Source organism: Meriones unguiculatus, chromosome 14, assembly GCF_030254825.1.
Source record: "Meriones unguiculatus strain TT.TT164.6M chromosome 14, Bangor_MerUng_6.1, whole genome shotgun sequence".
In the NCBI taxonomy this organism is placed as follows: Eukaryota; Metazoa; Chordata; class Mammalia; order Rodentia; family Muridae; genus Meriones; species Meriones unguiculatus.
In genome coordinates, this window is record NC_083361.1 from 7,434,441 (window position 1) to 7,575,505 (window position 141,065).

Sequence of the window (141,065 nt, forward strand, 5' to 3'; positions counted from 1 at the left end):
GAATCCAAACCTCTCGACGGTGCGCAGCCAATGACCACCCGGAAAGAGCAGAGTCCCACGGCGCTGCAAGGCCTCACTCTGCTGTCCAGGACGCAGCCCTGAGCGCATTAGCTGCTTTTCTTTTTCGTTTTGTTTCGTTGTTTGAGACAAGGTATCTCTTTGTAGCCATGGCTGTCCCGGGCAAGGATGTCCTCTAACTCACGGAGATCCTCCTGCCTCTGCCTCTAGAATGTTGGAAATGAAGTGTGCTCTGCAGTGCTCAGCTCCTGGCAGCTTTTCCAGGAGACCTGGATTGGTTCGCTTTGTGACTCACAAGACCCTGTAAGCCCATTCCAGGGGATTTAATGCCCTCTTCTGGCTGCAGTGGGCACTGCAAGCAGGTGGTACACACGCAGGCAAAAAAAAAAAAAAAAAAAAAAAATACCCATAGACCTGAAAAAAAATTTTTTTTAAAGGAAATGAGAAATACAACCAATTAAAAGTGATAGAACAGGGCCCTAAAAAGCAAGAGAGGCTTTTGTTTAAAATCTAGAGGGGCATTTCATTATGAGTGAGAATAAGATGGGGGGGGGTTGACAGACAGAGAGGGAGGGGAGAGAGACAGAGAAGGAAGGGAAAGAGACAGAGGGGAGGGAGAGAAAGCGAGGAAGAGTGAAAGAGGGGAAGGGAGAGAAACAGAGATACACACAGAGACAGACAGAGTGTGCAGCTAGGAGAGGAACAGGGTAGCCTGGGGCAGAGAAGGGCCTTTGGAGAAATCCCTGCAAAAATGGAGAGCTGGCGTTTACATGTTTTCGTGGGTGGTGGGAGGTTTCACACCTCTTGATTTAGTATTATGGGATAGCTGATGATAGCAGAGATTACACGTGGCTTTTAGGCCACAATATAGACAGCTTCTTCTTTTTCATATAATTTATTTTTATTTTATGTTCATGGGTGTTTTGCCTGCGTGCATGTCTGTCTGTGTGAGGGTGTCAGAAGCCCTGGAACTGGAGTTACAGACAGTCATGAGATGCCATGTGGGTGCTGACACCCTCACATAGGCAGGCACACAGAAAAAGCACCAATGCACATAATATTTTTTTAAATAAAAAAAATGAAAGAAAAAGGAAAGTATAACTGGCTTTCACTCTAAGGTTTAAGTAGATTTTTATCTAGTTATGGTAAAGTTTGTGTGTATACTTTTCTTTTTTTAATATAGTTTTTAATATAGCTTTTAATATAGTTTGTGTGGAACTCTGCTATTAAGGTGGAAGTCTGGCCTTTTTGGATACCCTCCGAGCTCTGTACAAGATGACAGATTTCCTTTCTCAGCTGGGTTTCCGCTCTGCCTGACCTGGGGAACCCCAGACCCTCTGAGGAGAGTGACATAGCTCTCAGGAAAAATACAGTCCCAACACTTTTCTGAAAAGAAACCCATCTGTGAATCTGGGGATTTCTGGAAACACCCACCCTGTGTTAATAAGGTGTCTTGGCTTTCAACCAATGACCTTTGACCACACCTGGAGTTCTTCCCCCACCTATAGGATAATTAAGTATTGCTTTCCCCTCTTATGATAGGGCTGTTTTGTTATGTGTAAATTAAGTAGCCCTGTCATCTCTAGCCCCTGGAAACCCCTCCCATTGTCCAAGGTTTATAATGTCCCTGATTCACGAATTAAATGCTCTCTCACTCCACTCCTTCACCATGATCGCCCCTACACTCGTCATTTATTTAGGGAATGAAGGGCTCTCCCCTTCCCTGAAAATTCGCTGCTGAACTCCTAAGGCTTGGCATCACCACTGGAGCCTGCTGCACTGCCCAGAATTCGGTGCCGTCTGCTGGTGAGGCACCCGCCAGGCCTGTGTCTCACGGGACCGGCCTTTCAGTCTGCCTGGCCTGTGTCTTGTATTTAGGCTTTCACTGGAATCCCTATCGTTAAGACAGTGGCTTAACTGAAGAGCTGTAACACTCTGGTCTCATCACAGGCTTTTGGAACTCCACTGCCGTCTGATACCGTAAAACTCATTTCCACCTCCTGAGGGGAGACCTGGAGACCTGGAGAATGCTCTAGCTGTTCCAGGGAGAAACAGAACCTTTGATCCTGGGAGTTCCTCTGTTCCTATCAGGAAGCAAACTGCTTGAACCGGCCTTTGAGAGAAAGGCCATGTACTTTCATTTCCCGCCTGGGAGCCCAGCGGTGGAAAGGCAGAATGTCAGCCACGCCCAAGGACAACCCAGGCTCCTGTCCCACACAGAACAAGTATGACAAACGGTCCCGGGGCAGCAGCATACTTTATCTATTTTGTTGTAGTCAATTTTTGAAGAGTGTTGAGCTATATATTGTTTATTTTTATTTGCCCTGTGATTTTCACGGTGGTGTCATCTAACCCGCCATCACAAATAATAAGGCACAGATACGTGTTAGATTAATAATTGGGTCAGTCAGATATCCCTACCTACGCTGTCTGAATCACCTCATCATCCAGCTCCCAGCCCCCATCCAGCGTCATCCTTCTTAAACATCCAGTCTTCCATCCATAATCTTATAAATGCTTGCTTTTATTCTTCATCTGGGCCCTTCCATGCCATTATTGGAGTCCTTCCTCCCAGCCCCACATGGTTTCTTCTCCAGGCTAACCCATCCTGGCGTCTTCCTTCCTCCTCTGTCTGTCCCCAGTGATTCTCCTGTCCTCTCCAAGCCAGGAACCTTAGCTATGCTTACTCCATTCTGCCCTGCCCAGGTATAGGCTGTTTAATCAACCAATCGGGTATGTCTCAGGCAGGTTTACAAAACAAGGATGGGAGTAACCAGATCTTGAGGAGCAGTGACAGGCATCAGACCAACCCCCAACACTGTTTATATTTATTTTTTAAGATTGTGTTTGTGTGTGTACATCTGTGGGTGTTTGTAGAGGCCAGAAAAGGGCACCAGAGCCACTGGAACTGGAGTTACAGGCAGTCGTGAGTTGCCGGAAGTGGGCAGTGAAAGCCAAATGGCCCCTCTGCACAAGCAGTCACTCCCCTCGGCTTTACCCTGAACCATCTCTCCAGCCCATTTTAAAACGATCTCCACCTTTCGTTTCCATCTTATTTATTTATTTATTTAGAGACAGCCTCACCTAGCTTCCCCTGGCCTCCACGACACTACTTTAGTGAGGAATGACCTTGAGCGAGCATCTAGTCCTTCTGCCCCCAAACACCCAGTGCTGAGACCATAGGACCATACTCCACAGCTCCTGGCGCCTCCTCCACGAGATCCTAACATGTTTTTCCGTGTAGGATATAACTCGGTGGGAGAAAACGTGCCTTGCAAAGGCGTGAAGCCCTGCTATGATCTCCAGCACTGGGGAAAAAAAAGGAGGAAAGAAAACAGTGTTTTGCTATTGGGGGGGAAAGTTCTGGATACTCCTCCTTATACTTGAGAGCCCGATTGCCCTTGCTTTTTGTTTGTTTGAGACAAGGTCCCACCATGTAGCCCTGGCTGACCTCTCTATGTAGACCAGGCGGGACTTGGAGCCCAGATATGCCAGCCTCTGGAGTGCTTGGATTTGTCTGTACCAACCCAGGTTTGATGTTCCATACCTTTAGTCCCAGCATTCACCAGGCAGGCGGGGGCAGGCGGGGGCAGGCGGGGGCAGGCAGAGGCAGGCAGATCTCTGTGAGTCCCAGGCCAGCCAGGTCTGCAGAGTGAACTCCATGATAGCCGTCTATGTAGAGAGACTGCTGTAGTTTGAATGAGAATGATCCACACAGGCTCATATATTTTCATGGTTAGTCCCCAGTTGATAAACTGCTCCCTAGGATTAGGAGGTGTGGCCTTGTGGGAGGAGGTGTGTCAAACGCTCTCAGCTACTGCCCCAGGGCCATGCCTGTCTGTTTCCCACCACGACGGTGACGGACAAACCCCTCTGGAACTGAAAGGGTCAAACTAACTTTGTAACCTATATATATCTTCTAAAGCCTATAGTTTTGAGTTTTAGGTCCAGGTTAAGCTAAAGCCTCTTAGTACCTTTCCAGAGAGCAGAGGAATGTGACCCTACCTGTGAGGACAGATATAAAAAAAAGCGAGCAAGCAATGACCTTCACTCAGCAAAAAGAATGACCAGACCCTTGTCTTCAAGATAGTGTTTCTTAGCAACCAAACCAGATGGCCTCAGTCCTTCTTCTGAGTAGCTCCTGACCTCCAGCCAAAAGCCCACATCCCTGATGAGCTAACCACCCCCACCCACCTTCAATTGCAGCTGCATCCACACTTGGCAGGACTGGCCAAGCTTGAGCACCTAAGACTAACCAATTATCTTACCTTATAGCTTCCTCATCCAATCCTAAATTGCCAAGACTGCATCTTCAAATTTACCCGCACTTTGTCTTTTAAAAAAAAACAAAACCTAAAGGCCTTTGTCTCCCGGTGCTATTCTTTGCTGACCAGCAGGGGTGACCCCATTTCGCAATGGTTAAATTAAACCTCTTGCTTTTGCAACGAGTCGTGATCTGTGGGAGTTTCTGGGAAGGGCGCGATTGAACTCCTGAGCTGTGAGACCCCAGGCCTTATAGAACCATAAGCAAGCTCCTAACTAAATGTTTTTTTTTTTAAGGGTCACTGTGGTCATGGTGTCTCTTCACAACAACAGAACAGTAACTGAGAAAGAGACTCTGTTTTTAAAAAAAAAACAAAATAAACAAAGTCTGTACCACCCAGTCCAGTTACACACCCTGATGTTAAAACTTACATTCTAATAACATAATAACATTTCCAGATGATAGTAGCATTTAAAGTTTTATTGTAAAAACAATATGACATTAAATAAAAACATTGAAAAAACATCACTCATAATCTCACCACCTTAACAAATATTTTCATTTCTGTATATTTCTTTGTAGCTCTCTGCCACACACCTAATACATATATATCCACGCAGGCAACAGTCAGCTATTCTTTCTGGCATTGCAATGTTCGAGACATTCTTTAAACTCACTTGACAACAGGAGCTGTCCTTTTGAATATTTACATAGGTATAAACTTAAGGTCTTAAAAGTTTCAAACACTAAAGAACGAGGGTGTCTTGCAGTCCTGCAAGGAAAACACCCAGAACCCACCACAGAATGAGATGGAAAATAAGTAAATGACAGGAGTATTTTTCCGGAATGTATTTTGTCCCACTTGTCATAGGTCCTTTTGTCAGTTCTCGAGAACCACAAGAAACTGCATTTGAAGTATGGCTTTGACCTGGGTTGCCCATATCCAAGCTTCCCATGTTGAAGGCCGAGCACAACTGTACCGCAGGAGGAAGCATACAGACAGCTGCAGACCGGGAGCCTCTCTTTTGCATCAGAATCTGTGGAGAGTAAGTCTGTAATCCATTCGGAATGGTGTACGCTTCCATTCCGGTGTGTGTGAAAAGAAAATTAAGAATATTGTTTAAAATTGCAAGTTGATAGTGGAGTCATTTGAAGGTGCCTTTCCCTGCTGGGTTATTAATGTTGCCTGTCATCTTTAATTTTTTTTAACTTACTCACAAACTTTGTGGTTAGAACCTGTTGAGACAACATGTAGACGGAAAACCTTTGAGTTCCTCATAGATCCGCCATCACACATAGAAACAACCTCTGCTGCATGGTTTCCCAAGGTTAGGGAGCCAGCGTAGCCCCCCACCCCAAACTTAATGACAAATCACAGGGGGCTTGTCTTTACAATTTCCCAGAATCCCTTGAGGTGGCCTGAATGCTGCACAAAACAGACTGCAAATAAGATTTAATTATTTTATTTTGTGTGCACGCCTGTGTGAGTTGGTGTGCAGTATCCTTATTGGCCAGAGGAGGGCAACAGATACCCTGGAACTGGAGTGACAGATGGAGTGAGTGGCCCTGTTTTGGGTGCTAGGAATTGAATCCTTGTCCTCTGCAAAAGCAGTAAGTATTCAACCTGTGAACCATCTCTCCAGGCCCTAAAGAGAAATACTCAAACTCAGACCTAAGAGTCTGAATTTAAATTCCTTGTCTGTTTACACACTGCACACAGATAGCACACACACATTAACTTCTGGTTTCCTTTGCACTGCTGGGAATTGAATCCAGGGCCTTGACGGCTCTGGGTCAAGCCCGCTACTGCTGAGCCACACCCCAAACCACACGCTTGCTTTTTAAAGTCTGTCCTCTAACGATATGTGGACTGAAATCACCCTAAGCTTAATTAATTTTGATTTTTCAAAAGGTTAACACTTGTTATTTTGCAACATCTATTATTTATTTTGTGTGTATGGAGAGGGGCCGCACACACGTCACAGTGGCTGTGTGAAGGTCAGAGAACAACCTTTCAGAGCCTGCTCTCTTCTTCCACCGTGTGGAAGGATGAACTCAACCTGTCAGGCTTGGCAGGGAGCACCCTTAGCCTCATTGGCCTAACTTTTAACACTATTTTTTAATATGCTATACTGTTAGCCAGGCGTGATGGCACATGCCTTTAATCCCAGCACACTGGGAGGCAGAGGCAGGGGGATCACTGTGAGTTCAAGGCCAGCCTGGTCTACAAAGCAAGTCCAGGATAGCCAAGGCTACACATAGGAACCCTGTCTTGAAAAAACAACCAAACAAAAATATTGTCTTCAATTATGTGTATGTATCTGTGCACATGAGTGCAGGTGCCCACAGAGGCCAGAAGTGTCCGATCCACCAGGAGCTGGAGTTACGGGCAGTTGTGCCACCTGATGTGGGTGCTGAGAATTGAACCTGTGACCTCGGGAAGAACAGTATGTGCTCTTTACCTCTGAGCCATCCATCACAGAGCATGCTAAGGAGGAAGGGAGCAGCTTAAAAATAAACCAATGTGTAGGGAGGGGGGAAATGCAGCATTTCCAGGGACCCCATGCAAAACTACTTTCCAGTTGCTTGGCATCACACAACCTTTCCGTCCTGTAAACCATGGGGCAAAGATGAAGCTGGGTCTTTAACACCACCCTTAAATATATTCCCCTGTGGCATTTAAAAGCACACATTTTTATAATACATTAAAAAAATCATCCAGCTGGATGTGGCTGCCCACACCGGGAGCATATTCTGAAGAGGCCAAGGCAGGAGGCTCAGCACTTCGAGGCCAGTCTGGGCTACACCTTCAAAGCAGGGCATGGTGGCACATGCCTTTAATCCTAGCTCTCCAGAGGCAGAGGCAGGAGGATCTCTATGGGTTCAAGACAGCCTGGTCTGCATGATAAAGTCTAGGACAGCAAGGACTACATCCTGTCTTAGAAAAATAATTATCTGCAATTTCCCTGCAACCTGACTACTGTAGTCAGTAGCAGTTCGCTGCTGGCTCAGACCCATTCCGTTATAGGTGCCCCGACATCCCAAGTGTCTGTCTTTTTAATATTAATACATGTTGGAGGGTAGGAGGATTGAGTTGGATGCTTCAGGCATGCTAAGCAAGTGCTCTGACATCAGGCTACAGCCTCAGCCCTCTGTTCAGTCTTTGAGAAAGATTCGGACTAAGTTGCCCAGGTTAGCCCTGAACTCACGCTGCAGCCCAGGCTAAATCTTGAACTTGTGACCTTCCTGCTTCATTCTTAAGCAGCAGACCTGCACAAAACCCAGCTTAGCTCATGCATTTTGAATTTTTTTTTCCCTATCAGCCGTATCAAGTAGAAGACCATACCAAACGTCTCTGGAAAACGATTCACTTCAATAGCAAAGTATGAACAGAACCAGGATTCCGTCAGCAAGCTAGTTCACGAATTATGCGTAGAAACGAGAGTGGACACATTAGTTAGAAAATAGCCAGTTGTGCAAGGCAAGAAGAGGCTCTGCCCGTGTTCGGGAGCTGTTGCCTCAGACACTGTCATAATACCAAAGAAGTAACCTCCTATGGAGCATTTTCAAACTCAGTGAGAGCTTCTTGGGCTCACAGGAGTGTTTAATCTGGCCTTTTCTCTTTGCGACATTTTATCGCCAATTGCAGGGATCTAAGAACCATCCCCCATAAGGTGGGCATCTTCTGACCCAGCTAATTAAGCAGCCAAAGGATGGCCAAGCTGAGGAAGTGACAAGGAGCATGTTTGTCCTCGTTGCTCTTAATTCGGTGGGTCCTGACCCCAAGGGGTCGGACATCTGAATCCGACATACCACATCTTTACATTATGATTCATAACAGCAGCAAAATTACAGTTCCGAAGCAGTGAGGAAATCATTTTACGGTGGTGGTGGGGGATCACCACAGCATAAGAAACTGCATTAAAGGGTCCCAGCATCAGGAAGGTTGAGAACCTGTCTTAATGGATTGCTCCAGTGCCCAACGGCTTGTGTCATCAATACATTCTACAGAACACTTTTAAGAAGTATTTGTGTGTATGGGTGCACACGCACCACGCATGTGAAGATGCCACGGAGGCCAGAAGAGGGCGCCAGACCCCACCGACGCAGACGCCCCTAATAGTTAATAGAAGTAACTATTGGCTGTGAACTCAAGTGCAGATTCTTTTTAAGTGATCTTAACCGCCGAGCCACCTGAAAACTGCTGATAAGAACAGAGAGAGAGCTACAGCCTCAGAAACAGCAGGCTGGCTTCGCCAGTTGGTTCTCAGAGGCATTTCCTAACGCTATGTCACCGAATACCTCCAGACTTCTCTTGCTTGAGAGAGGAGTCGGTAGGGAAGGTGACAAAAGAGCCCATGCTGTGGTTTGCGTGAGAGGCAGAAGTTTAAACGTTTCCCCGTCACCTCTAAAGGCATCCTGGGAAAGCAGGAGCAAACAGGTTTAAAGCGGGATCTCACCAGAGTCCAGAGGAGGCAGGGCCTCTTATCCGGAGTTATCATAAAGGTCTTGTTGGCTACAAGACCTGTGGGTTTTTTAAAAGCACAATCAAAGACACCTGCAAACAGATTCCACATTTCCCTTTTTGAGGCGCCGGAATGTGTGGGAAGGGAGCGCGAATGGGAGCAGCACCTAAAACCAGGAGACAACAATCCTGCCCCTATTCACTTGTGACCCTTAGCCTCGCAAAGGAGGGGGCTAGCCTGGCACAGAACTGCCATTTCCCTACACCTGGTCCACTTTCTCACTTAAAAAGCATCGTCATCATCATCATCATCATTTTGTGTTTATAGAGTTTGCTTGCATGTGTGTCTATGCAGCCCGCCCCTGCATGCAGTTGCTCTAGAGGCTAAAATACGGTGTCGGATTGCCTGGGACTGAAATGACAGGGGTTGCTAGCCACCATGCGGTGCTGAGGATCGAACCCAGGTCCTCTGGAAAAGCAGCCAGTGCTCTTAACCACTGAGCCATCATTCCAGCCCCTTCCTTGTCACTTTCAGAGTTTTTTTTTTTTAAATCCCATTTCCAGCCAAGCAAATCTTTGATTTCATTCCAAATCACCTTTTGAAAGTTAAAGGCATCTGCTTTCTCAGCCCCAAGTCAAGAATACAATTAAAACAAGACAAAACAACAACAAAACGATTTAGTTTTAGTTATGCGTATGTGTGGAGACTGTGAGGACAAGTGCTTGAGGAGGCCAGAAGAGGGCGCCAGACCTCTCCTAGAGCTGGCATTACAGGCAGCTGTGAGCTGCTGGGGGTGGGTGCTGGGAACAGAACTTGAACGCCCTGCAAGAACGATACATATTTTTTCTTTTCTCGGTGTTTTTGAGACAGGGTCTCTCTATGAGGCTCTGGCTGCCCTGGATCTCAGTCTGTAGACCAGGCTGACCCCCAACTGAGCGATCCACCTGCCTCTCTGCCTCCAGGTGCTGGGACTAAAGGTGTGCACCACCGAGCCCAGCTACAATACATACGTCTAACTGTTGAGCCATCTCTCTGGCCCCCCAGAATATAGGTTTTAGAAGAGAGATGCGGATTCACATTTAATAGCCTACATGTACATGTAAAAAGTTCTCTAAGCTTGACTCATTTGGCATATATGAGCTTGTGGCCCAGTTTCCTTCATACAAAAACAAGTGAACAAACGAACGAACAAACAAACGCAACCTAGCTTTGGTACTAATAAGCTAGTCATTCTTTGGGGCGGGGGGGGGGGGGGAGAGTGTATGTGTGTTTAGAGCTCCTTAAATTCCAAATGAAAGCCGTTACATTCTGAACTCAGCCTCGGCTGACAGGCTCACAGCTTCTGAGCCCTAGAGATGCCAGCGTTGTCCTTTCCTGTAGCGTGGGGTCAGACAGTCCGGCAGCTCTCTAAAAAAACTAGCGCTCCCATTGGCTGGCGAGTAAATTCCAGGGATAGATAGGATTAAGAGCTTCAAAGAGGATTCCCCGGGGCCTCCCTCAAAGGAGGGTCAAACACTGTGGTCTAATTCTGGGATAAGATAAACCCCAGGGAAGGAGAACGTGCCTGCTTACATAGCGCCGTGGCCCTCCGCAAAGCGGCAGCATCCGGTTCGCCGCCCCCCACCCCCCAACCCCAAGGCAAGCATGCAGTGGCTCCAACTCCAGCCACCACATCGACTCGGAACGACCTTCTTGGGTTGGTTGCCTAAATGGGGTCACGGCGCAGACCCTCCCGTAGCCGCTGCTCCTGATGACTTACGGCAATCTCTGCCAAGTGCAGTCGTGTACCACAGCGAAAGCACTTTGCGTGAGCCCCCATCAGCACACCCGCCCCAAAGCTCAGGCCCCAAAGGATTAAGGTAATAAAACCCATTTACATCTCACCGCGATTTGTTTCTTGTCTAGGGAACAAAAACGACCCCCTTACTATGCTTGATGAAAGTCTACACCTTTCCCAAACTGTCCTGTCTAAAGCGGAGTGGGAGCTACCGACGAGGGTGAGGGCACCAAACCTGGGACGTACGTGTTTACCCGATCTGGGGTCACCGTGGACCGATTTCTATTAATAGGAGCTAAAGCTCCTGCAGATCCGGCGCTGTTAACTCCTCTCGGGCCAGGGAGTTAAAACAAAACAAAACAAAACAAAACAAAACAAAACAAAACACGTCTTGCCCAGGCAGAGGTGCGCCCCGAAAGGGTCGTGTTCGTACGCACACACCCGGATTCACTACCTCTCTCAACAGGCTAGACCTCACGGCCATGCCCTGGAAGGAGAAGGGACAGCAGATGGCTGATGGGTCAGCTCAGCTTTGCCACACACAAGGCGAGGGCCACGGCCACCAGCAGCACGGCGCTGAAGACGGTGGCGGCCAGGGCCTTACTGGGGTCGCAGGGTCCCGCGCGCTCCTCCACCGAAACGCCCCCGACGGAGGACGCACCGGCGCTGGCACCGGACCGGAGCTCGGCGCCCGCCGCCTGCCGCGCCTGGACGGTCCAGCGGGGCACGTTGACTTTCATCTCCATGTCGTCGATCATCTCGCCCACCTGGAGGACCTCGCGCTCCAGCTGGGGCAGGTCGGCGACGTCGATGTCGCCCTCGGCCTCGTGCCGCAGGCTGCGGGCGCTCAGGGCGCGCGCGGCCACGGCGGAGGAGCCGCCGGCCACCCCGGTGCGCACCAGGGGCCGGCGCGGCGCGTGCAGCGGGAAGGCGGCCCCCAGCGCCAGCGCGCGCTGCATGTCGGCCTCGAGCAGGTCCAGGCAGCCCGAGAAGGCCACCCAGAGCCGCTCGAACTCCGCGCGCTCCTCGGAAGCTAAGCCCCGGTCGCGCAGCGCCGCTGTCAGCCGGGAGCCGGTGGCCACGGCCAGCTCGCGCGCCTTCTGGCGGGTCTTCTGCAGCTCCTCGCGTAGGTCCCGCGTGTCCGCGGAGCCGCCCACGGTCAGCACCAAGTGATGGTAGCACGCCGTGGTCTTATTGAGCGCGTCCAGCAGCGCCTTGCACTCCTCCCTCGCCATGGCGGTACCCTCCGGCGGCGGCGCCCCACTCGCCCCCTTCAGCATCTCAGGTCGCCTCCCGCCTCGACGCCGGTCTTGGGCCAGGCGGACCGAACGCTCCTCATCTCCTCGCCGCCGCTCTCCACGGGGCTCTCCAGCGACCCTCGACGTGGGCCTCCGATGTCCCCGAGCGCAGAGCGAGTCCGGTTAGCTACCTCCCATCCGCTCCTCCATTTCCCGCTCGACGCGCTCCGGGTCACGCGCAGTGTCTCTGCACAACTTTTTCCTTCCCGGCGGCTCCCTGAGAAGCGCAGAGTGCAGACCCCATCCTAGGTCGATCCCACGTCTCCAAGCTGAGCCGCGCGCCTTAGCCCGGCCAAGGGCAGCAGGATCCAGTTTTCTAGGACACGCCTCCCGCCACGGGTCTGGGCCCCGAGCTCCCTCCCCCTTGGACCAGGGGTAGGCGGGGCCCGGCCAGGGGAGGTCAAGTGTGGCTTTCCCTCCTCTCCCTCCCGTGCATCCCATTATAATTCTGGAACTTTAAGCGCCCTGCAAGTCCAACTTTTTCCTGTTTTGCAGACGAGAAAAACTGAGGCTCGGTAGAGAGAGGTTTAGCCCATGCTAGTGAGGGGACAGGACCGAGGGACACTGACTCCTAGACCCTGTGGACAACAGAGCAATGTGGCTCGGAGGACTGGGCAGCTCCGGTCGGCGTCGCCGGCAGCACGGGGCGATCGGCCCGGTAGGCTGGCTACCTAGGTGGGGCTCTCCCTCTCCATCGCGGTCCAGCCCCGTTTCAGGGACCCAGCTTGGACCCCACCCCTAATGTCAGATCTTTATTAGGGCCCGCCTCTCTCATTCTGGGCACGCGCACTCTCTGGCTCTGGGCGGGGCCAGCCTCAGTAGGAAGCGCGGAGTGGCCTGAGCCCCACCCCCGACACAACTAGACTTAATGATTGCTCTGTGGACCTGTCAGTCTCGGCGAAGGTGCCCTCTTATTGGACAGATTAAGGCAAGGCTCTGCCCAACGGCGGAGTAAAGAGGTTGGGTGTAGAGTGGAGCCGCCGCACCCGGGTGGTGGGCGCTCAGGTCCCAGCCCAGGGCCCGGGAGGTGCTGTCGTAGCACACAGGTGAAACTATGTAGCCTCTTAAGTAAGTGTCTTCGGCGGGTGTCCTCCAGCGCCTCCCTACTCTGGGGGGCGCCGAGGTCGGGCGGGGTCCGGGAGCGGAAGGGGGAGGGGTTCCCTGTGCTGAGCCGAAGCCCCAGGCTGGGCTAATGGGCCCCCCGGGCCCAGGACCCGTCGCGGGCTGAGCCTCCCAGTCCTCCCGTTCCTCTGCTGTCCGCAGAGCGGCGCGCACGCTGTCCACTGCGTCCGGCGGGAAGGCGAGGCGGCGCGGAGAATGCGTCCTCTGTCCCCGGGGCTCCAAGGCAGGCCCGGGTCCCCGGAGCTGGGACTTGGGGCAGTGGGCGGAGCCGTCGCTCGCAGGCCCTGTAGCCCGGAGGTTTTCCGGTGGCCAACCTGGACACTTGGGGAGGAGGTTGTGTGTACAGATAAGTCCCGGTGGAGGCCAGCTGATGGTGGTCCCCGCGAGGGCTGAGGGTGGACAGAGTACCCCCGCCTGCTTAAAACGTGGCGAGGTCCTCTTGTCCAGTAGATGGAGAAAGAATACTTACGGAAAACTCTTAGGTAGGTACCCAGAGACGTTCATTGCTCAGAGTCTGTTCAGTTTCTTGGTGGAAAACGGACTGCCCAGATGCGCGCGCGCCAGGCGGTGCCCCTCCAGCCTCCCCTCCAGCTGCACGGGACGTGGACACTCGCAGCGGGTGGTCGTGGTAGCAAGCGACACATCATCACTGAGGAGTGAGGGACTCAGGGCAAGAGGTCTGGTGAGACTGGACATATTGCTCAGTGGCTGGGATTTTTTTTTTTTTTTCAGTTCTGTGGACAGAGACTCATGCTTTCATTAAACATTATAGACTTCCCGTTGACCCCGGAGCGCAGCATATTAGCATTTTGATAGTCCCCCCCAGTGCAGGCCTTGGTGGGGTGGCAGCCCAGAGGATCTAAGAGCCCTGAATCCCGGTTCATACTGTCTCTCAGGGGTCGGTCACTTGGCCAGCTGAGCTGGCCGTTTGCATCCTGAACTTAGCTGTTGTGGGACATGGCCATTCTCTGAGGAGATGGTGGCAGCCACACAGGGGCACCTATGGGTCTTGATAAGGGCAGTAGGTTTCAGAACCCATCCCTTTGGGGAGCTGTAGGAGGATGGGGAATGATGAGGCTGCAAAAGTGGACAAAGGCTGAACAGCAAGTACAGACCATTCAGCTGGTTGGGGCCTCAGAGGGGAAGACAGAAAAATACTGCATAGACCTCGCTGTTGGAGAGGTCACTTGGATATGGCTCACCAGGACAGTTGTGTGTGAGATCTGAGAGGCAGAGGTAGAGGAGTCACTGTTGGGAAAGCAGACAGGGTCTTGAAGTTGGGTGAAGGTGTGTATTCCCAGGTTAGACCTTGGGTGAGCTCCCTCAGCAGGCAGCAGCACTAGGAGGGCAGAGGATAGTGCCTGCACAGCCCTTGGGGTCAAGGTCACGACTGGGCCTCCGAGTTCCCTCCGGACTGTGCTGTCCTCATACCAGGCCGCTGCAGGCTTTTTGTTATTGATCTGTCTGTGTGCCGGTCAATGATTTCCCGCTGTTAGGACAACTCCCTGATTTTTAGCTGGCGACATTGGGCTGGTGTCCGATAGCTTCTTCCTCTCTGAGGGGTGCTGAGGAACAACCAAACGACTATAGATAGCAGACTTGGGGAGGAGTCAGTTCGGTGTTATGAGAGGTCGGCCAGGTTTGGGAGATACTAAGAGAGGGTCCTGCCCATCTGCCTGAGATCCTAGCAAGGAGATGGGCGCATGGCAGGGTGATCGGGTGGCTTTCTGGGAAGTGATCGTAACCCCTCCAGATTTAGCTGCCTCCCTGACCCTATTACCCTAACAGCGCCGTTCCAGTGTCACCCTGTTTGACCAGCTTCGAGCGTCCCTTTTTACCTGCATGGCTGTGGCCTGAGATTAACCCTTCACCCACCTGGGAGAGGCAGCTGTCCTCTGGCTTCCTCCCAGCGAGCCAGATGCGGGTGTCGAAGCCGGGTGCTTTGAGGAGGGTTTTTAAGAAGAATACAGCCCTGGGTCTGTAAATGTTACAGGGCCAGAAGGACCAGTGATAGGAGGTGCAGAGCACATCCTTCCCGTGCTTCCGTTGATATTAAAAATAGATGAATAGAAAGTTTTCCTGCCCCCACCCTTTGAATCATGTATCACTGGAGGGCCTTGCTCATCGCTTGAAAAGCGTGCCTGCTCAGGGTCCTGTCACACTTCGAGGTAGTGCCTCTCTGGGAGGAGCAGGCCTGCACCCTATCTCGAGACTCATCCGGGTCGTCAGGACGGTTGGAGACCACAAAACCACAGTGCCCTGTGTGCATGCTGTGTCCTGAAATGTTGGGACTGATGGGAAGCCCCGAGGCTGTCCTGTTCACAGGCTGGCTGGCCTCAGGTAGCTCGAGCTCGGGGGCTTTTGGCATCTCTGACTAATGCTACTGACTTCCGTGAGTTATCACTGGGGGTCTGGCAGGGATGGGCAAGACCCCCTGGTCTTGGTTTCTTAAGACTTTTCTGGACTCATCTTAATTAAAAAAAAAAAAAATTAAATTCTGGGTGTGGTAGTGGACATCTTTAATCCCAGCACTCAGGGAGGCACAGGCAGGTGGATCACTGTGAGTTCCAGGCCAGCCCGGTTTACAAATCCAGTCCGGGACAGCCAGAGCTACACAGAGGAAACAAAAGCGAGAAAATCCAGGTTGTCTTCGCAAAACCCTCCTGAATCCTTAGCATCACTCTGGTACATCATGGCATGTACCAGTTCTCCCCATCCACTGCTATTCCTTTTCCTCTCTGGCTTGTAGCTCCTAGCTGGGGAGTGACGATTCTGGTGCTTTGCCAGCGCGACATGCGTGTTCTTCCCCAGCTTCATCTCCCCATAACGTCCATCCTGTTTCTCAAGCGGTCTTTATCCATAGCATCTTCTGCTGCCTCACTAGGCCCTGAGGAACCAACTGTCAGAAACCGGAAAGAATGCCATTCCCTTGTGGCTCTGTCTTGGCAAATTGCATTTTCCCCTTCTGCTGGGGACTCGTAGAAGGATTACCTGGCTCTGGCAATAATTGAATTCAGTGAATCAAACATCTGAACTGTTACGAAGGTATCCCTAGGGGCACAAGAAGGAATTATTTCCACCCCCCTTTTTTTTGGGGGGGTGCTCTTCTTAAAAGTCCCCTTAGCTCCTCGGGTCAGGCCCCAATGGGGCCAATAGTCAATTCAGCTCTCATTGGGCCATGAGATTTGGTGTGGGGCTCTTGTGGTTGTCTGTCAGGGAGACTTTTCCATCTGGAGAGATGGAGTTTGATCTTGTCCGTTTTTTGGCTCATGAAATAACTATTTTTGGGTGTTATTTCTCCAGCACTAAAAATGTTATTTTAAACGTGTGTGTGTGTGTGTGTGTGTGTGTGTGAGTGTGTGTGTTTTAGGCATAGAAATCACAGGACAGGAGCTGGAGAGGTGGCTTTGAGGTTAAGAGCACTGGCTGCTTTCTCAGAGGACCCGGGTTCAATGCCCATCCCCCACATGGTTCACTACCATCTGTAATTCCAGTTCCAGGGGGATAGGATGCCCTCTTCTGACCTCCACATGTATCGTGCATGCACATAGTTCACAGACCCACAGGTAGGCGGAACACCCATGCACCTAAAATAATTAAGAAAAGCAATAATTTAGAAAAGAAATTCGAAGGCAGAGTGCAGGAGTCAGTTCTCTCCTTCCGTGCAGGGTGTGGGGATTGAACTCAGGTCATCGGGGTTGGTGGCAGGCACCCTCATCCACTGAGCCATCTATCTCACTAGCCATATTAGTTTGAATTTTAAAACAATGATTGTATATTGAAAGTATATTTTGGATAGGTTACAATATACAAAATGTTTTTTATTGTTATTAATTTTTATGTTTTTATGTGCACTGGTGTTTTGCCTGCATGTTTGTCTGTGTGAGGGTTTCAGATCTTGGAGTTACGGGCAGTTGTGAGCTGCCATGTGGGTGCTGGGATATGAATCCGGGTCCTCGGGAAGAGCAGTCAGTGCTCTTAACCGATCAGCCACCTCTCCAGCCCCAATATATAAAATGTCCGCTGTTTTCTTTTTTAAACAGTGGCTACTAGACCTGGTGGTGCACACCCGGAGTCCCAGATGCTTAGAGAATTGAGTTACAAAGATCACTCATCTTGAGGCCAGGGGCTTGAGACCCATCTGGGTACAATAGAAACGGAACAAGTACAGCTGGCCGGCAGGGCGTGGAGTCAGTAAACATACTTGCTGTCAAGGCTGAGGACCTGAATTCCACCTGTGACCTGCCCACAGGTTGGAAGGAGAGAACCAGCTCCCGGGAGTTGCCCTCTGACCCTTCCACGAACACTGTAGCACCCCCCTGTGCAAGACTACCCCCCCAAAACAGTAGAAAATGTAATAATTCAAAACAAAACAGATAACAACAAAAGTTTCTATTTGAAAATGTAACAATTCAAACCAAAACGAATACAATAAAAATTTCTATTCAACCATATGGTCTGTGTCTATAATTCTATTTTTCATCTATCTCTTTTTGAGCAGCCCTGGTCTAGACCGTTGAAACACGAGCAGGGCATGGAAATAGGACAGACACACACGAGGACTTGGAGTATGGCAAAGACAGCTTTCCTATGTATGGAAGACAGAGATAATGCCAAAAGTGACTCTGGGACAATTGGCTTACCATATGGAAAAGTGAAATTAACTGCTGATTTATAGCATATACAGAAATAAAATCCAGATGGTTTGGAGACAGACATGTGAGATGTTTGGGGATTTTATAAGTTACAGGGGCTATGTTTGTGGAGCTGGAGGGGGCCTGGTTTCAGGTGGCCTTTGCTCTAACCAGGTCTGAACTTGACAGCTCCCAGCTGCCCTTGCTTCATTATTCTCTGGATATTTTTGTTGGCCTCCCTTGGCATAACTGACTGCATTTTCTTCCTGCTTGGCTGTGCTCATTAGATCACATGGGCACCTCTCCGCTCCATGTTTGTTATTTTGTTTTTGTTTTTTCGAGACAGGGTTTCTCTGTGTAGCCCTGGCTGTCTTAGAACTCACTCTGTGTATTAGGCTGGCTTCGAACTCAGAGATTTGCCTCCCTCTGCCTCCTGAGAGCTGGGATGAAAAGAGTGCACCACCACCGCCCAGCTCACCGTTTTGTTTTGTTTTGTTTTCTTAGTTGGGCTGTTTCCCAGCATGCTTTTATTGAGGTATCTTAAGAATGAGGATGGAATATACAAAGCCTCTGGATGCCGATGCTCAGAAATCATAGCCTGTTAAGTCAGGCCACAGGGCTGGCTCCAGATGAAAAAGCATAGAGAAAGCTGAGCATGGCGTTGTAGATCCCAGAGCTGGGGAGACTGAGGCAGGAGGATCCTGATTTTGAGGACAGCTTGGGCTACATACACAGCAAGACTCTGCTTCCAAAGCAAATGACAGAAATCAAGGGAATGGGCATTTAGCTCATTGGTAGAATGCCTGCCTAGTAAGCACAGACCTTGGGCTCAGTCCTTGGAGCTCTCTGTGTTGTGTGTGTGTTTGCGTGTGTGTGCATGCAAGGGTCTGTGGGTAACCACAACCGAAAAGCCAAGACCGCAACCAGCGATGCTGGGTGTGGCAGCAAAACCCTTTATTCCCGACACTTGGGAGACAGAAGCAGGTGGATCTCTTTGAACTCAAGGTCAGCCTGGTCTAGAAAATGAGTTCCAGGTTGACTGCTACGTAGTGAGGCTCTGTCTCTATTCACAGCCTTTCCCTCCCTCATTCCAGGAAGCTCACTGGGACCCCTCTGAAGTCCATATGGCTCTGTATGATGAAGACCTCCTGAAAAACCCTTTCTACCTGGCCCTCCAGAAGTGGCGCCCCGACTTGTGCAGCAAGGTGGCCCAGATCCATGGCACCGTAAGTCTACGGGTCCTGAGGGTTGTCCCCAAGGGTGAACAATGCCAGAAATGTGGCAGGCTGATGCAACATATAGAAGAAGTCAGTTACAAAGCCGCCCTGTGTCCACCTCCCCCAGGAGGGGGCTGTTATGCCGTGTGGGGGCCCCTCAAACTCCTGCCTGGATGAAGCCTCCCTCCCGAGACTGAAGCCTGGTGTCTTAGGGTTTCTATGGCTGTGATGGTATACCATGACCGAAAAGCAAGACGGGGAGGAAACGGTTTCTGTGGCTCCTACTTCCTTATTGCTGCTGTTCATCATCAGAGGAAGTCAGGGCAGGATCCTGGAGGCAGGAGCTGATGCAGAGGCCATGGAGGGATGCTGCTTACTGGCTTGCTTCCCCTGGCTTGCTCAGTCTGCTTTCTTAGGGGATCCAGGACCGCCAGCCCAGGGGTGGCACCATCCACCATGGGCCGGGTCGTCCCTCATCGATCACTAATTAAGAAAATGCCTCACAGCCGGATCTTATGGGGCCATTTTCCCAATTGAGGTTCCCTCCTTTCAGATGATGCCAGATGAGGTCAAGCTGACATAAAACTAGGCCACACATATGGGTTGTCATCTGTCTCCACACCCTTGCCCATTGTCTGTGGTGGATCATACCTCTGTCCTGGTACTCAGCTCTCTCGTTCCCTTGTTGGCTTTCAGTGCTCCTAGAAGGCAGACATCATGGTTCTGCCCTGGTGCTCAGCAGTCCTTATCTGCTCAGGTGGGTGTGCTGTGGAAGCAGGGAGCTTGTGAGGTCATACATTAGTGGCATGGTTAGCTTTAAATGTCAGCTTACAGGGCCTCGTGTTCATTGCCTAAGAGTACTTACTGCCAGATTTGGAGAGATGGCTTAGTAGTTAAGAGCACTGGCTGCTCTTCCAGAGGTCCTGAGTTTGATTCCCAGAAACCCCATGGTGGCTCACAGCCATCTGTAATGGAATCTGATTCCCTCTTCTGCTGTGCATGAAAACAGAGCACTCTTATACTTAATAAATAAATCTTAAAAAAAAAAAAAAAGAAAGAAAGCACACTTACTGCTTCTGCAGAGAACCCAGGTTCAGTCCTCGGCACCAACTTAAATTAATTATTAAGATATGTCATTTTGTGCCAAGCTAGAAGACAAAGTCTTAACTGAGGAATTATCTAAATCAGGCTGGCCTGTGGCGGGGTCTGTGGGATTCTCTGACTGACACTTGATTCAGGAAGAACAGCTATGGTGTTTCACGAGCCTTGAACAGTGGAAGAGGGAAGAAAGCTAGCGCAGCAGGCAGCCAGCATGGGTACATTCGTTTCTCTCCACCTTGACAGTGGGTAGAGAATGCCTGGCCCCACATCCCCCACCCCCAAGTGACTGATGGTAACTGGAAACTGAAGGCAAGTAAAGCCTTCCTTCTCCTATGTCCGCCTTTGGTCAGGATGCTCTATCACAGTAGCAGAAATGAAATTAGGACATCGCTTGGAAAGGTGTTTCCTAAAGGGAAGGACTTTCTACGACACAGGCCACAGTTCCAAGTCTCCAGGGCGGCCAGGGATCAGGAGTGGAAGAAGCATGCGGGAGAAATGGTGGCTTCCAGGGAGGGGCCGGCATTTGGGTTGGGAGCTTAAATCTCCTTGATAACTGTAACAGAATGCCTAACAGAAACCACCTGTCGGAGGAGGAGTTAATTTTTGACTAGTACTCTGAGGCTTCTGACCTATCTGGACTGTTGACTCTGGTCTGTGGTGGGAGTGTGTGATACGGACCTTGGCAAAGGAGGGACTGAGGACAAGCTCCGCCCACGGCATGCCTACCAGTGACTGCTTCCACCAGTTAGGCCCCACCCTGGAAGCCTTCAGAACCTCCCCAAAAGGGCCACCAGCTAACGACGGGGGGGTGGGGGGGGGACACGACAGACATTGCCTGTTGCACATTAGAGGTTGCCCTGGTTTGCATCTGTGTCTATCATGAAGGGAAGTTAGGGCGGGAATTGAAGCAGAGGCCACAAAGGAGGGCTGCCTTCTCCCTGTGTCCCCTTGGCTTGCTTAGCTGCTTTCTTACTCAGCCCAGGACCCAGCTCACGGTGGGTGGCCCCGCCCACCGTGAGCTGGGCCCTCCCCCGTCAGTCACCTAGCAGGAAATCCCACAGGCCAATCTGATGGAAGCGGCTTATCAGTTCAGGTTCCTTCTTTCTAGATAACTCTAGCTTGTGTCAAGTTGACAAAAAACAACCAGGACAGTGGGCTGCTGCTGCTGCTGCTGCTGCTTCTTCTTTTTTTTTTTTGGGGGGGGTTAGTGTCAAGGAGGCAAATCAGGATTTTGTATATGCTAGGCAAATGTTCTATCACTGAGCCACACCCCAGCCCCTCACTGGGGATTCTAGATAGGGGCTCTACCACTGAGCCACACCCCCTCACTGGGGGATTCTAGGCAAGGGCTCTACCACTGAGCCACACCCCCTCACTGGGGGATTCTAGGCAGGGGCTCTACCACTGAGCCACACCCCAGCCCCTCACTGGGGGATTCTAGGCAGGGGCTCCACCACTGAGCCACACCCCAGCCCCTCACTGGGGGATTCTAGGCAGGGGCTCTACCACTGAGCCACACCCCAGCCCCTCACTGGGGGATTCTAGGCAGGGGCTCTACCTCTGAGCCACACCCCAGCCCCTCACTGGGGGATTCTAGATAGGGGCTCTACCACTGAGCCACACCCCAGCCCCTCACTGGGGAATTCTAGGCAGGGGCTCTACCACTGAGCCACACCCCAGCCCCTCACTGGGGGATTCTAGGCAGGGGCTCTACCACTGAGCCACACCCCAGCCCCTCACTGGGGGATTCTAGGCAGGGGCTCTACCTCTGAGCCACACCCCAGCCCCTCACTGGGGGATTCTAGGCAGGGGCTCTACCACTGAGCCACACCCCAGCCCCTCACTGGGGGATTCTAGGCAGGGGCTCTACCACTGAGCCACACCCCAGCCCCTCACTGGGGGATTCTAGGCAGGGGCTCTACCACTGAGCCACACCCCAGCCCCTCACTGGGGGATTCTAGGCAGGGGCTCTACCACTGAGCCACACCCCAGCCCCTCACTGGGGGATTCTAGGCAGGGGCTCCACCACTGAGCCACACCCCAGCCCCTCACTGGGGGATTCTAGGCAGGGGCTCTACCTCTGAGCCACACCCCAGCCCCTCACTAGGGAATTCTAGGCAGGGGCTCTACCACTGAGCCACACCTCAGCCCCTCACTAGGGAATTCTAGGCAGGGGCTCTACCACTGAGCCACACCCCAGCCCCTCATTAGGGAATTCTAGGCAGGGGCTCTACCATTGAACTATCCCATTATCATGTGTGTATTAAGGTACATGTGTATGCGCATGTGGAGGTCACAGGTCAACCTCAGGCGTCATTCCTCTACACCCTACACCTTTTTTTTTTGTTTTGTTTTCAGTACAGGCTCTCTCATTGAATTAGTGCACAGCTATGCAGCTAGGCTGGCTAGCCTACTACCCCAGGGTTCTCTTGCTGACAGTTCGTGTGTGCTCTAGCAGACCTGTTCTGTTTGGCTTCTTCACATGAGTTCTGGGGTTTAAGTTCAAGTCCTGCCCCTCCCTGCCTGCGCTACCCTCCGAGACCCCCCTTTCTTTTTCAAAGCTTCACCGTAAGTCGAGTGTGTCAGCCTGTGAGGAGGTTCTGCCCCTGCTTGGGAAGTCCCTGGTGGCTCTGTGTCCCCTTTCCCCGCTCACCTCAGGCTGTGTTTCCTCTTGTCCTGTGGTGACTGCTCAGGTCAGGCCCCTGAGGACTGGAACTGAAGGAGAAGTTTGGTCGGCTCAGGACAGCCTCTGGTTGTGGGTGGCTTTTTCTGGAAAAACAACACAGCTTGTCTGTCCCCCGGGGGAGCCCGCTCTTCCTGAAGCGTGGTCTGCATTTTATGATTAGTATTTTTCTTCATATGTTTTAACCGGAGATTTCTTTTTTTAATTTGGATTTTGGAAGCCATGGAATTCATTATTAAAAAAAAGAAAGAAAGAAAGAAAGAAATTAGAGGCGGAGCATGACAAAACAGGCCAGTAATTCAAACACGTGGTAGCGTGATAGCTTAGGCTGAGGCTGTGTAGTGTGGGAGCAGCATACACCACATGGCGAGACTAGATAAATAATTAAATAAACAGATAAGGGGCTGGAGAGCAGGCTTGGAGCCTGTGAGGACCCAGGTTCAGCACTGAGATCCCAGATGCCCACCACTGTGCTCAGCCCCATCTTTGGACATAGGACTCCACTCTGGCTTCCTGATAGCCACAGAAGCCACTTGAGGCCCACCCTGGGTGGTGATACCTTTCTGGCCTTGGCCTCATTGGGCGAGACCAGCTTCCCCGCAGTAGAATGGACTACTCTTGCCAGCGTGCTCAGGGTGAGGCTGGAGCTAGGTGGCCCGCTCTGGCCCCCTGCTATTCATGGCATGGGCAGGTGGGTCACAGCTGTCCGCTGTGCTGTGTGATGTACATGTTTGTTAGTGGGACGACCCTGCTTCCAGAAGGTTCCGCATCCTCCCTGTCACTTCTGAGGGAGCAGCGTGGCGTCAGCAGTTTAGTAATTCCTGTCCTGGGAGGTTGGCACCAGGGCCAAGAGTTAACCAAGCTAGGATCTTCTCTGGAGTTCAGGGTTCTTTATGGGGACAGCACTTACTTTTCTGGTTGCTGTGACAAAAATACCCGACAGAAGCAACTAAGGAGCAAGGGTTTATTTGGGCTCACAGCTTCAGAGGGCTCTGTTCCAGCATGCGAGAGAAGGCATGGTAGTAGTCATGATGGCTGGAGTGTTTGCCAGAGACTGTCTCCACATCACGGAGGAACAGGAAGTGGAGTACAGGACCAGAACTGGATGGAAACAGCTATAATCTTCCAAGGCCCCTCCTTAGTGACCCTACTCCCCTCTCTAGGCTCCACCTCCTAAAGGCTCCACAGACTTGATAGCAATGTGAGCCTGGGACAAGGTAGTTAAGTCATGAACTATGGAAGACATCTCAGATTCAAACCGTAACCACGGAACTTTAAAAAAAGAAATAAACTCAACATTTTAAAAACTGTCTTGGGAGGGGGGGACTAGAGAGATGGCTCAGAGGTTAAGAATACCAGCTGCTCTTCCATAGGTCCTGAGTTCAACTCCCAGCAACCACATGGTGGCTCACAACCATCTATAATGAGATCTGGTGCCTCCTTCTGGCATGCCAGCATACATGCAGGCAGAGCATTTTATGCATAATAAATAAATAAATCTTAAAAAAAAAAAAAACTGTCTTGGGGTTGGAGAGATGGCTCAGAGGTTAAGAGTGCTGGCTGAGCTCAGAGAACCCAGGCTTGATTCCCAGCACTTACAGGGCGGCTCACAACTGCCTGTAGCTCCAGTTCCGGTGGATCCGACGCCCTTTTCTAGCTGCTGTGGGCAGCGAATGCGTGCAGGGCACAGGCATACACACATAGGCAAAACACTCAAACATAGAAAACGGAACAATGGGATAATAAACTTCTATGTCCGTAGTATCGGCCATTTCTGACATTTCCTCCTACAGACAAGCTGGCATGATCCCCTGCTCTGCCAGTCTGCAGTACCATGGGTGTGGCAGCTGGTGCGGGGGTTGGGGGAGGGAGCCGGACCGATCCCCTAGATGGAGCTGGCTTCCTGCCGGGTCTTCATTTCCTGGGAGGACTGTTCTTCCTGCCACCTGGTTGCACCATGGCAATTCCGTCTCCCACACTCCGAGGCACCTGTGACACCCAAGCCGCTCTAATAGCCACCTCTGTGCTCATTGCGCAGGCTAATAATGTACCTGGGGCTTCCTGAGAGCCACTTGGGCAGGTCCGCCTCCTGGGATGCTGGCCCGTGGGCTGCTGCTTCCTGACTTTGCAGGAGATACATAATTAAGAACTAGCCCCAGGGTGAGACGGTACCCCCCCCACGACTCATTTACATTCATTCACGTGGATGAGTGAAGATGAATTCATTCATTCAGGGTTATTTACAGAGCCGTGGGTCACTGCAGGTGGCTATGTTTTCTTAAGCCAACTTAATAAATGACCACTTCAATAATGACTGTAAGCTCGGTGGAACAGGTGCACGCTCAGGTTCAGGTACTGCCCGTGTCGAGGCAGTCTCGGTGACTGAAGGCTCAGGCAGCACCAGGCCTGGAAAGGTTCCGAGATGTGATTATCACCACAGATCCTGCCAGGCTCAGCAAACGCTGCCCAGCCGTGGGAAGGACGGCTGTCTCAGGGCATCCTGGTGCATAGAGAAGCTAAATGGTGGCTTGCTGCAGAATGGAGTCACTCTGGCCGGGAGGTGGAGGGTTGGAGAAAGTTGTCCATGATCCTATTGTGACCTGGGGGGATGTGTCCGTTTACCTGTCAGAAAAAAAAAAAAACAACCTGAAAGAAGGCAGGTGGGTACCAGAGGGGGAGGATCTGGAGTCCCAGGCTTCCCTGGGCTCCAAACAAGACCTTATCTCAAAACAAAACCGCAAAACAAACAAGGCTTGGGGCTGCCTGTAGATCAGTGGAGGTGGGCTTCGTGCAACAGGGCAGCCTCTCCCTTGGAACCGGAAGGAATTAGCCTCCTTTCCAGGTCTGTCGGGAACCTGAGGAAGGGCAAGTGTCTGAAATTGAAGGGTCCCCTGTTCAGTCAGCGCCCGTACGTCACTTCCTCTGCCTGGCACGCTTGGTGATGTGAATCCAGCACGGTGTGCGCTGGGCACGGGAGGGTGTGTCAGCACACAAACCGGATGTAATTTTAATTAGAGTCAAGTTTCTCAGAACACACAGAAATTCCTGGTCCCGTGAAGGCCAGGTGAAGGCTTGGAGCAGGACTGTTCCGTGGACGGACAGCATATTCCCCTCCTCAGCACAGCCGTGGCCATCACAAAGCCCCCAGGGCTCCTGCTAGGCACGTCCTTGCGGAACCCAGTCTCCATCTTGAGGGTCCTTTTCTGACTTCCGGCTCAGCGGTACTTATGTAGTTTCGAGGCCCTGTGCAGCTGGGAGTTGTTTCCCGTTTCGAAGTTGATTCCCAGAGACCTCCCGAATTTTTTAGTTAAGATGTCAGAACTGCGCTCTGCCCAGAGTCTGGCTGTGAGTCTCTGCCTCTGCTTCGATCCCATGCTGGGTGGAGTCTTTCAGAGGACGTCTGTGGAAGGCTCCCACCCTGTTCCCTCTGTTTAACCACTTCCGGTATCTAGTCTATTATTCGCCCTTCTAAGTGACAATTAAGCATCCTCCCTCAGGTCCTTCTTGTTATTTAGCTTCTTTGGGTCTGTGGGTTTTAGTATGGTTATCCTGTATTTCTATGGTTAATATTCACTTATAAGTGAGTATATATCATGCATGTAAAGAATAGGGGAATAGAAGGACCTGGAGGGGACAGGAGCTCCATAAGAACAACGGAGCCAACAAATCTGGGCTCAGCGGGTCCTGCGGACACTGATGCACCAACCAAGGATCTTGCATGGAGAGGACCTAGACCCCCTGCTCAGATGTAGCCCATAGGCAGCTCAGTCTCCATGTGGGTTCCCTAAGAAGGGGAGGAGGCTCTGTCTCTGACATGGATTCTGTTGCCCGCTCTGTCATCGCTTCCCCCTGGTGGTGGAGTGGAGCCTGCCAGGCCACAGAGAAAGAAGATGCAGGCAGTCCTGATGAGACTTGATAGGCTGGGGTCAGATGGTAGGGGAGGAGGGCTCCCCCTTTCTGAGGACTAGGGGAGGTCAGATGGTAGGGAAGGACCCCTTTCCGAGGACTAGGGGAGGGGAAGGTGGGGAAGAAGAAGGAAGGGTGGGACCTGGAGGAGATGAGGGAGGGAGCTACAATCAGGATGTAAAGTGAATAAATTATAAAAAAATAGAATTAAAACAAAGGCAAACAAACAAACAAAAAGATGTGAGACGTGAGGGGCCTGGAGGGATTTTGACTCAGCAGTTAGGAGCACTTGCCGCTCATTCATGAAGTCCAGAGTTTGGATATCTCATGTTACCCATGTCACAAATATTTTTTTTAACTACAGCTTTCAAGGAATTGGACAGCCTCTTCTGGCCTCCTTGAGTACCCAGACACACATGCAAAATAAATAAACTTAGGTCATTGTTTTAAATAAGCGAGTACATAACATTTCATATTTTCTTTTTTTGAGACGATATCCCAGACTGGCCTCAAATTGACTTTGCACTATTTTCCTCCTGCCTGGACTGGGGTTACAGGCAGATGCCACCATGTCTATTTTTCTGTCAGTGCTGGGGGACTCCCAGGGAGTTTAGCAGAAGCTACTAAATAGAATTTAAACACATGAAAGGAAGTTTTATACTTCCTGAAATATAAACACTGAAGACATGGGTGTCAGCAGTTAAGCATTAGAGGAGAGGCCCAATGGTAAGAGCTCTTGCTGCTCTTGCAGAGGGCCCTGGGTTCAGATCCCAGCACACACATGGAGTCATGATGGCCTGTAACTCCAGTTCCAGAGGATCCAGCATCCTTTTTTTCTGGCCTCTGTGGGCACTGTATGCATGTAATGCAAAGATATACATTTGGGCAGAACGCTTGTGTGCACATAAAATTTTAAAAATAATGTTTTTAAGAAAAAAAAAAGGAAAAAAAACCTAGGAGGTAATAAGGGAAATACAGAGCGGACATTTGTGCATAATAATGCATCGTGGTTGGAATTTAATTTTATTTTGCAAAAGTTATGTGTAAATCTGCCTGTCTGTGTGTGTGTTTGTACATGTATGTGAAGAACCCCCCCAGAGGCCAGAAGAGGACGGCGTTGGATTCCCCATGGGCTGGCGTGACAGGTGGTTGCAAGGTGACGGACATGGGTGCTGGGAACTGAACCCAGGCCCTCTGCAAGAGCAGTCCGTGCTCTTAGCTGCTGAGCTTAGCTGCTGAGCCGTCTTCCAGCCCCATGTCCTGTTTCTGAAAAGAAGCCCTGTGGTTCAGAGACGCATCCCTAAAAATATATACGGATGAGCACTTCTCTACCTTATGTAACTTTCTGGTACTCGCTTCAAAATAACCTAGAGATTGGGCATAGATGGAGATATACCACGTGACTGGCCACTGGATTCCTAATTTTTGAAGCTGGATAAAGGATGTGAGGGGCCAGCCTGGTCTACAGAGGGAGTCCCAGACAGCCAGGGCTACCTAATAAAGAGCCCCTGGCTCAAAAGAATTTAAAATGAAAGAAAGACGTTAAAATAGTTAAAATAGCCTGTTAAGTGGCTCAGGGAGTAAACGCATTTGAAGCCGGTTACAACCAGCCACGCCTCCAGCCTTAACCAGGGCCGTTTTTCCAAGTGACGCTGCCCTCCTCTGCAGGTCCCCCTCATGACAGATTCCAGCTGGGGCTCCTTGGCGACATCTGGGCTGCAGAAGTCACTTGGCCCACTCGGTCTAGTGCTAATCCTGCCTTTCCTCCCAGGTCTTAGTGCCCTGCCGAGGAAGCCTGCCGAGCAGTGTACAGGCCTGCTTCCAGTTTGAGTCCTACGTCTTGGTACCCACGGAAGGACGCTTTCAGACGCTGGATGGAAAGGTACTCACTGCTAGGGTGGCTCAGAGTTGATGGGGGGTGGGGCAGATAGAGGCGAGATGAACCTGTTTCTCAGCCTTTCGAGTCACTGGCATCAGATATGGATTTTTACATGTACGTAGCAGCTTTTGAAAAGGGTTATGGGCCTCCTGCCTTTGTTCGGGAACCTTTGAGACAAGAGGCCATGGTAACAGTGAGTTGGACCCAGACTGTGACGCAAGGCGGGTTTGGGCTGGAGTTCATCACTCCCTGCCTCAGCCAAGGGGAGTCATCTCCCTGTATGTTGGGGTTCCTGGTATCCCCCTTCTCAGGTCTGTATCCTACTAGCTATTTCTTTGGTTGTGGTTGTTTTGTTTTTTTGTTTGTTTTTTCCTAGGCAGGTTCTCACTGCATAGCTCTGGCTGGTATGGAGCTTACTCTGTAGACCAGGCTGGCCTTAAACTCAGATTCAGCATGCCTCTGCCTCCCAAGTGCTGGGATTAAAGGTGTGCACCACCATACCTAGCCCATATTAATTTATTTTTGAGACAGGGTTTTGCTGTATTTCCCAGGCTGGCTTGGAACTCGTGATCCTCCTGCCTCAGCCTCCCACGTGTTGAAAATGCAGGCACGAGCCACCATGCCCAGCTGCGTGGATGCTTTTTGTTTTTTAATGGAAGCAGACAGGCTCTGAGAAGTGGACATTTCATTTGCACACAGCTAGCCCCATCCCCCCAACCCCCAACTAATGCATGGTCAGAGGTCACCCTGACCACTCTTCTCACTGGGGGTGATCTTCAGTTTGACCCCAGGGCCTGAGCATCTGGGCTTATGGGTACTGGGGCAGATCTCAGAGGGTGTGGGTTATCAGTACACTTGCTCAGGCTGGCACCCCCACGGCTCATGAGGTCCTGGCATGTAACTGTTCCACGCTCATATCTCACCATATCTGTTCCTCGCTCCCCAGGCATGTGTCCGGTTAGCCCGCCCTGGGGTGGAGTGGCATGCTCCGCCTTGCCTATGTGCCTTCCGGGAAGAGGCTGCAGGGGGTCTCCGTGCTTGCCACCCCAGGCTGGTCCAGTGGTGTTTCTCTGATTCCAGGATGTCCTCATTGAAGGAAACAGGATTAAGCTAGGGGCTGGTTTCGCTTGCCTTCTCTCTGTGCCCATCCTCTTCGAGGAGACTTTCTACAACGAAAATGAAGAGAGTTTCAGCGTTCTCTGCATCGCGCATCCTCTGGAGAAGAGAGAGACTTCAGGTACCCGGGGATGGAGGGGGGGGGGATCACCTTTTTCTCCCTATAAGGAGAAGTATGTGAGCACCTCCTTCCCCCACGCACAGCTGTTAAACGCTCGAATGCCACACACACACCATCAGAGGGCCCACTAACGACCTGCCTGACTTTAAGGAAGTCCCCTCTGGGACTTGATCTAAGTCTTCCCTTGCTGAGGTGATGCGGCTTGGGGCTGCCATGGAGGATTTGATAGGACTCCAGGCGGAGCTGTTCACAGAGGCCTCACCGCTCTGATCGGCCTGTGAGGAAGGTTGTCCCTGGAGCTGTGCAGAGCTGAAACCCTGGCTTTGTCTGGGCCCAGCCTTGGGCGTTAGCTTTGTGGCGTTATGAAAGCAGCTGCACCATTGCCTCCCTGAGAGCTCATTGGTTCTCAGTTGACTGTTTAGTTGCCCTGGGAAACGGCACAGTTCCCGTGCCAAGTGCACCATGAAGCTGAATTGTCCGGAACAGGCTTCTCATCCCCATGGGTCTATACCTAGGGCCACACGTTAATTTGCCATTTTGTTCCCTGAAAAGGCCTTGTGTGGCTTTCTGGACTCCAGGCTGTCCTGCGGCTGGGCTGTTCTTGGGCAGCATGTGGAAATGAGGGCCTTCCCTTACTCATTCCCTGGTCCATGGCCATCCTCTCTCTGAACAAGGGCTCTAGTCCCTTCCAGAACAGGGGAAAGGTTGTTAACCCCCCAGGCCCCATTGGTCAGGAAACCGAAAACTAGCCAGCCTGACCCTCAGTCTGCTTTTTCAGAAGAACCTTCAGCACCTTCTTCAGATCCCTTTTCCCTGAAAACCATTGAAGATGTGAGAGAATTTTTGGGAAGACACTCGGAGAGATTTGACAAGAACATCGCGTCTTTCCACCGGACGTTCCGGGAATGTGAACGAAAGAGCCTCCGCCAGCACATAGTAAGTAGCAGTGGCTTGTCCTGCCCAGCTGGCTGCTTTCAGTCACCCCAGAGCCGCTGGCTAGCATGTCCATTCCAGAACGCCACTGGGGCCCAACTCTGAGGCCGGAAGTTTTGTGGAAAATGTTTCTACTGTACAAATAGCATAAGGCCCTTCAGGAAGTGAAAAAAAAAATCTCAGAAGTCTAAAAATGAGTACCATAAAGAAACTACCCCACCCCTGTTAACCCTAAAGGGAGAGAGAAAAAAAAGAAGTTGAGGTCCAGGAGAAGGGTCCGGTGGCTGGAAAATGTTCTTTATGCAAGACAGACGACCTGGGCTCAAATCCCCAGAACCCACGTAAAAGCTGGACAACTTTCTTAAAAGTGTCGTACTCCCGTGATCTAGCTATGCTTAGAAAAGGCTGGGAGGTGCCGGGCGGAAAATCCTCCAGTGTAAGCCAGCCAGCCGGAAGTACTCAGCAGACTGGCAAACAGCCAGAGAGGCCTCGCCAGAGGCGGAAGGTGAAAACTGATAGCCAAGGCTGGCCCCTGACCTCCGCACACCCGAATACGCAGATGTGTGGAGGACCGACAGAGTTGCTCAGAGGCTGAGAGTGCTTTAGCCGACAGTGTGTTGGACCCTCTGGGCCCACGTGGTGCAAGGGGAGAAAGGCGACTCCTCAAAGTCGTCTTCCAACTTGTGCGCATGTGCTGTAGCCTATGTGCTCCTCCTCCCCCGGCCCCCCACAGGCTTATTCTGAAGAACGAAAGGTAATTTTAAGGAGTTGAACATCCACTTGAGAAGATGAGTTGATAACGCTGGCGTATCTCCCAGATCTAGCCTGTGGTCTTTGGCTGTGGTGCCCACTCGGGCCTTGGTGGTAAGAGGGCTCACCCCTCTGTTCTGTGTCGCACAGGACTCCGTCAATGCCCTCTACACCAAATGCCTCCAGCAGCTCCTCCGGGACTCTCACTTGGTAAGCCGGCATCTAAACAGAACGGCAGCGCTTTGCCCGTGTTGCAGATCCAAACCCTCAACCGGCGTCTCTCTTGAATCCTAGAAGGTTCTTGCCAAGCAGGAGGCCCAGATGAACCTGATGAAGCAGGCGGTGGAGGTAAGGAGAGGGTGGGGCGGTGGCTGGGACACTCCTGTTACCCGATGCACGCCCCGAGAGCTGCCACTGTCCATTCCACAGATGTATGTCCATCATGACATTTACGACCTCATCTTTAAGTACGTGGGGACCATGGAGGCGAGCGAGGTGAGTGCGCAGTCTTTTTTCTCTGCGACGAGGGCCCTAACCTAAGAGGCATGAAGCTTTGGGGCTGGAGAGGTAGTCTTAGCAGTTAAGAGTATACACCATGTTTGCAAAGGCTCAGAGTTTGCTTCCTAGCACCCAGGAAGGATGGCTCACAACCTCCCATAACTCCAGGTGTGGGAGTCCTAGCACCTTCCTCTGGCCTCTGTGGATACCTGCAGTCACGTGCACAGACACAGGACACACACACACACACTCACGCACTCACGCACAGTTAACACTAGATCTTAGTGTCTTTAATCCCAGCCCTCAGGAAGCAGAGGCAGATAGGTATCTGCGAGTTCCAGGATAGCCAGGACCATGGAGAGAGAACCTGTCTCAAAACCAACCAAGCAAACAAAAACCTTAAGAGAAGTTTGAAGCTCTGTTCAAATCTCTGTTGCCAGGATGCTGCCTTTAACAAGATCACCAGAAGCCTTCAAGATCTCCAGCAGAAGGACATTGGCGTGAAACCTGAGTTCAGGTAAGGGTTCCCGCAGCTTCACCAATTAGCATGCGGGGAGCCAGCTTCTCCCCTCAGTCACTTTGGTGGGAGTGACCGCAGCGGCAGCAGCGGTGGCCCCAGATTTGATGTGGTCCCAACTAAGGAGCTCCCAGCTGATGACAGGCAGCCAAAGTCGACCCATGACTGCCTTGTAGCTTCCTCTCCTGTGCTTGTGGGCCAGTGGGCCAGCTGGGTGGGAGCTGAGGGGGGTGGGGTTGGTGTAACTGGCCTCTGGATGGGCGTGTGAGTCACGAGAAAGACGTTGCCCTCACCTGCCAGTCTGAGAGAACCCAGCCGCAGGGCTGTCACTGCCAGCTAAGTTTCATTAGGATAAAAATGGCTGAAGTGTCGGTCTCCCCACTCTTGGGATGTTTCCATCTGGGGCTTTTTATTACATTTTGTAAAGTTATTATTTTTTGTTACCACTTAAAATTTTTCAGCCCTGAGCCGGGCACAGTGGCGCACGCCTGTAATCCTAGCACTCAGGGAGGCAGAGGCAGGCGGATAATTGTGACTTTGAGGCCAGCCTGGTCTACAGAGCAAGTCCGGGATAGCCAAGGCTGCTCAGAGAAACCCTGTCTTGAATGAATGAACGAGTTTTTTCCTTCATTTTTGTTTTGTTTTAATGTGTCTGAGTGTTTTGCCCGCATGTACACGCACACATGGGATCAGTGCCTGTGGAGGCCAGGAGAGAGTGTCAGAATTCCTGGGATTAGAGTTACAGACATCTGGGTTTTAGCATCTGGGTTTTAGGAGTCAAACCTGCGTCCTCTGCAAGAGCAGCCAGTGCTCTTAACCACTGAGCCAACCATTTCATCCCCATATTATTTTAATAATTGTGTTTTATTATTTGAATTACGTGTCTGTGTGTCTCTCGGAGTGGGTGTGCGCGTGTGACTGCAGGGGCCCTCGGAGGCCAGAGGCGTTAGATCTGCCTGCAGCTGGAGTCACAGGCGGTTGTAAGCTGCCCAGTGTGGGTGCTGGGAATCGAACCCCAGTCTTCCGTAAGAACATTCCATCCTCTTAACCACTGAGCCATCTCTCCGGCCCGTATCTTTTTGAGATGATAGCTCCGTATGTAACCCAGACGCCCCTGAACTCACCTTGTAGCCCAGGCCAACTTTGAAGTTGCAATCCCCCTGCATCAGCCTCCCCAGTGCCAGGCTCACAGGCCTCACCTCACGGTCAGGCTTCTGGATTTTTTAATGTTTTTGAATCGCTGGTGAAGTTCTGTTGTTTGCAAGCCCGCGTGGGATGCCCCCACCCTGTGTGAAACCACTCCACTGTCCGTTCTTGTCGGTCACGCCGTGTGGCTGTGAGAAAGGTCTCGGCAGGTGTACGGCCAGGACAGGATCAGTAGGGCCCTCCGCCGTGGCCTGACGTTCCCACTCTCTCAACCCCAGCTTCAACATCCCTCGCGCGAAGAGAGAGCTGGGGCAGCTGAACAAGTGCACATCCCCGCAGCAGAAGCTGCTGTGTCTGCGGAAGGTGATGCAGCTCACCACGCAGTCCCCCAGCCCGAGAGGTGGGTGCTGGGAAGGGGCGGGGCGGTGGGCGGGGCGGTGGCTGAGGCGGCAGATGCCAAGGTCCGTGGAGGAGGGACCTGAGTTGCATGGGGAGTGTGTGCCCTGGGGTGGGGGTGGGGTGCGGGTTAGGCAGGAGTAGGTTAGCAAATCCTGAGACCAGAGAAGCGTGGCCTGGATGTGTTTGTGGGTGGGACGTGGGACTGGGGGCGGGGGAGGGGTGTTTGGAGGTTTGGCTGTCTCTTAGGCTATCTCACCTCACTGTGTATATAAAACTAAAATGAAAAATTAAAAAAAAACAATCTGGGTTAAAAAGTATAATAGGGGATGGGAGGGGGTTGTCACTCAGTGGTCAAGTGAGCCCCTCCACCCAAGTTCCACCCTCAGCTGAAGACAAAGGAAGTAAAGGAACGGTCCCCAAGGAATCCTGAGTGGGCTAATCAAGCGTCCAGTATGCCTCCAGCAATGGCAAGGGCGGGGGGGGGGCTGCCACCCGCAGCCATGGGCACAGGTCCATAAACTGTCTCCCAAAATATAGTCTCAGAAGGACCCTGGGTGGCAGAGGTAGCCGGGACATACGTGGTCAGTTTTTGTGCCGTTTGGTACTTACTTAGGTTTCATTGTCGATGTTTCGAGACAGGGTCACGTGTAGCACAGGCTGGCCTCAGCTCACCCATTGCTGGGGTTACAGGTGTGGGCTATCTCACCCGTCTTTTTCTTGTCTGTCTTTCCCTCTTTCTTTCTGTTTCTTCTTTTTATTTTTAAGTCAGGCCCTCACTGTGTAGTCCTGGCCGGTCTTGAACTCTGACATCTGTTCGGGACACTGTCAAGGAAACTGTAGTGTTTTCTGCCCAGAGTCTGATTTTATGGGCGTGTGGGTTTGCTCTTGGTTGCTGAGGGGGAGTTTATACGTTTATCCTTCCATTGGTGTTTCATGGAGACTGTGTTTCCCCATTGCAGTGAATTTGGAGACGGTGTGTGCTGATGATCTTCTCTCTGTGCTGCTATATCTGCTGGTGAAGACAGAGATCCCTAACTGGTAACGTTTCTGTTGTTAAAATACCATGTACTTATTTATGCTCTTCTGAGACAGGTCTCTCCAATAGCTCAGGCTAGCCTCCAGCTCTTGCTCTTCCTGCCTTAGCCCTGAGTTCTGGGATTGCAGGAGTGAGCTACCCTGTCTGTTAGAAAATACTTTAAAGTCTAGTTGCCTTATGTATTCTGAGTTTTGGGTGTGACTCTAGGCGAAGCTGCTTTTAGGGATGTGCCTCGTAAGAATGGTGTTCTCTCTCCTCTCTGTCCTTCAGGGGACAAATGGGGAAACTGAGGCCCGGGGAGCTTCTGTTTCACATTGTGAAGTATGTGGCTAGCCCATTGCTGAGTAGGAAGCAGATGCCAGATGTCTCCCGCAGGAAATCATAATTCACTTTGCAACATTAGCTTTTTGAGCCAGGTAGCTCGCCTCCTTTAATCCCACCACTCAGGAGGTAAAGGCAGGTGGATCTTCAAGAGTTCGAGGCCAGCGTGGTCCACACAGCAGATTCCAGGAGAGCTGGGGCTACATACTGAAACCTTGTCTGTGAAACACCAAACCCAAACCCCCAGTAATCAGCTGCCATAGTTACTGTTCTATTGCTCTGAAGAGATGCCATCACTAAGACAACTTACAAAAGAAAACATTTCAGTGAGCACTGGCTTACAGTTAGAGGGTTGATCCATGGTCATCGTGGCAGGGAGCGTAGTGGCAGGCAGGCAGGCAGGCAGGCAAGGTGCTGGAGCAGGAGCTGAGAGCTCACATATGTAAGCTGCAGGCAGTGAGGGAGAGGGAAAGAAGGGGAGAGGAGGGATGGAGGGAAGGAGAGGAAAGGGAGGGGGAGAGAGAGAGAGCTTGTTCTAGCCTTTGAAACCTCAAAGCCTACCTCCATGACATGCCTCCAATGAGGCCACACCCAGTCCAACAAAGCCACACCTCCCAATCCTTCCCAGACAATTCCATTAACTGGAGGTCAGGCATTCAGACATGTGAACCTGTGGGGGCCGTACTTCGATTTCCAGTAGCCAGCCTTTTCCAAGTAGTTTTCTTGTCCTACATCTCTGCAGTGGCATGAAGGGGAAGCAGCCATTATACCTGATCCCCTGCCCCTGGAGAATAGACTTAATGGCACTCTTTAGTCAGCCATCCAAGCTGACAATGTTTTTAAAGTGCCCACTAGCCAATGATAACCCCTTTTTCTTCTTTTGGTTAGGATGGCAAATTTGAGTTACATCAAAAACTTTAGGTTTAGCAGCTCGGCCAAAGATGAGCTGGGATACTGCCTGACCTCAGTTGAGGCTGCGATCGAGTACATCCGGCAAGGAAGTCTCTCTGCGAAGCCGCCTGTAAGATCTCCCTGTTTTACACCCTTCCTCTGTGGCCATCCGGGGGACCTTCAGAGAGCTGGGTTGGGGGGGATGGGTGTTTTTTCATGGTCTCCCAAGACTGGAGCCTCAGCTGTCTAACCGTTATGAAAGGTGAGACGTACTCTAGAAACTGAACATTAAGCCCCTAATTGATTATGATCACTGATGTGTTAGCGGTGGGATTTACACTGTCAGCGGCCTGCTTCGTTAATCCTGTCTTCAAAAGCACATGTGTGGGAAAGGAGACCAGACACGGCAGATCTGGACTTGGTGAGGCTGATAGGCAAGAAATGATAACTGATGCGTGCCGTTTAAGGACTCAGTGGCCTTAATTATTGTTTCCTTGGTTGGTCGGTGAGCTTTGGTGAGGGAGAGTGGTTCTGTTTTTATGTAAATGATGAGAGTCTTAAGCCAAGATCTCACCGCTGGCCTGTCTTACTCTGTGGTGACAGATAAAGCGGTAGAACTCGGCAGTGCTCAGAAAGCTCTCCACAGAAAAGACAGTGACTTGAAGAATAAGCAGGCATGGTGGTGCATGTAATCTTAGTACCTACAAAGATGAGGCAGGAGGATCGCTGTGAGTCTGAGGCTGACCTGGTCACGTAGGGAGTGCCACGTCAGTCTGGGCTTTACCGTGAGACACACTGTATCAGAAGACAAAGGAAAAAGAAAAAGAAAATATAAGTAAAATGTGCAAAGAGGAGCGTGGGCTACATGTAAGACCCCGTATAGGCAAACACACACAGCATCCTCCGGTGTGTTGAGCAGGTCAGGCCTAACAGCTGCTCACACCTTTACCTTGTTTGGCCCGTCCACCCAGCCAGTACCCTGGTGTCCTTGTCTCTTGTGCCATGGCATGGGCCTCTGTCCGTAAGGAAGGACTCTGCCTTTACTGCAGACTGGCTTCTTTTAGTTCGTGGAGTTTGGGTAGGAATGTGTGAAGCTGCCAATCACGTGATGATGGCATTGTCCCCATTGAGAGAGCCCGTGTGTCTCTCCAGACTGCAGGTGAGGCCTCTGAAATTATCGGTCGATTGGGTTTTTTTCTTTCACTCTCGGCTCTTTGTAACGTGGTTTCACAGAAATTTCCTCTCCAGAGTGCCGTGAAACTTGAGCTAACCACAGGCATCCTTAGGATGTTCATAAATGGAGACTTCAGCTTTCAAAAAAAAAAAACCTGAATACTACAGCAATAGCGTCAGGATCAAAGTGGAAATCCTTGAAATAAAAGGACCATGCCCCACTTCATTTTTCATTTTTTTTTTATGTATGTGTGTCTATGTATATGTATACTATGTGTGTGCGGGTCCCTGAAGAGGCAGAAGAGGGTGCTGGTTGCCCTGGAACTGCAGTTACAGGCAGTCAGGAGCCACCTGACGTGGGTGCTGGGAAACAGACTCAGGTCCTCTAGAAGAGCAGCAAGTGCTCTTAACCACTGAGCCATCTCTCCAGCCTTGTTTGTTTATTTATTAATTTATATTTCATTTTCCTGCTTCATCTTTACACCCTTCTGGTCTGTCTCTGTCTTGCTTTGTTATTGGCTTTTTGGCTTTAAAAAGGTGATGCTGGGGGTGGAACTTGGGTCCTTAGGCATGCTATGCGATTCTGAGTTACATCCTGAGCTCTTGTTTTTGGAGGTGAGATCTCTCTGTTCTGGCTGGGGTGACCTCAAGCTGGTGCTGAGATAATCGCATGCACCATCACTCCAGGCTGAGTTCTTACAGCATCTGCTCATTTCCCATGAGCCTCTGTGTTGTACCGCTGCTCGGAGCACTTGTGTTTTCCCTGCAGATTTAGTTCAGGGAGCTCCACCTTTCGTCGCTGACACATTCCTTCGCTGCAATCATGCCCGACATCAGCACACACCCTAGACTTGAGAAAAGAGCCCCGACTGACCTGTTGTTGTATGGTGCCTTTGATGTTTCTCTGGCCCTGAACTCCTCAGCTGAATGCTGGGGCTTTATATAGCATGAGGCAGCTGGGGACAGAATGGCTCCTGAGGTGCTGGCAGCATTTGCGTGTCGCGGTAGTTAGTCCTCACTGGAGATGGGTGGAACTGAGGGACGATGCTCCATAGAGGACCCCAGAAATGATCCCTCTTGAGGCACTGTTGGCTTCATCCAGAGCCTGAATGAAGAACTTAGAGATGTGTAAAACCCGTGTTCTACCATGTTGGCAGGGGCCTGTAAGTTTCCAGCATCACCTGTCTGGAAAAATATTTTCCTTCACCTCCCACCAAGACTCTTTGTGAAGAAGTTAATTTGTTGTTGTACCATTTGGTTTCAGGGACCCAAGTGAGCACAGGAACACTGTGGTAGGAATGATTCTGTAAAATAGGCACAAGACTAGGGTGTGGGTCAGTGGTAGAGCACCTGCCTAGAATCCCCCAGTGAGGGGCTGGGGTGTGGGTCAGTGTTGATCACTTTGATTCACATTCTGTAGCAAGAGTTTAGAGTCATTTCTTTAAGACAGAGCTTTAGCTAGCATGGTAAGGCCCTGGCACTGCAAAACAGTGCAGACCCACAAGGAGACAGAACACAGTGTTGAAAATCTTGCCTCAAACAATACCTTCATGAACATAGTTTCAGCCTTCATGATAGCCAGGAAGTAACGATAATTATTAGCTAATAACTAATAAAGTATTTTAGAATTTTGATTATTATTTACGTGTGAGTGCCCGTGGAAACCAGAAGAGGATGTCAGATTCCCTGCAGCTGGATTTACAGGCAGTGGTGAGCCACCTGATATGGGTGCTGGGAATTGAACTTAGGTCCCCTGGAGGAGCAGCAAGCATTCTTGACCACCAAACCATCTCCCCCGCCCCAGCTTTCTAAATATATATTTTTTGTGTGTCCCAGTAAGCATTACCTTTGATAGGAAGATCTGAATAAATTAACTGGCATGGATCCTTGCAATGCAGTAAGTGACTGGGAGTGAAAGAATGGTCAGGAATGCCCATGTCTTCCTAGATGTTTTTTTGCCCAGTGAATTAGGCTGATATTTTCATGAGCACGTTCGCAAAACAAGATTCCCACAGCCGCTGGGCGCCAGGGGGTAGAAACCAGTGTGTCAGGGGATATTGTCCACAGCCCTGGTTAAAGCGGCAGAGTCAGGCCATTCAGGCCTTAGGGGGGAGGCCTGAGAGGGGCAGAGTCCAGGAAAAGCCAGGCTTCAGCCTGGAGGACGATGGCACGTATGTGGCACATTCCAGCCCTGTAGGTGACTTTCTAACCCCTTCGGTCCTGCTGCCCAGGCCACAGTCTTCAGAACTCACTTCCCAGCATTCTCTGCTCAGGAGGATCTGTGGTTCGTCTCAGATCGCAGATCAGGGTTGGGAGAGGCCCCGACGGCCACGCCTGGGATGGATGGCAGGGCTTGAGCCTGGGCCCTCTGTGTGGGGAGGCTCTGTGACAGGGTCTGTCTGTGTGACGACCGCAGGACGCCGAGGGATGTGGCGACAGACTGTTTCTCAAGCAGAGGATGAACTTACTGTCTCAGATGACGTCAACGCCCATCGACTGCCTGTTTAAGGTAAGACTCCAGGATGACTTGGGAGGTGATGATGTGGAATTGTTCCGTCCTTCGGTGTTTGTAAAAGTCTGTACGGTTACCACCGCACAACGCACAGGGAGGGGAGGGGTTGCTGGGCCTCAGAGCCTTTGCCGTCATTCAAGGCCAGCTCAGAGGGACCTCTTTCTGGTCCCCGATACTGTACTGGACCCAAGTGTCCTTTTTGCAGGCCTCAGCTGAGAGTGGTGGCTGCCCGGGGGTTCTGGTCCCCAGTGCAGGAAGCTCTTGTTCGGATGCTCACCCACTCCTGGGAAACTCCTGAGGCAGTTTCTAGCCATCACTGTGGGGCGCATGAGGGTGGACCTCTGAGAGTCTGCTGATGTTTCCAGGCTTCTGGGAGCCAGAATAGGTCCCTCGGAGGGCCACATCTGTGAGTCGCAAAGGCCAAGCCTGCGGGTTTGTGTGCTGGTGGGGCTGCTAAGTGCAGCTGTTTTCCTTCCCTTGAGCCTACGCCCCACTTGATTACTGTAGGGGTAACACTGAGACTCTGTTTGTCTGTCTTCCCTCTCTTCCTCTTTGCTGGTGCTGGAAATTGAACCTAAGACGTTGCACAGTTTAAGCAAGCACATTCTGCAGCCGAGCCACGCCCCCAGGCCCTCACCAGGGGATCCTAGGCGGTTATCCTGTAGCTGAGACACACCCTCCCGGTGCTTTGAGACAGTGTCGACCTGTGTAGCCCACGCTGAACTTACAGCCATGATTTTCTGGCCCCTGCCTCCTGAGTGCCAGGATTAAAGGCTTGTGTCACCCCTGCAGAGGCTTTAGCCGATGGGGTGTCAAAGTTCACACTGAGGCCCGAGATGGATTGCGTGGTTCTTCTTAGTACTTTGGATGTGTTGTCTGGTTGTTTAAAAAGGAAAACCGTGACTCTGCATTTATAGAAACGGTAACGGAGTGTGAAAACTGCCCGAGCTGGTTTCGTCTCAGTCGCCAGTCTGGTGTCTCAGTCTGCCCAGACAGGCTTGAAACCACACCCACCCAGAGCGCTGCCATTTCAGGGTAATCTTGGATAAGCCTTGAATCCCAGCATTTAGGAGGCAGAGGCAGGGGGTTCTCTTAGTTAGAGGCCAGCCTGGTCTACAGATGAAGTTCCAGGATGATCAGAGCTACGCAGAGAAACCCAGTCTCAGAAACAGAAACAAACAACAACAAAAAAGAATTAAAGGATAGTCTGGGCTACAGAATGAGACCTATTTTAATAAAACAAAATAAGCTAGGCTTGGCGATCCCCGCTTGTTGTCCCAGCTACTTAGAAGGCAGAGGCAGCAGGATTACAAATTCTAAGCCAGCTTGGTATACACAGGCAGCTTCGTGAGGTCCTGTCCTGCAGAAGGCCAGGGTATGGCTCTGTGGTGGAGTGCTTGCCTAGTGTGTGTGACACCGCAGGTCCACTCACAAGTACAGCTGAGCCAAACCAAACCAAACCAAAAGAACCGTTTCTTGGAAAGCAAATGACTCCTTAACACTGATCGTATTCGGGGTGCCCCCGTAGCACATTGCATCCGGTAACCAGCAAGAAGTGGAAAGGCTGCTGAGCCAGGACGACCAGGACAAAGATGCCTTGCAGAAGATGTGCCACCCACTCTGCTCCTGCGAGGACTGTGAGAAGCTCGTCTCTGGGTAAGAGGGACCCAGGAGGCACGGAGAGCCAGGGGAAGGACTCTCGGGGCTGCAGCGGCTCTTCTACCCGGCCTGCCACGGAACGGAACCGTTCCCGTGGCCACTTGGCTCTCGGCTCTGTCATGGGAGCAGGGTGATGGCTGCCCCTTTTGCATCCTCCCTTGGACCCCAGGGCTTCCCACATGATCTTCCCGAGCGTCACGGTGTTTTAAGGTAGAGAGGAGTAGGTGCCAGTTCCTTCTAGTAACTTTTTTTAGCTTCCCAATATGTTCCGTGGGCAATTTTGAGGTGAGTCCTAGGGGGTTATGGGGGAGGACACTGAAGCTGCAGGCCGCAGATCCTCGCTCCACAGGAGAGTCAGATGCGTGGAAGGGCTCTCATCTTGGGTGGCCTCCGGTGTAACCATCTTGTCCAGCCTGGAAGGGAGGGGCTTTGCTGTGCCTTTCTCTGTATTTGTCCACATCCTTTTTTTTTTTTTTTTTCCTGTTTCAGGAGGCTGAACGACCCATCAATTGTCACGCCTTTCTCCAGAGATGACAGGGGTCAGACACCGCTCCATGTCGCTGCCCTCTGTGGTATGTGGCCTTGAGCTGGCTCCTGTGAATTATTAAGGCAAAAGGATGGTACCCCAGGGGCAATGGAGGCCCAGCTGATGGGGTACTGGCAAAGCATCCTTGTGGATGCATCCCACAGGGCAGGAAAGAGTGGCAGGAAAGAGTGGCAGTGTCCCCCTGGACTTGTTGGCCACTGCCACCTCAGGCTGGAAGGGCATTCTGGTATGGCTGTCCAGGCTCGGAGATGCTGCTGGCCAGTGAGGTCAGGAATGCCTGCTAAGATGATCTCGCAGAATTGTGGTTTGGGGTTCACATCTCTCTGTCTTTAAAGACAGTATTGAGCCAGATGTGGTGATGCAGACCTGTAATCTCAGCCAGTCAAGACGCTGAGGCAGGAGGATTATGAGTTGAAGGTCAGCGTGGTCTACACAGTGAGTTCAAGGCCAGTTTGGGCTATGTAGTTAGACCCCATTGCAAAACAAGACAACTGTAGTACAAATGTTAGCCACCAGGTGGGTGCTGGGAATCGATCCCAGGTCCTCTGGAAGGGCAGCCAGTGCTCTGGACCATGGGGCCATCTCTTTAGCCCCTGGTCCATTGCCAGCTAGACTTGGGTGTGATCCCTTCATAGGATATCCCACAATGCTTCACATTTTTGGAGCCAGCTCCGGCTCCTGTATAGCCAGGACCGTGTCCGCCGGTGGGTTTCCTGCCAGGGCCGTCGAGAGTGAGGTAGCATCTTATACAGGAAGCCGCTCAGCTTCATCCGCCAACGAGAGGCCCTTCTGCTCTGCAGGTCAGGCGAGCCTCATTGACTTCCTGGTCTCCAGAGGTGCCGTAGTGAACGCCACGGACTATCACGGGTCCACTCCCCTCCATCTGGCGTGTCAGAAAGGTTTCCAGAGTGTGACGGTGAGCATTCGGGGTTGTGGGTAGCGCTGGCTGTGCACGGTGGCTCCGTGGCTCCACCAAGCACTATGCCAGTGCAAGCTACAGAGTTATGCTGCCAGGCACGGGGGATCCCGGAGGCCAAGGCCAGCCCCAGAGATGGGTTAAGACGGGAAACTTCTGGATCAGCTCGGGAGGGAAGGTGGGGTTCTGGACATATTCCTTTAAACATTGGTTTGACAGGGAGCAATGATGTAACGTGATTGTGTATATTACACATGTGTGTGCGTGGGAGCCTCGGTGCACACGTGGAGGTCCGAAGAAAGCTTGCCGTCTGGCTTGGTGGCAAGTGCCAGTATCTGCTTGGCCAACCTGCCAGGCTGCAATGGCAAGAATTTCAAAAGGGGTTGAGGAACCCTTATCTTAATGTTCGGGCCTTGAAATTTTTGGACCCTTTTGTATTTTGGAATATTGGGCACATGCCCTAAAGATAATTTTGTACAATATTCTGAGTGTCTAAGTGACGCCTCACGTGGCACCCTACCGTATGGCATTTTCTCCCTGGGTCGTGTCAGGAGCCTGACGCTCCTCAGGTTTGGAGAGCCAGGAGTGTATCTCCTGGCTTTCTTTCCTGGTGTGGGGGGTGTGGGGGGGATGGGCAGAGAAAGAAAAAGGAAAGACCGTTCTGGATTTCAGGCCCCGAGTGCCCTGCCTGTGTAATGTTTAAGATAGGGCGTGAGCTCTGCCCCTGGAAGGCGGGCACGCCTGTGGACGCTCCGTGCTCCTTCCGGGGCTCAGCTGCTGTCTCCTCTCCTCTGCCAGCTGCTGCTGCTGCACTACAAGGCCAGCACCGAGGTGCAGGACAACAATGGCAACACCCCGCTGCACCTGGCCTGCACCTATGGGCACGAGGATGTAAGTGGCGCCCCTTCCCGCCCCCTGCCCCTAGCCCCGCTTTTCATTACTTCTTCCCTGTGGAGACATACAGTGTGCACCCACACGCCTGTGAGCGCACAGAGCTTGGGGAGGGAAGTGTTTATTTCATGTTGTACCCAGAGGCAGGAACTGAAACAGATGCCACAGAAGAGTGCTGCTTACTGGCTTGCTCCCCTTGGTTCACTCGGCCTGCCCAGGGACGGCCCCGCCCACAGTGGGCTGAGTTTGACCATATCAGTCACTAATGAAGAAAATGCTACACAGACCTGCCTACAGACTAATGTTTCACACGTATTTACAGGGGTTCTGGGATGCAGTCCCAGGCTTAGGTAGCCATCTGCTGGCTCTGTAGCTTAAAGCAATTAAATGTTCAAAGTATTACAGATGCTATACATTAAGAAATTTAACACCTAATTGCCCGTGATCTTACTCTGATATTAAGTTTTTGCTCATTCGCATAGCATCTGGCTCTTAACTCTGTGCGTATTCAAATGTCACATTTTAGCCCAGCATCTAGGAACTCTGAGGTTTCCATTTCTTCCTCTGTGTGTGTGTATGTGTGCGTCAATGTGTATAAATGTTTGTAAGGAGCCTCCCCTCTCACCTCCAGAGTTATACAAGAAGGTCCACCCTTTTATCTGGTTTTATGATAGCCAGAGTAGCACGGTCCTCCCAGGCCTCCCGTGGGCTGTCCTCTGAGTGGTGGGGTCAAAGGTGTTGGTCCACCACAGATGACCTTGTAGAAAATCTGAATCGTGTTGAATGTTAGGTAATTCGTGTCTGTCTGTATAACTGCCCTTCCGCTGCACCACGCCCTCAGCCCCTCATTGGCAGATTCTCAGAAAGTACTTACTCGACCGCTTAGCTATACCTCATCCCCACACGAGGGGATTTTAGACAAGTACTCTACCTCTGATCCAGTTGGGTTCTCTTGGAAGAAAACCATGAGGTGTCTTGATCAGAGAACGTGGAGCCCTAGAATTGTAACTGCTGGTTTTCTCTCCTGTGTTGGAGGGCGTGGGCCCCGCTAAGGGAGGCACTGACCTCGCCCTGGGCTTTCACGTTCGAGACCCGTGCTTTTGCTGTGTCTCTGCAGTGTGTGAAGGCCCTGGTCTACTATGATGTCCAGGCCTGCAGACTGGACATTGGGAACGAGAAAGGAGACACAGCCCTGCACATCGCTGCACGCTGGGGTTACGAGGGCGTCATAGAGACGCTGCTGCAGAATGGAGCCCCCACAACCATCCAGAACAGGCTGAAAGAAACGCCGCTCAAGTGTGCGCTGAACTCCAAGGTAGCGCGCCCCACCCTGAGCAGCCGTGTGGCCCTAAAAAAAAAAAAAAAAACCCTGCCCGCAGACTGGCCTTCCCAAGGACAACTTAGAGCCTTCCTTAGCACCCCAGGACAGAACTCGGCCTCCATCCTGCCGTTATACTTTGATGAGGTTGTGATATTTTGGAGTTTCAGTACTGTTAGTGGTTTTTCTCAGCGTTGTTGTTGTGAGCTGCTTCCAACAGCAACGGCTCTGGCCTCTGAGCGCTAGGCCTGTATGTAGCAGCCAGCGGCCTGCCTGAACCAGGCCCCGTGGCTTCGGAGAAGCGAAGTGAAAGCAAGTGGAGGTCACAACACCGCAGACACAAGCACTGTTTTCTCTCTTCATCCCTGCTCCTTGAAACTTCATTTTAATTTGGCCCAAAATTGAATGAATGAGCTAGGTAAGTTAGAGACCGAGTCTCAGGATTTAGCCCAGGCTAGCTTTGAACCCACAGCAATTCTCCCGCCTCAGTTTCCTGAGGACTGGGATTTCAGGCCTGGCACCACCGTGCCTCTGAACTTGGTCTCATTAAGAATGGGAGGAAGTTGTGGGTTTCTCCCTGTCCAAAGGTGTGGAAGTTTGCAGGACGTAGGGCTTTCTTTATTAAAAAGGTTTGTTTTATTATTTTAAATTTTTATTTATTTTTAAATGGAAGATACTTCTTTCAAAAATTAACTTATTTTAAAGTTTATCTGTGTCTGTGTGTAATTGTATTTTGGGGGGCCAGATAAATGGATCCGCTTCCCCGGGAGTAGAGTTACAGGCAGTTTTGAGCCCCCCAACATGGCTGCTGAGATCAGAACTCGGGTCCTCTGGAAGAGCTGTGAGGTCTTCCTAACTCCTGAGCCACCTCTCCAGCCCGGGAGATCCTTGCTGCTGTTAGACTTTCCAGCTCTGTGAAAGTAAATGCAGAAGTAGAAACAACTCCAGACCTTGGCGTCCACCCTAGCACTCATCCGTGGGAGGATCCCTCAAGCCCTGCTGAAGTTTATCTGTGCATGATGACCAGCACTAGAATATGCTGGGCCTCAAAAGAGTCGATTCGGAAGGTTCTCTTTGATTAAAAAAGGGGAAGTGGTTACTGGGGACGACAGGCTGACAGTTCCTTCCCGGGTCCAGCCTCACCAGTGGTACAAACTGACATCCGGTGAAAACAAAGGCTGTTTTAAAAACGTGGGGAACTTCCCAACAGTTATCCTTAAATTTTAGCTTTTCTTCAAAAATATCACATTTAAAATTTTAACTTGGGTGTGAGCATGTGCGGGGCGGTGGCGGAGGTGTCAGACTTTGTCTCGCTCTGACGCGTAGATCCTGGGGATGGAGCTCAGGTGGTCCAGCTTGGCAGCGAGTGCTCTTAACCTGTTGACCAGCCTCTCCAGGCCCCAGCGTTAGCTTTTTGATGGCTCCCAAGCATCGCCTCCGACCTCCCTGGCGGCAGGCACGCAGAGGATGCTGGGAACGCTGATGGCTTGTTGCAGCCCCTCTCACTGGATGCCTTTTCCTGTCCTAGATTCTGTCCATCATGGAAGCTCATCACCCGTCCCCTGAAAGGAGCCCGAGGCCTTCTGAGGTAGGTCGTAAGTCCATGCGTGCATGCCCACTGACGTCACTGGAGCTTGGCATCTCTAGGCCTGACCTGTCTGTGACCACGCCCTTGTTCCTGTTGCCCGTCCGGCCTTCTCCCAGGTTCCCGCACGGTCCCCTGCACGCTCTGTGGATTCCGTCAGCCAGGGCTCCTCCACCTCCAGCTTTTCTTCCATTTCTATCTCGGCAAGCTTCAGGCAAGAAGAGGTCAGAAAGGACGACCGGGAGGTGAGCCTCCCCGATGGGCGGGCCCTGGTGTCATGGTGCACGGTAAAGGCCTGGTCAGCTGACCAGAGCTGCCTGCCAGCCTGCAGCCTGCTGACCGGTTACAGGACAGTCCGTTCCTTCTACTCCGAGGTCAATGCCTTTGAGGTGCACCCAACCATGGGTCTGTGCTGTCTTTACCTTTTTTTTTTTTCCCTTCTGTTTGCAGGGTGTGAGTGTGAGAAAAAGAGAGGAGTAGGGGCCACATACAGAAAGAGAAAGAGACACAGATATGGGGCCTGGTCGGTCCTTTGTTGTTGTTGGATACAAAGTTTCTCTGTGTAGTCTTGCTATCCCAGAACTCACTTTGTAGACCAGGCTAACCTCCCAACTCGCAGAGATCCTCCTGCTTCTGCTTCCCCAGTCCTGGGATTAAAGGCCTTCGCCACAGCGCCTGGCTTAGTGCCTGGCTTTTCTTTTGTTCTTAATGCTTGTTCAGTATCAGCGCAACCAATCCAGCTTATCCTTCAGCAGAGGTGTAGACCATTTTCTCAAGGTTCCTCTGCTCCTCTGTGGGGTTACTGACCACCCGAGTGGGGTCATTCCCCTCCCTTACAACATTCTCCCAGAGTGGGTATCCAGTGAGCTCCAGGGCAGAGTCACAGAACGGAGAGCCAGCGTGTGCACAGACAGGGCACCCAGAGGCCTCTGTTGTTCTTGGGGAGGGAACCTAAGCCCTTAGCCCATTCACCCAGCAGACTGTGAGAGCTGAGTATGTGGATGGGGTGGCTGGCTTCTCCGGAAGTGCTCCTGACCTGCTCCTGACCTGGGCCTGGCTCGCAGATACCTATGGTCTTGGCTACTTAGGAGAGTGGGGCGGCAAGACCACGAAGAGAGGTTTGCTTGGGCCGCAGTGTGAGTTCAGGGCTTAGCCTGAACAGCTTAGTAAGACTCTGTCCTGAAGTACGAAGTAAAAAGGGTAGTGAGAGCTGGGCGCAGTGGCGCACGTCGGTGATCCCAGCACCCGGGGAGGCAGAGGCAGGCGGATCTCTGTGCTTTTGAGGGCAGCCTGGTCTATAGAGCGAGTCTAGGATAGCCAGGGCTAGAGTAATAATGGTTTATCCCAGTGCCAGAGCATGTGCCTAGAATGCATAAAGCCCTAGGATCTGTTCTTGGTACCAGCAGACAAAAAGAAAGCCTTCCTGTGTTGGGGCCATTTCACCTCCCAGTTCTGGTTTCTGTTAGGTGGGAGCGGGTTCTGTGCAGCTTTCAGAATGTTCTAGAAGAACAGTTTCGGGGCTACATTTGAAAGGTGCTGCGTGTGACCACCAGACAGAAGGCTGCTACCGCCTCCCTGACTTGCTTTTTCCTTCCGTTAAGGTAGAAAAGCTTCTGAGAGCAGTTGCTGATGGAGATCTAGAGATGGTGAGTTTTTCGGAGAGCGTCTCTCTCACCGCTGTGACTAGATACCAGATGCTCGCTCGTAACTGAAGGATGAGGGGGTTTGTCTCATGGCCTCTGAGTTCAGTCCACCGCTGCCGAGTCGGCGGGTGTGGTCAGGGGAGCCGCCGCCCTCCACATGGGGTGGGCCAGGAAGCAAAGGGGAACCGGAGACAGCCAGGGCTGGGTGGGACCTGCAAAGAGGTGACTTCACCGGCAGCCTGACCTCCTAACGCTGGCCTAAGGCCTGCTTCTCACCCTGACTTGAGATCTGAGCTGCCTGGTTTTGTGGTTGGCACCCCAGTATAGGATCTGGAAGGGCCATGGCGCACAGGAGACACTGATGGGGTTCCCCCAAGCTCTGTCCTCCCTGCAGGCTTATGCTGACCCCTGAACACAGTGATGCTGATGATTGCATGTCCGAGGCTGCTCTCTTTTCTCAAATGAGCTGTTACTGAGCGTTTTGGGGAGAGGGGCTTCCTGCGTAGTTCAGGCTGGCCTTGAACTCACGGTCCTCTTGCCTCAGCCTCCCAAGTGCCAGGATTGCAGGTGTGGGCCACCACATGCGCTATCTTCTCAAGTTTCAGGGCTTAGCGTTAGTCGGTACCGGAACCCACGCACGCCCTGTCTGGGGGTTTCTTTGCTTTCACCCCACGTGCTGGCCTGTGGCGGCGGCAGGGAGCTGGCGTGCAGTCGGGGGTCCTGGGGTGCTGTGGATCACAGCCGCTGAGCACTCATCACAGGGTTTCTGTGACAAGGGAGGGCGACCTGGTTAGGTGGCGTAGGAGTGTGGACTCCAGGGACAGGGCCTGAAAGCCCGTAAGCCGGCCAGCAGCTTCAGTCCGCCCCTCTTAGGATGGGCAAACACTGGTATGCTGGAAATGAGGCGTCAGCCCCTTGTGCGGCCAGTGGGGAGGCGCAGGCTTATTGCTGGGAGGCAAATGTTTTCTGTCAGTGGCTGCAGCGGCCCAAGGGGCTGATTTGGGAAGCCGTGTGCTCACAGATGCGTGCATTCGTGGGTGCATACGGCTCACTTGCTCACCTGAGCTCCAGGCAAAGGCGTCAGACTAATGGGGTCCCCATTTGTCCTCACCGCCTGCCACCAGGTGCGCTACCTTTTGGAGTGGACGGAGGACGACCTAGATGATATGGACGAGGCCGTCAGCACGGTGGATCATGAGTTCTGCCACCCCTTGTGCCAATGCCCCAAGTGTGCTCCAGCCCAGAAGGTCTGGCTCCGCCTGTGTCGGGGTGTGTGTGTGGGGGGAGGTACAGTCTTTCTGCCTAGGATGTCCTTGCTTTCAGTACTTCCTGAGTGAGTGCACACTGGGGTGTGGGGGGTTCAGTCAGGTGAGGGTGGAGAGCATCTTCCCTTCTTCAGTCGTTTTCAACCCACCTGTTGTGTATTTATTTTATTTACTCATTTTTGAGACAAAGTCTCACCGTGTGGCCCTGACTGGAAGTCATTATGTAGACGAGGCTGGCCTCGAACCCACAGAGCCATGCCTGCCTCAGACTCACGGTGCTGGGATTGAGAGCATGTCCCACCATGCTGGGCTCTGTTTTTATGCTCGTTGAGAATTTTGTCTGTGTGTATCGATGCTCCACGGATATGCATTGCCCATGGAGCCCAGGAGAGGGCATCAGATGCCCTAAGAACTGGAGTTACAGATGGTTCTGAGCTGCCTCATGGGTGCTGGGAACGGAACTCAGGTCCTCTGAAAGAGCTCTTTAACTGCTGTGACGTCTCTCCAGCCCTCTTTTTATTTATTTATTTACTTATTTATTTATTTATTTAAGTTTTTGGGCTGTGATTTACATATAGTAAGATCCAACCTTTAACTCATACGGTTTAGTGTTCGTTCTCAATGAGGTGCTCCACAGAGCAGTTTTGATTGCTCGTTCTCCGCTCAGCATGATTCTCAAATCACCAGGGATTTAAAAAGAAGGTGACGTGGGGAGGTGATGTGGGGACTTCAGGAGGTTTGGCAAACACGGAGGCGATCCGTTTGATGTCAGGCTGGCTTCAAACTCACGCTTTAGTTAAGGAAGACCTTGAACCCCTGACCTTCCTCCTTTACCCAGGTGCCTGAGAGCTGAGGGGGAGCAGGGAGGTGCTTCCCAGCTCCTCGGAGGCTAGCCTAACTACTGACGCATTTACTCACTCCCTGTGCCTTCACTAGAAACTGGCAAGGGTTCCTGCCAGCGGGCTTGGTGTAAATGTGACCAACCAGGATGGCTTTTCCCCCCTGCATATGGCTGCCTTGCATGGCCGGACAGAGCTCGTGCCCCTCCTGCTGAAGCACGGTGCCTACTCGGGGGCCAGAAACTCCAGCCGAGCCGTCCCACTCCACCTGGCCTGCCAGCAGGGGCACTTTCAGGTATGGCTCCCATCTCCTGGGCAGCAGTCGAGGGGGTTGGTTTTGGCATGAACCTCACTGGGGCAGTGCTAGGGGAAGTCAGGAGGACAGAGGATTTCTTTCCTTCCCGCCATGAGTCCTGACCCGGGGATGGCAGAAAGCTACAGCTGTGGTTCTAACCCCAGCAAGACTGTGCATCCTCTGCCGAAGTTCTGGCCTTTAAGTCTATGCAAATAGCACAGTGTTTTATAAGAAATGTCCAAAACCCTGTACAGTGGTCCAAGACAGAAATTGGCAATTACTTTTTGTTTTGTTTTGAAGTAAGGTCTTACTGTGTAACTCGGCCTGGTCTCAAACTTCCCATCCTCCAGCCTCAGCCTCCTGAGGACAGGGATTACAGGTGTGTGCCATCACACCTGGTTTTGAACCCATTAGCTTCCTAAAGGCTGCTTTCTTCGGGAAGTTGTCAGTGTGTTGATGGTTCCTTTGCCTTGGGAAGTCTGCATCCCTCTCAGGCCTCCAGCAGATGGCTTCCCACCATGCCCTGGGAACAGTGGCTGCAACTCTGTAGGTAGCCACAAAGATGGAAGCCCTAGTGCCCGCAGATGAGAATCCGTCCTGTCACTGTCTCCTGACTCCAGGGGTCCATTTCACCTGCCAAGAAAGATTTCTTTTGAGACAGGGTTTCTCTTTTTTATTGTTGTTTGGGTTTTTTGTTTGTTTTGTATTTGTTTCTGTTTTTGAGACAGGGTTTCTCTGTGTAGCTTTGGCTGTCCAGGACTGAGTTTGTAGACCAGGCTGGCCTCCAACTCACAGAGATCCACCTGCCTGGGCCTCACCGAGTGCTGGGATCACAGCATTCGCCACCGTGCCTGGCTAATATTTCTTTTTCTAAGTTATAATTCAGATTGACGGTTTTCTTGTCAGGTGGTGAAATGTCTCCTAGATTCCAATGCAAAACCTAATAAAAAGGACCTAGGTGGGAACACGCCCCTCATTTATGCCTGCTCCGGAGGCCACCATGAAGTCGCTGCACTGTTGCTACAGGTAAGAGCCTCCCCGCCACACCAGGCTTTTTAAAAGAAAAAGCAATTTTCGTTTTTGTAGTTTTAAAAATTTGATTTTCATTTTGTGTGTATAAGTGTTTTGCCTGTATGTATGTATGTATGTATGTATGTATGCATACCACATAATGCAGTGCCCACGGAGACCAGTAGAGGGCACCAGGTCCCCTGGACCGGCAGTTAGGCTGTTGTGAGCTGTCTGATGTGGGTGCTGGGAGCTATTCTCAGGTCCTCTCCAAGAGCAGCACACAATCTTAGCTACAGAGCTGCCTGCCAGCCCCCCACTCAGGGCCTCCTAAAGCCCCATCTGGGCCTGTAGACTGCCCGCCTGTCAGTCACCCTTCTCTGGGGAGGTGAACTGTGCGCCTGCATTTCTGCTAGTGATTCTGTGACAGAAGGGCCAATGCCGGGGACAGGCCTCTGCTTGAGGTGCAGATCCAGGCCTGGGCGCATCACCATGGGGAATGTCTCTGTTCTTGCTAAAGGAAGCACATGCTGATGGTCAATCAGAGAGTAAAGTAGCAGCACCTCTTCCACCCCAGCCTCAGCCATGCCTCCACTGCTTCACACAGGAAATAATGTGTGGGTAGAAGCGAGGCCTAGGGGCACACTCCTGTGACCCTAGCATGCAGCAAAAGGGTTGAGAGGCCCAGGCCAGCCTGTGCTGTCCCGAGGGACTGCCATCTCAAAACACTCAGTGCAAGGCACGAGAGAACAGAAGCCACCCAACAGTAACCTCCAAACAGTGGAACTCTGGTGTGTCTGGGCTCACCAACCACCGACACTCAAGGGGGCTAGCTATTTCATCTGAATTATTTTCAGTTCATCTCACCAAGTTGCCCAGGCTGGCTTCATTCTCTCAAGTGCTAGGATTGCAATGAGCCACCACACCAGGCTGAACGCAACCGAGACTTTAAGTACCAACTTTTAGCGTAAAATAGAAAACAAAACAAAACATACTATCAAAAAAGTGCCATGTTCACAAGCCCTGCAGCGCACATTCTCAGCTGTAAATCTTTTTTTGCTTAGCAGTTTTTTTTTTAAATCCACGCTATTTAAGAAAAAAAAATCTATTTAAGATAGAGAATTATTGCTAAAAGAAAAATGTTGCTGAAGAGATGGCAGTTAAGAATACAAGCCCTTGCACGAACCGGACACTGGTCCCCAGCACCATGTCAGGTAGTTCACAGCCACCGGAAAGGAAAGCTCCGGGAATCTGATGCCTCAGTAGGCACCTGTACTCACACGGAGACCCACACAAACCGCACATACACATAATTAAAAATTGGAAGAAAAGACAAAAAACAAAACAAAACAAAAAACTAACTAGATTTTTAAAAAAGTTCAAAGAATTTTATGTTGAGCCACACACCCAGGAAGTTGAGTTTGAGGCCACCAGCCTGGGCTTCACAGTGACACCGTGTCAAATCAAATTTGTTTTTTTGAGACAAGGTCTCACTGTGTAGCTCTGGCTGCCCTTGAACTCACTGTGTAGACATGCTGGCTTCAAACTCAAAGAAATAGGCTTGCTTCTGTCTCCTGGATGCCGGGATTGAAGGTATGAAACACCACTCTGTCTTCAGAAGATAAAGTTACAGACCTAGCAGGAGATGACCTAGCGGGTGTAAGAGATCGTGCAAGCCCAATCAGCACACAACCATAGTTTCTTACAACCATCTGTGTTCCAGGGTATTGGGGACCCTTTTCTGGCCTCCAAAGCCACAGGGCATGTATACAGTGGACATACATGCATACTGGCAAACACTAATACACATAAAGAAAAATAAACTTTTGTTGTTGATTATTAAGATTTAATATTGATTTATCTTTTAGTTAAACAGTGGTTATGCCTAAACCAGCTATATACCCAAATCACCACGCAGAGACTAGGATGTATTTAATTAACCTAGAGCACAATGCTGGGCAATTGTTACTCCACCCTAAACCTCCAAGCCCGAATAGTTTCCTCCCATTCCGATTTCCCACATTATACTTGCTTTTAGTCATATCTTAGGTCCCATTCATCTCTCCTCCTAGTTCCAAGTCCTCTCCTGCCAATCTCTGCTCGCCGACCATCTCCCACTCTCTTTCTTCTCCTCCTCTGTGGACCAGGATGTCCCACCCTATTCTCTCCATTGCACAGCATTGACTGGTTGTTTTCTTGAAAATACAGAGAACAAATGGTGGCATGTTGACACAGACTTGAGACAGGTGATGCTTAGAATAAGCATCACAATGCAATGTGCAGATTGAAACCAGATAGTAGGGGAGAAATCAGCATTTGAATGAACAAGGGTAAACTGTATACATTTCACAAGAACATTATACCAACACTTCTTTAAAAAAAAAAAATGTGGATTCCCTATGGTTCATGCCTGTAATCCCAGCACTCCTACCTCAAGATGGGAACTGGAGACAGCAGAATTGGCAAGATGTTCCCATATGCAGCAGAGCAGCAGACACAAGAGAGACCCTGCCTCAAAAACAGGCAGAAGGAGAGATGAACTCCCAAAACATTGCCTTCTGACCTCTCAGTGTGTGCTCTGGCACATGTACCTCTGCCAGCAAATAAGGTTTTTTTAAAGTAATTTTTTAGCGAACAGTCACGCAGATTCTGTCCTGACTGCCCTGTCTCTCTCCTAGCATGGGGCCTCCATCAATGCTTCCAACAACAAAGGCAACACAGCCCTGCACGAGGCCGTGACGGGAAGGCACGCCTTGGTGGTGGAGCTGCTGCTGTTTCACGGAGCGTCTGTTGACATCCTGAACAAGAGGCAGTACACGGCTGTGGACTACGCGGACCAGGTGACGGAGGGCTTGATGGCTGAGGGAGCCCCGTGCTCCCGGAAGCACATCATGGATCCATTGTGTTCAAACCAGATGTGAGAGGACAACAGCTGGGTCTTCATTGCTCTGTGCCGAGCCAAATGAACACGCCAGACGGCCACTGGCAGGGCTTGGATACTTGCCAGGGTCACTGGTTGGCAACACCGGAAGTGCCGGTGCTCATTCTTTCTGGGGTAGTTTCAGAGGCACGAGAGAAGGTGGAGCACCTGTCAAATTCTGCTTAGCATTATCTGGCACACACAGATGTTGTCACATCTGGGAAGTGTCGGGTTAGACATCGGCCTGGGTTTGCCAGCCCTATAGCATAATGGAGAGTTTTAGTTATGGATTTAAATCTCAGATTCTGAGAGAATTTAGATCCCCAACTTGCTACTCTCTCCAGTGTAGCAATTCAGTCATGGAGAAAGTCTGTTCCTGTCTTCATTGTGAGTCTTGGCTTTAAACTCCAAATGGACAGCTAGTTGGTTGTTGATTGACCCAATAGAGATGTTAGAGTCACTGTAAATCCAATTATAGGTTTGTGTCATTTTTAAGGGTAAAGGCATGGCTAAATGGGAAGAGCACCTGCCTAGAATCCCCCAGTGGGGGGCTGGGGTGTGGCTCAGTTGTAGAACACCTGCCTAGAATTCCTCAGTGAGGGGCTGGAGGTGGTTCATTGTAGAACCACTGCCTATCATGTCCAGTGTCCTAGGTGACATCTTTAGCACCTCAAGGTGATGGTGAATTTTAGGCGTCCCTTGAATGAGTTGGGGTGTCTATGAGGGTTGATGATACCTAACAGGTAATGCATAGCCTTCCCTCTGCTACTCTCTCAAAGATGGACGACACCAGCTCTGTTCTGTTGTGTGTTGGACAGTTGCTCCTGAACAGCCTCCCAACAACCGGCTAGTAACAGCCCCTCCCGGTGCTCACCCCCATGTGCAGTAGTTGACTGTGCAGGCTGGGGTTCCTAGTGAAAGCCAGAGCGTCTAAATGAAGATCAGGATCTTTTCTGAAACAGTTTCCCTGTTGCAGAGGCTTGAGCTCCTGAGCTCAAGCTATTCTCCAGCCTCAGGAGCTGGGACAGCTGGCCCGTGGTGGGGCCTTGACGTGTCCCGACGGTTGTTTTGTTTCAGAGCTGTCTCAGGGAGGGGTTTCGGTCACACCAATATTGATATTTAGATGGAACCCCCAAGTGATAATCTGCTGAGAAACATTCCAACAACTTAGTGACATCCCCCCCGTTTTAAATTGTAGGATTCAAAAATAATGGAGTTGCTGCAGGTAGTGCCACGATGTGTGGCATCCTTGAACAATGTCGAGGAGACAGACGACAAGGATTATGTGACTGTTACGATCAGGGAAAAATGTAAGTGCTTCAGGCCCCCACCTGCATCCGTCCATTTGGCTGGTTAGTGGTTTCCGTGTGTGTGTGTGTGTGTGTGTGTGTGTGTGTGTGTACGCATGTGTGTGTGAGGTCAGCCTTGGCTGTCATTGCTCGGGAGCTGCCAGTTTGTAGTCAGAGGGCTTCCCACTGGGCTGGAGCTTCTAGAGTAGGCCGGCTGCCGAGGAGGTGGCTCTGCCTGTCTCTGCTTCCCCGGTGCTACAGTTACAAGCACACAAACCCACACATGGCCTGGATGTATGTCTGGGCACCATGCATGTGTTTGGTGCCCTTGGAAGCTAGAAGAGGGTATCAGATGACGTGGAACTGCAGTTGCAGGAATGTGGGTCCCGTGGAGGAGCGGCCAGGGCCTTGAGCCACCACCAGGCCTTTCCTTCGGATCCGGGGCTGGAACGCCGATCTTCTGTGGCAGGCACTTTACCAACCGAGCCAGCTCCCTAGCCCTTCAGTAATCTTTTGGTTTTGTTGTCTTGGGGGTGTTGGGCATGAACCTACATCCTCACACATGCCAAACAGGTACTCCGCTGCTGAGCCCTGCCCCCCAGCCCCAATGTAATTGTTGTCATGCAGGGAGGGAGCCAGGGACCACAGAAACCATGCGAGGTCACGAGGTCAGCTGAGGAGTGTGTTTGGGCTAGTCTTCTAGTTGACTGTCACGATGTTTCCTGCAGAAGTAAGACTGATACTCTTGGGGTCAGCTTAGTGTCAGGCCTCCCATCAGCTGGAGAGAACAGTCTGGATTCTCTCATCCATGTCCTAACGCCAGGTGTTTTTGTACGCTTCAGGTTATCCAGGGCAGATGCTGGCTTTCCCCAGCCCCGAGCCACTTAGACCTGAGGGCCTAAGGCTTTTCCGTGCTAGGAAAGTGCCGACCACTGAGCCGTCTCTCCAGCCCTTCGTGGTTTTCGTTTGCAGGTGCACCCAGGGTGATGGTGATTACATACCTGCCCACCTGTCCAGAATGAGAACTTTATTTTTAAAAGGGGTTCTGTTTTCTGAGCTCTGCAGAACTCAGTTTGAATGCAGTGGCAACCACGTAGAGAGAAACCTGCTGATGTTCCTAGAGAATCCCAGGGCGGCCTTGCCATTACCGGCCGCAGATGAGGAGCCTTGGTATAGTCTGCTTTATCTCACCGGGGCTTGCCTGGTGAGGAACAGCTGTTTGCAGGTTTTTAAAGCACGTGCAGCACTCGGCTTTCTAAGTGTTGGTGAGCTGGGAAGTCGGAGAACTTGTCTGTGCTGCAGTTTTAGTCACCTTTATTTATGAAGTTTTCGGGTGTTTTACCATTTCATTCCCAGGGAACCCCAAAATGTACAACCTACCAGACGAACCTTTTAGGAGACAGTTCTGCCTCGTTAACCCAGGGGGCCGGTTCCAGTGAGTATCTACAGGTTTGACCCTGGGGTTTGTTTGCTCCCTGCGGGAAGATGGGATCTGTGCAGCTTTAACTGCTTGTGCAATGCTGCCATCTGTGGGCAGCTGGCCCACAAGAGCCAGATACTTTGTTTTGAATTAACACTTGGTTTATTCTGCATTTCAGGGAAAGGACTTCAAGGGAGACTCTGGGAAGGGATAGAAGTGTGCCTGATCTTACCGCAGGGTCTCTGCAGGAGGTGAGTACTTACATGGTAGAGGCTTACGGTTTGGCTGTTTCTCCCCTCAAGTCATCTTCATCTTACTATCTCCTTCACGGACTTAGCAAAAAGTTAAACCTTCAGCTCTACAGCGGGGCAGACAAGAGTGTGGAGTTCTGAATAAATTTAAAATTACAGCTCTGGACAAGCATGGTGGCACATGCCTTTAATCCTGGTACCCAGAAGACAGAGGTTGGAGGATCTCTGAGTTCAAGGCTAGCCAGAGCTACACTGTGAGACCCTGTTTCCAAAAAGAAATGTAAAATTGCAGTTCTGAGCTGAGAGAATCCGGGAGAGGTGGAAAGTCACGGTGTACATGGAAAGCTGCAATTCAGTGTTTACAGAAAGCAGAGTAGCCCAATTTTACTGCTTTACAATATTTGAAATAAGGACAGTGTATGTAGGTAGCATGTTATGATCCCCCCCCCACATACATACACATACATAGTTCTTTATGTACCCAACTTCCTTCTGAATCAGTTAAGGCCTGACATGATCTATTATTCCACTGTAAAGTGAAGCTCCAACATGTGCCTCTCCCAGTTGCTGAAGAGAGAGAAGGGACAGTGTGCACGCCACGGGTTTGCTGGAAAAAACTCACAAATGATCATTTAAGAGAATTTCTGCAATAATTAGTGCGACAAATACAGCAATCCCCATCCCACCCCCCCGTTTGAAACAGTTTCATCCTGTAATGTCAGCTGACCTCAAACTCAGGGTAACCTTCATGCCTCAGTTTCCCAAGGACTGGGGTTACAGGTGTGAGCTGCCATGCCCAGCTTGCATGACCAAGTTTGATTTCATATTTTAGTTTTCATACATCCCTCCTCCTGGGCAGGACACGTGTCAGCGTTGACATCTTGCTGAGAGGGCCAGTCAAGTGCCCTCTCCGCTTGCTGTGTGACAATCAAATGCCCTTCCCGTGCAGTTTCTTTGCTGGAAGGGCAGGGGCAGCCACAGCACCTATGATCATGGGGATTAGAGACACACAGAGGACTCCCTGCGTGTCACACGGTGCCCCGCAAGCACCGTTACCACATTCCAGCTGTCGCCGCGCCTGTGGGGTTAGGGTGCTCGGACACCCTGTGGGGAAGCTGCTGCTGTTACGGTGGTCTGGAACGGGACAGGTGTGAACTGAGTTCTCTCTCTTCCTTAGCTAGAGAAGCAGAGAGTCATGGGAAAGCGGAATGATCTGTCGGAGCAGAGCAGGTCTCAGATCCCGGAGGAGGGCAACCAGGGGCTCCCGGAGAGGCAGGCTGCCCCTGGACACAGGCGGATGGTCCGCAGGCACACAGACAACGACGTGGCCATCCCCCTGGTGCCAGAGATGACTGGCCACCTGACCACCCAAGAGGCTAGTGTTTCTCAGTCTTAGCAGGAAGGGACTGGTAAATGCGCTCCTGAGACATGAACCTGTGGTAAGATGGTGAGCGTGAATACTGTGTAGAACTGAGAATACTTCTGAATAACCAGCTGGAGATGGTCCCCTGGGTTTACGACGCTCTCTCCTCTTCAAAGCTAACAAGCTTGAAAAGGAGTGGGAGGGAACCAACAAGCCCCTTCATCTTAGTACTTGGGTTTCCTGGTCTCGGGCAGAGGCTTCGCCATCAGTTCTGCCCTCTGTTGGCTGGAAGGCACTGAATGTCTGTGGTGTGGCAAGTAGGTCCAGAAGTCAGAGAAGCAGTGTCAGTCCTGAGGAACTGTGGCTGCCAGGCTGAGAAGCTCCCTGTCAGGATCAAGAAACAGAACCTGGAAACACTTGCACTGGAAACTGTCTGAATGCCATTTTGATGTCCGTCCCAGTGAAAAGGACCTACCATTCTGCCTTGTTCTACACCGTGTGTACGGGAAAAGCTGGCCATCGCTTTTCCAACGACAGACGCTTGGGTCACTGTGGCACCTCCAGCAGCTTCTGCTCACCCTCGTTTGAGAGCCTCCCCGACACAGCACGCTGGATGGATGGTTTACCAGAGAGAGCGGCTTTGGCACATCTTAAGTCTTTCAATTCAAATTCAAAACTTAGAGCACAAACCGGGTCAGAGTTTAATTTGGAATTTGTTGCCATTGATTCCTTTTTATAACTCTCTATAGATTCTATTATTTTTTTATGTTCCTGATCCTAAAGTTGCAAATGTGGGTTCGCTCTGAGTCCATTTTCAAAGGACTCTGTAAAGGGGAATGGTTTTGTGCACATTCTTGGAAATACTTGTGAATGTATAGAAGGGTGGGGCTGATTATTTTTCTACAAAAGTAATTTATGATTTCTAATTTTCTAATGTGCCTTGGATATGTGCCAAATGATGGGAAAGAAGACAGTAAACTTTATGACTCTTGAGTGTGTCGGCCACTTTTTACTTCTGTGCTGTGACGTTTCTCTGCCACCCTTCCACAGACATGTGAGAACTCCTCCCCAGGGGAGGAGGGATTTGCCTAGTCCCTCTTCCTAAGGTCCCAGTGACAAACCAGAGTGTGACTGAACTGGAGGTTACTCTGAGGGAAGCACTGAGTTTGCTGGGCCTCTTTACAGAGCAATGGGTGGGAAGTCAGTGTCCAGTACGGATGAGGGCTCCTGCCTGTGTCGATGGAGACCTGTTCCCTAGCCTTTCCCTGACTCTCTAGGCCCTCCCTGAGCACGTGCAGTTACAGCAGAATTGTACACAACTGGCTGGAGGTCATTCAGCTGAAGGTCCCATGACTGTCCCCCCCTTCCCATAAAGGACCGGTGACATTCAACAAACTCAGCAGCAGTGATCTTTTGTAAGTGGACACAGCTGATGTGAGGATGATGGTGGTAGTCTGGCTCACGGGAAAGTCCTGTACAACAGTACTGCATGGAAAACGGTCCTCACCGGAAGGATCCAGTGTCCTTTGTATTTAAGGCTGACTGGGCCACACACCTAGATCATTTAGAGCAGACCATCACCCACCTACCTGCTTGGGGTTGATGGGTCAACGCCATATACAATTCTCAAGAGTGCCCACAAAGACATTTTTTCTGGTGGTACTTAAGTTGCCTAGGCTGGCCTTGGACTTTGGTTCCTACCCCTCAGCTTCCTGAGGGGCTGCACAAACACATTCAAAACAGGAAAGAATGAAGGCAGCCTCCTGACACAGAATGAGCCAGCGCAGATGATAAACTGGTTTGACTTTTCCTCCCCTTCCCACTTGAGAATGGGTGTTTGCCAGCTTTTCCATCTGCATGACACATGCCTACAGGCCAGAAGAGGGCATCAGATTCCCTTGAATGGAGTTACGGGTGGTTGTGTGGGTTCTAGGAGTACCATCCAGATCCTCCGCAGAGTGGCCAGTGCTCATTAACAGCTAAGCCACCTCTCTGGCCCTTCCTTTTTCCTTTTTAACAAAAACACTTTATTGGTGTCTGCTGCTCTGGCTCCATGACCTCAAGGTTTACCAGTGCACACAATCTCAAGAGGCAGACACACACTGTTGCAGTTTGCCAGTGCAGACTCCTCGGGCCAACCATTGCAGTGAGAGGTGGGGCAGTTTACAAGTGTGTGTGTGTTTTAAATTGTTTTCCTCACAAGAAAACTTGACATGGCCATTAAGAATTTGCAATGCTTACATCTTTTGTGTTGTGATTCCAAGCACTGCCAGCTCCATGCCTGAAGGCTAAACGTTTGCATGTAGCGTATGAGCTGTCTTCAAGACTGTGTTCTTGCATAAACAGACAACCTTCCATTCCCAAGTGTCCTTCAGCACACCTCAGCCCGTCTTTGGCATGAGGATTGGTAACTGTAAGGAAACGTGTAACAAAACTTACAGAGACATGCCATTTCTTATAAATGCATCATAAAGCAAATTCTAAGCATAACTGGTAAGTTTTGAAAAGTCTTAAGCAGGGCAGAAGATGTGCCTCAGCATTGTTTACTTAGCACTTGTGAAGTTCTGTGTTCAAATCCCAGCACCACACAGACCAGGCATGATGGTACATGTATGTATGGTGGTATATGTATGTAATCTCAGCACTAGAGATGTGGAGGATCATGAGTCTCAGGTTGTCCTTGGCTGAACAGAAAGGTGGGACAAGGTTTGGACATAATGAAACCTCCTTAAGAACAGTAACAACACCTCCTCCTCACCACCCACCCACCCCCACCCACCCCCACTGTAAAAACCCTGTGAACCAACACCACCCACAAAATCGCACAGGTTTTGACTATGACAGCAAAATCCTGAACAAGGACTGACAATTCTTTTCTTTGCTTTTTTTTTTTTTTAGGATTTACTTTTATTATGTATGTGTGTGTGCTTATAAGGAGGTTCATGGGTAGGTTTCTGAGGCCAGAGGGTATCCAATCCCCTGGCGCTGAAGGTACAGGAGGTTGTGAGCTGCCCAACATGAATGCTGGGAGGACTTGTGCCCTCTGTGCTCGCAGACACTTAAGTCATCGCTCTGGTCTACTTGTAAACATGTCACTGTTCAACAGTTACCACAGGGGAGTAGTTAGTTTGCGGAAGTATCGCTCTAGTCGTTTTGGATCCAAGTAGCATTTGTTGGATAATGTAAACCTGAGGCCTCTAAAAAGTAAATGAGATCAAAAGCTGGGAATCTGAATGCTACCTGCAGGAAGAGGAAACAACCCTGTCTTAAGAATGCTGGATGTGCTCAGAGCTTAGAGCTCATTCGCTTGCCCAGGGGTTTTGTTCCCTTGATGTCTCTGACTGCTGGCATAGCTGCTATTTCTCCATCTCACGTTAATGTCCCAGCTACAAAGCACTGCCACCATTTAAAAGCTTTTGGTAGGAAGGAAAAAAATAATTCAAAATGCAGACCTTCTTGTGAATTGCTTGTGACTCTGAAACACCCAAACTGCTATAGTTTGAGTACAAGTTTATTTTTTCAAAAGGCATCTAGACAATAAGTAAACATTCAAAAGGCTGTAACTGGCCTAGACACTGCTCCAGAAGTCTAAGCACTTCCTGTTAGTAATCATCTTCATCAGAGTCCATCACTTTTCTTCTGTTGAACTAGGGGAAATGAAAGGGATGTCAGACACTTTATAAAGCCTCAGATTTTCAGAGAAAAACATTTTTAATGACTCATGTGAGGCCTGTGCGTGTCTTTAAAACAGTAAGTGAAGAAAGAAACTTAAAAATTACTCTTTCAAAAAAAGAATTACTCGCTCCACATAGCCAGACCTCTTCCCAACCACATTACAGAATCAAAGTGTCTAAACGCTCAGAGGCACTGTGGTAGCTCAGGTGCACACCAAGAACAGCGCAGCCTTCCTTTCTGCCACGCATCCAGCACTTACTTTAACTGTTGTCTTCTTTTCTGTCTGCTGGCTGACTTTCTCAAGTATTTCTATTAAGCCTTGTTCTGACACCTGTAAACAGAAGTTTCCAAGCAAACATCTGTAAGCAAACATCAATCACTGGTAGGTCTTTCCAAGACATAGATCAGGAGGGACAGAGCAGAGGGACTGTCAGTACAAGGGAGGCAATGACAAGCACTGTGTGAAAGGTCACAAAGGCACGGATACGCCAACTCTGCCCACACCACCCCAGAGACAACACCCTCAAAAAAGATCTAGTTCTCTCCAGCTTTCAGTGCAGGCAGGGCTTGTGTGGCTGCTGAAGCTTCATGAGTGGACTTCCAAAACACAATGCTCATGATGGCAGCCAGCCAGACACGCACATGCTCACATGCACGTGCCAAGGACTTCAACCTCCCCTCACAGGTGCCAAGTAAGCCCAGCTTCTGCCAATACTGGTGGTATTTTAATTGATACTGACAAAACCTGTTCCCAGTGAAAGAATAATTTAAGCCAGGTGACTCTAATAGTCACTGGGACACACTGACACAAACAATATTCCACAGAGACAATGGCAGGAAAGGAGAAAACTGAGCATTTGGGATATGCAATCATTACTCAAGATTTACAGTGGGGGTGATTAATCTCTCCTTTAAAACTTTTTTGGATTCAACAAGAATTCTCTAGTCAAATATGGAAATTACTCAGTGCAGCTGATTTTTTAAAGTTTTAAGAATTCATGTGCACGAGTGGTTTGCACATGTGTGCATACTCGAGTGTGAGTGTATGTGTGTGCTACATCCATGTGTGGAGATGAGAAGTGGGCACTGGATCACCTGGAGCTGGAGCTGCAGGCAGCTGTGTGGCACCTCATGTGGTGCCGAGAACCATCTTCTGTAAGGGACCAGCACTGCCACTGCTGAGCCACACGCCAGCCCCAAAGCCCCGGTTCCACACTGTGGCACCACCTGCTCCTTCAGGCAGTCTGGACTCACCTTCCCACTTAGCTGTCCGTATCGTGCCATCTGTATAAGGTAGTTCTCTACCGCTTTAGTTTTTTCAGGCTTTACAAGCGCTAAGTTACTTACTATAAAGAAGAAAACACAAACATATATATATATATGCGAAAAAAAGCACAAAGACTAAATGCACTAATTATACCTTAAAACTATTCACTGACACTTCCCAAGGATTTCACAAGCTTGTCTGTCGACAGGCAAAAGGCAGATAAAGGCAGACAGTACAGTTATGCCTCTTATGAACAACATCAGAGTTCAGCCTTGTCAATCTCATGTCGTTCACTCACTGGCAGGAAAGCCAAGCTTAACCTTCAGTTCTCAGGTTCTGACTCCATGCTTTCTTGCTTCTGTTAGCGTACAGCTGCCTGTGAAATGATGGTGCAATTCATCTACAGCTGTCTCTCCTAAACCAAGGTCCAACAGAAAAGATGCTGCTTCACTCTGGCTCATCCTTTCCGCTTTACATTTTACTATGAAAACTCTGGACAAAAACTAAAACAGAGAATACAATCAATCCCTAGCTCTTCATCGCCAAGACAACTCCTAGCAACACACTTTACTGAAAAATGTCCTCAATGGGATCTTTATAAGGAAGGAAATACTTCCATTATAAACAATCTCTCTCAAGGTTTATACACTTAATACTTCTTACAATGTATTTCAAGTACTTTAAACAAACATTTGTTCTGATTAGAACAATAACTCCATATATGTATCTACACATCCAATTACCTCAAGCCAATTTTATGGGAATAAGGGAAATTAAAGATGCTTACACCTGGCCCGGGCTGACTGATCCAGAACTTGTGCTAAGATACTGTTTCTCATTTCTGCTTCCCTACAACAAAACACAGGTCACATAAGATTAGAACTAAGCTGTCATCTGAGTGTACGAAGTCGATTATTCAATGCCTCTTTAAAAATATATTTACATTTATTTATTTATTTATTATGGGGGGAGGCACACCATAGCGCACATATGGATGTCAGAGAACATTTTTGGGGACTCAGTTTGCTCCTTTCACCATGTGGGGCCTGAAGACTGAACTTAGATCATCAGGCTTGATGGCAAGTGCCCCTGCCTGCTCAGCCACCAGCAAGCCACTCTGAGACACCTGTAGTTCAGACTGGATGATGCTAGGTGCCTTTGCCTTCTAAGAGCCAGTTCTATGGTGGAAGCTACCAGAATGGCAGGACACTATTTCATGAACTGGTATGCCAGTTCAGCAATCACTACCAACATCAAGTACCTAGTGTGACACAGGAGGCTGCAATTTAAGGACTGAGTATACTTTCTTTAGGGAGGACACACAGACCGATGGAGACTCTGAAAAAGAAAAACTGGGGCCCAGGCAGAACCAGATCCTATGAAATTCTAACTCTGCAGTTATTCTTGCTTCTTCCTGAATACTCAAGGATGGACCATGGCACACTGCTTCCAAACCTTTTTGGAGAAAGGGTTTAGGTACGGAGCTCAGGCTGGCTCAGAATTCACTATGTAGCCAAGGCTGGTCTCAAACCCTTCACCTTCCTTCCTCAGACTCCTGAGTTTACTGTGCATCATACTCTGCTTTAAGTGGGAGACTTAAACCATTTCTCTAAGGCAGTCAGTCATCCAAGAAACCTATCAGACAAAGCAGACAGCAGCACACATGGTCCTGCAGAATTAAGGGACAGGTGGAGCTGGTTATGCCCACTATCAAAGGCTCATAGAACCAGACTTAAAAAGTGTATTTCCTTAAGCCACTTTCTCAGCGTTTCTGAGTCTAAGCCACTATGGGTTATAAGATGGACCAGTCTGTTTTGCCATAGGAGAACTTGAACCCAGGGCTCGCATATATTAGAAAACGCTCTACCGCCATGTTATATCCCTAGCCCCTCTTTTAAAAATTTTCATTTTGACACAGGGTCTCGTTAGGCTGCCAGGCAGGCCTGGAACTTGAGATCCTCCTGTCTCAGGCTCCCACACAGTTATAATTAGAGGCATGAGCCACCACTGGCTTTATGTACTCAAAGAATGAAAAAGAGACCCTAGAGGAGGGTCCCTGAGTGGAAACGGAAAATCAAACAAGCTTCTCTGAGGATGTGGACTTAATAGGTTTACCCTTGCAGGCTGCTAGAGGGGGTGGGGGACAAGGGACCACTGGACCGAGTGCTCAGATCTGAAATGTACCGAAGAACTGGCAAAGGCAAAAGTAGAGTGTGATGTATTCACTCATCAAATGTCTGTATGTTCTTGCATGAAGTGCCCTGCCATGTGCAGGGTTAGACCAGCCAGTGTAAGGGAGTGTTTACTCAACACCATGAGGTCCTGGGTCTAGAAAGTCCTAGGACACAATTCTATTATTATCCTTAGTAGAAAGGCATTAGGCAGAATTCAAAACAGGTGTTAAGGGAACTCCATCAGCACTTACTGACTCAAACTAAAAAGGAAATTACCCTGATGTGGACTTATTAGAAATTCACTACATTAGAACATTCACTAAGCATCACACACCAATTACAACTACTAAATAAAAGAGAAAACAAAAAACAACAACAACAACAACAAAAACACCAACTCAATCTATGAAACCACCCTTCCAGAAAGTTCCAACTGTAGCCCATACCTTTGCTTTGCTTCCTGTTGGGATGCATCACCAGGATCCTGAAAAAAATAATTTTACCTTTTAATCGAGTGGAACTTCAAGAGAGAGAAAACAGAAGTTACTGCAGGGGTGGAGGAAAGGGGTGGGGTGGGGTGAGTCGCATCTGTAACCATAGTTAACACTCAGGGGGACAGGGGATCTCCGGTTACCAGCCAGCCCTGGGGGTATAAACAGAGACCCTATTCAAAATAAAGTAAAATAACAAATAAAAACAAAACAAGGACTTATTTTCTTTCTGTCTGACGGGCTCCTGAGGTGGAAACTAGGCCTGAGAAAAATCAACGAGTCAGTTTCCATTTGCAGTGTTTTTGTTTTATTAAATAAGGAGAGGCTGATGGTGAAACTGTATGTGTGTGTGTGGAGGGGGGGGGGGTAGGGTGTCCAGCGTGCTAGGCAAGCACTGTAGACCAGGCTAACCCCCAGCCCCACATTTACTAAGTGAGGACGAGCTTCTAAAGTCAGTCTAATGGAATGCTTGGGAACGCACACAGTCCTGGAGAGGCCCGTTGTCATGGAGCCCTATTTTTTACCAGCGAGAAGACGGTCTGGAAAAGGGAGCCTGGCTTGGCACGAAGGACGCTGGTTCACGGGGTGCTGCCATCGAGGCCACCAGGGACTCGCTCCCCACCCGCCACTCCCTCCTGGACAGCATCTCGGGGACCGAGCATCACCCTCGAGAGTCCTCCACGGTCCGACTCCCGCCCCGGGACACGCCTTCGGGGCGGCGTCCTCGGCACCCCGAGCCCAGAGGACCCTCATCCCAGCGGGTCCAGCTTGGGGCTCGACGTCGGCGAAGACCGAGATGCCGGGGCGACCCGAGGGCGCGTACACGCCCCGGGCGGGAGCCCCGGGGAAGCGGAGAGGCCGCGGCAGCCTCCGGGGACCGCCCTCCCCCGCACACACACGGAGCCGCGGGGTCCGCGAGGCCGTCGGCCCGCCCGCTCGCTCACCCCGTGCTTGGCCTGCAGCTCGGCCAGCCTCTGCTTCCTCAGCGCCTCGAGCTCTTCGTCCGCCATGGCGCGGCCGTCCCACGTCGCGCAGGCGCGGCGGCCGTCAAGGGGGTCGCGCAGCCGCAGCCGCAGCCGCCCGCGGGTACACTCCGAGCCCGGCGTCCGCGACCGCGCAGGCGCGAGTGGTGCTCAGGCATCAACAATCAAGCCCCGAGCCGCGGCTGCCCCGCCTCTGCCAGGGCGCCTTGCGGAGGACCGATCCCGCGATGAGAAGAGGCGCAGAGCCTCTAGGCGGGCGTTTGTGGGTCCCAGGCCATGGCTACGCCTTAACCCTTTGCCCGCCCCCGAAATCGTCTAGTTGTAAGGCATCATCGCTCAGCAAAGATAATTAGGGGTTTCAACTTACTGGCGAGAACGCGGGGGCTCAGAGAGGCGAAGTAGGGGTTAGAAATGTTCTAGAACTAGATCGTGGCGACGGTTGTGCATTGTTTGCGTACTCTAAAACCCCGTTCGATTGTAGACTTCTAGGCGATTGAGACACCGAACTGCCAGGAGGGAGTGGAAGAGACTACCTGGGGCCACCAGAAAGCTTAGTGAAAGCCAAGTCAGCTGGAAGGTGGGAGGGCGTGCGAGTGACCCTTACAGATTGGCAATGGGGCAGCGCAGTAAAGTGTAAACCTTCACTGACATCCTGTCAGCCTTACCCCTAGCCCCAGAGCCTTTACTGAGAAGATGCTCTCTCTCTTGAGAGGGAGGGGTTGGAGGGAAGGGGATGTCTGACGAGGAAGCGTTAGACCCTGGGTTTGAGTTCTAGGCAATCGTGTTGGGAATCGGACCCTGGTCCTCTGGAAGAGTAATACACACTGAACCACTGAACCATCGCCCCAGCCCACTGAATTACCTACATCACACTGTTGAGCAATGTTCACCCTTTATACATAACTTCTTCATCACCACAAACTGGCGCTCCACTAAGTAGAAATTACTCATTTCCCCCGATTCCCACCGCAAAACAATACTTCTGTCTGTATAAAGCTGCGGATTCATGCAATATTTCCCTATTTGTGACTGGCATATTTGACCAATCATATAACATCTTCAGGTTTTTACCCGTGTTGCACTGGAGATGCCTGCAAACTGCCGGTCCAGGTGTGTCTCAGCTTGCCATCAGTAGTGAGACCTTGTCTGCAAACAAGTTCTCCCCCCCCCCCACCATTGCATTGCTTTCATGGCTGCACTTACTGTATAAAGTACTTTAGGTGTATCCGTCAACTTAGTCTTGCTTTCGCTTCTTGTCTATTGTGAGTAAAGGCCCTATCAGTGTTGGTGTACAAGTGCCTGCTGACAACCTGCCTTCAGTTATTTAGGAAAAAAAAATTAAATATATATGTATATCCATGAATAGAATTGCTGGACCTATGCTATCTTAGTTACTGTGATAGTTTGAATGAAAATGATCCCCCAGAGGCTCACAGGGAGTGGCACAATTGGAGAGTGCAATCTTGTTAGAGTAGGTGTGTCGCTGTTGGAGGAAGTGTGTCCCTGGGGCTTTGAGGTTTCAAGTGCACTCAAGCCAGGCCCAGTGTCATTCTTCCAGCTGCCTGTGTTTCTGGATGTAGGACTCTCAGCTACCTCTCCAGCACCATGTCTGCCTGCACTATGCCACGCTTCTTGCCGTGATGACAGTGGACTAAGCCTCTGAACCTATAAGCAAGTGAAATAAGTGGCTTCCTTTATAAGAGATGCTGTGGTCATGGTGTCTCTTCACAGCAGTAGAAACCTAACCAAGACAGTTTTCCACTGCCGTGACAAAATACCACGACCAAGGCAATTTATACAAGAAAGCTTTTAATTTGGAGCTCACAGTTGCAGAGGATTAGCTCCACGGCCATCATTATGGGGGCATGGCAATAAACAGGCCTGCAGGCATGGCGCTGCAGCAGTAGCTGGGCTCTCACATCTTGAGATGCCAATCATGAGGCAGAGAGAGCTAACGTGGACCGGTTTAGGATTTTGAAACTTCAAAGCCCCAAGCGACACCCTTCCTCCAACAACGCCACACCTCCTCCGGCAAGACCACACCTCCTCCAACAAGGCCACACCTCCTCCAGCTAGGCCACGCCTTCTCCAACAAAGCTACACCCTCAACAAGACCCTCCTCCTCCAACCAGGCCACACCTCCTCCAGCAAGATCATGCCTCCTAACCCTTCTCAAATGCGTACCTGTCTCAGCCTCTCCGTCGTTCTGACAGCATTTGACACTCAACAGACCTCCAACTAGAAGCCGTGACCTCTTCACCAGCCGTCCCTTCCATTGCTCATCACCTTGGTAAATGACACCACTTATTAACTGAGAAAATGTGCCTGTCACGTAAGTGTGGCAACCTGAGTTCACGTCTCTTCTACCCACGTGCAAAGCAGAACCCCACCTAGAATCCCAGCCCTCAAGGTACGAGGCCAGTCCCTGGGGCTTGCTGGACAACCAGGCTGACCAAAGTAGACTACGGCCAGGTGACGGCACACACGTGCGATCCCAGCACTCAGCGGGGCAGAGGCTGGAGGTTCGCTGTGAGTTCGAGACCAGCCTAGTCTACAAATCAGGTCCAGGACAGCCAAGGCAACACAGAGAAACCCTGTCTTCAGAAGAAAAAGAAAAAAAAAGGCAAACAGACTCTTTCCTCAAAACATAAGGTGAAGAATGTCAACCTCTGGTCTGCACATGCACACACGTCCGAACACACCTGTAACTCTTGTGTGACAGACTTTCCCTAGGAAGACACAGCACATACATGTCTATTCAGCCCAGAAAGGGAACCATAAAGACAGACCAAAGTAAGAACGGCACCAAAGGCTAACGTTGTGACTCGCTGGGTTTTGACTGGAGTTACAGGGTTTGGACAGGGAGGGTGACTTCAGGAGTGGGGTTGACTCAGAAAGCTGGCACATCTGTGAAAAGCCCACCCCGGCACGGGTGACGGTGACTCTTGAGCGCTGCTGAAATCTCTCCAACCAGTGGTTTACTGCGGAGCGGCCCTCCGGAATCTGCCAAATGTTCGTTCTCCCAGACTTGTGATATTTTGTTTACTTCCGTGTGCTTGGAAAGAGAAATCTCTCCCGTTGAGGCAGGGATCTGAACACTCAGTCCCCAGTGGGTGGTGCCTTTGGGGGAGGTTAAGGAACCTTTCCGAGATTCAGCCTTACTGGAGGAAGTACCTCAGTGGGGGCGGGCTTTTTCAGTTTCTAGCCTTACCCTCTTCTTGTTTGGTGCCTCTGGGCCACGTGATCTTCTCCCTTCTTGCTCCAGCCACCTACCGTCATGCCATTTTGACTCTCCCCCTGGAACCATAAGCCCCAGTAAACTCTTCCTTTTGTTGTCGTTGTTGTTTTGGAGACAGAGTTTCTCTGCATAACCTTTCTGGCTGTCCTGGAATTCACTCTGTTGACCAGGCTGTCCTCAAACTCACAAAGATCCACCTGCCTTTGCCCCCCCAATGCTGGTATTAAAGGGGTGTGCCACCACCACCCGCTTACTCTTCCTTTTTTAAAGTTCCTTTGGGGCACGGTGTTTTATCATGGCGACCAAAACTGACTGTCACACCTCCTGAGTCTCATGAGCTTTCCCCTCTAGAGGGAATGTTTCGGTTTGGAGGACACTGACATACAGCACACACAGACAAGTACACACACACAGGAAAGAGAAGAGGACCGGAGGGAAGGAAAGGATGGAAAGATGCATTGGTCTGAACACAGTGACACAGCTACTTCATGGCCTCCTTTTGTTGGCCCTTGTTTTCAGTTCCTGCTCCTTATGTGACAGTGGCTGGACAGCAATCCTAGAAACCACAAGCGCGATGCTTACCGCACCCACTGGTCCCTCTGCCATGTTTTTTCCCATCCTTCTCCTGGGAAAAAAGCCTTCTCTGCCTCAAGCCTCAAACCCCCAGGCAGCACAGCCCTGGCTGCCTTCTGTCAGCAGCAGAGGGAGCCCACACTCTACCAAAAGAGATGGCTCTTCTCGATACACTCCGAAGCAGGAAAGACCCTGATGCTTTGTGCCACATGGCACTTCCTCACAGACAAAGCTTTGATCTCCCTCGTACACCTCGGTGGCCGTAAATTCCTGCTCCGTTGTGGGTCCACGTGCACAGATTTCCCTCTGCGGAAGCCTCCAGCCAGCTTGGTGGGTGAGCGGGGGAGTCAGTGATCTTACTGCCTTGTGCATTCTCACCTCCCACACGCGGCCTCTTAGCTATGGTGAGCTTCTGCCCTGACTTCTCTCAGTGATGGGCTGTACCCAGCCTTTTCTCCTCAGTTACTTTTGGTCATGGTGTTGATCACACCGACAGACAACAAACGTTCGCCCTGTAACGTGGTCTAAGCACACAGCCTTGCATCCACAAGGAAGGCCTTTATTCCTTTATTCCTAGTGTGCTGCTAGCAATGCCTGGGTGGGCGTTTTGCCTGCCTGTGCGTCTGTGTACCACGTGTGTGCAGTGCCCTCAGAGGCCAGAAGAAGGCATCATATCCCCTTTGAACTGGAGTTACAGACAGTCCTGCACTGCCACACAAATGCTGAGAAACGAGTCCAGGTCGTTTGGAAGAGCAGCCAGTGTCCTTAACCACTGAGCCATCTCTCTACCTTCTTTCTATTTTTAGAAATAAGTTATCAGTCTGTGTCGTGTTTGATGGTGTTCATGTGTCCACATAGGTGCAGACTCAAAATGAGGTCAGTGGAGACTCTCAGGGAAATCACAATCTGCAAACCGATTGTTCTCATAATATGGAGTGACTCCCAGGAGGGGACATCCTGGTCTCAGCAGTCCTTCGTCCACTTACTCATTCAGGAAGCACTTTAAGCTGGGCAGTGGCACACGTCTGTGGTCTTAGCCACTTGGGGAAGGGGGCCTACAAAGCAAGTCAAGGCCAGCCTGAGCCACATAGTGAGACCTTGTCCTCAAAAACCCAAGGGGTGGGCATGTAGCTTGATAAGCAACCGCCTCGCACAGATAACGCCCTGGGTTTGATTCCCCAATGTTGGGGGTGGGGGAAGCAAAAACTGAACAAATACACGCGATTGATCTAAATTTCATTTTGTAAGTCAGAGAATTACTATGCAGTGTGAGGACGCTTCTTCCATCTATGCGTTCATTCATAATTAAGCCAACTGTGTCACACAGGAATATACGCTTATGAATATATGTGTATGTATGCAAGCGCTTGTATCAAGATAAATGCTTGTGGAAAAGGACCAAATGGTTTTACCTTTGTGTGTGTGTGTGTGAATTAAAATCCTACCACTGATCTTAAGGTTAAAACCCCAAGTCAAAAGTTATTAGCCTCAATGAGTCCATCGGCATATTCAGAGCAGCGGGCGTGTTAATTTTGCTGCTTGGAAAGATGGACACTCAACAAGCCCCCAGTCCTGTTCCCTAGCGAACCCCGCCTCCCCAGCTCCACCCACCAATCCATCTACCCCTGGAGGAGGAAGACTGAGGAGAAATGAGATGGAGGGTGCGGGCAGGCAGATGATGGGGTCTCCTTCCTCAGAAACCTCTCAGATGAGCTCGGGGCTGTCTGGGGGCCTTCTCATCCTTCCCTCCCCAGCCCCCACCCACTCACCCACCCGCCGCAGCAGCACCCCCAGTTTGCCTTTTGAGGAAGAGCAGAGTTGTCCTCCTCGAAATTTTTCTTGGTTTCTTTCAAGGCCTCCCTCCTTGGCTTGGAGATGCTAGCTCCTCGGTATCTGCACAGAATTGCTGGTGCTGGAGTTTCCGATCAAGGCCCCCTCGTTTTCCATTTTCCCATGTGTGTGGCGTTCGTGTGTATTCGCACTGGCATGTGTGCATTCGCTTCTGAGTCTGATATACACATCGTCCTCAATCATTCTTCCACTTCAGTCATGGAGGCAGGTCTCTCAGTCAAACCCAGAGCTCACTGATGTGGCTACTCTCCACAGTCTTGCTCTGGGGATCCCGTGTCTCTTCCAGAGATTCCACCCAGCAGTTAGTGGGTTCTGGGAATCCCAACCCCAGGCCTCACGCTTGCAAGCCCTTCAAGTCGAAGACATCTCCTGACCCCTCTTTTCATAGGAGGCCAATGACACATCATTAGTTTAACAAAAAATCCATCAAACGTTTGGAGAATTAGAAGTGTCTCCTTAATTGATTTTGACTTGAATTAATTGTTTCCTAAAATTAAAAGCCCTCTGCCTGCCTGTAAATTTTTTCATGTATTATTTAGCCTTTTGTTTGTATTATTGTGGTTAGTTATTCAGAAGAATAGCAGTGAGTTTTTGTTTTGTTTTGTTTTGCAAGAGAGTGTGTTTAGATGAAAATATAAAAAAAAAAAAACCAAAAAATGTCATTATCAAAAACAAAAGGCTTAGCCAGGTGGTAGTGGCTTGCGTGCGCCTTTCATCCTAGTACTCAGGAGGCAGAGGCAGGCGGATCTCTGTGAGTTTGAGGCCAGCCTGGCCTCCTGAGCTCCAGGACAGCCAGGGCTACACAGAGAAACCTTGTTTCAAAAAACCAAAAAGAAAAAATAAAAACTTCAAATAAACAAAAGCGTTATAATATATAACACAAGATTATGTGGTTGTGAAATATTTAGATGAAAAAATAGACATTTCAGTGGGCTGTGCGTTAGGTTTCTATCACTGCGAGAGAATTGACTTATAGGAGAAGTTAATATGGGTCCATAGCCTGCTGACATGGTTACCGCCAACTGTCACCTCAGGGTGCCCATGCTGAAGCTGGGCATCTTGGTGGCAGGTGCGTGCCGGGTACCTCGTTGTGACGAGGAGGGATGAGGAGGGAGGGGGAAAAGAAGAGGAAGGGCCTGGGGATGAGTACAGTTCCTGGTTCCCTGCCCTAGCACCCACCCCTCCGCCTCCTGAGTTTCCATCATGCCCTATGAGTCCATCAATTGATAGAACCTCTGATGACGTCAGCTTCCTCAGGATCCAAGCACTTCCCCAGAGCTCTGCCTCTTATCATGGCTTCTCTGGGGACTGAGCCAGCCGTACTCTGCTGTGACAAAACGCTGGACACAAACAATGTGAGTGAGGAAAGAGCGTCTAATTTTCAGTCACAGGAAGGTCGTGGAGGAATGGCTGCATTCATCGCAGACAGGGGGTAGAACACAGTCGAACCAGTGCAGGGCCAGGGCAAGACAGAGTAGCCAAGGACGTGACCCCAGTGACCTGCTCCTTCAGCCCTGACTGCTATTGTTCCACCATCTCCCACAGTCTGTTCATACGTAGATTAAATTATTAAGTCAGTGCCTTGATGACCTGATCATAAGCTTTGATTTTTTTTAATTATTTATTTTACATACATACCCAGTATGTACACCAGCTGCACATAGTCAGAGGGCAGAAGCCGACACTGGATCCCTGGAACTGGAGTTACAGATGGTTGTGAGCCACCACGTGAGTGCTGGGAATCGAACTCTGGTCCTCGGCAAGAGCAGGAAGCATTCTTACCACTGAGCCAGCTCTGCAGCCCTTCTAATGGACTTCCTAACCCAGGCAAACATGCTTACCACTGAGGAGGGGCCAGAGAGGCAGCCACCCCACGGCGTCTCCTACTTCTTTTGGGAATTGTGACATATCCCAAATCTCTTGTTTAGGAATGGAGAACTTTTCATTGAAACACCGGAGCAAAACAACGGTTACAAACTACACTTTTACAAGATTTATTGATGTGTGTGTGTATGTGTGTTCCACATGCATGCCAGGAGAGGGCATCGTATTCCCTGAAATTGGAATTACAGGCAGCTGTGAGCAGCCATGTGGGCGCCGGGACCCGAAACCTAGTCCTCTGAAACAGTAGCAGGTGTGCTTAACCACTAAGTGATATTCTAGCCCCCAAGCGACGGTTTGATCTTTCTTTTTTTAAAGTGTGTTAGGTGGTAGGCAAGTTTAACCCTTTCACCTGTCAGGATTATTTAAATCTCGGGGCGCTTGGTAATTCAAGAACTGATTCTCTGTTGGGATCTCTTTCTATGACTAAGGAAAGACCCGGTGCAGTAAAAAGCCAAACACAGTAATGAAAAGAGTTACATCATTTCAGGTGATCCAGAGCCTCGAGGAGATCTTGACCTACTGTGTGCGTCTGATCATTAATTAGAAAAACACGTTCCTTCCTAGACACTGCTGAAATAAGTGAGCTGAGAAACATTAGTTATGTAAATTAAAAGCAAAGGCATCAAACTTTGCATTTCTGATTACATATTCAAACCATACAATTACAGCGTATAAAATCAATTTTTACTATAGTCCTAAGTAGCAATTAGACATAGCGTTTTAAAATTCAAATGATATTTGTATTAGATGAAATATCTCCTCTCTCCCCAGCCCCAGGAAAACACCTGAGTAGAAATAATCTCCTGTGGTTCCTCTCTTCACAAGGAGTCCCCCAAAATAGCTGCTCGTGACCCACTTCAGCATAGGGGATACGCGTGTTGTCAGGGTCAGGAGTTCATAGTCTCCAAAGAGTCCAACATTTTGTCAAAGGTTTGATGCCCAAAGAAAGTTTAGAAGAAAATGAGGGCAGGGAAATGGTAGAGGCAAGCCGAAGCCAAAGACTAGGGTTTTGTTTGTTTGTTTGTTTGTTTGTTTTCTGGGTTTTGGTGGTAGTGGTGCTGGTGGTGCTGGTGTATATTTCCAGAGGAAATAAATAACAGAAGGCTTGGAATCCTTGGGATCCAGAAAGCTCACCACCTAGATCATGAGCTCTAGGCACCATTTCTTCCTAAAAGGAACCAAAGCTTCCTTGGAATGATGGATTCCAGATGAGGGAAAAAAACCAACAAGTAGATATATGTGTAAAAATCAAACTTGAACACACCCAGGATCGATGGAAACGTTCAGAGAACATCAGACTTAGCTTAACTTTCTCTTCTTCTTTTTTTTTAAATTTCAATTTAATTTTAATTTATTTTGAGAGAGGGTCTTTCTGTGTAGCCTTGGATGTTTTGGAACTCACTCTGTAGACCAGGCTGGCTTCGAATTCACAGAGATCCACCTGCCTCTACCTCCCAAGTGCTGGGATTAAAGATGTGTGCCAGCACACCTGGCAAGCTTAGCTCTCTGTGGGGACAAATAGGAGGCCACCTGAGCAACAAGAATGCCATTAGTCAGGAAACATAGCCCCCACAGCTCCTCACAAACATGGTGACTAATATAGTGGAAAAAAAAATCAGAAAAAGCTTTTTATTAGTTTTGAAAAAAAATGTGCGCATTTCTGTGGGTATATGCAGGTGAGGGCAAGCTCCTGTGGAGGACGGAAGAGGGCGTCAGATTCCCTGGAATTACACGCTGCTGTGAGTCACCCCACGTGGGCGCTGGGAACCAAACTCATGTCCTCTGCAAGAGCAGCAACTGCACTGAGCTACTGAGCTATCTCTCCCCGGCCCAAGAGATAGCTTTATGAAGCAGGTTTTCTTATAATTGGCATAAGCAAACTTTATCAGTGGAGACTGTATTACTTACCTTTCTCCTTGTGGTGACAGGATTCCTGATAGAAGCAATGTAAGGAGGAGGAGTGTCTTGGCTCATGGTTTCATGGTAGAAAAGTCATGGTGGCTGAAACAGCTTGATCTTTGGAGGCATGAGCTTGCAGAAGCTTGCCACTGGAAAAGAGGACACAGAGACCATTTGGTCTGGAAGTGAGGACAGGGGACCCATTTCTTCAGGTAAGCCCTACCGCCTAATGGTTCAAAAGTTTCCCAAAACTGCACCGCCAGACAGGTGACCAACTATTTAAACACAGGCTCCACTGGGAGACAATTCATATTTGAAATGTGACAAATGCTAAGTCGTTTTCTGTGTTAGTCGGCTCCCCAGCACTGACAGAATACCAGAGAATACAGCCCAGAGAAAAAAAGCTTTTGGTTTCAGCTCTCAGTCACGTAGCATCATGGTGGGGGTCATGATGGAGCCAAGCTGGCTTACCTCTTGACAACCAGGAAGGGAAGAAAGATAAAATAACAGGGGGCTGGGGGGGAGCATTCCCTTGAACGAGGCTCCAATACCTATGTTCCTCCGCCTTCCAATAGCCCATTAAGCAATGAATGTGGTGGCTGGAGAGCTATCTCCGCAGTTAGAAACTCCCAGCGTGAGTTTCCAGCACTCACGCTGGGAGGCTCACAACAGCTTGTAGCTCCATTCCAGGTGGCACAGTGCCATCTTCTGGCCTCCATGGGCTCTGCACACACGAATGCACCCACACACCCACACACCCACACAGACTGTGCCTCCAGGCGAACCGGAATGGAACTGGCCAGACGGAGCATGCTCAACCCTTAGAAATCTCAAACTTGGGTGCTGGAGAAATGGCTCAGAGGATAAGAGCACTGATTGCTCTTCCCAAAGGTCCTGAGTTCAATTCCCAGCAACCACATGGTGGCTCACAACCATCTAAACATGAAATCTGGTTCCCTCTTCTGGCGTGCAGGTGTACATGCTAACACACATTGCATAAGTAATAAATAAATCTTTAAAAAAAGGTAAAAAAAAAAAAAGAAATCTCAAACTTGAGATTTAAAAATCTCATCCTGAGAATGGAAGATGGGGGACAAAGTTCTCTCCCTGTTTCCAGGTCTGCCTTGGGAGCACAGGACACAGCTATTTCATCAAAGATCGTCCGAGACTGGGCTGTGACACGGGAGGGGGGAGGGCGCCCTTCCCCGCAAAGGATTTATCGCTGGACCCCCGGACTTGACCATCCCACCCTGCTCTCCTCAGTGTCCATCCGCAGTGGCGAGCCGTCTGCGGCTGTCCCTGAAGCAGCCCTTCAGTTCGCCTGAGTCAAGACGGGCTTCCAACGCTGCTTGGCTGGGCCCCGGAGTTTGGGTTCCAGCTGCAACCTGGTGAGGCGCGAGGGTGAACCAGAGCAGCTGTTTAGCCGGAAGAGCCCTCACACTGCTGTCCCGGAAGCAGCCTTTCCAGTCGCCAGAATCCGCTCAGGCTTCTGGGGCCGCTGTGAGCCACTCAAGGCGTTAATCCTTTGGCGTGGCCAGAGCTCTCAGGAGCCAATCACTTCCCCCAAATCCGAACCTCTGAACGTTGCTGACTGAGAAATGTTCAACACACGAACCTCCTCCGGGAACTTGGAAGACCCTAACTGTGACAGCCGCTGGCCAGTGTGCTGGCTGACAACGACCTGTAACTCTAATTCTAGGCGGAACCCTAATGCCTTCTTCTGACCTCTGGCACATACATACGTGCAGGCAAAACATTCATACGCACAAAAAAAAAAAAATTAATCTAAGAAAAAAAGAAAAAAAAAAGAGGAAGAATGTTCTCCGTAGAGAGATCTGCCAGGTACCACTTAAACCAAGAGTCCCACTTTAGGGTCAACAAGGGAGCCGCTGACGCTGGCTCTTCTGACCAAGGACTCATTTCCTGTAAGTGCCAAAAGGCCTGTATGGAGCCAGAGATATTGAACTTAATCTGATGGGGAATCAACGGAACAATTCAGATTGGGAGGCATTCTAGAAAAACAGCACGATCAATCAGATTCTTAAAAAACGCCAAACGCCAGCTTCAAGAACGTCCAGGACAGGAGGCCCAGCGTGGTGGCGGACACCTTTGATCCCGAGGCTCAGGAGGCAGAGGCAGGAGGGCCTCTGTGAGTTCGAGGGCAGCCTAGTCTACAGAGTGAGCTTCAGGACAGCCAGGGCTACACAGAGAGACCCTGCTTCAAAAGCAAAAGACAGCGCTGGAGCGATGGCTCAGTGGTTAGGAATAGTACGCTGAGTTCAGTAACATCTTGTAACTCCAGCTCCAGGGAGTCTGGCGCCCTCTTCTGGCCTCTGTGGCACTACACTAAGGAACCCCCATCCCTACCCCCACCACACACGCTAATTCTACATAAATCTTAAAAGTCACTTAAGACTTAAAAACTGATTAAAAGTAAATCTGGCTGGCTTTGTATGTCAACTTGACACAAGCAAGGGTCATCAGAGAGGAAGGAGCCTCAGCTGAGGAAATGCCTCCATGAGATCCAGCTGTCAGGCATCTTCTTAATTACTGACTGCTGGAGGAGGACTCAGTGCATTGTGCTGGTGACCACCTGGGCTGGTGGTCCTGGGTTCTTTACGAAAGCAGGCTGAGCAAGCAGGTAAGCAGCACCCTGCCATGGCCTCTGCATCAGCTCCTGCCTCCAGGATCCTGCCCTGTTTGGGTTCCTGTCCTGACTTCCTTCAGTGATGAACAGCAATGAGGAAGTGTAAGCTGAATAAACCCTTTCCTTCCCAACTTGCTTTTGGGTGTTTTGCCACATTGATAAAAACGCTAAGAAAAAGAGTGACGTGTGGAGGCCAACCACATTATTACTTCAATTTTCAGAAGGGTTAAAAATAATTCAAATGAGCCAGGCTCGGGGGGCCCAGGTCTTTAATCCCAGCACTCAGGGAGGCAGAGGCAGGCGGATCGATGAGAGTTCGAGGCCAGCCTGGTCTACAAACCGAGTCCAGAACAGCCAATGCCACACAGAGAAAACCCTGTCTCGAAAAACCAAAATCAAACCAAACCAAAACAACAACAAAACCCCTCCAAATGGCTGACGAGAGCTTGGGATTCTATATGCTACGTAGAAAGATAGAAAGTGAGAAGTTAAGACTCCGTGCACTTTCCATGAGGCCAGCACCCATGATGAGGTGGGGTTCTGCGGTGATGGAGCCAAGGGTCGCCTACACCTCCTGAGCGGCCCCTCAGCCATGCTGTAGAAGAGGCCCAGCAAAGCCATTGTTTTCAAAAAATGAAATAAAATAAAATAAAATAAATGAATGAATGAGTTAGTGGATAGATAAATAAACTTCAAATGGAAGGTTGAAAGGAAGAATCTGGTTAATTCCCTATTTATTTACCTAAATACGTTAGCCAGGTCTTAACAAAATAATGAATTTATTTTTAATAATAAATTATTAAATGAATGTGAAATCATTGTAACCCGACTTGCTTTTTCTCAATTAATAGCTAATTGACTTTCATGCATATTTAACTTTTGAATAAAAATATGTTCACGTGGCTGAAAATGAAAAGGTTTACCAAAAAAAAAAAAAAAAAAAAAAAATTCCCTAGGGCTGAAGAGATGGTTCAGCAGTGAAGAGCAGATTCCATGTTGCAGAGGACCCGAGTTCAATTCCCAGAATTAACGCCTGCAGCTCTAGTTCCAAGAGATACAGCGCCCTTTTCTGACTTCTTCGGGCACCAGGCACACACGCGATACAAATACACTGTTTAAAAGTAAATAAACAAACCTAAAAAAAATAATATTTAAGGGGCCGGAGAGATGGCTCAGCAGCCAGACGTGTAAGAGACAGCTAGGCAGCACTAAGTGTTCTTACTCAGGATCCAGGTTCAATTCCCAGCGCCCACAGCTCCCAACCATTGGTAACTCTGGTTCCAGGGGATCCAGCGTCCTATTTTGGCTTTGGTGGGCGCCAGCACCCATGTGGTACATTGGTATACATGCAGGCAAAACACCCACACTCATGAGAAATTTTCATTTTTTCTTTTTTTAAAGTGAATAAAGAGGGCTGGTGTTAGAGTTCAGCGGTAGCTGGCTGGTCGCCTAGCAGCCCAGCGCAGGCAAAGCCCTGAGTTCAACGCGCACGAAGCCCCCTGCCTTGATTCGAGTCGCTTGCCCACCACCGACCGAGGAGGAATCTGCTCTCGGGAGCAAGCAGGAGCCTACATATTTGTCTTGCTGAGAGAAAGCTCAAATGAAGAAAGGGAGCCCTAATGTCACTTGCTCGAGAACTTGATAAGATTTTAATGTCTTCAGAATCCAAATTAGCACGTCTCTGTCCAAGGGGGTAGAAAAAAAACTAATCTGAGTATAATGATCTGATAATGCGATACCAGGAGCAGGGACCCGAGCCACTGCCTGCGCAGGTGAGTTATGGCGGGGACCGTTAACACACTCCATCAGCCGGGGCCTGACTCCCAAGGCCTGACTCCCAAGGAACGGTCCCCGGGACGACCCTGGGCGGGCGAGGAAGATCAGGTTGATGTCCAGGTCCTCACCGCGGGACCTGCCGAGCCGCTTCCGCCTGGAGTCCTGGATGAAGCGAGGGTCTCACGAGAGAGCTGTTTGTGCAGTGAGTGAGGAGGATCGTGGGAGGGGGGCGGGGGCCCGGAGCCTTGGTGGAGGCCACCTCCCCTCTCTGCAGGCCGGAAGTCTAAGGGGCGGGCCGCTTCGAACAGGGCTGAGCATCTCAGGGCAGGGCTGCGGCGGTCTGTGGGGTCTTGTCAGAGCTGCAGCGCCCATGTCTAAGTTTACGGATTTTCCCTTGCATGCCTGTGTGTGGTATGCAGTGTGGAGTATGTGTGTGTGTGCTGTGTGTACATGTGTGCGTGCGTGCTCACACACCTACGTGCGAGCCTGTGGAGGTCTCCTCTTGAGTCTGCCGGTCAGCTCCTGGCTGGCGCTCTCTCAGGATCTGCCTCTCTCCATCCTGCAACGACTGAGCCTAGAGCATGCGCAGCACGCCTGGGTTTTTGTCTTATTTTCTTTTTTGTTTTACATGGGGGGGGGGGCTTGGACTCAGAGCCTCATCCCTGTGCACACTGGGCAGGCACTCCATCTTCAGTCTGCTCCCATTTTCACTAGGCCTTAAATCCCAACCCCGGAATCCAGAGTTCATGTTCCAGTTTCCTTCTGATGATTCCCTGCCCCTCAACGCCAGCACTTTGACGGGCTTAGCCTTTCAACACAGGACACAGACATCCAGACGACAGCAAAAAAAGAAAAAAAAATCATGTATTAACGTATTTTTAGGAAGGCTTCTATGAGCAGATTTTTCTCTTTTCTCTGGGCGAGAAAGTTACTACCTTTTGGGGAGTGTCCACTTTGATGCTCTGGGTCCTAGGTGTTAGCCATGCCCACACCTTCCAATGCGGTTCCGGTCTCCTTCTGAGTGGAGTCTCCTCTTGAACCCTCAGACCATCGCGGGATGCCAAGATGGGGTGAGTGGGACTCGGCTCTGGGCAGAAGTCCTCAGAGCTCTGGGGAGCACCAGGCACAGCACTGAAGAGGCCTAGTCTCCCAGCTGCCCCCCTCCCCCTGCAGTCTTCCGGTTGAGAAGTCAGTTTCCGGGTGCCTCGGAAGAGATGGGAGAGCCAACTCAGTGCTTTAAGACAAAGCACGAACCCAACGTTTTCAGTTGGCTGCGGCCTCCTCCGTGTCAGTCAGCCTTCCCTCGCTGTGACAAAGTATCTGACCCAAGCAACTCAGAGGAGGGATGAGCTAAGCTCGTGGTTGGTTGCCAGCCTTTCAGTTTGTAGTTGGCTGGCTGCGTGGCTTTGGGCCTGAGACAGATGGGAAGCACAAGGGACTAAGGGCCAGAACCGGAATACCTTCAGAGGCACTCTCACATCCTCCCACCAAGGAAGCTCCGCCTTCCAATTTCTGCAACATCCTAGGAGTCCTCTGTCATTACGTTTTACGCCCTGAACTCTGTGTGTGTGTGCATCTGTGTTGTGTGCGTGTGTCCGCTTATGCACGCATACGTGTCCGTGTGGAGGTCACGGGACAGCTTGGAAAAGTCTGTTGCCTCCTTCCGTCAAGTAGGACCTGGGAACCAAACTGAGGCCCCCGTGCTTGGTTGGCCACAGTGCCCTCCTCCACTGAGCCACCCAGCCGTGGACCTTTCGATTACAAATCTGCATGAGTTGACACACTGGTGAAGCCAGAGCCTTTGAGATCCAACCGTGTGCCGAAGCCCCACAGGGAACACTGCGGAAGCGGAAGCCAAGCCTTTGGTGCAGAAGCCTTTTGTGGCGACCGCATCCAAGCGACAGCACTCCTATGAGTCTGCCTTCGATGCAGGAGTTCCCAATGTAGGCACACATTGAGAAGACAGACTGAAAAACGCCCGATTAGTTACAACCTAAGTAAAGGGTTTTGTCGTTTCCACATACACACATACTGTACTTTGATTATACCCACTCCCTCATTACAACCTCTTATCTCCCCTTCTGGGTCCCCAGCAGTCCCCCTTATCGCCTGTCTCCCCACCCGAATCCCACCCATGTGTAGCACTTGTCTGTTGGAGCCGCTCTTTCTCTGTCCGGCAGAAAGATTCCGCCGTGGATGTGAGTCACAGTTTCTGCGCCCATCAAGCCATTTGTTGATGGGCAGCTGGGCACTTCTCTACCGTGGCAACCGAGTTTGGGAAAGCTTCTGCCACCACAGGGAGGCAGGCCCTACTGTAGCCAGGCAACGTTGATTCTTTGGGTACACCAGGTGGTGGAGAACTCTGAAACAGAGTTTGGAATGGAGTTGTGTTTCATAAAGCATGTGTCGTGTCTCTAGGCTTGTTCCTATGGGGTAGTGACAATCTGGGAGTTTCCTAGGAAGCTTGTCTCCCTTCTTCTTCTCCCTAAGCTCTAGATTGTTATCATACTCCTCTCTTCCGCTGTCTGCATGGTCAAGGTGGCAACTTTACCCCCTTCCTTCCCATGACTACTATTCACCTAATGTGTCCAGAGAATAGTTTAAAAATCTAGATGGGCAGTGGTCCACACCTATAATCCCAGCACTGGAAAAGCAGAGGCAGGCAGATCTCTGTGAGTTCGAGTCCAGCATGGTCTACAGAGTGAGTTCCAGGACCCCCAGGGCTACACAGAGAAACCCTGTCTTGGAGAAACAAAAGTCCTGGGATCCAGCCAGGCATGGTGACACACACACTTGCAATCCCAGGACTTGGGAGTCTGAGGCAGGGGGATCAAAGAGTTCAAGGCTGGCCTACACAGGAAAGCACCAGAATATTGCCACACTCACTCACAGACATACATGCAGGGTTGAATTAAGGGGCTGGAGAGATGGCCCAGTGGCTAAGACAGCTTACTGTTCTTACAGGGAATCCAAATCCAATTCCTGCCAGCCATGCTGGGCAGCCCACGACCATTTTCAACTTTAATTGTGAGGGATCCAATTTCTAGGACTGGTCTCTGTGGGCACCTGCACAAGCATACATGAATGTTTGGGTGTGTGTGTGCACACACAGTAATAAAACAAACTTTAAAAAAGTAGAGGTAGAAACAGCGTTTATGATCTCTCTAAACAAATATTACTAAAGCAGGTCCTACTCATGGGGACATGGGGCTATTGGCTGCATAATTGTTACATGTGTCTTGAGCAGTCGGTGGGTAAATCTTTTAAATCTTTACCTATTTGAAGGCACTTGAATGATACGTGCCCTGTGCTAGAAGTTTTATGGCCAAAATTACTTCATCCATGTAATTTGCAAGATTAATTTCTTTCTATGTATTTTTACTAAGGAGTAAATGTTTGAAGATAAGTGAGCAGTGCCAAGCATGGCTCCAAGCGTCTCTATATAGCCTGGACCTCACTGCATGGTCCAGGATAGACTTGAAATGACTAGCCTCCTGCAACAGCCTCCTGAGTGCTGGGATTACAAGCACATACCATGTTCCTTTCATGTGTGTGTGTGTATTTTAACACACTATCTTTTATTTATTCTTTGATAATTTCATTCGTGTAAACAACACGTCTTGATCATGTGTGTGTATTCCAAACTTTTCCTTTACACTCCCCCAGGACCCCCAACTCCCACTAGGAGCCCCCAACTCTTCCTTCAAACTGTTTTTTCCCCAGACAGGGTTTCTCTGTGTAGCTTTGGCTGTCCTGGACTAACTTTGTAGACCAGGCTGGCCTCAAACTCACAGAGATCTGCCTGCCTCTGCCTCCCTGAGTGCTGGGATCATAGGCATGTACCACCGTGCCTGGCTCCCTTGAACTTTTACCAGAGACCCCAAGGTTTCCTTCTCCTCCCCTTCCTATCGTAGGAAGCTCCCTAGTCCGAGGACCTTGGCAGCGGAAGGCAAGGTGTGCGGTTGGTCTGGGAAGGACTTCGATTCCAGAACCACTTCCTGTCCCCAGCATTCACCTTCCACCCAAGGCCACACCCTCACACAGGGAGATCCTCTCAACAACTCCGGTTCTCACAGGAGTCTGGAAAGAAGACCCTCCCCCAACCCCACAAGCCCTTTGGGTCCAGGGTCACAGCAGCCGCAGGACCATTGGACCCCAAACGCTTCTCCATCACAGTCCCCACAACTCAGTCCTCATCAGCTGCCTTAACACCTTCTGCACACACTGCCGTCAGCCGCAGACTGATACCCGCAGGTGCCGGGATGAAGATACCAAAAGCGATCGTGCATAAGGCGCACACAAAGATGAAGAAGGCTTGGTCTTGTGAGTTTTGTCCTTTTCTGGTTTGTTTTTGAGACCGTCTTGAGCTCAGGCTCCTCCTGCCTCAGGCCTTTAACACCGGTGTTTTAACAGGAACTGTGCGCAGCACCACGCCGGCTCCATGCCCCCAAGTTTAACGCTAAACATCTTCGAGTGTTGGGAAAACAAACGTGGTAGCATCCTCCTGTAGTGGTCCCACTATTCATCCTGTCATGTTTTTCTGTTGCTGTTTTGTGTCTGGGTAGCGAAATGGCTGGTCTAAATAACTGCGAGGTTTTTACACAAGATGCCATAGGGACTGGAGAGCTGGCTCTGTGGTTAGGAGCACCTGCTGCTGCTCCTGCAGAGAACCTGAATTCAGTTCCCAGGATCCACACGGCAGTTCATAATCCCAGTCCAGGGTCAGAGGCCTTTTTCCAGCCTTCAAGGGCACCAGGCACACACTTGGTTCACATAAATACGTGCAGGTAACTACTCATACACGTAAAATTTAAAAAATAAAGATAAATTAAGGGCTGGAGTGCGTTCTCTGCTCTTCCAGAGGACCCGAGTTCCAGTCCCAGTACCTACTTCAGACAGTGCATGACAACACCTAACTCCAGCTCCAGGAGATCCGACACCTGGCCTCTGAGGGCACAGCACTCATATATGTTCATACCCCCACACAGACACACACACACACAAATAAAATTGAGTCTTTTAAAAAGGTGTCAGGTCAGGCTGGAGATTTTTCTCAATGGTTAAGATCACTTGTTGCTCTTGCAGAGGACGTGGGTTCAATTCCTAGCACCCACACAGTGGCTCACAACCATCTGTCACTCCAGTTCCGGGGGATCTGAGTGTCAGAAAAGAAGTCCTTTTCTCATCCCACAGGCGCCAGGCGTACACACAGAGTGCAGGCATACATGCAGGCAAAATATTCATACGCACAAAATAATCAAAGAAACACATCTAAAAAAAAATTAAAAACGAAAATCCCTGTCTTTAAGCCCCTGTGTTAGACTGAGTTATGAAGTGTTTTGAAAGCCGGTCACTCTTCCCACGTGGTTCCGCCTGGTGCGGCTGGGTTTAGCCTTCTGGTTGGGCTTTGACTGTCATCACAGAAGGTTGCTTTCCAGGTTCTCTCCCACCACCTCAGGTATGAAAGTGAGAGGCCATGTGGTAAGGTTGACTTAGAAGGCCAAGATCGGCCTTCCCAGTGGGTTTTAATTGTCATCTCTAAAGAAAAGATTGTTCTCCAGGCTGAAAACAGCATTGGCTTTGAGAGAGTTACCATGACAACCTCTGTCTTTAGGGTAGCATTTGGGCTTTATGGAAACAAAGGGCTCTGTTTTGAGCTGGTCACCATGGAAGTGTGCGCAGCGGGCAGATTTCGCCGGCTCCCCGTGTGCTGGGGACATTTGTTTCTCTTCTGTAATCGGGAGACTCCGCTGACTGGGTGGCCGTCTCCCACCTCCCTCCGGCTTCCTGGACTCAGAGTAGAAGCGTGGCCATGTCTGTGAAACAAGACACGAAGCAGGCTACCGCTTCTTAAAAACAGGCTCTACATCTGGGGGGTTCGCCTACACGCTCTGGTTCACGGCTCTGAGCAGCGCCCCTCTCTGCTAGCCCTTTCTCTGCCCATAGCATGCTCTTGTCTCCTGACTGGTCCGGGACAGTGAGTTATCCTCTTACAGGAGAAATGCCATCTGCGCTTTCATGACACTTAGGAGATTATGTGCGGATTAAACACCCGAAAGAGGCCTTGCCGGCCTGGCTGGCAGCAGCAGTGTGCAAGGAGAGGGCTGGCCCCGCCCCTCGCCCCAGCCGAGTAAAGGCCTGGGCTCACCAACTCAGCCATCACCCAGGCCCCGATGTAGGGCCACCCCAACATTCACGCCCTCTGTGAGCCTCTGGAGTTTGGAAGGGGCCGCAGGATCTCTGTGACACTGGGCAACAATAGGGCATGTGACAGGAGTCTTGGCGAGGGTCCAGTATTGATGGCGCAGCAGAGGCCAGAGGCCTCGAAGCCGAGCAACGGCTCCTTGCAATGAACATTTGCACGTAAGGCTGTTTGGGCAAAAAGCTATACTGTGTGACACACTGAGGCTCCACTGCCACTACGAGGAACGAACATGTGATGGAAAGCCCGGAAAGATAGAGGAGGGAAGCACACAAGGCGGAAGTGGAGACATGATAGCTGTGACGGGTGTGGGAGGAGCAGGTCGTTACCCAATAGGGCTGGCCCTGGAGCTTGCGCAGACTCAGCACTGCCGCCACGAAAGCTCTTCATGGTTCCTGCTTCTCCCCGAGGCTGTGGCCCAAGCTTCAGCAGAGGGCGTGTGGATGTCCTCGGGCTGTACTGCCACGGGGACCTTGCCAGAGACCATGTGGAAGTTCGTGGTCCGTGCCATGTGGAAGGCCAGGATCTGTGCTCCCTCGGACTGTAAAGGGCCAGGGAGATACACTTGCCCTGGTATTAGTGACTGCAGACACACAGTTGAGGAGGGACATAGACCGCCTCTGTGACACCCCCTACCGGTCCTAAAAGTAGCAGCCCAGACGGAAGGCCATCAGAGAACTCTTGAAATTTCTGACTGGGATGCCGAGTCGTAGTTCTCCACGATGGATGGCTTCCGGCAGGCCTGAGGATGGAGAGGGACTCAGCTTTCCTTAGGGGACTGACCCTTGGGAGTTTGGCCATGCTCCAGTGACATTATTTTTCCTTTCTTCTTTTTCTTTTGGTGGTGGTGGTAGGTCAGAAGGGAGGGACCACAGACATGGAAGGACTGGGACGTGAGCATGATCGGAGTGCAGATTCCCCAATAACCAGTAAAAGTATCTTGGAAAAAAATCTGCAAGAAACTATTGTGTATGTGTCTTTCTGTGTGTGTGTGTGTGTGTGTGTGTGTGTGTGTGTGTGTGTGTACATGGCTGCAGTGCCCACAGAGGCCAGAAGAGGGCATCAGATCTACTGGGAACCAAACTCAGGTCCTTTGCAAGAATACTCTTTAAAAAAAAAAAAGTATTTATTTTTAAGTATATGAGTGCTCTGTTTTCATGCACACCAGAAGAAGGAATCAGACTCCATTACTGATGGTTGTGAGCCACGATGTGGTTGCTGGGAATTGAACTCAGGACCTCTGGAAGAGGAGCCAGTGCTCTTAACCACTGAGCCATCTCTTCTGCTTTTTGTTCTGTTTTGTTTTTTCAAGACAGGGTTTTCCTGTGTAGCCCTGGATGTCCTAGACATGTTTCTGTGGATCAAGCTGGCCTCAAACTCACAGAGATTTACCCGCCTCTGCTTCCCAAGTGCTGGGACTAAAGGTGTGTGCCACCACCACCAAGCCATTTTTTTACTTTTTGGGCTGGATATCCAACACTCTCTTCTGGCCTCTGTGGGCATGAACAAACATACAGGCAAGCACTTGCATACATGAAATAGAAATACAAGAAACTCTCACACTGGATGCATGTGTGGATACAGACACATACACACAATCTTAAAATCTACTCTGGCTGTTTTCTCCTTCAGTTTTATCTTCATTCATTGAATGTATTTTCGTTTGGCTTGACTTTCTCGGCTTTGTAACTTTTTGTTGAATGAAAATGTCACTGTTTTTTTCATGCCTTACTCTGAAAGCACGTCCATCCGAGTGTTTTCGGCTCTCTCAGCTGCTGGCTGCTCTCTGTCATCTCCCACCAGTCTAAGGCTCCTGGGGTGAGGATGTGGGTTCCCTCCTTGACAGGCTTATTTCAAAAGGCGGCTTGAAGTTCCCAGGTTTGGGATTTAAAAAAAATTAACCTCTCACAGATGATTTCTGGTACTACTACACCGGCACCCTCTCGTGGTGGGGTTAGACATTTCCCACTTGTGGCACGTTGGTCGCTTCCCTGGTTGAGCTGAGTAGCTTAAGCAGGAAGGTTCCCTGGGCCTGCCGGCCAGCCGCAGTACGATAGCTCTTCCGTTCTCTCACGTGAGCCTATCGTAAGTGGAGACCTCCTTGCCCAGGCCACTCACTACAGGCTTCTTTCAGACATTTGTTCCTCGGTTTCTTCTGTCGTGCTCAATCTGCTTTTAGCTTTGGCCACTGACATTAGCGTGACATGGGACTCGGCCAAATTCACTGGGAAGTGTTCCTCCCGGCTTGCAGGTGTCATGGCCCAAGGTCACATCACACACAGCTCCGGGTTTCCCTTAGCTGGAAGCTGTCATTCATTCATTCATTCATTCATTCATTCATACATTCATCCATCCATTCATTCATGTGTCTGCCATGCTCCAGCCACCATGCTTGGTGCTGGGGACGAAACGCTGATCAGGACCTCTGCACTCCCCGTCTCCACAGAGCTTCTGGGAACAGACGTGGTCTAAGCTGAGAAGACTCACGTTCTCATGCTCATGCCATACCACGCATACACCCGTACACACACGGACACACTCCTGTGCCTGCACACTCGGTCACACTGCCACCCACTCCCCGGCAGGTGCCCTCATCCGTGCGTTCACACACGCTCCCTTACAGCCTGTAAGCTGCAGTATTAGCAAAGGCGTAGACAAAGCTGCCACTTGTGCCTTCTCTGAAGACCGCATGCTTTTTACGCTCTGTGACGATCAGCGGAAAGTGTCAAGTCACCAGAAAACAATCACCCGGGAGATGGGCTTGTCTGCGGGAGGGTTACCTTGATTGTGTTAACTGGCGTGAGGCCTACCTTAGTGGTGGAAAGGACCATTTCACAGGGATTGTGAGCTGGATAGGGTCCAGAGGGAATGAAGCACTTAGCTTGCATTCATTCATCTCCTCCTGCTTGCTCACGGTGGCGGTTCGAATAGGAGTGGCCCTTATAGACGCGTGTGTTGAAATGCCTGGCCCAGGGGTAGGGCACTATTAATGGCGGTGTTAGAGTGGGCGTGGCCTCGGTGGAGGAAGTGCGTCACTGTGGGGGTGGGCTTTGATATCTCCTAGTTCTCAAGCTCGACCCTATGTGGGCTAGTCCTCTTCTGCTGCCTGTGGATCCAGATGTGGAACTCAAGGCCTGTTCCCTGTCTGCCTGCACGCTGCCATGCTGAAACTGTAGGCCAGCCCCAATGAAATGTTTTCCTTTGTAAGAGTTGCCGTGGTCATGATGTCCGCTCACAGCAGTGAAACCCTAATGAGACACTGACTTCGAGCCAGTCTGGGTGCTGGGAACAGAACCCCAGTCCTCTGCAAGAGCAACAAGTGCTCTTAACGGATGAGCTAGCTCTCAGCCCAACGCATGATGTTTTTTGATGAAATACCTCCCATGCCCTCCCCTCAAGTTCCTTCCCTCTGAGCTTCATGTCCGTGCTGCCTGTAAAGCCCATGAGGTTTTTGTTGTTGTTGTTGTTGTTTCTGGAAAAACTTAGAACCAGGCACGGTGGTTCACAGTGCAATCCCAAGGCCACCTGTGTATGTGTGCATGTGTGTGCGCATGTTTATATGTGTATATTTAGGTGTGTTTGTGTGGTGTGTGTGTGGCATGTGTACGGTGTGTATGCTTGTGGCCTGTGCGTGTTGCGTCTACACAGGAAGTCTACCAGCGTAGCTCCCGCAGGCCCTGGCGTCTGAGCTGACCTTCGGGACGCTGTGCTGCGCTTGAAGGGCATACACTCAGCTCTCTGCCTTTCACCTCCGGAGGCTCACCTTGCACAGTCAATGGACTGAAAGCATTGGAAAAGGGTACTTAGAGGATGGGGGAAACTCTCTTCAAGGTTTTCCATTCTGCTTAATTTTAACAAATAGAATATATATCAGCTAATGAATATTTCAGTCTCTCACGTATGAACCGAGAATGTAATTACGGATTTGATTTTGCCGACTGTTGCTGCCTGCGGTAGTCAGAGATCACAAATCGCATTAAATGAAAGGTGAACCCCATTACGGCATCAGGAAAATGGAGCTTAATAAGTTTTATAATTATGGGGCAAATCTATGCAAATTGCCATTTTTTATCAGGCAATTTTCCATCTTCATCTCAGTGCTAATAGTCCATTAGACTTGTGGCAGCCGGTGCCGGTGTTACGGGAGCTCTCGGCTCTCTTTCTGGGTTGTTCTTTGTAATAAAGACATGGTGTCCGGGGGTGGAATAGTCATGGGCTGGCTTTACCTTTGTTTCTGATCTTTTTAAAAAATAACAAGGTTTGAATCCTGTGCTAGTTATTCAGTTTATATCATCTTATGCAGAGATTGAGAATCACAAAAGGCCATGCTCAAACAGTTGTTTTGTCTTGTTTTTGAGACAGGGGCTCATTATGTAGCCCTGGCTAGCCCAGGATTTGTTGTGTAGAACAGGCTGGCCTTGAACTCACAGAGATCTGCCTCCCAAATACTAGGATTAAAGGCTTGTGTCTTAGTTGGTGTTTCTATTGCTGCAATGAAACACTGTGACAAAAACAAAGCAAAACAGGTTGGAGAGGAGGGTTTGTTTGGCTGACACTTCCACAGGCAGTGACTCCGACAGTTCAGGGACCTGGAGACAGGAGCTGATGCAGAGGCCGTGGAGGGGTGCTGCTTGCTGGCTTGCTCCCCATGGCTTGCTCAGCCTGCTTTCTTATACCTGCAGGACCATCAGCCCAGGGATGACCCCACCCACAGTTGACTGGGCCCTCCCCCATCAATCACTAATTAAGAAAATCAAGCTCTGCGGGCTTGCCTATAGCCCGATTTTGGTGGAATTGTCTTAATCGGAGTTCCTCCTCTCAGATGAATCCAGCCAGCCCAGCATGGCCCACACACCTGGCTTTGTTGTTTCACCTTCTAGCCCCAGGGTGCCCTAGAAATCATGGAAATCCTCCTGCCTCAGCTTCCTAAGTGCTAGAATTAAAAATGTGAAGCCTGGATAAAGCCATCAACTTTGAAGTGATTATTTTTTAAAGATATATATATATATATATATGTATATATATATATATTAATTATTTGGGTAGGTGGGGGGGGTATGTGCAGTTGAGTGCAGTACCAACAGAGGCCAGAAGAGGGCATGAGATTCCCCTGGAACTGGAGTCATAGGCAGTTGTGAGCTGCCTGATGTGGGCATGGGGAACTGAACCCAGGTCCTCTGCAAGAGCAGTATCTAACCTTTGACCCATCTCTCCAGCCTTGATTCCTTATTAGTTGTTTTAGCAAATGTTTCTTTTCTTACTCTGCACCACCCCTCCAAAGGCTTCACAGCTTATCCCAAGGGTAAAATGACTTGTTTTATGGTTATGTGTTTAGCTTGCATGCACGGAAGTGACCACATGTGTATCTAATGCCCTTGGCCGTCAGATGAGGGTGTCAGGTCCCCTAGAACTGGAGTTAAAGGCAGTTGTGAGCTGCCATGTAGCTGCTAGGGATGAGACCCAGATCCTCTGGAAGAGCAGCCAGTGCTCTTCAGTGCTGAGCTGTCTCTCCAGTACCTGCACTCAAATCGGAGAGTATGTGGTCTCTTTTCTTAACGATTCCACCTCTGCCTCATACACACTCGCCCTGAAATTCTTTTCTGTGGTGCAAGTTGGGATCCCAGTTAGCATGTGGGTGGAGGCCTCTAAGGTAGGTTTGTCAGGCTGCAGACAGCAGGAGGGATGCCTCTTGCTGTCACTGACAGACGCCAGGCAGAGAAGAAGCCCGTGGGCTCTGCGGATCCTCTGGACACATGAAAGATGTGTGGATACAGAACTGAGCAGGTTGGGCAGCAGAATGGACAAAGACAGGAGCCATTGCTTGCATGGCTTTAGAACGTACGTCTGCCTGGAACACGTGAGCGCATCTTCACGTTGGAAGAGAAGGACTTTTGCGGATGTAATTAAGAATCCTGGGGCTGGAGGGATGACTTGGGGGTTAAGAAGCGCTTGCTGCTTCTCCAGAGGACCTGGATTTGATTCCTGGCAATGACAGCGGGCAGCCCACAGCCACTTGTAGCTCCAGCTTTGGGGGGATTTGATGCTTTCTTCTGGATGCCTGGGGACCCGCATTCACATCACTCACACCTGTGCACATAAACACACACATCCATACAATTGCAAATGAAATAAGCAATTAAAAAAAAAAAGAATTGAGAACATTCTAGATGATTCCGGGACCTTCCGAGGAAAAGGACAGGGGAACCTGAGAGGCATGTGGAGTCCACATAAATATGGAAAAGAGAACTAGAGCTATTTAGTCATAAGTCAAGAACCACGGGAGCTGAGGAAGTGCAAAGATCCCAGAAATAGAAAAAATCTACGCCTATGTCAAAACAAACCCGACTAACTATCAGAACCGTAGAGAGTTGGAATATTGCAGATCTAGAGCCTAATTATCTTTGGCTGTCTTTAAGCACCCTTCATAGCCATTTCTTTCCCACCACCGTGTCTGACTTGACATCTTTTTAACTCCCATGTAAATTCTTTTGGGACATACCAACAAGATCACTAGCTTCCACCAACCTGAAAGCCCAGGAATGTGACAAGCATTCACCAGATAGCATCTGCTGCAGCCCCTGCTACTGGGGGCACAAGAACACAAAGGCAGAACAAGCAAAGCTACACCCCAGGTGCTCGGAGCTGCTGCAGGGGCAGCAGAGAGCCGGATGGAGGAGGCTGGAGTCCCCCCCCCCCAGGCGAAGGGTGGGATGGGGCCCCTGAGGCACCCTCTGCGTCAAATGGCACCTGCAATCAGTGAGGTTGGCCTGGCTTGTTTTTGATAATGGAAGACAGTGTTTCAAAACAGGCATAGAGAAGGAAACAAATGTTAATATTGTTTTAGCCACGTCTGGGGTAGACACTTTATAGCAGAGGGTAAAAGGAGTAATCATGAGCGCCAACCTCCATGTTAGGAAGTGTCAGAATTGTGTTAATAATAGCAATAAATATTTATTAGGTGTTTAGTGTGCTCAGTGCTGTTCTAAAAGCTTTAAATTATTAACTAATTTAATCCTTTCAAAAACTCCATGGGATAAGACTGCTGACTTAATCTATTTACAGTCAACATACAGACAATGTGCCCAAGGTTATGCTTTGGGCAAGAGCTGACGCCAGGCAGATTGCTTCCATTGTGGGCTTTTACTCCAAACCTCCTGAAAGGACATTAAACCATGATAGAAAACGGGTTTGGAGAGATGGCTCAGTGTTAAGGGCACATAGTAACCTTGCAGAGGACTTGAGCTCCGTTCCCTGCACATGTGTTCTGCCGTGCAAAACCTCCTCTAATTTCAAGGGGCAATCCTACGCCCTCTGCTGGCCTCCAAGGACACTGTACCCATACACTCACTCACACACACACACACACACACACACACACACACACACACACACACAGTTTAATTAAATTCCTGATTGTGGGTAATTACCTTAATCACGGACTCGAGTCCAAGTATTACCGTAAAGATATCCCCTCTGGCTAAATGAGGTCCATCAACAATCTTCTCGCTTTTCTCTAATTCCCTTGGGGATAGCAGATTGGGTTGTGAAGAGCATGGGACTAGGAAAAGGGTTCAGTGGAGGTGACGTACACTCCACGGATGATGTTAAGCGATGTTAGGCCAGAGTGTGGTGTCTGCCTCATATCTTAGTGAGAATAAGCACAGATTCATTGTATCAGTCAGGGTTCTCTAGAGGAACAGATCTGACAGAATACATTAAAAGGGACTTTATGGGACTGGAGAGATGGCTCAGTGGCTAACCTTACTGCCTGCTCTTCCAGAGATCCTGGGTTCAATTCCTAGCACCCACGTGATGACAACCATCTGTAATTCCATTTCTAGGGAACCTGACGCTTTTTGGTCTCCATGACTGTCAGGCACACATCCGGTGCACAGGCAAACATGTAGGCAGGACACTCATACACATAAAACAAAGTAAATGAAACAAGGCAGGGTCAAGATCAGCCTGGGCTTCGTAGTCCCAGAAGCAAGACAAAGAGCACCATGGGAAGAAACCCCTTGCCCGTCATGACCGGGAGGGAAGAGGGTGCCATGTCCCGTGAATATGCGTCTCCCGCCCATGTAAGTGTTTGTCACCCTCCCCTTAGGAAGCCGCAAACTCACAGTCTGCCAGTGCCACCTGCTCTGCGTCAGCAGGGATCAAGGCCCTAGGAATCACTGTCGCCTTTCTTTGCCAGATCCACACCTGCGAAAGGTGTCCTGTCTCTACCGTGAAGTCTTCTCCTCCAGTAGACAGGAACTGCAAAAACAAACAACAAAAAAAAAAACCAAACAAAAACAAACCAAACCAGAAAACCAATACCTAAAAGAGCTTAGCTACTACAACCCATAACCAAATGGGATTATGCTGAGGACCCCTGGCACATCCCGCCCTCTCCCCTCCCTGCAGGACGTGATTGGCTGAGCCGACACAGCTGCCAGTGCCTAACGGGTGTTTTTGTCAGGCTGAGCCAGGAGTGAAGGGTGGGCTCTTCTTCAGGTGCCACAGACTCTCGCTGTTTTGTTTTAAAACCAAATTTTTATTTACTTTCCTTAATTATGGTTCATTATTGGCTGTAAGCAATCGATTTTAGAAATATTTCCCAGGAAGTCTCGCTTTACTTGCAGGTCAACAGGATGACACATTGCGAAAGCAAGACTCTGGGAACTCTTCATAATGGATGCGTCATCAACAACACACGGATTTCCCCCAAAGCAAATATCCTGACTAAAGGGCCATTGTTTTACAAAACATAAACCCACAATCTCTGTCTGTGACCCCTTGCCAGGTTCAGCAGCATTCCAGGCTCCCGCTGTTATTGTCAGGTTACTTTGCTAAATCCACACCTGCTTTAAGAATAAAGAAACTATCCAGGGCCTGAATCGATAGCTCAGTGGTTAAGAGCACCTGCTGCTCATGAAGAGGACCTGAGGTGGGTTTCCAACCATGCACACCTGGTGGCTCTCAACCACTTTTAACTCAAGCTCCAGGGGATCTGGTGCCCTCTACTGGCCTCAACAGGCACATGCATTCACACACACACACACACACACAAATAAACCTTAAAAATTTAAAACACCCATAGTGGGTTGGGCCTTCCCACTCACCCAACCCATCATCAATCGTGAAAATGCTCTACACACCTGACTCCAGGTCAGTCTGATGTAGGCATTTTCTCAATTGAGGTTTCACTCTCGCTCTATGTCTAGGTTAGCATGGATTTGACAACAACCAACTGGCACAACTTCTCTGCCCTAGGGATGGATGCCTAACAGCGTTCTTTCCTTCTCTGAACAAGTTTTAAATGGCCATCTTGACATCTTTGCTGAATTTGACATTTGGCAGTCTTACAGGCCATCTCTGCTGCCTGCATTTGTTCAGCCTAAGGGATGCACATTCCTGGGCCTTCTCACGTCTTATAACTTTTAAAAATAAATACATTCTGTCATTACTCCTGCCACCATCGCATATTTAGAGCCTGTCGACTTGAGCGGCCGTGTATTTTTAGTGGAGTTTTCATATTTATGCACTCCTTCGGAATGTACAGTTTCTTGACAGGCAGTGGGAAGGGCGAGTCGGTTTGTCAGGCAACATGGTCTCTGCTCTCGTTCTGTTTCTCGCTTTGGGAGGAGCTCACTGACTTCCTCCCCGTCTTTGTCAGACCACCAGCAACACTAGCGCAACATTTTTTTTGTAGTTGTATTTGAGCTACCTTCCTTATTTTCCGTGGCTATTTCAAACTTTCTCCCATTTTTAAATTATACATTTTCTGAGAACTTCATACATGAGTACTGTGTTTACATCACGTCTTCCCCTTTCCCTCTCCAACCTCCTGCTCCCCCTCAAACATATGGCCTCTTCTTTCATTGTTAATATTATTACTACTGGCGCTGTGTGAATTTGCAGATATGTATGTGTGCACACAAGTGAAATAAAATAAATTTTTAAATAAAGAAGAAATCTGTACTAGCGAGACCCTGGCCTTTGCTTCTGCTGTCTTCACAGGGACAATATGGTTAGAAGGGATTGATGTCTGCTCATATGTATACATATATGGATATAGATTACATATAATATATAGTTCAGGTAGCCTTTCATTCTATCTATCTATCTATCTATCTATCTATCTATCTATCTATCTATCTATCTGTTATTGTTTATGTGTGCCTGCCATGTGCGTGCAGGTGCCAAATGAGGCCAGAAGAGGGAGCCAGATTCCCGGAACTGGAGTAACCCACCAGTACAGCCCCACCCCCATTACCACTCAGCACTTGTTTCACTGCAGGCCGCAGGTGACTGTGTGCCCTGCACATGAGCTCAAGCTTGATGACTCCACAACTCAAGATGCTACTGGAGACTGATTAGGGGCCTATGAAACAATGTATCTGTGACCTGGAATTTTGAGACAAGGTCTCATTATGTTGTACAGGTTGACTATTTGGAGTGTAGTCTTCCTGCCTCAGTCTCCCCAGTGCTGGGATTACAGATGTGCACCACATGGCTGACTGTTTCCAGTCTTTGTTGTTTGTAGTTGCTAATGATGCAGGGGCGATGATATCCGGCCATGGAAACTTCTCCACTCACTCAGCTTCACTCGCTGGGCTTCATCTTGTCCATTCAAACATTAGTGTAAACATCATCTCAGGCATGAGCAGATGGTCTCACAATCCTTCCCTTTTTTCCAAACATTCGGCATTTCCTTATCCTTTTCTTCCCAATGCTAACCCTCCACCTCTCACGGTTAAGCTCAGTGAGAATATGGACTTTATCTGCACTGCCCGCTGATGGGAACTCAAAACCTATAAAGCACAAAAGGTATCAGGTGGTCATACACAGCTGAGATCCTAGCACTCAGGAGGGTGAGGATTGAGAATCATGAGTTCCAGGCCAACCTGGGCTATGCAGAGAGACCCTGTGCTTAAAAACCAGAGGGAAACAAAAATGCAGGAAGAAAAAAAGAAAGAAGGAAAGGAGAAAAAGGGAGAACAGGGAATGAACTTAATCAACTGGGACATTGAACATTATCTGAAGATCTGATAGGTTGAATGTGCTCTAACCCTCCACGGATGGTGTAAGCAAGTTGGGCTAGGTTTTCCGTAGCTGAGCAACCCCCCTCCAGCAGACCTCCTTGAAGGTCATGGTAACTGATTCAATTTTAATTTTTACAGTTATAGGGGTGAAACTTGGGGCCTTGAACAGATGCTCTACCTCTGAGCCATGTCCCAAGCTCCTCACTGGGGGACTCTAGGCAGGTGCTCTACCACTGAGCCACATCCCCAGCCCCTCACTGGAGAATTCTAGGCAAGTGCTCTAACACTGAGCCACATCCCAGCCACACCATTTTTATTCAGTAAAACTAGGGGATTTTTTTTTTTTTCTGTTTTGGAGATAGTTTCACACTAGCTCAGGTTGATCTGGAGCTCACTATATAGATAGAGTAGACCTGAGCTTCCAGTGGCCATCTTACCTCAGCCTCTTTTTCATTCAGGTTACTTTTACTCTAATGACACCTCACTGTCAGGTGTCCTCCTGGCTCAGAGAACTAGGTGAGTTTTCACATTCACGATGTCTGCACCCGAACAGGTTCTGACCTGTGTGTGAAAACACTGAGATCTAGCCTGGAGAGATGGCTCAGTGGTTAGGAGCACTGGCTGCTCTAGCAGGGAACCCGGGTTCGATTCCTAGCATCTCTACGGCAGCTCGAAACCATGGGTCCCTCCAGCTGCAGGCGGCCTGCCATCCTCTCCTGGTGTGTGCAGGCGCTGCGCCCATGTGGTACGCAGACACACACCCAAACACACCAAAAGAAAAAAAAAAAAGACTCTGGGACATTTTCTTTACCAAACAAGCAAGACCACTGCTCACCAAGACAGCAGACCAATGTACAGAGGGCTCTGACCATTTCCCACAGTCCCCCAGCAGCAGAGGGAAGCCCAGGATGACTACCCACAGACCCCAGAGCACCCCAGCCACGGTAGGAGGTTCAGAGTGAGATCAGGTGCTAACCCCACACCACTGTGGCCGAGCACAGCTTATGTAAATAATCTTAGTCGCAATAATAAGAGAGATAATTGTTCACAGGTGTCATTTCCTGGGGAAAGAACTCCACCTTTTCTTCTGAGAGGAAATGCTAATAGTTTCATTCAATTTATGAGTCTTAATTAGCACACTGCTGTTCTAATTATTGTGCGGGGTCTGAAATCATCTTCCCTCGCCCCTTCCCCTCTCCCGCACAGCCACACTCAATCACCCACTTCTGTCCTTTATGAATATGCACTTCTGGGCATGTGCGCACATCTGCGCATGCCAATCACACCCAGCACCCAGTGACGGCCTTCTGAAAGCAATCTGTCAGTCTTTGTCAGCGGCCCCTCCCCGCTTTCCTTTTTCTTTCTCGTGCTCACACACAGAGACACAAATGCGGCTTGATTTTTATTTTTAACATGTATTTATCTTTATTTTACACATATGGGTGCTTCGTCTCCACACATATGTGTGCCTCTGCTTCGCTTCAGTGACTAGTGCCCTCAGAGGACAGCGTGTGTCGGATGCCCTGGGGACTGGAGTCACAGATAGTTGTCAATAATCACGTGGGTGCTGGGAATCAAACCCAGGTCCTTTGTAAGAGCAGCCAGCATTCTTAACCACTGGGCCATCTCTCCAGCTCCACAGATATTTCTTTTCTGGCAATCGAAGTATAAACCTTCAGAAAAATTCCACTGTTCTGATTATGCCTCTAAGGTGGTTTTGATGGGAAGATGTTTCCTTCTTTATTCTCCCTCCCTCCCTCCCTCCCTCCCTCTCCCCCCGTGGCTCCGCCTCAGTTTCTTGAGTGCTGTGTTGCACGAGTGGAAGGAAAGGACATCCTTTGGGGCTGATCCTCTCCACACTGAGAGGTAGGGTCTCTTATTTCCATGGCTGCGCTGTGTACCACGGGCTGGCTGGGCACCAGGCATCTCCGTGGCCCTCCTGGCCCCTCCCCCCACCTTGCTGTAGGCGTTCTGGGAACACAGACCCACACCAGTGCGTACGGCCTTTCTAGATTTCTAGTTATGTGTCTATACGTATCTCCGTGTGGGTACATACACTCAAACCCAGGTCCTCAGAGTCCAGAAGAGGAAGCTGGGGTGCTGTGAGCGGCCACGTGGGAGCTGGGAGTTAAACTTGGCTCCTCTGAAAGGGCAGTCGGTGCTCTCAGGCACTGAGCCGTCTCCAAGCCCTGCACCTGGCTTTTTGGATGGGTTCCAGCGGTCAAAGCTGGATCTCCATGCTTGCCTCACTGCCCTTTTTACCCACTCAGCCATCTCCTTGGCCACCTAAGAGCACTGGCTGCTCTTTCAGAGGTCCAGGGTATGCTTCCCCTCATGCGCATGGCTTCTCACAACCACCTGTCGATTCCAGTTCCAGGGAATCTGAAACACACTTCTGGCTTCCACGGGCACTGCCCCCATGCAGTACCCAAGCACACGTGCAGGAAAAACATCCCCACACATAGAACAAGTAAATATTTTTATTAATCAGTTTATTTGCTTTGTATCCCCCCTGTAGCCCTCTCCCTCCTCCCCTCCCAATCCCATACCCTCCCTCCCCCTTCTCTATATATGTCCCTCCCCCAGTCCACGGACAGGGGAGGTCCTCCTCTCCTTCCTTCTGATCCTAGTCTATCAGGTCTCATCAGGAGTAGCTGCACTGTCTTCCTCTGTGCTTGGTAAGGCTGCTCCTCACTCAGGGGGAGGTGATCAAAGAGCAGGCCAATCAGTTCATGTCAGAGACAGTCCCTGTTCCCATTACTATTGAACCCACTTGGACACTGAGCTGCCATGGGCTACATCTGTGCAGGGGTTCTAGGTTATCTCCATGCATGGTCCTTGGTTGGAGTATGAGTCTCAGAAAAGACCCGTGCCCAGATTTTTTGGTTCTGTTGCTCTCCTTGTGAAGCTCCTGTCCTCTCCAGGTCTTACTACTTCCCACTTCTTTCATAAGATTCCCTGCACTCCTCCCAAAGTTTGGCTATAAGTCTCAGGATCTGCTTTGATACGCTGCTGGGTAGAGCCTTTCAGAGGTCCTCTGTGGTAGGCTCCCATCCTGTTCCCTGTTTTCTCCCTCTTCTGATGTCTATCCTTTTTACCTTTCTGAATGGGGATTGAGCATCTTAGCCAGAGTCTTCCTCCTTGGTTAGCTTCTTTAGGTGTTCAGATTTTAGTATGTTTATCCTGTATTATTGGAGTACTATCTACTTATAAGTGAGTATATACCATGTGTATCTTTCTGCTTCTGGGACACCTCACACAGGATGATCTTTTCCAGTTCCCACCATTCGCCTGCAAATTTCATGATTTCCTTGTTTTTTTATCGCTGAGTAATATTCCATTGTGTAGATGTACCACAATTTCTGTATCCATTCTTTAACTGAGGGGCATCTGGGCTGTTTCCAGCTTCTGGCTATTACAAATAAAGCTGCTACAAACATGTTTGAGCAGATGTCTTTGTTGTATACTTGAGCATCTTTTGGATATATGCCTAGGAGTGGTAAAGCTGGATCTTGAGGAAGCTCTATTCCTAATTGTCTGAGAGAGCGCCAGATTGATTTCCAAAGTGGTTGTACAAGTTTACATTCCCACCAGCAGTGGAGGAGGGTTCCCCTTTCTCCACAACCTCTCCAGCATGTGTTGTCACTTGAGTTTTTGATCTTAGCCATTTTGATGGGTGGTAAATATTTTTAAATTTTTTTCACAATTTATTCATGACATATCTCTATCAAGGCCTCTTTGCTCAACTCCTCCCAGTCCTACTGCCCCTCCCACTCCCACCCTTCCCATCCCCTTCCCCTAGTCTACTGAAACAGGGAGTTCTCCTCCTTTGCCATCTGCCCATAGCTTGTCAAGTCTCATCAGGACTGCCTGGATCTGTATCACCAGGGGTAAGTGATCAAAGATCAGGCAACTGAGTTCATGACAGAGGCAGCCCCTGCTCCCCTCACTTAGGAATCCACATGGACACTGAGCTGCCTATAGGCTACATCTGAGCAGGGGGTCTAGGAGCTTTCCATGCTTGGTCCTTGGTTGGTGCATCTATCTCTGCAGGAACCCCCTCCCCCCGGGCTTAGATATTTTACCTTTCTCCTTGTGGAGCCAAAAAAATCTTTAAAAAAGGTTTTTATACACGTGGGTATGGGGGTGTAGACCTGTAATCCCAGTTTTGGAAGTCTGAAGCAGGAGAATCCTGAGTTTGAGGACAGCCTGGGCTATATAGCAAGATATTCGGGAGGGGAAGGAAGGGGGGGGAGGAAGGAAGGGAGGGAAGGAGAGAGAGAGGGAGGGAGGAGGGAGCAAGAGAATGAATGAGAACAACAGAACAGAACCCCATGTACCCTCACTGGTGGTTACTGATCTCCACCTCTATCAATCTGACCTTCTCATCAACAAAAAGACACCTTGGATAATTGAAAAGAGCTTTATTTTGTATATAATCCCCTTATACAACAAATTAGAAATGTTCTTTGTAAGGTTTTTCCCAACAGATGCCACACACTGGCAATGGGCACAGGAAGGTCAGCTGCTGCTCCAACCTGACAGCAGCCCAGCTCTCTCCCCCAGACGAGGCGTGAGTCATGACTGGAGCGCGCAGGCTCGCGGCCCAACAGACAGGATCCGAGAGCAACTTACTGCTCTTCTACTGGTTCCAAGCTGTGATTTAAAACCAAACGCTTCAAGTGTACTTTGGCTAAGGGCGGGCTAAGCTTTTGGGAAATACCTCTTGAATGGCCCGAGGTCCACTAAGCGTCTTAGTTAGCCAGTTGGCTAACACATCGGAAGCAACACGGTTGACACGGCGGGACCCTCCTTACTCACGGAACTCTGCCAGGCACGGGAACAGTAACTGTCTATTTAACAGTCAATATGGAAAACTGGCCAACAGTGCGTCCACTCGCCAATCTTCTGATGAGACGCCAGGGGCTCTTACTTCACGGGGGTCCTTGTCTGCAGCCCTATTTCTTGCATAAATCATACCAGCAACATGATTTGGGAATAATACTCTTGAACCTTCCTGTCAGCTGAGACTTCCCCCCAGCACTGGGTAGAACCCAGGACCTCGTGCGTGTTAAGCGAGCTCTCTACCTCTGAGCCACACGCCCAGCCTCCAGCTTAGACATTAGAAAGGTGGGATGAGCACATAAGGCAATTCCCGACGGACTTGAAGCTCGGCTATCTCCTTCAGTTTAATTCCCTCAATATCTAATAACTTTCCTGCTCACATTTTTATTTAAAACTAAAAGATTTTTTTTTTTTTTTTTTTTTTTTTTTTTTTTTTTTTTTTGCAAAAGTGCTTTTTTATCTGTCTGTCTTCCTTCTGCAGTGCTGGGGGATCAAGCCTAGGGCCTTGTGCAATGCCAGGCAAACACTCTACTGCCAAGCACACGCCCAGCCCTCTGGTGGTCAGGCTCTGTTCTCACTATCGGAAGCAGGTGCGCACCCACAGACCCGGGGTGGGCTGCCGCTGGGGCATGGCTCCGGGAAGGCAGGCAGGAGGCCTCGCCACCTTCCACACTGCAGCAGGTGGCTCCAGGAGCGCTGGAGACGCGAGGCTCCGAGGAGTCAGGAGTGGAGTTAATTAAGAGTACTTCTGCTGTACTGAGAGGTGCTTCTGTGAACTCAGAAGCAAAGCCTCGTGCTTGCTCTATCCAGGGCGGCGGCTGAGTGCTAGTACAGCCGTGCCCGGGGCCCACAGCAGAAATGAGACCTCCAAGGCGCGGGCTTCAGCACGCACAGCGGGGGGCAGCGGCCAAGGGCAGATCCGTTTTCCTCCCGAGTGCCAGAAGACAAGGTCATAAGCTAGTCTTCATCAGAGCTAAAAATATCAAACTTGATTTGCTGAAAGATTTGATCGCTAAGAGTAAAAACTTGTACTGTACATATCACAGTGTCTTGGGGAGAGCGCCCGTGGGAAGACTGTTTTGGCACTTCTCACTGTCTAGGAAATGGTTTGGCAGCAATGGCGCCGTGGAGAAGGCACGCGCCGGCCAGCGTGCCTTCATCACGGTAAGGATGTACCTCCAAGTCTAGGTCCATGGCTCTTGGATACCAAGACGCCAAACACCAAGCAATTAGACGAATGCGTACAGGAATGTTTAAAACAAATGCAAACTCACTCACAAAGTAACAGTCGCGATGTGCCTTGCCCGCGCCTGCTTTCCCCTAAGAGTAAGGCACTGGCCCAGAATGCTCCACCAGCAGCAGGCATGCGGTCTTGCTGGCTTCCTTAAACTCTTAGCACTGAGGAGCATGTTTTCTCGCTGCGTTACCCCAAACTGCACCAGTCTCCGACCTCATTAAGGGGTCCAGAAAAGGCAGGATTCCAAAGTTTCAACGGCCTAAATTGAATAACCTGTCAGCGTCTTACTTAAATGAGTTTTTCACAAAACCTCTGTACCTGAAGAGACAATGGGAACACATTGTGAATGCTACTTAGCAGCAACCGGACAGCGAGTCATCAGCGCGAGTGGCGCTCTCTGGCCTGACGCTTGAAGGGATTTATTGCACTAACAAGTGGGGAGAAACACTTAAATCACTTCTAAATGGCAAGAGCGGGAGAGAAAGTTAATTTCATTAGCTATCTTGATTTAATTAAGTGGACAATATGCCTGTCTCAGCAGCTCTCACATGCCCTCGCCATTAGAAATGAATTATACAAGCAATCCGGAAGCTCTGGGCAGGTGCACCACCCCTCTCCTGCTGTTTACAAATGCGCGCTGCTGGGAGGGCCCTGGTCACCTGTCAGTGAGGAGCGTGATATCTTCAGGGCCGAGGGAAGACTGGAGACCACAGGTCAAAGGGTATGAAAATGCCACACAGAAACGGTGCAGCGGACCCCGGTGGCTGGCCTCGTCCACACTTACCAGGGCAGCCCTCACGGTGCTGTTCCGACGCCTGATGGTGTCCGGTGATTTGAAGACACTGACACAGGATTTAATCTGAAAGCTAGGAGCCATGTGACTACCCGGCAGGCAGTTTTAGAAGAAATTGGAAATAAAATTGAAGCCAGAACCACAGCCACCCAAGTGGCTGAGAAACCTCACAACGCCAAAGTACAAGTTCAGCCCACCTAAGTGACAATGTCAACAAACGGCTAAAACCTGCAGCTTCTGTGAAACCAGTGGAGATGGAGACGCTGGCTCCAAAGACCCTTGCCTGTCCCTGAAGATGTCTCCGTGGAGGAGAGAGCCTCTGCCAAGCGTTCTCTGCAAGGCTGAGTATACAGATAACGAGGCCAGGAGAGCGCTCAGCCTGCAGTGACCACATGAAGGACATCTACCAGTACCTCAGGCAGCTTGAGGTTTTGCAGTCTATGAACCCACACTTCTCAGATGGAAGAGATAGAAATGGACATATGGCTGGTCCAAGTCCATTCCGAGCTCCGGCCTCTGCACTGCCATTGTGGGCAGGTTCCTATAGGCTAAGCCAGTCTGCCAGAAGAAGCTGCAGCTAGCTGCACTCACAGCTCTGCTCTAGGCTTCCAAATATGAGGAGATGTTTTCTCCAAACAGCGAAGACTTTGTGTGCATCACAGACAATGCTTACCCCGGTTCCCAGATCCAAGAAATGGAGACTGATTTTGAAAGAGCTGACACCCGAGTTGGGCCGGCCTTTGCCTCTCTGCTTCCTAAGGCGGGCCTCAGAAGCCAGGAGGTCGCTTCAGCCAAGGGTCTGAGGGAGTGGACTCTCATCAGCCTTCTCAGGTTGCAGCCGGCGCTCCCCGCCTGTCTCAGAAGGCGCTGGGCCAAGGAGAAGGGAACTTGGAGCAGCAGCACGACACAGGACGCACGGAGGGCGAAGCCCTGCAAGTCATGCAGCTCGTGGCCAAGGATGCGGTGAACGCCAATGAAACCTCACCAAGTTCATCGCGGTCAAGAACAAGTTAGCAGCAGAAGCCCGAAGGTCGCCACGACCCCTCAGCTGACCTCCACAACCATCAAAGGCCTGGCTTCCCCTCTGCTGGGCAGGCCTTGGGCTGCTGGGCTTCCATCCTGCCCTCCTCGGATTTTGTACATACTCTAGTTTACTTCACAAAACCTCTCCTCAGCCTAACTTTCTAAATGTGGATTGAGGGAACACAAAGCTAATGCTTTTCGTAAGGTATCCGTGTACATCTGTCCACTCTACACTGAAGAAATGTAGGGTGGCCTACCATAACTGTGCTCTGTGCTGAGGGAAAATAAAGCTATTGATTTTCTTAAGGTTAAAAAGAAAGAAAAGAAAAAAAAAAAAAAAGAAGATGCCACACGGAACTCAAAGAGTCAAGAGACAGACTAAAAACCTAAAAACCTTAGACTATAAGTTTCTAGGCTATGAAAAAATTACAAACGCTAAAAACACAAAAGTTTACAAAGTTTTGCAAATCCAGTAAGTTGAAATGAGTAGGAAACAAAGCAAAACTATTTTACTTGCAAGAGAGATCAAAAAGCATGGCTAGATTCCCCACGCAGACTTCTGGTATAAGCCCTGTGACATTTGCTGCTTTGACGCAGCGTCTCTTTACACAGCCATGGCTGGCCTGGAACTCACGATATAGACCAGGCTAGCCTTGAACTCTCAAGAGATTCGTCTGCCCCTGCCTCTGAGTGCTAGGATTAAAGGAGTGTGTCACCATGACTGGCCTGGTAGCACCCTGATTGCTGTGCCAAGAATTAAAACACACACTCTAAGTCTGCAGACACACTGAACATGTGACATTTCAGAGCACAAATGGAACAGTTACGATTCAAAGACCTAACATAATTTGTTTCTTCACTCGTGTGAAAAGCATGGTAAATTGGAAAATGTTATAAACTTTTAACAAGACAGGACAGTAAGCTTTTAGAAAGCCACCGACGGTCTCAGGCGAGGAGATGCCAGTAACTGAGTTGTGCAGCCTGTCAACTACACTCACTCACAACTGGCTCAGCTTCACTGAAAATCACAAGCATTTCAGATCTTAAACAGGCTCTCATTTTCCAGGCCGCCAGAGGGTCACACGTGATTCCCTCAATGGCAAAATCCCCAGCCAGCCTTGGGCAGGTGCACCTGTTAGGCTAGGAACACTCACGGAAAAGACAGCCAGGCTGGAAAAGACTGGCCTTGGCGGAAGGGCTTAGGACGATGGCGGGGCTTGTCTGCAGGCTGTCTGCAAGCCCAGCATGCCAAGCCCACTGCTGACTCCCGGATGCCAACTCTGTCAGCTGTAGACGCACGGTGGTTTTAAGAATGGACCTGGTTACTTGTTTCTGGACAGTTTGTAGACGTGGAACGTCTTGTTCTGGAATACTCTAGTGAAGTGGGCTGTGTAGGAAGGCAGGTTCCTTTTGATCTCCTCACAGAAGCGAGGATGTTCTGCAGGTCTCAAGTCAGGGTCACTCTCTCCCGGCCCATCCATCTCCTGAAAAGAAAACAAACCCAAATACAACGTGAGTGGTGGAGGTGAGCCCTCGTCCACTCATCAGTCCACGCCACCCATTCACCCACCTACGTATCTACCCGTCCATCCTGGCTTTTGTTTATTGCTCTAATTTTGAAACAAGGTCTCTCTCTGTAGCCCCAGGCAGCCTGGAAATCCAGATATATCCCTGCCTTTGCCCTGAGTGGTGGGATTAAAGGCATCCAGCGCTCTGTCCAGCCCACATCCTGCTTTTGGGAACAGGACCTCACTACATAGCTAGGCTGGCCTAGGCTGGCTTACAACTCCTAATCCCCCTGTTCTAGCTTCATGAATGCTGACACGGAAAGCATCTGTCACCACAGCCACTGGGAAAAAAAAAGTCACATTTATAAAGCCAATAAAAAGCAGGTAGGTCCTGGGCTTCCCTAGAGAAGTGATGCTGACCAGGTAAACGGTAGTTCAGTGTGAGCACCACCCAGAGATCAGATGATCTATCTCGCTCTCCTCCCTCCAAGGCTGGAAAAGAGAATTCTGTGTCATAAGACTTGTCGCCATTAACAGAGCAGAACCAGAACTCAGGTGTCCCCCTGGCTAATCTTTTGTCAACTGGTAAAACTGGACTCATCTGAGAGAGAACCTCAGCTGAGGGGCGCCAGCATCAGACTGCCTCAATCAAGTCAACGCGGCATCTGCCGAGCGCTGCGGGAGGGAGCAGGCTCCCGTGGCTGGTGCTGCTCCTGGGGGGCAGGTCCTGGGCGGCACAGAAAGCGGCCGAGGAAGCCATGGACAGCAAGCTGCTAAGCAGGGTCCTTCCGCAGTGTCTGCCTCCGTTCCTGCCCTGCCTTCCCTTTGGGGTGGACTGTAAGCTGTTAAACCCTTTCCCCTCCAGGCTGCTTTTAGTCTTGGAGTTTGTCACAGCACTAAAACGCCGACTGAGCCACCGTTCCTAGAAGCACACTGTCTTGTCCTGTCCACAAAAGTTAAACGCAAAGAACTACAGCAACTGGAGAGAATTCCCTGGCTCAGGTGTCACGAGGAAGAGCAACGCACAGGCCTGCCACACGCGTGCGTTCTGCGCACCCTCTGGATCCAAGGCAGTGGCTGCTGATTACTTTCCTTGGCAAGAATCTGAGTCCCAGTTCTGCACCCCAGGCTGGTTTTGGATTTAGGCTAGTTTCCACTGTCAGCTTTTATAGCATTGGTTACATCACATCCCCCAAGAACAAAGACCCTGTTTCCTGTGACCTGGCCCAGCTCCAAGGGAGACACAGCTTGTTCTGTGTGGAGGGCAAGATTAGCTACCCCGAGGCTGTGTATGGATGGTGGACGAGGGGGAGCAGGATGTGGGCCACGGGGCCTGGGAAAAGGGGGTGGCCCACTGCCTGATACTTAAAAGATGTGCCAAAAGGATCAGTGTGCTTGGAGCACTGTGCTTGGAGGCAGATGTGTTGCAGATAGCAGAAATTTTACGCAGGGCTATATCAGGCAAACCTGCCCACGGCAGCGGTGCTCTAGCTGAGGCAAACTGGGAACCTGCAGCTTTCCGGGCCCTGGCCCAGAGCCCGCTCTCACTGACAAGCAGGACCTCTACAAATGTCTGACTTGTAATGTCATTTATCCACATGGTTTAAAGTGATCAACATCCCTTGAAATTCCTGCTGGATTTCCACCCTCTCTGAAAGCTTCCCAGGATGAAGAAGCAACTTGCTCACGTGTCCATTGGCGACATCCAGCAAATCTCGAAGCCGGCAGCCCCTGTGGTGCCGGCGTTCATAGCAGATGCTGTCTTCCAGGATCACAAAGTCAGCACCGAAGGACCTCAGGAGTGCGTGCACGTCCTCTGGGGACCTCTTCGCATATATCTGATAAACCTTCAGAATGAGGTAGAAACAGGACAGGGAATTGGTGGAGGAGGAGAGGGAACATCCCTTGGGGGGATGCTAAGAGCTGACGCTCCAATCCCCTGCGGCCCAGGCCACTCTTGTCCTGTCAGTCACAGTCTGGAGTAGTCGGGGGGTGGAGAATTTCCAAATGGATATTGTAATTATTTAATAGGAAGAGGGGAAAGAAGTCCCACTGAACACATGCAGCATAGCGCCAGCAGCACTCGGATTTAGACTGAGTCACTTTCAGATTTGAATATGTTTATCATCTTATAATTCTGAGGATTTTAAACCTGGCTGAGTCAACAGGACAAACAAGCAGGCTGGTGGCACCGTTTGGGCACATGTGTGTCTAGGAGGGAGACCTGGTTTCCCAGCACGGCAAGGCCCCTGGCCTTGGTTGGAGCAGGCCCTGCTGCTCTGTGGCTGTTCCATTGTGTCCTGCTGGCCCAGGAGGACCAACCTCAACCTCTTCCCTGGGGAATGTCCTAGGGAATCTGCAATAGCAGCCTTCCCCAGGGCTGCCCTGCCCTCTTCAAGTGCACCACAATGCACCCTAAGCAAACACTTCTGGGAGAAGGCAGCTGTGGGCACAGCACAGGGCCGAGAGAAGCATGCTTCCTCTGCGGCCCTGATCCGACACTGTGTGAGGGCCTGATTCAGGATAAGACATCCACAGGGAAGGGGAGATGGTTGGGTGATCTGCCCTTATCGCCTGCTGAGGTCTGAGAGGCAGCCTGGGCCGAGAAGACTCAATGTCCTGACTGAAGGTGACTGCTGGTGTCCCTGGGACCTCCATGGTTAGGGCTTTCCATCCGGTACCACTGGGAGAGGGCGGCGCACAGCCGTCTTTCTGTAGCACTGCAGAGTAACTCCTAATGGAACCAGATATGGGCCGAGCTGCTAACACTTCAGCCAGATGAAAACCTCTTTAGCTCTTTAACAATATTGCAAAGCAGGGGCCGGAGAGATGGCTCAGAGTGTACGCTGTTCTTACAGAGGACTAGCATTCAGTTCCCAGTACCCATGCTGGGTGGCTTACAATTAACTGTGACTCCAGCTCCAGGGGATCCGATGCCTTTGGCCTCTGCGAGCACCTGTACACATATGCACAACTAGCAACTAGCGAAGCCCCAAAGCACACTTTACACATAATTACAAGGGAACCGAAAGGAAAAGTGGTGGTTAGTGTAGGCCAGGCACATCAGGACAGGCCTGTAATCCCAGCACTCAGAAGGCTGAGGCAGAAGGATTACAAGTATGAGGCTAGCTTGTCTGAGGCTGCAAAGTGAGACCCTTCCTCCAAAAAAAAAAAGCAGCAGCCTGAAGCACCGATCAGTATGGATTCTTGCTGATAAAGACTGGGCACCAGTGCTGGCCGGCACTGATATCTGCATGTTCACAGGGGCCTTGATAACACCTCCTCTCAGTGCTGACATACCAGTAGACACTGTGCAGATACAGGTTTCCTCTCTCGACCACTCTGTATGACATAAGTGGCCTAAACGACTGAAGACACAGCACACACACATGAAGCATTTGGCTTTCAAAATGGTCAGGAGGGGCTGAGCTTGTGGCTCAGTAGCCAGGGCTCGCCTTCACCTGAGGTCCGTCTGCACAGTGCCACTGCACTGGTACAGTCAGCTCCGGAATGGAGTGTCAAGAAAAAGGAGGGTGGACTACGGTAGTTCTTTGTGAGAGGAAGAATGGGTGGGGCTGGAGAGATGGCTCAGACCTTAAGTGCACGTCCTATTCTTGCAATTCAAGGACCCAAGTTCAGTTCCCAGCACCCCCACCAGGAGGCTCATGACCACCTCTAACTCCAGCTTCAGTGTGGATCTGATGCTCTCCTGGCCTCTGTGGGCACCACACTCAAGTGTGCATATGCACACAGACACAGACAGGCAGGCAGGCAGGCAGACAGGCAGACAGACAGAGAGACAGACAGGCAGGCATGCTCTTTGCCTCCTGGGGAGGCAGCGAGTAACAGGGTACAGGGGCGAGGTGAACACAGCTCAGCCACTCCCTCCTGTATTCCCTGAACTCTGAAGCAGGTGACTGTATTATTATCTTTTTAAACAACCAGCAACAGTAAACACCCCCAACATTGCCACTCCCCTCCCCACCAGAAATGGCCCAGGGCTGGTTTATGAGCCATAACCATTATGTTCTCCCTTCTGTTCCTTTCCTTCCAAAATCACAAGCTCCAAGGCTTCCCCACATCCTAAATGCTGCCTCCCACATCCCAGGAGCTTCTCCTCTCAACCCTTTCCTAAGAGGAGCATGTGCTGTGCCCAGCCCTTAAAAGGCAGAGTCAGGAGATGCCAGGCCCATGCCCTTATGTCCTGGCTTCCTCTAAACCACAGGCTGGAGATGGTAGCATGCGGTCCCTTCTCATGGCACAGGGAGGCCTGCCTGCTACCCTCGGGGGCAGCACAGGGCACGGAGAAGCAAGCACAGGCAAAGATGGGCCTCACCGCTTGGGTCCGCTCTCGCAGGCTTTTGTCTTCATAGTGTGGGTGGTTGGTTAGGGTCCGTCCTGTGCACAGCTTGACTCCAGCCAGCAACTGCATGCTTCCAGCAAACACAGCCTTTCTTGGTGTGTTAGAGCTACGAGGTTTCAGAGTGTGAATTAACTCCAACACCAAGATTTCCAAAATGACATCTCCCCCTCAGAATTACCCAGCTCTGAAGGGGAGTATGAAGAATCAGGGGTCGCACAAATGATCTGAACTGACATACAGCCAAGATATTTTATGCACACTTTAATTATTTACTTATTTTGACACATTCTCATGATATGTCACCCAGGCTCATCTGAAACGCAAGCTTTTCCTGCCTCAGCTTCGGCCCGCTTCCTATCTGTTTTCTGTCCACTAGGAGGAAGGCCTGGGTGGGGGTGTTAGCTTTCCATGTGAACGGTTGTCTTTTATGATGGGCTGTTTTAAGAGGCAGGTAGCCAGCTCCTGAGTCCAGCATCTCTGCACCATCCTTTTCTGCTACTGGGCAGAGAGAGGTGTGGTCTAACAAAAGATCTCTGCACCTGCAGCTGCTTTTTGAGCTAAAGTAAAGGGTGGCTGAGAGCAAGGCATGGAAGGACCTGTGGCTGGAGAAATGGCTCAGTGGTTAAGGACACTGGCTGCTCTAGGGGTACAGTGCCCTGCACCCACTCAGCGTCTCACAACCCACACTAACTCCCATTCCAGGAGGATTCCATTGTCTGGCTTTCTCAAGCAACGCATGCAGAAGGTGTGTGTGTGTGTGTGTGTGTGTGTGTGTGTGTGTGTGTGTGTGCACGCAGAAACTCATACACAAAAAAGTTTAAGAAATGGTAATAAAAACAGTAAGTGAGAGGTCAGGGAAATTATGACTCAATTCCATGGGGTCAAAATAGCAAAATTATGTAAAGAAATAAAATCTGGTATTATTGGAAATGACATGTAGAGAAAAAAGCCCTGTAACCATAAATGCAAAAGTTGGGAAGAAGCTTCTAAAGAGAAAATCCATCACTAAGAGAGGATGTGCATTATTTCTGATATGGAAACGTTCTGCATACGCCACATGGAAGGTATGTCCCCTTTCCTAGGCCCTGGAGAGAAAGATCTTTTCTTCTTCTAAAAATTTTCACACTGAGTTTTACCATGTAGCCCAGGCAAAATCACCATCCTGTTGTCTCAGCTTCTCGGGGGATGGGCTGATAGACGGCTGGTCAAAGCAAGAGCCGTAGTAGCTGCCTTAGTCCCCTCTATCTGGCAAAAGCCAGGAGCTGTTATTGGGGGCACCAGGCCTCTGCCCCAAAGAGATATTTCCCAGATGCTCACCAGGAGCATCCCAAGATATGTTTATCTTTGAGTTAAGAAACAGGAGGGGCCAGGTGGTGGTGACACACACCTTTAACCCCAGCACTGGGGAGGCAGAGGTAGGTGGATCTCTGTGAGTCTGAGGCCAGCCTGGTTCAAAGAGCCAGTTCTAGGCCAGCCATCGCTACATAGTAAGATCTTGTCTCAAAAAAAAAAAAACAAAAACAAAAACAAAAGACTAGAAAGAAAAGAAATACGAGCTGTTGGTGATTGGAGCTGAAATGATGGAGGCACTCTTGAAGGCTATTGGAAATTCAAGAACAGAGCCAGAGCAGGCTGCTGCAGTCTTTGGACAGCAAGGCCTGCACTGCAACCGGCTCCGCGGCTCCGCGGCTCCGCGGCGGGGCTCGGGGCCGCCTCGTCACGTTCCTCTTTATTCCAACTTAACACTAAGAATACAGCCTGGATGCAGGCCAGCAAGGGCCTACGGATGTCTGGGGGCAAGACACACTCTGCTTCAAGTGGTGACACTTACAGATAGATTACGTTCAGAAAAACTCGAGATTTTCTTCCTAACGATGACATCCATCTATGGTTGCATTCCAAAGAGACTTCCCGGGTGAGGGGAGAAGAGCGGATGGAATTACAATGAGCAGGGAAGGAATGACAGACACATCATCTGCACCCTCCCTCACCCTCACTGAAGTCTAAAATCTGGATTCCAACAGAGAGAAAAGTTTAGCACGAGCTTGGCCGGCCTGCCGCGGTTGTCAGCATTGTAACAGGCAGATTCGGGAACACAAAACAGATAGACGCCTGCTCTGCCCCCAGATCTGATCTTACAGGCAAGTTTGACACTGGTCCCACATGGTCGGCAGAGCAGGAGGGTTCTGAAGGACTGGGAGGGTCTAAATAAAGGCAGAGAACTCCATGGGCAAGCACTCAGGGAAATTCGGTTTGTTTCAATTAATGTGCACTTAACACTTAGCCTGGACCTCGTCTATCTTCCTACCCTGCGTTCAGAGTCTAAACTTTAGTTACAGTCTGAATTTTAGACTGTCTCACAGTTGCTAATGGGAATAAATATGAATGAGAGCAGAGCTGTTTTTTCCCCGGGCCAGTCTTCATTCCCGCTGGATCCTCTCAGTGGTCTAAGCCACCACACTGCAGTAAGCCCACGGAGACACAGCCTCTGCCTGACACAGGGTGAGAAGACACAGGAAAAGGAGCCGTGTCTGGCGGAGCAGGAGGCAGAGGCGGCCCTGATTTCATTGTGTCTTGAAGTGCAAGGCTTCAACAGGTGAATTACCACTGAACTAATGGACAAACTGAACATTTCAAAAAATTTACAAAATTATGCAGATGGGAGAAATGATTCATTAACTATAAAGGTGTGGGGCTGGGGTGACTGAGAACACTGGCTGCTCTTCCAGAGGACCCTGGTGGGATTCCTAACACCCACACCGGAGGACGCAGGTCTGTAACTACAGTTCCGGGAACCTGATGTCCCCTTCTGGCCTCCGTAGACACTGCATAGGCCTGGTGCACTTCCGTGCAGGCAGGCAAACACTCAGACACGTTTAATAAGAGGTTCACCAGCACCCAACGTCTGGACTAAGACAACATTATCTTTAAAACACACAGACATTCTTTCTACCCTGATTAAAAGCAAAGGAAATTCAGTGTGTGCTCTTCAGTTGTGCTGAGAACATTCCGAACACGGCAGGCTTCTTGACTGTAGCGACTACTTGCAGTGAAGATCTCCGAAAGGCAAGCAATTAAAATGACATTCCTCAAAATAGTCCCATCTACATCTTTCTTAATTGCATAAGAGACTTTCCAGGCAGCAAAAATGTGGCATTCCAGGATAGACTAGCACAAAGCATGAACTGGCCAGGCAGCTGCTGCTTCAGCCTTGCTCACGTAAATGTGCTTTCTAGTCACACCCAAAGCCCGTCAAGGCACCACCTGGCTTTGGCTGAAAGAGATACAAGAAGGCAGAGGAGCCAGGAATCCAATCTCTGCACCTACGCAAGTGTCAGGAGGGCACACCTCAGCGCCTACTGGGAGGAAACGCACACCACAGTGAGCACATGGTGGGCAGCAGGCAGCCAGGTGTCCAGCTGGGCTCCAAGCAGAGATAGTGCCAGCCTCCCCGCTCATGGAGAGGTGGCTGAGGCTGTATGACCAGAGACCTGGCCTCCATAAAAAGTCCCTGCAGGCTAACATGTCTTTATACAAATGTAAAGAATTAAAATCTGCCTAGAGTTGTGGCACAAGTCTAGGCCCAGAGAGCAAGATCCCATCTGGAAGAAAGGGAAAGGGGGAGGGAGGAAGACAGGATGGAAGGGAGGGAGGGAGAGAGACAGAGGAAGAGAGAGAGGCCCCATTCTTTCGGCTGGTTGGCTGAGATGAGGTCTCATCCATCCCAGGCTGTCCTCCAGCTCATTAGGTCGCCGAGGATGCCCCGGGACGCCCGATGTTCACGGTTCCTCCTCCCTGAGGAGGTGCTAGGAATACAGGCTTGGGTCTATTAAACTGCCCAGGCTGGCTCGATCTGACTTTGTAGTCTAGGCAGCCTTGAATATTTGAGCTTCCTGACGCTGCCCTCCACGTAGATGGGCCTGCTTTGTAAACTGACCATTCCATTCCATTTTAAACAGCTTCTGAGCACACTTGTGGAGTTCTACAAACCATGAGGTGGAATGAAGAGCCTGGGGAACAGACAGCAGAGCCGGCACAGAAGCCCACCTGCTGTGCTGAAGGGGCAGCCATGATGGACAGCTACCAGCACTCACATATGTACCCTGGTGCCCTGTTGATGCTCACGCAGAAGCTGCTGGACTGTACAGGCAAGCACCTCAGTCAGCCCCGTTCACGAGCCCTATCAGGAAGCAGGTTCCTGAGGGTCTCTCTAGCCTCTATGAAACCACAGCTGGGCTCCCTTAGAAGATGGGACAGTCCCTAACGCCCACCAAGGCTGTAGCAACTTTCAGTGTCCTCGGCTGACAAGTCCTCAGCCAACCTGTAGAGAGCCCAGAGCAGGTGTGTGGCTCCCACAGATCAGAGCCTGGGATGGGGTGGGGGGTGCCCTGGGGGGCATGACTGGTTGCCTGGTAAGCCTCCTCCTCACACTTTGTTAACAGATTTTTCTTACACTAGCATGGAAGACTGCTAGGTGTGTCCCCTGGATTTTTTGCATGTTTCATCCTAAGTAAGTCTTCCTTTGCCTGAGGCAAACACCACCATGACTGCACTGACAAAGGACACCCAAGGACAGATCAGTCAGGATGGCCAGAGTGCAGGGACCACTCCGTGACCGTGCTGGGCCCCAGCTGCAGTCTTTCCTCCTGGCGGCATACACGACCTGTGGCCAGTCTCTATTAGGGAGCCAAAGTAGATGGGAGAAATCAGAGAGGGTTAAAAGAATATTGAAGCAGGATACAGTGGCACATATCCCAGGCTTTCTAAGTCTGGCTACCAGGGAGGCCATGACAGGAGGCTCAAAGTTCAAAGCCCACTTGGGCTACAGAGGGACTTCATAGTCAGCCCCAGTAACTTAGTGAGAACCCCCACCTCAAAATAAAAAGTCAAACAGAGGTCTGGGGATGGCACTCAGTAGTAGAATGATGCCTGCCTAGTGTGCATGAAGCCCCAGGCTCAACCTCTAGTCCTAAACAAATAAGAATATTAAATGTATTCCCTTACAGTGAGAACCAAAGCCTGCCGACCACAGCTGATTTGAATGTTGATTTAAACAAACATATTTTGTGTCTAAATAGACCCTACTTTGGCATACATTCATCATCACTTAAGCTTAATTTACAAACATGCCAAGTAGCTATTTTTACAAAAAAAAAATATTTCGATTTGAGGAATTTTAAGGGAAAAGAGGCAAGATTAGATGACAATGGAACCAATATTTTTAGAACAATATGAATCTTTCAGTTGCTGAGGATGAAAAAAAAAAAAAAAGACAATGATGAAAGCCGACCAGCCAACAAGTCAGAAGGAGTATGCCGCAGAAGAGGCGCCGTTAGCTAAAGGGTGTTCTCAGGTGCCAAGGCCAGTCCCCAGCGGGGAGGAACAAAGCCTCATGCTGCCTTCTCTATACCCAGAATATCATTTCACCCGTACTTCTGAAGAGCCAGAAATACTGCTTTAAATAGGTTTTTGAGGGGAAAACTTGAAAATAATGTTGAGTCTGAGCTAGTCCGGAGGAACCTCAGCTCCACTGCAATCATTTGGACTATAGCCAGGGAACACAGGTGAGGAGCTAAGGATGCTAGTCCAGGGGGAGGTCTACCATCTACAAGATGCATATAGCGCTCCTTCAAGAGGGTCAGCCTAAAAACGGAAAGGGCCAGGGCTGGAGGGATGGTGGCTAAGAGCCTCTGCTGCTCTTCCAGGACCTGAGGACCTGAACTGAGGACCTGAGCTCAACTGCCAGCACCCATGCTGGGTGGCTCCCAATGCTTTACAACGTTAGCTCTAGGGGATCCAACACCCTTTTCTAGATTCTATAGGAAACCCCACACAACACACAGGCCCACATGCACATAATAGAGATAAAATAAAAATAGAAAAAATATAGTCAGAGAGGCCCGGCCTTGGCTACAGATGCACACGCTGTGAGTATCTACGTGATCAGTCAGGACAAAAGGAATTAGCTTTTCTTTATACGAATAAATAGCCTTTTCCTATTTACAATAAATGCGGAAAGAATTACTTACTCGTTATTTACCCATCATGATTTAAAGTTAATAAATAAAGATCAAGTGCTGTTCCCTGCTAGAAATATGTCAAAAATTATACTCCTGTCCAGTCAAATCCTGGACTAATGCCACACAGATATTTAGATTTAAGTCTCTATAAAACCCGTGCGTGGGGCTCAGGGGACCTAAGCTACCAAGCAGTTGCCACCTCCTAACTCAAAGGACCACTAAGTGGTGCTGGCCTGTGAGCTCAGTCCGGTGGGTTACCCACGAGGCTGCTGCTAGAAGCCGGGGTGACGGAAACAGAGGTGATGTTCTGAGGGCTCATCTGCCCGCTGCTTAGGTGACATCTCATAAAGCAGGAGAGCTTGCTCCGCCGAGCAAGGGCATGCCGCCCGGGGAGGGAAGCCTGCCCTGCTCCTGAGTCAGGGTCCCTGAACTAAACTTGGAAGCACACCAGTTTCATTCTGCGGCTGGAGGCTGAGGAAAAGCAACCAAGTGCAGGCAAAAAAGAGGAAAAAAGGAAAAGAAAAGCGAGCAAGCAAACAGAGAAAAAAAGGAAAAAACAAACAAACAAAGGAAACCCAAAAACCAGAGCAGTATCACAGCAGGGCATTCTGATGTTGTTTTGTATTGAAAATCTTCTCTGTGGGCTGGAGAGCTGGCTCAGTGGTTAAGAGCATTTGTTCTTGCAGAGGACCTGGATTCAAGTCCCAGCACCCACATGATGGACGGCTCACAACCATTGAGGGCACCAGACAGACATGCAGACAAAGCATTTATATACACCAAATTATAATTAAAATAATTACAAAAAGAAAAATGCCTTATTTTTCAAATGAATTAATTGCTTTTTTAAAATTTGAGGCAGGGTCTCTCTTTGTAGCCCTGGTTGTCCGGGAACTTGCTCTATAGACCAGATTGGCCTCAAACTCATAGATAATCTGCCTGACTCTGCCTCCTGAATGCTGGGCACCACCACGCCCACCTAACAAAAATGTTTTAAATAAAATTAATTTTTCTCTAAGCCAAGAACTTAGGCAGAATAATCATTTCAAGGAAGCCTACAGTGAACTGCCATTTTAAAACAAGAAAGGTCAGTTTCATGTGAGTGTCCACATTAAAAGTAAATATAAACAAGAAATATAAACAGAAAATTATAAAGATAAAATCAACAAAAAGTAGAAACTAAGTTTAACGTGAGTTAAGTGATCTTTTTAAATATGTTTATTCATCTGTGTGGGGGGTATGTGCATGTGGATGCAGTTGCTCTGGAGGCCAGTGGATGGCGCCAGATGCCCTGAAACTAGTGGCTGTGACACCAGGTGTGGGGTGTGGGAACCCAGCTTGGGTCCTCTGCTAGAGTAGCAGATGCTCTCAACTGCTGAGCCTCACGGGTAAAGAGACTCTTACTCTTGCTCTGTCAGTGTTGGGAGTTCACTTTCTGATCCTGTTTTCTATTTCAAATGAGTGTTTTCTTTCCTTTGGGGGATGTAGCTGCAGAGAATCCTTTTGTTGTTTAAAGACAGGGTTTTGCTATGTGGCCTAGGCCGGCCTTGAACTCATGGCCTCTGCCTGGGTGCTGGTCTACAGGTGTGCATCACCACACCCAGCCAGGACAGTTCTTGAAAGGTAGAGCTTTTTTTTTTTTTCTTCAAATTCATGGTCTTGATTTTTTTTTTTTAAAAAAAAAGGATGTTACTTCACAATTGGAAAATAAACTCTGCCCTCAAACAAATGAGATCTACAGTTGACTTCAGAAAGACATTTGAAGTTTTAAACTTAAAAAGTAAAGTTCCTCTTACTTAATCCAGTTCATCAGTTCCACTGTATCTGGGTCATAGAATTCTTTCAACTCGGAGAGTTCATCCATCATTCCTGGCCAGGACTGAAATTAAAAACAGAACAAAAATAAAAATGCACCCCTGTGGCTGTCACTAAGATTAAGTAACAGAGAAAGAGAGACTGTCCTCAGAAGCCAAACACAAAAGGCAACTGCTCCCCAGGTCCACTTCAGCTCCGCAGGGTAAATGGAGGCCGGAATCATCCCTGCTGCAGCTAGTGTATGTGTGTGGCTCAGTCAGCTTTTACACGCGGGCCCTGTGCTGCTAACAGCAACCACCTCCCCTGCTGGCCTGCAGAGATGGCTCAGGGGCTGGGAGCACTGGCGGCTCTGGCAGGGGCACCTGGCTCAGCTCCCAGCACCCACATGGCAGCTCTCAGCAGATGTGATTCAGTTCCTGGGGATCCACCCCCTTCTTCTGGCCTCTGCCGGAGTGGCTTGCATGCGGTGCAGACCTACACTCGGGCACTGGAGCACATGAAAGGCTTTCAGTAGAGTGTCTCCCTGTCCTCGGGAGCATCACATCAGACCCGCTGGTGGCTGGCTCTGTTCTGGTGCTGAAAGTCTGACGAATGGTTTGGTATATGTTAACAGAAACGCTGTCACATCAGGAACGAACGGTTGCAAACTGGGCTCTCTGGGAACATCAAATGTGTTAGACTTGGTTATTAACGCCACGGGGCAACTTGTGTCACTTCAGGTTATGCAGACACAGTATAAAAAGAACATTCCTGTCTGCCACTTACCTAACACAAGTTCTAATTCATTAATCAATTAAATCCTAATCATTCTCAAGAGATGGTAGGCCAGGCACCACTTCTCCTATTAATTCCTATTTTGATTGTTTGAGACAGAGCCTTACTCTGTAGCCCAGGTTAGCCTCAAACTCCTGACTCACTCTGCTAAGTACTTTGGAGATTAAATGTGTTGGCCCCGTTACTTCATAATCAACAAAATACAGGCATTTTACTTAACAAAATGCTCCAATTATTTTGGTATATCTGTGAATTCAATGGGCGTTGGATATTTTTCTAATTTTAAAGTTGCTGATACTGAAAGAATGTTAAAATCTAGTGTATCCTGAGGGAAACTCCTTAAATAATATGCAAATAAACACTTAATGTCACTTTTTTAATAGAATGCAATAGATTAGCTGGGATTTCACCAATCCAATAAGCGAATCGAGAGCAGAATAAATGCTTTTAATCTCTGGGTCGGAGGGGCCTAGCACATACTTTCCCTTTGGACAGGATTATCCTAGAGAAAAGAACATGACCCACATTATAACTGCCAGTAAAACTTAAGTCAGCCTTCAAATAAATACTCATGTCACTTAGAGAAAACCTTCATAATTGGCACAGATAGAAAATAGCTTTAATGTTTAATGTCAGGAGAAGACTCCTCATATTGATTTTTTTTTTTTTTTTTTTTTTGGTGAGACAGGGTTTCTCTGTATAGCCCTGGCTGTCCTGGAACTCATAGAGATCCTCCTGCCTCTGCCTCTGCCCCCGAGTGCTGGGATTAATAGTGTGCACCACCACCGCCCTGCTTACAATTCTTTCCTTGAAGACAAAGCCTCACTTACTATGCAGCCCAGGCTGTCCTGGAACTCACTCTGTAGTGCAGGCGGCTACTGAACTAACAGAGATCCCCTCTCTCTTCATCCTAATGCTGGGTCTGAAGGCATGTGCCACCATGCCTGGCTTGCTTTGCAGATTTTGAGGATTCTTGGGCAAATGCCCAAGGCCTGCGCACTACTCTTGAGAAACTCATTAGGATCCTGACTCTCTCACCCCAGGGCCACCGTGGTAGCCTCAGGGAGCAGGGTGCAGGCTGTTGTAGGGGCTTTCCCAGTGCTTCCCTTGGTCCCCTACAACAGGGGTCTCGCCAGGAAGACTGTATGACAAGGACAGGCTGTCACAGGGGGAGGAGCGCTGAGCATCAAGGAGGTAGAAGGTAGGTACTCTGCTACTGAATCTGCTTGGTGCAGGCCAGTACCCCAGGACATGGTTTTCCTGTGACAAAGCCCCAATACAAGCACCAGAGCAGGCTTTGCCCACCTGCCACCTCCGCAGCATCACCGGGGCTGAGGACTCGGGCCTGAAGTGCAATCCACATCTAGCATTTACTACTTTGAAGACTGATGCTGCTCCCTGCCTGGGAATGATGTCTAAGAGCCAGAGCTCTAGAGCGTGCTTTATTGCTCTAAACCTTTCCTGAATCTTATCACCAAGTCCTTAAACAGCTTTCAAAAAAAAAAATCAAATTTCAACAAGTAACTCAGCCCTCATACACACACACACAGTCAATCCCCAGTCCCATACTGTCCTGTTCTCACAGCTGTAGTGTTGATAATGCTGAGCTTGCCAGGGTTTAGCCCTCATAATTCCATGTAAAGACGAAGTTGCCAAGTTGTTCATTAAACATTTACCTTGTTTCACTTATTTACATGAAAGAGTAAGCTCCCTGGGGCTGGTGGGCTCTGCCGTGACAGCAGCTGTTCTGACTGGACACTGACGATCAAATAGTTTCCCAGCCTAAAGTCTTGAGTTACAACTGAAGCAAGGCAGCCTGGAGGCTGAGCTGCGGGCTGACAGGTCAGGGCCTCTCCACAGAAGCCCCCAGTCCACTGCCTGAACTTAAAACCAATGGTGAAAACATCAAGGTAGTTTTGGTTTTGGTTTTAGCTTAAGAGAGGGCAAGAGTTCAATTAGATTAAATATTTCATGCTATTTTCAAGGCTATAAATCTCAAAGAGGTAACAGAAGAGTCAGCAATGACTGGTTGATCAGCGACCGATGTCTCTGAGGGGTGTCTCGGAATACTTTCCAATCAGTGCTGGAGAATAGGACACTTTTCACTCTTATTAAAGTGTCCTGGGGCTGGGGGAGGGGTCAGCCTTTCTTTCTGTTGTCTAGTTTTTGTTTTGGGTCTCACTGTGAAGCCCGGGCTGGCTGTGAACACTGCTGAGGTTCCTGGCACAGCATACCTGGCCTCACACGCTAACTTGACAGTGTCTGCTGCCTACGTCCCGCCCTCCTGAGGTCAAGCATCTAACCAAACGAGCCCGTTAAAGTGGGTCCTAGCTTACTCTCCATAAGCCAGGCAGCAGGAGAAATTTCTTTCTGCCTTACTGGTTTCAAAATAGGTCTGAAAATATTTTCAAAATCTGTTTCCAGTAAGAGCCAACAGCATAGCTTTTTTACTTTTCTGAAAGGCATTTTTACTGTAACGCTTCACCTCTAAAACTACAGGTTTTCAAACGCTGACTTTGCTGTCAAGGCCGCCTCGACACAATGCGAAGGAAGCCTTTGTGGGCGTCACGAGCCCCTCTGCCGCCAAACGGAAGACTGGGGAGGTGAGCCTTACCTTACAGCACAGGTACAGCAGCGTGAGTACCGGCACCGAGTACCGCACGACCCAGATCTGCGGGACAAAGACTCTCTTTAGAGCACACGTCACCGACCTCTTGGGCCTCAGAGTCTGGCTCTGCTGACCACACTTTTCGAAGACAGTGACAAAACCAAGGGAACTGAAGGAAGCCTCGGTCTCCAGCCTGCCCAACCACCGAGCTAAGCGAGCCACCCACGGCTTCCACTGCCTCCTGACGATCGTGCAGGGCAGAGCAGTTCCTGGTGACGGCTGCTCGGCCCTATCATGTGATGCTGGTAAATTATTTTTAGGAAAGTGCCTTAGAATAATAACTGTAATTCTGGACAACGGAACTACTGCAAGCTTTCATTTTGCTTTTTATTGAGTTCCTAAGTTCTGTGTCTAGAGAACATATCTGAAGTGCAGAAATATAAGTGCCTTAATGCAACTGACGACCAGAGCTTCTGTTCCTGCCCCGGGCTCCTGGCCCGACTCCTCTCGGTGACGGGCTGTGACCTTGGACGTGCAAGCTACAGTCTTTCCTCATGGTCATGGTCTTTTATCACAGCAACAGAAGGCAAACTGTGACAGAGGGGGCTCACAGGGGAGTGAGGGAGATAGAGAATGCGGACAAGTAGCCAGAACACATTATCCACATGTATGAAATTGTCAAAAAACTTAAATGAAAGCTAAAAAGATAACATCATAATTAAAACAGTAATAAACATTAAAATAAACCCTCATCAAAGATCAAATGGGCGAATCCACTCTACGCTATACTCGGCCCCCACGGAGACCTGAGGGACCTGACCCTGAGGGAACCCTACAGCTCTTTTCCAGCTGACAGGCAGGACGGCACTGACCCTCTTTGGGTTGCAGAGGTGAAGCAGCCTCAGGAGCAGTTCCCAGATCTCAGAGCTGCACAGGCCGAAGGACGCGAACACGCACATATGCGAGGTCCACAGGTACTTCATCCTGAAACAGCAGAGACGGGCTCAGCGGCATGCGCGAAGGCCTGGCCAGGGCGAGAGCAAGAGAGGGAGGGACGCGCACACACAGTGACAAGACAGTCCTGCCAATCTGCACAGAAGCCACTGGCTCGGGGGTTACTCATCCATCCCATCACTTGCAAGGCAGGATCACAGAGGCAAACCGCTGAAGAATGTTTGCAACGAGGAAAACCCGACAGTAGTATTTCCCAGAGGGAAGGGAATGCATAGGGCAGACCCCGGGGGACAGGGGACTGCCAGGAGGTCTCCAGTCATGCCGCTAGGTACCATCCATTAAAGAGCTGTCAAGCTACCTCAGATGAGACAGAAGTACCTCATCGTACTCAAGGCCAAGACGCCGAACAGAATGGTGTGGGTCAAGTTGTACGCGGCCTCTGGCTTCAGGTCAACTGCACGCGTTCTTGTCTGACCAGTGCACTGCGGATTCGAGGACTCACTGCAGAAAGAGCCGACAAGCGGTATTAAAGCTGGATGCGTAACTGATTTAGGCCAACCTTGGTCCTTCCCCTGGAAGGAATGCACTGGCATCCATCAGTGTGGAACCTGAGACCCGACATCACAGCATAAACGTATTGGCAAGTAAATTACTAGAATTTCACAGAAGAGTTTAATCCAAGTAAGAATTTTAAATCAATTTAATTCTTTGATCAAGAACAACAGAAACAAATCCTCTGTAGACGCCTGAAATGGGAGAACGTTCAAAATGTTTTATGAGTTTCTATCAGAACTTTTTCAAGTTTTAAAAAAGCCAAAGTTTGAAAAACACAGGCCAGTGAACTCCGGATTCAGTTAACAGTTGGCGGGCACCCCGCCTACCAACGCCTCCTTACTGATGTCCCACAGATGAATGTTATCATTGTCAAAGGGATGCTCCAGCGGTACACCTAGACCGTGTGAGTGTACTCACGTACACAACACAATGAGCACCAACCCTCAACATCATTTCACCGTGCTCTTATTCATCTGTTCATTTTACTTACTTCTTTGTTTTTGATAGGGTCTCCCTATGGCTCCTGTTTTAACTCCTGCCCAGATTACAGGTGTGTACCACCAGGTCCACCTGCGGGAATTCTGTTTTATACCTTTTTCCTTATTTGTTTGTTTTTTTAATTTTTTTTGTTCTATTTGAGGTGCACAGACGTTTTGCCTGCATGTATGTCTGTGTATCATGTGTGTGCCCGGTGCCCAGAAGAGGGCCATGGATTGTGTAGATGGTTGTGGGCCGATATGTGAATGCTGGAAATTGAAGAAGTGCTCTTATCTTTTGATCAATCTCTTTGGCCCCAGCTTTAAAACATCAAACAAACAAACAAACAACAGAATCCAAGGGCTGAAGAGACGGCTCAGGGGTTAAGAGCACCAGCTGCTTCTCCAAAGAACCTGGGTTTGGTTCCCAGCTCAGTATTGCAGTTAATAGTGGTCTGTATTTCTAGTTCCAGAGGACCAATGCCCTCTTCTGGCCTCTGAGGGTATGCAAACTGTCATACAGGGATAACACACAGACAAACACCCATACCAAACAAACCAACCAACCAACAAACAAACAAAGGCACCTGGGTGGTGATGGCACACACCTGTAATCCGAGCACTAGAGAGGCAGAGGCAGGCGGATCTCTGTGAGTTTGAGGCCAGGCTAGTCTACAAAGTAAGTCCAGGACAGTCAAGGCTACACAGAGAAACCCTGTCTTGAAAAAAACCAGAGAAAGAGAGAGAGAGAGAGAGAGAGAGAGAGAGAGAGAGAGAGAGAGAGAGAGAGAGAGAGAAGGAGACACGAGAGACGAGAGACGAGAGACAGACATGGTGCTTTTCCTTAAAAACCTCCTGAAGCCTCCCCAGGTAGATGAGAACCCCTAATGCGTTTATCTACAATCATATGGCAAACCAGCTTCCAGATGCACCCCAGATTCTGTGAGCTCTATAGGCCATGGGTCCGCTGGACTCTTGTGCTTGGGGTCCTGTCCACACGTGTGTATCTGCAGTAGCATTAACTCTGCCATCTAGAAGAACTCTCCTGTTCCCAGGCACTAAGGTTTATCTTGAGCCGGTTTATAACTGATGAAGAATTTTCATAGTTCCATTTAAAAAAGATTTTTTATTTATTTATGCATCTGTGTGTGAGTTCCTGAGGAAGACCAGATGAGGCCACCTTGTCCCCAGGGACTGGAATCGCAGGAGGCTGGAGCCACGCACCACAGGTGCTGAGACCGGACTTCAGTTCTGGAAGCGAACTCTGACCCAGCGAGCCATCTCTCAGGCCCTGCTTTATTCTTAAGAATCATAAGGCTGAAGGGGTCCGGACTCAGGCCAACCACGGCGTTTATGCTGTGTTTACCAGCATTTTAAAGTACCTATGCAACCACACAGAAGTGGGGCTTTTCTGAGAACCTCATCATGCTCTCACAGATGACAATCGCTTCAACTTTTAAATTTTCTTTCATTGAAACATTCAAAGATTGTAAGTGCAGAACCCTTCGGCTTGACGGGAAGTGTCCTACAAGTCTGCCAAAGCCGCCTTCACACCCCCTGCTGCTTTCTTCCGCAGGCTGGGAGATGTGCGAAGTTTCAAACACAGGCAGTGAATACACAAAAGGTTCAGTAACTACTCATAATTACGGTACATTCCAACTTTAGGAGCTTTCAAACGAGTCCTGATGGGACAAATGAACAATAATTAACTATTTTTCTGGTACTGGGACTCGAACCCAGGGCCTTAGGCATACTAGACAAGTAATGTACCATTTGGCCAATGTCTGGTCCTCGTTTTCCCTTCTTATTTTGAAACAGAGTCTAACTTGCCCATATTGGCCCTGAACTCATTTTGGTGCAGGGTGGCCTTGAACTTGTAATCCTTCTGCCTCAGCCTGAGTAACTAGGCTTATAGGTCTGTGTCACCATGTACAGAGTTCTCACTTGAGAACCATGTGATGTGCCCAAATTAGAAGAAAGAAAAAAGCCACAGGGACTAATCACTGAAACCAAACCAGACTAATGAAGCAAGACGACAGGTAGCGACAGCTGAGGCCTGCAGAAGGGCTGGTGAGAGACACTGTTTTCTATACTAGTGTGGTTTTCACACTGATACGCAGCAGGTCTTCCTATCCTACAGGAAAGGGGAAGAAACGCTGATGGGCCGCCGACTTGCCAGAGGGCCCCTCCCAAGCACGCCAGCTCGGGCAGGAACCCAGCCCGCCTGCACTGAGTCCACTCTGAACTGGGCGTGTTCTCCTTCAAGCTGAGCAGGGCTCTTCCGTCCTGTTTGCTGTTTGTATCTGCACCCTCCCTCCCCATCTCCTCTCCAGAACAACGTCAATAAAGAGTGTTAAAAGGTCCTACCTGAGATTGTGAAAGGCGACAACTGACGCAGTGATCACCGTGACCAACAAGACGAACACGTACGCGTAAAACAGCAGTGTCTCCGAGAGCCTTTGGAAGGTGTTGAGAGGCAGGAGGCCAAAGGCTTCTTCACACAGATAGAGATTTGCGTCGAAATCCCTGGAGAAGGAAGGCAGGGCAAGATGTCACATCCAAGACAGGCAAGGCAAGAGGAGGAAGACCTGAAGCCTTCATTCAGGGCTCCATCTTAATGTCCCCATGGCTTCAGCATGAATCGGCAGGCACGGTCTCACGCCAGTCATACCTTGTTGCTCCAAACCCAAATTTGGCCTTCAGAAATTTAAAGATGTGTTCGTCTGACTTCAGGTTAAGGATTTTCTGTTAGGAAGAGAGAAAAGGAGATAGCTATTAGTGTCCTGGCCATGGTTCCCCGACAGCCAGTGATGAACAGAGTTTAGCAGGAGCAAACTAGATGATTCTTGGCTCCCAAAATCACACCTCGCCTGTCTCCCCTCCCCTTTAAAGGGTGATTCTTTATTCAACAAACATCTGCATGAACTCAGCATGCAAAGTGGATAAAAGAAATGTGGCCTGTGTGAACTCAGCATGCAAAGTAGATAAAAGAAATGTTGCCTTTTCGATTTTACATCAGAAAATCAAAAAATGATCTGAAATCTCAAGCCCACGTGGCTGTTGGGTTTGGGTTCTGAGGACATAAGTGACAGGACTTATAACTCATTCACATATAACTCTGGACAGAAGTAACCTTAAAGTATAACTGTCCCCAGCTCCAGTGCTCATCATTAGTGACTGTAATTTTAATTTATAATTTTAGTTTTATTTATGGCGTACAATAACTCACATAATACCGACAGTGGGAGTTGGAGAGATGGCTCCAGTGGCTAAGAGCCTATATTGCTCCTGCAGAGGACCTGAGCTGGGTTCTTGGCACTCAAGTAGGGAAGCTCCTAACTGTAACTGCAACCTCAGGGGACCTGACGCCCTCTCCTGGCCTCCATGGGCACTGCACCCATCCACAGACACACATGGAAAGGGAGAGAAGACAGACGGGGGGGGGGGGGGAAGACAGGAGCTCCACAAGGAGAGCAACAGAACCAAAATATCTGGGTCCAGGGGTCTTTTCTGAGACTGATACTCCAACCAAAGACCATGCATGGAGATAACTGAGAACCCCTGCACAGATGTAGCCCATGGCAGCTCAGTCTCCAAGTGGGTTCCCTAGTAAGAGGAACAGGACTGTCTCTGACATGAACTCAGTGGCTGGCTCTTTGATCACCTCCCCCTCACGGGGGAGCAGCTTTACCAGGCCACAGAGAAAGACAATGTAACCAGCGAGTGGGGGGATACCGAAGAGGCTGATGAAATCACCAGATTGTAAATCACCAGAACATTGCCCTAGCTTGAAAACACTCGGGAGGCTGGGGGATGGCTGAGCAGTGAAGACCACTGCTGCTCTTCCAGAGGACCCAAGTGTGACTCCCGGCACCCACATGGCGGCCCCCAGCCTCCGGCAACTCCAGTTCAGGGGGAATGATGGCCTTCCTGGAGAACCACACATACACGTGGTGCACAAACACACATGTGGGTAGAACACCCACGTACACGAAATAAAAATAACAAGATTAAAAAACAAAAACAATGGGCACCGTGGCCCAAGACGTACACTCCGAAGGAAAGCCTGCCCTCTGAAAACCAGATGGAAGAGAACAGAAAAACAGCAGACATTAAACAGAGCTATGCTCTAGATCACTTACAGCAGAAGCGGAAGGCGGAGGCAGAGCCAGGCTGGGCTCCTGGCAGTTCCAGGCCAGCCCGTTCTGCTCAGGGACCGGGCTGCCGAATGAGCGATTCTACTATCTAGTTGTTTTAAAATTCATATTGCTCATGGGAATGGAACTCAGGGCTCTGGGTTCACTGAGTTCAAGTACTACCCATGATGACATCCCAGCCTAGAGTTCATTTTAACTTAGCAAAAATGAACTCACATCTTTTTTTGAAAAAAAAAAAAAAAAAAAAAAAATCTGAATAAAACCTATCTTGTGGGGCATGAGTGAAACGGTGAGGTGCATGGTTCAAAGCCAGCTAGGGTACAACCTGTCTCAAAAAAATCTCCCAAACATGACAAATAGGAAACAGTCATAAACAAAGCAAAACAAACAAACAAAAAAACCAAACCACTATAAACCAGGTGCAGTGGCTTACATCTGTAATCCCAGCACTCAGGGAGGCAGAGGCAGGTGGCTTGCTGTGAGTTTCAGGCCAGCCTGGTCTACAGAGCGAGTCCAGGACAGCCAAGGCTACACAGAGAAACCCTGTCTCAAAAAACCAAAACCAAACCAAAAAACTACTATAGTGCTAATAGGAAATATTGAAATGTTTTTAAAATTGAGCCTTAACTCTTATGAATTAAAGGAAGGACACTGTGCTGGCTAGTTTTAGGAGAGGAAAGAGCCTTAATTGAGAAAATGCCTCCATAAGATTAGACTGCAGGCAAGCCTGAAGGCTATTCTCTCTCTCTGTCTCTCTCTGTCTCCTTCCTTCCTTTCCCCCTTCCCCTTCCTTCCTCTTCCCCTTCCTTCCTCTTCCCCTCCCTCCCTCCCTCTCTCCTTCCTTCCTTCCTCCATTTTTGGTTTCCCAGACAGGATTTGTGTGTGTAGCCCTGACTGTCCTGGACCTTGCTCTGTAGACTAGGCTGACTTGAAATCAGGGATCCAAAGCAAGCAGCACCACCCCACCCAGGGGTGTTTCCTTAACTAGTGATTGACGGGAGAGGACCCAGCCAGTGTAGGTGGTGGCATCCCTGGGCTGGTGGTTCTGGCTTCTACAAAACTTGATGAGCTGGGTGGATGGGAAAGGAATAGGCAAAGGGAGAGAGGGGAGGAAAGGAGGAAGGGTGAGACTTGGAGGGGAGGAGGGGTGGCCCTACAACCAGGATTTAAAGTGAAATAAAAATAAATAAATTAAAAGAACAAAACAAAACAAAACAGGAAGGAAGCGGGCTGAGAAAGCCATGGGGAACAAGTCAGTAAGCAGCACCCCTCCATGGCCTTTGCATCAGCTCCTGCCTCCAGGTTCCTGCCCAGTTTGAGTTGCTGTCTTGGCTTTCCTCAATGGACTGTGAGTGGGGATATGTAAGCAGGATAAACCCTTCCTTCCCTCAGTTGCTTTTGGCCTCACAGCTTTATGACAACTATAGTAGCTCAACTAAGACAGATGCCATGGCGATCTGATGGAGATGTCCTCCATGACTAAAACAGATACCTTGGTGATTTGATGGAGATGCCCTCCATAGTCTCAGATGTTTGAACACTTGGTTCTTAGTTAGTGGTACTGTTTGAGGGGGCTCAGGAGGTGTAGCCTTGCTGCAGGAAGTGTCTTGTCACTGGGACTTGAGAGCTTAAGGCCTCACCCTGTTCCCAGTTTGTAAGATGTGAGTGCTCAGCTGGCTTGGCCCACCATCTTGGACTCTCACCCTCTGGAACATAAGCCCAAATAAACTCTTCTCTGAGTGGCTTTGGCCATGGTGGTTGTCACGGCAACAGACAAACGACTGATACAAATATTTTGTGAAATGAATAATCAAAACCAACAAAGCTGAGTGTGGCCCTTGCTAGGCCAATTATGGGTCAGTGATTCAACTATGCTTTTAAGATGAGAGCTATTTCTAATTAAAAGTTCAAAACTTATCTCCAATAACATAAATACATTTCAAAAATGGATTACACTCACTTATTAACTTACCTTAATAATGTTGTTGAGAAAAAGTGTCAAACAGAAAACTAGAAGTAAATGCAACAACAGTTTCCCAATCCTCGCCAGGAACGTCCCGGTTTTTAGGTTTTTCTAGAAATTGAAAAGAATTGTGTTTCACATTTTAATTAACATTTAAATAAACTTTTAACGTCACAGTAACTTCATAAACACTTGAGATTACATTACTTGCAGATTTAAAATGCTGGCTCACAGGAAAACATGTGGAAGACAAAATCTACTTCACTGGGTCCCTCCCCTCTATTTTAATAATTTTACACATGATATGGAAAGGGGGGGATATTGGTGGTTAAAGGTCTAAGGAGACACGAAGGTGAGAAGGTGTGGGGCGCTGGCGAGATGAGACTAAGGATGTACCAAAGCGCCTTCCGGGAACCTGCTACTTTGTAAGGTGATTTATAAGTGTAATGAATCGCAGAAGGAGTCTGAACAGAGGCACCTGCCTTCGTGAAGAAGGCTGTCCCTACAAGACACAGGTTATAGAAAGACAACTCCGGTGTCAACACGAGTTCCTGGACAGGAAGGCTCCTGAAGACCCTAATATGACACAGGCTTTTGGCTGCCCACCGGAGCGGATGTTACCACCCTACTGGTGAAGACACCCCACACGTGGGTTGTAGAGGAACCAGACTGGCACCCACTGGGAAACTTCCTCTCAGAATTCGAGTTTTCCCAGTGCAGGAAGAAAGGTGCTGTGCAGCCTGCTGCAGGGGAATGGAGCAATAGTCTAACTCCGCACTGACCTTGCATGCTAAGATCCTAGCCTGCCAGGCAGGGTGTTCTCACAGGTGTGATGGTGATGGCTGTGACGCTTTCTGATTGGACGAAGTCTATTCACCAGGAGGGAAGTCATGCCTGCTTCTGTAAACTTAATCAAAAGCACGTGGCTGGGGAGGCCATTAGCCCTGGGGAAAACCCTCTGCCTGTTGTTTTGTTGAATGGTCATGTCTAATTGGCTTCTAAATGTTTCTATCTATAGATCTGTGCTGCTCTCAACCTGGGTCAGAGAATCTTCTCTTTGTAGAGGGAAGTCAATGCAGGGGCTCACAGCTAACCAAAGCATGGAGAATTGTTGACCCTTGCCTGTTTAGCCATAAATGAGACACCTACACCTATACCACACCCCTGCCAAGGCTCAGAGAACACCAGGACAGGGTGGGTGGAAAGACTGCAAGAGCTGGAGGGTGAGGATTAGAGCTCTGAAAGGCTGCCTTCAGGATTTGACGCAGCGACTGTGCTCACGAACTCACAGAGAGTATGGTTACCTTCAAAAGACCTACACAGGATCAAGTCAGAGAGAAATCCCAGTACAGATGGGGGAGGGACTGATGAGGCTGGCCCAGCTGAGGAACTACTGACAGCTGATGGCTGATGGGAGACAGCCAGCCATTATTCGGAGGGTATGGCTCCCAGTCAGCAGCCCATGGTGCCGTGGATGGCCCACAACCATTTGCGAAAGTTTAGCACTAATTGGATTCAGTGGGTAATTTGATAAACGAAGACAAAAAGTTGGAAGGGGACACGTTGGGGGGGGGTCTGAGGAGAGACTGAGGAGTCAAGAGTGTGACTAGATATGATCAAAATATACACATGTATGGAGGTCTCAAAGATTTAAACATGTATATAAAAGAACTTTACATGCTCTTATAATACCATACGAGATGGCCCATGCTCTTGCAAGGATTTGTTTGGATTCTTTGAATTTTGAGAACGGTCCATTTATTTCACTTCAATATCACTAACAGGATAGGCAGAGACAGGAAAGGGTGGTGTTAGCACAAACAGCAAGGGGTCTAGACCTGGAACACCACGATGGAGGCCTGGGCACTACTGAGTATACACAGTTTTTTCTCTTGCATTGCAGCTTTGCACCTATCACATACAATAATGTAGTTCACATAAGCAACCTTGTCTGATGCTTGAATTAAGGTTTCAATTGCATAAGAAACAGTCAGTGCTAGGAGGAAAGAATGACACGTGACCTGAGCAGCTTGAAACAAATGTTTCACTGTGCGCTTTAAAAGAAAAGCCAATGTAACCCTGCTGGGGCTCTTCCTGGGAACTGGGTCATGCTTTCATTTGAATTCAGGATGAAAATAAGGTACAGTGAGCCACACAACCAAAAATAGATTTTATAGGGCTGGAGACATGGCTCAGCAGTTAATATCATGTACTGCTCTTGCAGAGGACTGCAGTTTGGTTCCCAGCACCCACTTTCGGCAGCTCACGACAACATATAACTGGTCCAGGGGAGCTGGTGCCCTCTTCTGGCCTCAGTGGGAACTGCACTCATGTGCACATTCACAAAACACAGACACATACAAACACAAACACACACGTTAAAATTTAAAATCTTTTAAAATAAGTAGTTTATAAAAATTAAGAAGTCCTACCTGAAGTTTTCTTACAATTAACACCGAAAGATTAAAACTGATGAGCAATGATCCCAGAATCATGGAGTTAAAAAACTGAAGTGTGCAGACAAGGAGCAAGCAGCTTATCTGTATGCCATATAGCCAGGTGGCCTGTAATGAAGATGACACAATGAAGATTTCATCAGGAGACCAAGACAAGGTGACAAGAGTAGTTATACCTCAGGCTGCAGGCAGAAAACATACCTAGCTCCAAGAAACACATCTATAAAAGGACACTACATTGAATAAAGTTCACTTGTTTTCAGTTTTATTTTTTCATATATATATATATTCATATATATATATATATATATATATGAATGCTCTAGCTGCATGTACACTTGCACGCCAGAAGAGGGCATCAGATAACATTATAGATGGTTGTGAGCCACCATGTGGTTGCTGGGAATTGAACTCAGGACCTCGGGAAAAGCGGACAGTGCTCTTAACCACTGAGCCATCTCTCCAGCCCTTATTTTTCACTTTTAATGACAAAAAGTTTTAAAGGTTTCCATTCACTTATGTGTGTGTGTGTTTGTGTGCATACCTGTGTTTAAGTGGGTGTGAGTATGTGTGCATGCAGTGCCTACAGAGCCAAAAGAGGGGGACAGATCCCCTGGAGCTGGAGTTAGATGTGGTTGTGAGGCCCATGGAGTGGGTGCTGGGTTCTCTTTAAGCACTGAGCCATCTCTCCAGCTCCATATCAGTATATTTTAAACTTTGTGGTATTAATGAAAAGGGAAACAAAGGGGTAAGTGTATCTGAGAAAGTGACAAAAATGCAGTTTAGGATTTTCGGTTTTCTTTCCAATTCTTTTCACAGTTAGTATCTACAGCCAACAGCCCGGGCTTCATCTCATCACATTACTTCCTAGTTTTCTAGACCATCCATTTCAGGACCGCGTCAGGCACGACTTCATGCAGTCTGTATTCAATCCCCAGATAAGGCTGAAAACCCTGCAGAAGGCTTTCTGCTCTCTTGCCTCACCAGTTCATAGCAAGGGGCAGCACGCAGCCTGGAGCCAAGGCCATCTTAACTGTCACCTGCACTCTAGAATGAATCAGTGGGGTGACGCTACACTCTAGAAATGAGAGGGGGCTGACCGAAGGACCGGCTGTACTACTGTATTTAAAGGCCTGGTGTGTAAGAAACATTCAGTACAGGTAACCCTTGATGTAACAACACTGTCGCCATGGAAATAAGACCCAACCAACTCACAGTTCCTGGACACATGAGTAGCTACAGCCAACAGTCAGGACTGCATCTCTCCCATCCCATTACATCCTAATTTTCTAGACCATCCACTTAAGGACCATGTCATACACAACCTCATTTAGTTGGTATTCATCACACGACAGCCTGCAACTGCCTGCGGTTCCAGGTCCAGGAGATCCAGCGCCCTCTTCTGGTCTCTGAGGACACTGTCTACATGTGGTGGTGTACACACACACATACATGTAAGCAAACTCATACACGGGGAAAGAAGAAGTCAATCTTTTAAAAAACGAACCGATAAGTTCCTCATTGCATATTCATGCAGGCCTGTGTAAAATACCAGCTCTGCTCAGCAGCAGGCCTGACTCCCTCTTGGCTGCAAGCTTCTCACCTCAAGGCAAACCAATCTGCTTCAAGCACGGAGAAATGAGGCGTGTGGGCTCCGCCTCTGCCCGGTGTCCCCAGGAGCTCAGAGCACAGGGTGCAGCAGGTTTTAGGATTACAAGGTACTTCATGGTACAGAAAAACATTACCCAGATCAGTAATTGATAGCAAGGTGGGGCCGAGATCAAAATCCAGCACTGTTGCCAGCAGAGGCAAGGTGGGTTCAGGCTGGTGCCTAACAGCTCATAGAAACGCCATGTCCTGCCATGTACAGCAGGAGCTTCTCACGTTATCGACCATCCTGTGAAAACTTGAACTGCAGAACGCTACCGAACTGCAGCGATGCTCTGAACCTCAACTGTGCTCCCTCGGGCTTGTTCACCAGCTGCTGGCGCCTTACAAAACTTTTTTTTTTCTTTTTGGAGAATCACATACGTGCGTACAGTGAATACAATCCTATCTGGCCCCTGTTTCTACCTTAGGCCCCCGATAAGCTCCCTCCCGAGTTCAGGTCTTTGTTTCGTGTTTGAAACCATCAGGTGGAGCTAGTGCTGCCCATAAGCGCCTGGGTGTGAGGGACCCATCAGAGCTTGGAAGGCCCACCCCGGCCAAATCCTCCATAAAGAGCGATTCGCCCTCCTCAACTGTCCTCTGCCAGCAGCAGCTGAGGAAGGGGCAGGGTCTTGATGCCAGGACTTCCGTTGGCTTGATCTTGCATGGGTCTTGACAGAAGCCAAAGAGCTGAGTCTTTGGGACCTGGGCCCAGCAGGAAGGTAGCCGCGAGCTTCAGCAGCTACGCTCAGCTCTGGTTCTGATCCCGCTTCCCACCTGACGACACTCACAAGCAGCACTCATGCTCTACACACCACAGGGTACCAGCCGTCCCACCGCCAAGCCTCCACCAAGACAGACTGAAATCTCCAAGAAGCCCTGAGGCAAAAGAAACAGTTACCCTTGACTAGTTCTGCCCCTAACTGTCACTAACATTACAGTGTCACCAATATTACAATGTTCCTAACATTCCCAAGTTTCCCCCAGGCGGTGATGAGACAGCTCCATCATGTGGGTAGATCTGCTTTCTGACTTTTTGAATTTAATTTTTATGTGTATGAGCTTGACCATACACAGCCCAGCTTCTTCCTCCCGCCCATCTCAGACACTCCTCACATGTCTCCCTCTAGGGCAGGGAACCATAGTGATTATGGATGCGATGGCCATGCCATGTCCCAAAGACAGCATTTCACAGCCCTCCTCCCGTCCTGCAGCCCTTACATGGTTCTGCCCCTCCTTCTATGATGTTCTTGAACCTGTGGGATGGAGTTGAGACGGATGTCCCACTTAGGGCTGCGCGGGGTACCACATGTTTTCTGGCTATGAACTTCCTTAGTCCGCTGAGCTTGGCAGGGGAAGGCAAAGCGTGCAGTCTGTCTAGGGTAGTGTTTGAGTTCTATGGAAACAAAGAACTCGGCTCTGTACTGAGTTGGTCACCTTGGAAGTGTGCTCAGGATGCAGGCGTCACCAGCTCCCTTTGCTCCTTGGGGCATTTTCAGAACCACTTCTTGGCCCCAGCATCCACCTTCCACCCAAGCCCCCCTCCCCCACAGGAGCAACGGGAGCCGGTGAAGTTTGCATGCAGGGAGGGAAGGGGTGTCGTCACAGCTAAGCGGGGGCTGAAGTCAGATTCCCCATGTGGCCTGTGGGAGATGGTGACAATTCCAGATTTCCTGACATTGCCCTGGCATGTAGCAGGCATGCTTCAGCAGAGCCGGGTGAGAGCAGAAATCCAGGCGCTCCCACGATCACCTGCTGGCAGAGGTGTGAGTATAGCTGCACGTGTTTGGAAGGTGTTGGCTGCCACCGGCTGTTAGTTTTCAGTCTTGCTAAGTTTTCTCTTTTCTGGTCCTCTGCTACAGACAGTTTCTTTCTTTTTTTCTTTTTTGTGAGTTTTCCTCTAATTCTACTGCTATTTCTGGGTTTCTGATTTTTCTAGTATGTACTCTTGGATCTGTGAAAGAAAAAGAAAACCATGGAGACTCACTGCCTTATTTTCCTTCTGGTCTGAAAGTTTCTAGCTGTCTTAATTGGGATTTTATTGTTGTGAAGTGACATGACCATGGCAACTCTCATAGTGGGAAACATTTAATTGGGGCTGGATTACAGGTTCAGAGGTTTAGTCCATTACTGTCACGGTGGGGAACATGGTGGCAGACATGATCCTGGAGAAGGAGCCCAGAGTTCTACATCTACATCAACAGACAGCAAGAAGAGAAACAGACACTGGGCCTAGCCTGAGCATCTGAAACCTCAAAGCCCACGCCCAGTGACGCACTTCCTCCCACAAGGCCACACCTCCTACTAGTGCCACTCCCTGTGGGCCAATAGGGCCATTTTCATCCGCAAAATCATCTCCTTTCTTAACTCTATGGTCAGTCATTTGCTTTGTGTAGCTGTCCAGGGATTTACACTGTCCTAGAGACAGGAACAAGAAGTGTGTGCCTTCTACTGTCTGCACTCGAGACTCTTGATTTGAAAAGACTTCTCCTATCTCACAAATATGTGTATGCATTGAAATGCACGTCCATGCAGGCACCTGTGGAGGGCAGAAGACGATGTCCGATTCCCTGCAGTCAGAGTTACAGGCATCAAACCTGGGGTTCTCCACAAACCAGCAAGCATTCTGCTGAGCCAGCTCTCTAGCCATTAACTCTCTTTAAAAGAGTCAATTTTTAAAAACATTATGTCTGTAAGTATGAGTCTGTGAGTGGGTGTGTGCACGTGAAATGCTGACTATCAAGACAAACCATGACTACCGGATAGCACACACACCAGGACACAGATAGGCTTTGTTTCTATTATACCTAGTGTTTGACAGTCAACAAGAGTACGTATTTCTTGTATTGAGAGAACGTGTCTAGAAAATTTTTAAGGAATATTATGGAAGAAAATAATAGTTTAGCCAGGAATGTCTAAATGTCTCATACCTGAAACCCCAGCACTTAGAAGGCTGAAGCCAGAGGCATCAGGCCAGCTGGGTTATAGAGTAAGACCCTCCCTCGAGGCGGCTCAGCGTTTAAGATCACTTGCTGTTCTTGCAGAGAGTCCAAGTTGGATTCTCAGCGCCCGTTTGTCAGCACATAACCATCCATTGCTTACACTATAGGGGTTCTGGAGCCCTCTTCCGGCCTCTGCAGGCACCAGGCATGCATGTGGTGAACATATATACTGACAAAACACTCATATATGTAAAACAAAAGTAAATCCTTTCTGCAAAAGTATGTGCCCTCTTGAGTTCTGTATTTAAAAAAAAAGGTACTCTATATTAAGAAATTTTAACAGCGACGTTGTATTTTAAATTGTAAGCCATGTTTATAAATGGCAACTGACTGAGATACCTGTGTCTTAAATAGACGTACTTTCAAATGATCTATTTATGTATATTGTTTGCCTGCGTGAGTTTATGTGTACCATCTGCGTGCACTGCCCATGGAGGGCAGAAGAGGCCACTGGATCTCCTGGAGTTGGACTGACAGGTACGTAACTGTTTATGAGCTGCTGTGTGAGCACGGGGCATTGAATCTGGGTACCCTGTGGGAGCAGTAAGCTCTCTACACCGCTGAGCGATCCTTCTAGTGCCCGGAGGCACCATTTAACTTAAAAAGGTGCCGAGGGGCTGGAGAAACGGCTCAGCAGTTAGGAACACTAACTACTCTTGCAGAGGACCCAAGTTCAAGTCCCAGCACCCATATGACGGTGCACAACCAGCCGTGACTACAGTTACGGGATGTCCACACCTCGTCTGGTCTCCATGGGTCCTGCACGCACACCTGTGGCATCCGTAACCGATGCGCAGGCAAAGCATCCCCAAAAGCAAGTAGAGGAACCCCACAAAGTTGTTGAGACTGTCACACTGGGCTGCACACCGTTCTCGGCTTCAGGTGACTGCTACCTAGGCGCACAGATCGACAGAGCTTCGTCACTGTCACGAGTCTGTAGTAGTTTCCATCTCGCCCTACCCATCGGTGCCCACCAGGAGGAGGAAGGCGCGCAGTGCTCACCTTCACGGCTGGCAGCATGTCCAAGGAGTCCAGGATGAACAGCACCAGCGCCTGCAGCAGCAGCATGAACTGATTAAACTGCCATGTCAGGCTAAAGAGAAAAGTTGACACGAAAATGGCAAAGAGTGTCAGCCTCTGTGGAAAAAAAACACAAAACAAAACAAAAACACCTTTGGATGATTCATGTCTCCAGTCGTAAAACAAGCTCGCAGCTAAGTTTTCTCAAGAGTGGCCCGAATCCCCATAAACCAAATAAAAGCAGAGAAAGCATAAACTGTTGCTTGAAAAACCTTGCATTTTTTATTTAAGCTCCAAATATCCCACAGTGACATTCTCATATAAATATTCGCATACGGTATGCGCACTCCACGTACCGATGTGCTGATCTAGAGGCCATAATATACCAAACCACATCTCAAGAGCAATGGCTTAGAAATCCTAACAGCTTCGCAGAACCGTGTGTGGGCTTTCTGCAACGGCGAGGGGAGACTGTAAAGAGGACATTTTTAACTTGAAAACATTTTCTCTGCACAGGAGGAAAAAGCTCCGAGGAAGGAAGCTTCACTTGGGAGTGAAGAGCTGGCTCAGCAGTCAGCAGAGCTGGCTGTTCCTGCAGAGGACATGAGCTCAGCTCCCACACCCACCTGGGGCTGCTCACAGCTGGAACTGCAGCTCCAGGAGACGGACGCCCTTCTGTGTCCTCCATAGGAACCAGGACCCAAGTGCCCATAACCTACACACAAATACATGTATGCACACAGAATTTAAAAGTAATAGGGCTGCAGAGATGGCTCAGAGGTTGAGAGCACCGGCTGCTTTTCTAGAGGTCCTGATTCAATTCCTAGCACCCACATGGCGGCTCCCAACCACCTATAGGGAGATCTGGTGCCCTCTTCTGGCCTGCAGGTGCACATGGAGGCAGAATGCTGAATAAATAATAAATAAATAAATATTTTAAAAGAAGAAGATATTTGGTCATGGAATGAGAGCTATCCCTGCAGACTGCAACATCTTGCTTTGTCTACAAAACCAGATGATTAAAAACTACACTAGAAACTAGGCTGGCAAGAAAGCTCAGTGGGCAGAGTCATCTAGCACCCCAGTTCAGTTCCTGGATCGCACAAGATGGCAGGATGAGAAATGATTCCCAAGTTTTCCTCTGACCTCCACAGGAGTGCTGTGAAACCCAA

General features: G+C 49.7%; 4 protein-coding genes, 1 long non-coding RNA gene and 1 pseudogene across 7 annotated transcripts in view; 2 read left to right on the top strand and 4 right to left on the bottom strand.

Moving 5' to 3' along the window:
• Positions 1 to 4,764: 4,764 nt before the first annotated feature.
• On the bottom strand, positions 4,765 to 12,121 carry Rgs9bp (regulator of G protein signaling 9 binding protein). Its single transcript, XM_060366723.1, has one exon. It carries the CDS (start codon positions 11,803 to 11,805, stop codon positions 11,047 to 11,049), a length of 759 nt encoding a protein of 252 aa, XP_060222706.1. The 5' UTR covers positions 11,806 to 12,121; the 3' UTR covers positions 4,765 to 11,046.
• Positions 12,122 to 12,748: 627 nt separating this feature from the next.
• On the top strand, positions 12,749 to 59,980 carry Ankrd27 (ankyrin repeat domain 27). 2 transcript variants are annotated; one of them, XM_060366724.1, is made up of 29 exons: positions 12,750 to 12,891; positions 18,674 to 18,805; positions 28,258 to 28,368; positions 29,446 to 29,602; positions 30,381 to 30,538; positions 31,436 to 31,495; positions 31,580 to 31,633; positions 31,715 to 31,780; positions 32,224 to 32,300; positions 33,725 to 33,846; positions 34,805 to 34,883; positions 36,091 to 36,223; positions 39,683 to 39,775; positions 41,307 to 41,434; positions 41,927 to 42,009; positions 42,785 to 42,900; positions 43,699 to 43,791; positions 44,909 to 45,106; positions 46,638 to 46,697; positions 46,814 to 46,939; positions 48,296 to 48,340; positions 49,462 to 49,584; positions 50,539 to 50,736; positions 51,643 to 51,762; positions 54,423 to 54,584; positions 55,863 to 55,974; positions 57,310 to 57,388; positions 57,552 to 57,624; positions 58,802 to 59,980. In XM_060366724.1, exons 2-29 carry the CDS (start codon positions 18,704 to 18,706, stop codon positions 59,018 to 59,020), a joined length of 3,147 nt encoding a protein of 1,048 aa, XP_060222707.1. In that variant the 5' UTR covers positions 12,750 to 12,891; positions 18,674 to 18,703; the 3' UTR covers positions 59,021 to 59,980. The 2 variants fall into 2 exon arrangements, with proteins under 2 accessions (XP_060222708.1, XP_060222707.1); XM_060366725.1 differs by lacking the exons at positions 50,539 to 50,736; positions 51,643 to 51,762; positions 54,423 to 54,584; ... (2 more) ...; positions 57,552 to 57,624; positions 58,802 to 59,980 and having other exon boundaries at positions 12,749 to 12,891; positions 48,300 to 48,340.
• On the bottom strand, positions 24,817 to 29,898 carry LOC132647136 (uncharacterized). Its single transcript, XR_009585422.1, has 3 exons — positions 29,738 to 29,898; positions 29,289 to 29,531; positions 24,817 to 25,202 (listed from the first exon to the last, which is right to left on the bottom strand). It is a non-coding gene; the product is annotated as an uncharacterized LOC132647136 (long non-coding RNA).
• Positions 57,983 to 67,720, bottom strand: Pdcd5 (programmed cell death 5). Of its 2 annotated transcripts, none has more exons than XM_060366726.1 (6): positions 67,539 to 67,720; positions 66,550 to 66,587; positions 64,717 to 64,778; positions 63,917 to 64,008; positions 62,922 to 62,993; positions 57,983 to 59,371 (listed from the first exon to the last, which is right to left on the bottom strand). In XM_060366726.1, exons 1-6 carry the CDS (start codon positions 67,602 to 67,604, stop codon positions 59,318 to 59,320), a joined length of 384 nt encoding a protein of 127 aa, XP_060222709.1. In that variant the 5' UTR covers positions 67,605 to 67,720; the 3' UTR covers positions 57,983 to 59,317. The 2 variants fall into 2 exon arrangements, with proteins under 2 accessions (XP_060222709.1, XP_021519682.1); XM_021664007.2 differs by lacking the exon at positions 57,983 to 59,371 and adding an exon at positions 62,481 to 62,634.
• Positions 67,721 to 103,086: 35,366 nt separating this feature from the next.
• The window catches only part of Dpy19l3 (dpy-19 like C-mannosyltransferase 3), a 69,498-nt gene continuing 31,519 nt past the window's right edge, over positions 103,087 to 141,065 (bottom strand). Inside the window, exons 8-19 of the mRNA XM_021651518.2 lie at positions 139,876 to 140,010; positions 134,201 to 134,332; positions 131,778 to 131,879; positions 128,320 to 128,393; positions 128,016 to 128,174; positions 124,996 to 125,118; positions 124,536 to 124,647; positions 123,670 to 123,726; positions 120,263 to 120,345; positions 112,420 to 112,552; positions 109,772 to 109,930; positions 103,087 to 108,059 (exon numbers count right to left, since the gene is read on the bottom strand). Of these exons, the coding sequence (XP_021507193.1) occupies positions 107,898 to 108,059; positions 109,772 to 109,930; positions 112,420 to 112,552; positions 120,263 to 120,345; positions 123,670 to 123,726; positions 124,536 to 124,647; positions 124,996 to 125,118; positions 128,016 to 128,174; positions 128,320 to 128,393; positions 131,778 to 131,879; positions 134,201 to 134,332; positions 139,876 to 140,010 (1,431 nt within the window). The 3' untranslated portion in view covers positions 103,087 to 107,897. The remainder of the gene's footprint in view (positions 108,060 to 109,771; positions 109,931 to 112,419; positions 112,553 to 120,262; positions 120,346 to 123,669; positions 123,727 to 124,535; positions 124,648 to 124,995; positions 125,119 to 128,015; positions 128,175 to 128,319; positions 128,394 to 131,777; positions 131,880 to 134,200; positions 134,333 to 139,875; positions 140,011 to 141,065) is intronic.
• On the top strand, positions 105,326 to 106,702 carry LOC110557260 (G2/mitotic-specific cyclin-B2-like; annotated as a pseudogene).

Coding starts and splice junctions, on each gene's coding strand:
- Pdcd5 (XM_060366726.1), bottom strand. CDS start 67,604: ATGGCGGACGAAGAGCTCGAGGCGCTGAGGAAGCAGAGGCTGGCCGAG. Junction 64,009..64,716: donor TCAGTCAGCCCGGGCCAGGT/GTAAGCATCTTT, acceptor TCTTCTTTATAG/TAAGTAACTTAGCGCTTGTA. Junction 62,994..63,916: donor ACGGACAGCTAAGTGGGAAG/GTGAGTCCAGAC, acceptor TTCTGTTTACAG/GTGTCAGAACAAGGCTTAAT.
- Ankrd27 (XM_060366724.1), top strand. CDS start 18,704: ATGGCTCTGTATGATGAAGACCTCCTGAAAAACCCTTTCTACCTGGCC. Junction 28,369..29,445: donor TTCAGACGCTGGATGGAAAG/GTACTCACTGCT, acceptor CTCTGATTCCAG/GATGTCCTCATTGAAGGAAA. Junction 46,698..46,813: donor GGAGCCCGAGGCCTTCTGAG/GTAGGTCGTAAG, acceptor GCCTTCTCCCAG/GTTCCCGCACGGTCCCCTGC.
- Rgs9bp (XM_060366723.1), bottom strand. CDS start 11,805: ATGCTGAAGGGGGCGAGTGGGGCGCCGCCGCCGGAGGGTACCGCCATG.